The sequence below is a fragment of the Stegodyphus dumicola genome, chromosome 5 (genome assembly GCF_044657685.1).
Source record: "Stegodyphus dumicola isolate Sdum_Otavi_A_Nest chromosome 5, ASM4465768v1".
Lineage (NCBI taxonomy): Eukaryota > Metazoa > Arthropoda > Arachnida > Araneae > Eresidae > Stegodyphus > Stegodyphus dumicola.
This window is the reverse complement of record NC_140772.1, coordinates 197,416,237-197,531,409: the sequence shown is the minus strand read 5'-3', so window position 1 is coordinate 197,531,409 and position 115,173 is coordinate 197,416,237. Positions and strand designations below refer to the sequence as shown.

Here is a 115,173-nt window from a genome sequence, read left to right as displayed (position 1 = left end):
ATTCATCTTCGATAGTAGATTTCAGCTCTGTTGTTGATGTAAAATGTCTCCCATTTGCATAAACTCTTCTTGCTAAGTCACCCCAAAGGTTCTCGATTGGGTTGAGGTCAGGTGATCTACTGGCCACTTCACAGTTTCAACATTGTTGACTTGGAACCAATTTTTTGTGCTGTTACTCGAATGGATCGATGCATTGTCTTGCTGATATTTCCAATTTTCTCCAGCAAGACATTCAGCATTTGGTAAAAGATGATTTGTTAGGACATTTTGGTATCCTTGTGAATTCATTCTACCTGAAATGAATGCAATTGAGCCCACATCATTGTAAGCAAAACAGCCCCAAGTCATGACAGACCCTCCACCTAATTGGCGCTTGGAGAATATTTCTTTTTCAGTTCTTATATCATGCCAGTAGAAATTCCAGCCATCTGGTCCATCCAAATTCCATTTTTTTCGTCAGAAAAAATAATTTCTATTCATTGGTTGTCCCAGGTCATGACGTTTTGGCCAAAGTTGAAATGCTCTATTTTGTGTCTCTGCAATAACTGACGCTTAGTCAATTTTGCTGTATAAGTGAACCTTCGAGACTTTCTAATTCTGTTATAAATTTTTTTGATAAACTTTTAAACCTGTCGTCGGAATCAGTTTCTTGGTTGAGTACTTTCCAGTAGATACAAATTGGCAAACTCTTATTTCATCACACGAGGACAAAGCTTTAGGTCTTCCCCCAGTATTCTTTTTACCATAATTGTCTTTCAATTAAAAAAAAAATTGTTGACTACAGTCTTTGATCTTCCTATATTTATCGCAATAGCACGACTCAGGGGCGTAGCTAGAGGGGGCAAGGAAGGCATCTGTCCCCGGGCGCAGAATCCAAGGGGCGGCAAACTGATGTTACGACATTTTAAAATTAAATGTTTTCCATCCTTGGCAAGCAGTAGGGAAGGCGAAATCTTCAGTTGTCCCTGGGCGCTGAAAACCCTAGCTACGACTCTGGCACGACTACTCATTCCTGTTGAAGACAAAGCTTCGATCTCTCCTCTTTCACGATCAGTTAACTTCTTACCCTTCGCCATCTTCACAAAGATCACCAATACTTCGAAGAAACGTATGACAAATATGAAAATTGCAGCGTTGTCACAAGCTAGTAGTTGCAATGGTAATTACACGATTATATTATATTTATTTTTAAAAAATGACTGGTGGCCTTGAAAGTTTTTACTCAGGCAGAAATACTAACTTTTTAAATAACCCCATCTTTCTCATAATTATGTATTTACAAATTATGTTTATAGCATTTATTTCTTATCAGTGAACTTTAATAATTAATATTATGTGAATCCGTTTTATTTCATTTTACATTTTCTCAAAAATTTTTACTGGCCTTAAAGTTTTTACTCAGGCTTTAATAGGTTAACATTATTTATCCTCATGTTGGTTCCACTTAAAAGGTTTTTGTAATTTATTTAATTTTAGTAAATTATTTAGTAGTTAATTCAACATACTAGAATTATTTGAAATACATATCAGTCAGAAAATGTAAATATTTAGCTATAAGGAACTTTGAATTAAAATGGTGTAACCAACAGATATTTCTTGCAGATACGAGCCTTTAGATTTCAGACAGAAAATAAATAAAACATGGATTTTGTTCCCTTTGGGTCATTATTATTATTACTTTTATATACTATATTTTAATATATATTTAGTAAATAAGATTTTAAATTTGATTAAAAAATTTACTTCTTAAAAATGAAGTTTCATTTCGGAAAAATCGGCCGTCTGCTGCTTTCAGATCATGCATTCGGTCCGTGTGCAGTTAGAGTTTGAGACCACTGATCTATATCACGATCACATTAGATCAATCTACATATCACCAGTTTAGGGCAGTACACTAGTGAGATGATGCCCCAACATCTAGAGGCGATCCAAGAAGGCATAACTTCCCGGGCAACCCAAAAGGAAAACTTCCCACCGTGAAAGTTTATAGCCCGCAAGTGGCGACAGTTAATAATGATAATTTACAAAAAAAAAAAAAAAAAAGTCAGGTCAAAGAGACTGTCGCTCAGTGGCTCAGTGTTGACAAACCTTCAAGGATATCTAACCATGGACGCCAAACCTTCAAGGATATCTAATCATGGACGCCAAACCTCCAACGATATCTAATCATGCAACGCCTCCATCATCAAGGAGTTCTGTTCAGCCTGAACCTACCATCGAAGAATCGATGGTTCTACTCCTTTTGAAGGTTGATTTTATATCCCATAAGCCTAGTCTGTCCAAGTGCAGGTCTAAGCCAGAACGCCGGAAGTTGCCTAGTCGATACCCGGGGGAGACCAATTTAGGGTAATGCAGTGAATTTAGTTAGATTTTAAAATTAGAATTAAATTAAAGGAAACTGATTTCCTTCAAGGGAACTCGTCTCCAGTGGTCGAAAAAACTGTTGGTCAAAAGTGGCGCTCAATCCTAGAATAGGCTGCATCAGTCGGTACGTTATTTATTTGTCTTAGGGTTGGACACGCCTTTTTATGACGCAATATTGGTTACAACTCTTTTTAAAAATAAGTATGCTACAGCTTCATATTTAAAGAAAACTTAAATTATATTTTAACTGAGTAGAAATGTTAGGTTTATAATGTTCCGCGCGAGATTTTTTAATTATAAATCTACCGCTGTGTGTTGTGTAGTTAAAAAAGGGGTCTACAGGTTGAGAGTCATTTCAAGTCAACTAGTATTAAGGCCACTATAAAGGGTATCTCTAGTAGCTCTCTAACCAGAATTAACCAGTATGTTGTGAGGGCAGTACAAAAAATTTAACATTTGAAACTGAAATCAAATCAAACTGTGAAAATCGACCTTAAGTGCTAGGCACATTATATCGAAGAGATAATACGTGAGCACGAAAATAATTTTTAAAATTTCGCATATCTAGCTTTAGTTAAATTTAGAAATGGTTAAATACAGTACTTTTATCTCAGCATACCTTCAGATGTTCATCTTCGATGTTTCCAAGATTGAGAAAATGTTCAGATAGATCTAAGAAAATTGTTTTCTCATTACACTTTACCCACATGATCAAATTAATTTTGATTCCTTCTTGAGCTGTATTTGTGACTAGAAGACTCTAAAACTCTTTGACTTAAATTTTCATCTTTGAATATAACAAAATAGTTACTTTTTGAGATTTTGAACTGTCCTGCTTACAAGGGAAATAGGATTTTTCGAAATATTAAGGTAATGTTTAAAAATGCAGAAAAATGCATGCGCCTGCTTTTTCTTTTATTTATGAGCTGTTTAGTTGTTTTGTGAGCTGCTTATGTAACGCAAAAGTTTTAAGAAATAATTATATAATTATTTCCCAAAAGTTTCGAAATTCTGAAAAATTTAGAGTGCACTACATAAGTACATGCATTTTTCAAAATAGAGGGTTATATGCCTGTTTAGAATACCTTAAATTTCCTGCTTAGATGGAAGAAGATGAATGATTATTAGATTTATGATAGTTGACCTCGTTTGTTTTGTTTCTAAATGATTATAATTTTGCGAATGAAAAGCTCCAAGATTGTGTTCACTTCTAGTTACAGTCTTCCGTACTTACGAATGGACTTCAAAGGTTCCTTCTGAGGATAAACTGTAATTAAATAATTAAATTAATAAACTCATTACTAATATCTTCCGCATATATGAAAAGGCACAATTAGCACAAGACCTTTAAGCTAGCCAGTCTCATTGATTATATGGCCGTTTTTCTAATTGAATACGCAAATCTGTATTTATCATGATGGAAATGCGCCTGAAACGAATATAAGTTTTTTTGAATAAAACTAAATAATTCTTTTCAGTCGCATCGAGCCTTTGTGGTGTAGTGGTCTGCACGCTCAGTGCGTAATTGAGAGGTCCGCGGTTCGACTCTCGGCGAAGGCTTTGCATATTTTTGGACTTGCATTACCAGGATTTGGACTACTCCTCTGCCATTTGGACATCTAAAGCCGGAAAGCTCGCTTGCATTTAGCATCTATGCTAGCCATTCCATGCCATTACACCAACGACATTGCTTATCGGAGTAACTCTGAGATGATATGCGAAGAGTTATCCATGCTGTACTGAGAATAATATTGTTACGGATTTGGTATTTAAATAGCTAATGTTAGTTGAATTATAAATTAAATTATTTTATTCCCCGTGCAGTGTAGCGCGTGATGAATATTATAGGAAAGCTAAGCCGGAAAATTAATACAAGAGCACGTGCATCTCTTTTTAATTTCGAGAAAGTTTCAGAAAATTCTCGCGCGCGATTTAAAATCTTATAAAAGGAGGAACTTCGTGGTTATTTCAGTTTTCTCCCAAGAACCTACATAGTCCTCATTACAAACATAGTCAATGCTTGTATGAGGCTCTATTACTTTCCGCAACAGTGGAAGCACGCGCAGATAATTATGTTTGTCAAGCCGGGGAAAAACCCAAAGGACTTAAACTCCTACCGTCCGATCAGCCTTCTCCCCAATTTGGGAAAGGTATTTGAGCGTGTGCTCCAAAAGAGATTAACTGAATATCTAGAGGATAAGAAAATTATATGTAAAGAGGAGTTTGGTTTTAGAGCAGGTCATAGTACCGTGCACCAACTACTGAACGTTACAGAATTTATCGCAGACTCCTTCGCAAAAAAGAACACAATCGCTTTCTAGATCCAGAAAAAGCATTTGACAAGGTGTGGCTTGAGGGTCTCCTCTACAAGCTGCACCTTGTTCATCTGCCCATCAGTTAAAAATTCATGACTCTCTCTCTTCAAGAAAAAGAAATAAAAGCGGAGTGGCTCAAGGAAGCGTTCTGGGACCGCTTCTGTTTAATATCTACACGAATGATATGCCGGTTCCTTTGAATGCAAAAGTAGTGAAATATGCCGACGACACGGCAATTTTAACCAAGTCACTAAAACCTTAGCTTGCTGTAGATAAACTTGAAAGCGCAGTAAATATCGTAACACACTATTATGATTCATGGAAATTAAAAGTAAATCCGTCAAAGAGCCATATTCTCCTTTTCAGACTTCATCGGAAGTTCACTCCTGTGAATGTAAATATAAAAACTAATGATCAAGCCCTAGCAAATGTTTCAAGTACCAAGTATCTAGGAGTGGTCTTCGACTCACAGCTGTTATTCAAAGAACACACGGAGTATGCCTTGCGCAAAGCCACCGCTGCTAAAATGTCTCTTTACCCTTTAATAAGAAGAAATGCTAAATTAAATATCAGTCTCAAGAAGAAGATCTATACCAGCTTAATAAGACCCACCCTACTTTATGCAGTGCCTATCTGGGCCACTGTGCACAAGACTTATAGACACAAACTACAGGTCTTTCAGAACAAAATACTCAGACAAATTGTTGACTCCCCATGGTTCGTACGTAACCTGCAGATACATAAAGAACTAAAAATAAGACCCATAACTGATCAAATTCTCACCACGAGCCACAATTTCTATGCTAAAATAGAACTTTCTCAATACGAACATATCCGTGATCTGATAAATTATGATCCTATTATAGAAATTGCAGATAGCGCCCAAGAGGCATCTTCCATAACAGCAAATGGTGAAACGTGTATATATTGTACATAGTACTATTATCTTTATTTATCTTCATTGTGTCATTTTACCAGTGTCTTTGAAACTTTATTAACTTATGGACATGATCCGTGTACCTGGATCTTCAAAGCATTGATCTTATATTTGTCATTTTCGTAATCTTCTTATTGTTATATCAGAGATTTTGTAATATTGTGGACTTATGGACATGATCCGTGCAACCTGGATCTTCAAAGCTCTGATTATTTATTGTTAGTGTAAAATGTTTTTCACCATTTGCTACTTCGCTCAAATACCGCCGTCCCTATATGTACATAGTGTATAGTTTCAGTAACTCATGTGCCTCAGTGTTGTACAAGAACTTTAGAGTTTAATTTCTCAGACCAAGACTTCACTGAATTATGATATCTACTATTTCAAGATGCATTGGCTGTGGACAGTTCACGAGAGGGCGACCTCCACGTGACTACCACTGTCCAATCTGTGTTTTACAACAATGATGAATTTGAATATTTTGTTTAGTTAATCTGTTGCACTTAGTTGTGCCATTTGTCTTCATTTAGATCGCGATATTAGTTTAATTATTCCAATCTGGATAACCTGTTTCAAACCTTGATAATTATTAATATATCCAATATTTCTCATTGCACGCGTAAGCTGCTTTGCTCGGAGTCTGAACTTGGGTGGGTGATCACCCACGTGACACGCTCCTGCCAATCATCTCCCTCCACTCCACCTACATTTCACAATATTTGACAAGTTTCGCCTAGTTGGCGCGGCGTTAAATCGCCTTAATTAAAAACTTAAGTACCAACGCCTTAGGGCAATTTACCAACAAAGATGGTAAAGTAGCGGTTGGCTACTAATTGCCGCCTAGTCATTGACTCGATTTCGATTTCGTTATTTCAGTTTGTTTGTTGTTGCTTTAAGAGTTTGTTTAGAAAACTGCTCTTGTTGACTGTAGTGAATTCGCGGGTTAGCTTTCTGTAGCTGTTTTGAATTAAGTTCTGTTGAACGTTTGAGTAGTTAAAAGATAACTACTGTGAGATATTGTAATACTGCACGAATATCTGAGGAAATTTAAGCATTTTTGTTGTGATAATAATAAATTTTGTTCATTTTCATCGGACTTGTGCATTCATTTCGTAACGAACCCGTACGCACGCAACAATATCAATAGTTAAGAATATTCACTAAGTTATGCCTTAGAAACGTTATGCGCTGCGCTACGTCGTTCCACTCAGGATGAGGTTTACACCCAGGCACCTGATTTTACGTGAATTACACCTAAGTCTTCAGTCGCAGTCATTAGAAAACTGTCAACATGAATTTAAGTCAACGTATTAATGTTGTGCTCTGACTAAGGCTCCTAGGAGCCTTAGCTCTGACAACACCGATTTTGGCTCTATAAAAGGATGTTGGCTCTGTGGGCTATTTTTTTCATTAAATTGGTTATATACTACAACTTACACATTTAGGAATTTCAAAGATTTGCACGGAGTTTAAAGACTTAACTTACGGGTGCATTAGAAAATATGATGAATTTACGAAACTGAAAGTTATTTTGAGCATGCAGGTGAAGAGTTTTTATGCACATGCTGTGCAGCGTTTTCAAAGTCTTCGAAGAAAACGTATTTTCAGATATGGTTTGCCTTTCTTGGTGTGTATTATATTTTTTAACATGAAGTATAATTATACTGGTTAAATATTAATATATTTTTTGTCTTGCATTGATATAAAGTTATATTAAAAGTTTTAAGTTTTTAAAATATGAAGTAAGGAACTAAATTATTTTATCAATAGCCCCGAGGCTTATTTCCCATGGGGTTGGCCATAAAGATTTTCTTGCAGCAACGATCTTCATTCATTCTAGCCAGATAGCCAGTCCATTTAAGTCTCTAATTTGACGAATTTTACAATATGGGGTTGTTTGTAAATTTCATAGAGTTCTAAATTAGATCTTCTTCTCAATGATCCATTCACTTGGACCCCACCAGGAATGCAACGCAAGATCTTTCACTCGAAAATTCCCAGAGTTTCCTCATAATGTAAAGTTAGTGACCTAGTCTCTAATGCATAAGTCAAGATAGATAGATACATAGATCTTATAAGACTTTTGGGTTGATCTTTACATTATGGTAACTTGGCGTTTTTTTGGCGAAAATTTGGCGACCAACTCTCCTACAGCAACCCTCTATTTTTTTTTCCCGCCGCCATTTTGTCTTCACGAAGTAAAGACATGTTTCTTTTCCTTTTATCTACTGAACACTTCTTCCAACAATCTACTAGCCGAATTACACTTATGCTAGAAATTTTATCTAACAAAACTGCTTAATCATGACACTGAAAAATTGGGAAAAAGTGCACAATACCATACTCCTTACGCGTTTTTCAAAATAACACATACACATAAACCATGTACACGCCGACTTATTTTTACTTAAAAAAACATCCCAGAATTGCACAAAAATGGCATTGCGCACACTCTTCACTATATCCATGTACACTGCTTTTTTCTCATAAATTAGAAAAATTTCACGAAAATACATGACAATTTTCTCAATCTTTAAACCCGGTAAAAAGAACATATATGAAATTACCTGATCGCCAAAAAGTATTTACCCTTTCCAAATATGAACATTTCCACATATAAAATAAATAAAATATCCAAAAACTTTTACCTCTAAATCATCTATTATATTATAAACGTCACCAACGAATTCATACCGCAACCATTACAAATACTTAGTGTCAGATATTTAAATTATTTCCATGCACGTTTACTTCAACTGAAACGTATACCAAATTCCTACAAACAAAATTCACAAAATAACTATCATTTAATTAAAATATAATTAAATTCAAAAACACTACTTAAAATATAAATGAGCACATACATTAAATTAATAAAAATTACCTTAAAATCCTAATTACTTTAAACTAAATCATAGCTAATAACAATTTTCCCAATAATACCAAATTCCTTTACTTCCACCTTACATTTAGAACAATGCATAAAAATAATATCCTCAAATAATTAAAATACTAACTTACCTAATCTTCTTCAGAATCTTGATTACGTGTCCGATAAACTTTTCTTTAGTTACGGCCATGGGATCCAAAAATTCACGAACACTGTTTCACACAACACAGAATAAACCAGATACAAAATTTCCAGATTTTTTCCCGATTTTCCCCCTTTTCCGATTAAAGAACCGTAATTCGTCCATTAATATCACATGACATATCCCATGATCTCTCATTTCCCTCACACAAAATAATGCGTAATCGGAACTGAGTACTGCTCACATTATTACCAAAGTCCCAGGTAGTAACCTTTATCGCCTCCAAAATGTCGCCAAACTACCAGTTACCATATTGTAAAGATCAACTGACTTTTGTAAAGAAGCAATTTAGCTCTTAATTTAAGAAAGCTGGATTTTAAATCACTCTGCAGAGCATAAAAACATCTATTTGCAGCAATGATTCTTTTATGTATTTCTGGTGCCAGCACATTTTTATTATTTATGTCTGTTCCCAAATAAGTAAAACTATTTTTCGGGAATTTTCAGTTCATGCATAGCTTTTAAATGAATTTCTCCGTTAATGCAATTACATGCTGTTCAAAAATTAATAAACAGATTGTGAGTCTCAATTCCAGATTCTTTACATTTTTCAAATTGTTAAAAATTTGCTCAATTGTAGATTTACCTTTCCTAAATCCACATTGATAGTCATCTATCAAGTTATCAATAAATGGCAAAAGTCTGTCAATAAGAACAGTAGACAGAATTTTATAGAATGTGTGAAGAAGATCGATTTCTCTCTAATTACTACAGGCTAGCACATCACCTTTACTAAGTTTCCATTTTGTTGGGAGTGTTTCACTCTCTAATTTATAAGCTGTACACGGTTAGGTCCCACAACTTTTAAAAATTCTGATGGTATATTGTCAGTTTTTTATATTATTCACTTCTCTCAATCATGGAGGATCAATAGGTTCTAAATTTCTTATTGCTGATCCACTAACTTCTGAAGGTAGCTTTGAATTCAGCAGCTCGTTCAGGTGCTCCCTCCATCTTTGAAGAATGTCACCTTTTGCACTTAAAATATTGCCATCTTTCCCTCTGCACAGTGTAATTCTTGACTTGAAACCTTGAAACTTCTTCTCCACGATGAATCTCATGAAAGAAAACTCTGCTTTCCCCTACTCCCCTAAGATGTTCAATATCCTCTAAGATATTTTTACGAAAGTTCATCGTCTTGATAAGGTGGATATTTTTTTCTGGCACATTTGTATTTTTCAACGGCTATTCTAATATGTTTTCTTTGTATCTTATGTGCCTTATTTTTAAGTTTGGTAGGAGAGCTACACTCCAGGTCAAACTAATCATTACATTTTTTCTTTTTAACTTTTCCTGTGACTGAGCTGACAGTTTCCATAATAGCCAATTTTAGTGAATTTCATTTCTCATCAATGCTTTCCTAATCGTCCGATTTAACGTTTTCAATTTTGTGCTATCTTTTTTACATTATTTAATTATGAAGGTTTTTAAACAAAACAAAACAAAAAAAAAATCAACACTTATTGATTATTGACTTATTGATATTTTGGCCCTCCGAATCTTGTGAACCCCTTTTTCTTTAAAGTAAAAAATGGAGAAAATATAAATATGAATAAATAAATTGTTTACAAAACTCTCCAAAATTACAATTTTCCCTAAATTGTTGGTTGTGAAAATTGTCAGAGATGAGAAAATTGAGCTGGTCATTCCCGTGGAATTTTAAATAAACAGATTTTTTTTAGTTAGATATCACAGATCAATACATAATTACGTACATGCACGCATATATGCATACATTTCTGAATCTGGTTCCCTTAACAGAAGAGTACCAAATTTGGATACAACTTGCCTTATATTAAAGTTTCGTCTAATCTTTGGAATATGGTAACAGGTATTTTGGCAACATTTTGGTAAGGCGATAAAGGTTACTAGCTAGAACTTTAGCAGTGTACATGGATAAAGTCAAGAGTGTGCGCAATGCCATTTTTGTGCAATTCTGGGATGTTTTTTTAAGTGAAAATAGGTCGACATGTACATGGATGATGCCATGTATGTGCAATTCTTAAAAACACGGCAAGCAGTGAGTGATTCTACACTTTCTTCCAATTTCGCACCTAATCTTCTTCATGATTAAGCACTTTGTTCCATAAAAGTTCTAGCATAAGCGTAATTCGGCTAGCAGATTGGGTAAAATCCTAGTATACGGTGCTGCCTTGGTGCAATTTTGAAAATTATCGCCAACACCAAAAATGATCCAAAGAACGTCTATATACTATACACTATATACTATGTGTGTATATACATAATATGTACTATGTATAACTATATATATTCTTTGAATGACCCATTTACTACTCATCGTATATGTCCCAATTTTACTGCTCATCATAAAGTCGCCAAAAGTAGCCAAATCCCTTGCACCGGATACTAGGATTAAACCGCAGATTGTTGGAAAAAAAATGTTGAGTTAAAAAAAAAAAGCATGCCTTTACTTCGTGAAAACAAAATGGCGTCAAAAAAAAAAAAAAAAAAACTAGCAGGTTGCTGTAGCAGGGTTGTTCGCCAAAAAATCGCCAAGTTACCATAATCCGAAGATTAACCAAAGTTTCTTCTGGCATAAACATTTAACTCCATACCTGTAAATGTGCACATACATAAGGGAAATAATTTCTTATATAACAATTAAACAGAAAAAATGCAGATAGTAGCTATCACAATAATCTAATCCAGTTTCCATTACTCATATCCAGTTTACATTTACTCATATGTAAATTATATTATTTAGCAAAAGTGTGGTGATTAGTAAAATTTAATAAAGTAAATTAATATATCTGTATATATTGTATCTGAATATATTTTTAAAAGTAACCAATTCCAAACATAAATAGTACCAGTCTTCAAAACTGTTTCGTAAGAAATTTAAAACTTTTTACAAACTCAGTATATCGGTATTTCTCTAACAATTGTGCCAAACAAAGAGTTGTAAAAAATGATTGGCTACATTTGTTGATGGATTTGGGGCATAAATAGAAATTAGTTATTTAAAATCATTAACTTTTAAAAGCTTTTGAAATAGTTATGTTTCATATACAGTTAATTGTTATGCTTGTCTTGTACAGCTTTTCAACATCTGTAATTATAATGTTAAATCATGAACCTAAATATATAAGTTTTTGTGTGATAATCATTGTTAGGCTTATAATTATATATTTTATTAGCTGATTGTTCTATATTTTTAGTTATTTCTTTTTGTTGGATCATTTGGCATCGAACAGTTTGCATCCCTGCGATATGAATTTAGGAAAAATGAAACGGTAAGCTATTAAAAGATTGACTTTGAATATAATTTCATGAATACTTAAATTTGGTGTATTGAATGTATTCTTGTATATGTTTAAAAAATGTCAATTTGCTGGATTTTATACATTTATGAAAATTATTCTATGAAGTTGTACATGAGGTATTTAGAAATGCATATGCAGGCATAATAAAAAAATCGGAGATACTCAGATAACCGGCACTTGGCAAGGTTCCTGATATCGCATTCGCCAACTTGGGCAATAGGTGCGAAACGGTGGGAAGAGTGTTTAGGTTGCTAGCCTAGATGTTAACTAAGATAGAGAAAAGGACAGGGATACTTTCTTTCTACATATATGTTGATACTTTGCGTTGGGTGTCGTGACTTTGCAGATAAATCTTTTTGCTGATGACCACATGCCTTTGTCAGTACACGTTTTAAATTCGCTGTTTAATAATTTTCTAAATAAATTAATTATGCTTGTAATTAGAATAGGATACTTTTATTTTTATACAAGAAAATTACATAATATGCTCCTTTTCCGGATTGAATAATAGAAGGAAAAGAGTTATAGAATCAATATAAAGAATTAATTTCTAAATAAATTAATTTCTAATTATTAATATAGAATTAATTTCTAAATAAACTAATTAAAAATTCTTAGTTATGGAAAATAAATTAATTACACTTCTAATCAGAATAAAATGCTTTTATTTTTATAGAATAAAATATACTGTTTTTCTAACTTTAACTAATTCCTAACTAATACTGTTCTCGTATTTCCAGATAATATCTAATTAGAATGAAAATTTTAAAAATTATCTACTTAATATTTAAATATACTCCCAAATATTTGAGTCTGTAGTGGCCCAGTTAGTGCATGAGAAATAATTATTTTTTATTTCATATATTTGTTCATATATTTAATTATTTTTATAAAATTAACTTTAATATTTTGTTAATATTCATATTTAAATTTCTTTATGCTGAATGGCAACTAGTTCTAGCTCTGATTCATGATTGCTAGGTTTTGGTTTCAAAACGTTGCTCGTAGCGTTGCATTTCGATAGCTGGAAAATAAAATGCAATAACTTAGCTATTTGTTTATAATTCATGCTGTTACTAGTCATAAATTAATTTTAAACATTAGTAGCCAAGGCTACATCGTGGTGACCCTGATTAATTTTCGAAATGTCAACAAATGACTCTTCTGAAACTGCTATGAAAGATACGATGCAGTCACCGGAGCTTCATAAGGTGAGTGTAAAAATACCTCCTTTTTGGATTGATAAACCGGAAATATGGTTTTTTCAAGTTGAAGCTCAGTTCAAAATTAGTAATATCGTTTCAGAAGAAACGAAATTTAATTATTTAGTTTCACAGCTTGAACCTAAGTTCGCCGAAAATATTTGGGACATTGTAACGAACGATAGTGCCACAAAATATTCGGATGCTAAAATTAGGTTATTACATTTATTCAAAGAAAGTGAAAATGTACGGATTAAACATTTGATTACTGGTATCGAACTTGGAGACATGAAACTTTTGCAGAAGTTGAGATCAGTTGCTACTACAGATGTGTCTGAAAATCTAATCAAAACTTTATGGCTGGAGAAGCTACCTGACTCCATAAAAAATATATTATTAGTTAGTGATGAAGATGTAACCAAGTTAGCGTCTATGGCAGATAAAATTAGTGATATGAATCGGAAACCAGAAGTATTTAGTACTAATGCTCCTTCCGTTCCCGCAAATGATTTGTTGCAAAAAATTACCTTTCTTGAACAAAAAATTGATCAAATAACCATTCGCTCAAGATGCAGGGACTCGGATTTACGTAATTCACGTTCACGATCTCGAAGCCGATCTCGGTAAACGATATGACCCTACTGGCAAATTTTGTTTTTATCACTTTCGTTTTGGAGCAAAATGCATTCCAGAGAAATGCAAGCCTCCGTGTGCTTGGGTAAAAAACGATTTCAAAAACCAGGAAAACTCGAATCTGCAGTAGGTTCAGCGGCAAACGCTGCTGCAGAAAATATGAAGGATTGTCGCAAATTTCGTTTATTCGTTCGTGACCGAAGATCAAATTTGCACTTTCTTATTGATAGCGGAGCTGACGTAAGCATAATTCCTGCTACTTCACAGAATAAATGTAAAACTGAATATAAACTGTATGCAGCTAATGGCACAGATATTTCCACTTATGGCATAAAAACGCTAACTCTTGATTTGGGATTACGTCGTGATTTTCAATTTCCATTCATAATTGCTGATGTCACAAAAGGTATTTTAGGAGCTGACTTTCTTCACAAATATAAATTGCTTATCGATATAAATAAGAAAAAATTAATTGATGGCGTAACACAGCTTTGTGTCCAGTGTAATGTCGCTGCTATTTCCAGTGATTACTCAGTAACTACATTAAATAAATCCATAAATATTTTCGATTTACTGTCGAAATATCCCGAAATTTCTAAACCTAACCTTTTTCCTACACAAATTAAACATGGTGTTACACATTTTATTACGACTGATGGTCAACCCGTTTATTCAAAGGCACGACAGCTCGATCCAAAACGCTTAGCTATAGCTAAAGAGGAATTTAAATTTATGCTTGACAATGGAATAATTCGTCCATCAAACTCCCAGTGGTCAAGCCCCTTGCACCTTGTTACGAAAAAGGATGGTTCATATCGTCCTTGCGGAGACTACTGACGATTGAATGCGCAGACGATACCTGATCGATACCCAATTCCTCGCATTGAAGATTTTCATCATATTTTAAGAGGTACAAATATTTTTTCTAAAATTGATTTATTCAAAGCTTATTTTCAAATTCCCATTACAGAAGAAGACAAATGTAAAACGGCTATTATTACTCCTTTCGGTTTATACGAATTTAATGTAATGAGTTTCGGTTTAAAAAATGCTCCTGCAACGTTCCAAAGATTTATTCACGAAGTCTTTCGAGGATTAGAATTCGTTTTTCCCTATTTAGACGATATACTCATTGCATCCAGTACCCATGAAGAACACGAAAATCACCTTAAATTAGTTTTCGAAAGATTACATACATTTGGGTTAAGAATTAATGTTTCAAAATCTGTCTTTGCTGTTCCCCAAATCGAGTTTCTAGGCTACCTAATTACACCTAAGGGTTCCCGTCCTTTGCCAGAAAGAGTTCAAGCTATTACTAACTACAAACGACCAGAAACAATTCATGAACTTAGAACCTTTCTTGGAATACTTAACTTTTATCGTCGTTATATAAAGGATGCAGCGAAGAATCAAGCATTGTTACATGCGTATCTCAAAGGAGCTAAAAAGAGGGACAAACGTAAAATCGAATGGACTGAAGAAGCTGAAAAACAGTTTGAAACGTGCAAGAATGACCTGGTGAACATGGCACTGTTGTCTTTTCCCAATTCTGAATTACCTCTGGCGTTATTTACAGATGCTTCAGATACGGCGATTGGCTCAGTGTTGCAACAATATGAAAACTCCTCGTGGAAGCTAATAGCATTTTTTTCTAAAAAATTAAGTGATACTCAGCAAAAATATAGCACCTATGATAGAGAACTATTAAGCATATATCTTTCAGTTAGACACTTTAAGCATTATCTAGAAGGAAGAGTATTTACAATTTATACAGATCACAAGCCCTTAATATTCGCCTTTCGTCAAAAACTTGACAAAGCAACACCTAGACAGGCTCGCCAACTTCAATACATCTCCCAGTTTTCGACTGATATCAAATATGTAAAAGGTGAGAATAATATTGTGGCAGATACATTATCTAGAGTTAATGAAATTTCATCGATAGATTATGATAAAATAGCTGATGAACAAACTCAAGATGAAGAACTGAAGAGTTTGCAAACCACTACTTCCTTGAATTTCAAGCAATGTTCTCTACCTTCGGGGAAATATTTGTGGTGTGATACATCAACTAAACATGTTCAGCCGTATATTCCTCAGGCTTTCAGACAACACGTCTTTCAACGAATTCATGGTTTATCACATCCAAGAATAAAATCGACTATGAAATTAATGACATCCAAATTCATTTGGCCTAACATAAAAAAAGATGTACAGTTGTGGACAAGAACCTGCATTCCTTGCCAAAAAGCTAAAATCAGTCGGCACACCAAAACAAAATTAGGTGAGTTTGAAGTACCACCAGGAAGATTTTCTGTCATCCATATCGATCTCATAGGACCACTTCCACCATCTAAAGGGAATATTTATTGTCTTACTTGCATAGATAGATTTTCGAATTGGATGGAAGCAATTCCTTTAGAAAATATTTCCGCTGAGAACGTCGCAAGAGCCTTTTATAGCAACTGGATTGCGCGTTTCGGAATGCCAAGTACACTCATTAGCGATCGTGGATCCCAATTTAAAAGTGATACATTACGAGCTTTGTCCAAAATCTGTGGCATCAATTTACAACACACTACTGCCTACCACCCCTCGTGTAATGGCAAAGTTGAGCGTCTTCATCGAACATTAAAAACAGCATTAAAAGCCCACAACAATATATCTTGGACAGACACGTTACCAACAGTACTTTTGGGTTTGCGTACTGCTATTCAAGAAGATACCAATCATTCTATTGCGCAAGTATTTTATGGCCAGAGTCTCAGACTTCCTGGAGAGTTTTTCAGCGAACCAAGTATCCAGACAGCATCGGAGACTTTTGCTAATAAACTCCAGAAACAGATGGAAGTTGTTGGACCGAGACTAATTCGTAAAAATTCATCTGAACAGATATTTGTCCATAAAGACTTAAAAACTTGTTCTCATGTGTTTCAGCGAATAGATCGGGTAAAAAAACCTTTGGAACCTCCTTATGAAGGACCATTTCCTGTTATTGATCGCAAGGACAAATATTTTACTATTAGCATTAAAGGAAAACATGTTAATGTATCCCTGGATCGCTTGAAACCAGCATATATTTTAGCTGAGGAAAATTCTCAGTTGATACAACCTGACTACACTAATTTGCAGAGACCGGACTCAAATTCGGATGTGAATCAAAAACATTCTCGCACAGGCAGAACTATACGTTTACCTGTTAGATTCAAGGACTGACTAAATTATTTTGATAGTCGTTAACACTGCAATACTAGTTACTACCTATTTCTCCATCTTCGTAACATAACTTAGTTACTGGTGGGGGAGTAGTGTAGTGGCCCAGTTAGTGCATGAGAAATAATTATTTTTTATTTCATATATTTGTTCACATATTTAATTATTTTATAAAATTAACTTTAATATTTTGTTAATATTCATATATAAATTTCTTTATGCTGAATGGCAACTAGTTCTAGTTCTGATTCATGATTGCTAGGTTTTGGTTTCAAAACGTTGCTCGTAGCGTCGCATTTCGATAGCTGGAAAATAAAATGCAATAACTTAGCTATTTGTTTATAATTCATGCTGTTACTAGTCATAAATTAATTTTAAACATTAGTAGCCAAGGCTACAAGTCTAAACATAACAAACAGGAATTAATTTCTAAATAAATTCATTGTATTTCTAATACGAATATATATATATTTTTTAATTTCCGGAAGTCATTTGTTTAATCTAACCAAATGCCTTTTTTCTAATTATGTCCATGTATGGTTAATCTTTGGATTATGGTAACTTGGCGATAATTTGGCGACCAACCCTGCTACAGCAACCTGCTAGTTTTTTTTTTTTTTTGGATGCCATTTTGTTTTCACGAAGTAAAGGTTTTTTTTTTTTTTTTTTTTAACTCACCATTTTTTTCCCAACAATCTGCTAGCCGAATTATGCTTATGCTAGAACTTTTATGGAACAAAAGTGCTTAATCATGACGAAGATTAGGTGCGAAATTGGGAGAAAGTGCAGAATTGCCCACTGCTTGCCGCATTTTTAAGAATTGCACATACACGGTATCCATGCACACGTCAACTTATTTTTGCTTAGAAAAACATCCCAGAATTGCACAAAAATGGCATTGCACACATTCTTGACTTTATCTATGTATGTTACGGTGAAACACTGAAATCTGGAGAATGTCGACTTTCACCAGTGAATGTCAACATTCACATAGTCTTTTGGTGTATGTCCGAAATATTTTCCAAATACTCTTATTTCTGACTTACACCGTTCAATGTCGACATTCACCATGTACTAATGGTGAATGTTGAACAGATAACAATATTATATTTTCTTCTCCGTAATTCAGTCGCGAATAAACGCACTTGAGACTTGAAATAAGAACTTAAGAACATGAGAATCTAAAACACACAATACATTCAAAATGAGAAAGGAAAATAATGAAAGTTAAACAATACATTCTAAATGAGAAAATAAAATAACAGTAATAAAAAACTTACTAAATTATGTGATTCAAATCTTATTTATTGCAACAACTTAAACTATTATGGCAGTTTATGACCTCTCTTTTTGACTTTCACCACAGCATATCTGTGATTGTCGACATACACCGGTGAAGGTCCAAATATACAAGAATGTAGTGAAATATTTGGCCTTTCACCGACGTATTTGGTGAATGTTGATATTCTCCGGTGAAAGTCGACATTCTCCAATTTCGGTTTTTCACTGTAACATGTACACTGCTAAAGTCCTAGCTAGTAACCAAAATGTCGCCAAACTACCTGTTACCATATTCCAAAGATTAGCCCTATGTATAAATATGATTAGGAGTATTTAGAATATCAAAAGCACTCCTAGCCTATTTGCTTAAGGAGAGAGAAGTCTGTTAGCCATGGCTTGACTTCGAGACGAACTGTGCAACAGTTATACCCTTCAGCCTCTGAAAGATACCTTGTATCATAAAAGAAGTTTTTTAGCACCTCATAATCAAATTTATATACAAATATAATTATTAAAAATGCAATAAAATGATAATCAGACTTTGAAATGCTAATAAGTTAGTATAAAATATTAAACAAACATTATTCTTCTGTTTTTCTACATCAAGCATATTTTACTGATTTCTTTATATAGAGGATTTTGTGGATTAAAAGTTGGGATATATCAGTAAAAAATCTAAATCGTTAGCCAAAACATGTGCATTTCTTTATTTTTTCACAAAAAAACGAATAAAAGTTAATTAAATTTGTATATTCAAATTGTTGAATAAGATTTATATTTATAGATTTTTCTGATGTTTTACTCATGTTCATGTTTAATAGTAATGAATATAAAATAAAGTGAAGCTTCAAATAAGTAAAACATAGAAATCTTTGCATCACTGTATTTATTATTATTATTATTATCATTATTATTATCATTTAGGATTCAACTTTTCATGGAATAAATACAGACAAATTCAAATAACCTTATCTTATTTTTATTTGATTGGTCTCTTTCTGAAATTTAAACAATTGCATAACGTGAAAAGCCATAGAAGCATTTGTTACAAATCCTGTTTCCCTGAAGTTATGCATTACAGGATTACATTTCCTGAATGTAATATGAAAACTACATGTATCTACATGTAAACTATTTTCATACTTAAACAAGAAAAAAAGAATAAAAATAACCCTCTTAACCTTATTAATAAAAATTATGTGCATTAAAGAATACAGAATGTAAAATATAAACCTGACTGGATTATTGAATAGCCTGGAATACATTTCGAGGATGCAATATTATTGTGGAAAGACAAGCATATTTTATTTTTTTAAACTTCCATCATTAACCATGTGATATATATCGCATTTTTGTGGTCATTACTGCATTTATATAAAGAATATGCTTTGAAACATATATAACCCTTATTACGAATAACTGTTCAAATTAATGGTAAGAATTAAAAGAGAAAAGTATAAAAGTTAATAATGCTGGAGTTATATATAATCATAATACAAAATACTAAGATGAAAAAAGGTATGTAGATTTACTTAATCACAACAATAACTAATCGTTTACAATTTGTTCTATGTGTATGGTTTACCATCTCAGTGCAAACGTTACACTTTGCCTCACATGATTTTTGCCCAGCAGAATTTCCTCTTCCCCCCCCGGCATTTTTGGAAAGCGCCTTTTGATGCCATTTCCTTCTCTGCGTCAAAAAATTCCTCCTGAGGATATGGCGATTTTTTTGCGATTAAAAAAGATGGCGAAAAAATTGTGCCAAGTGCCGCTTATCTGAGTTTTCCCAAAATATCTTATACATACTTGAAATCCTAAATACATACTTGATTGTGAAAAAATTATTTGTATTTTAGGTCATATATGACATTTATAAAATTAAAGTATTTAGTTATTATTATTATTATCTGCACTCCCTGCCGAAAAGTCATGATTTTAGAGACAATGCGCGAATGCATTGGAAACTATTTTTTTAGGCAAGCTAATGCTCGAAAGGCAACAGCCATTTTTCAAAATGATGGTATGCTAAGAAATTATACAAGAGCAATAAAATTAAGGTGAAAAAACACCTTTTTTATGACATCCTTTTTTTTTTTTTTTTTTGGTTCCCCCTCCCCTCATGTACACAGCAATCTGTTTTTTGCTTTAAAAAAAATCAGAGAATTGCACAAATTGAGCTGTGTATAATATGAGCTGTGTATAATAAAATTAAAAAAAAAAAAAAAAAAAAAAAAAAAAAAAAGGTGAAAAAACACCTTTTTTATGACATCCTTTTTTTTTTTTTTTTTTGGTTCCCCCTCCCCTCATGTACACAGCAATCTGTTTTTTGCTTTAAAAAAAATCAGAGAATTGCACAAATTGAGCTGTGTATAATTTCTGTATTGCGCACTAATCAAGTGCATGTACTATACATATGCATTCCTAGATTGGCACATAAATATTTTTTACTGACATCATGGTTTCCACATAATTGTTGTGATGACATACTGCTTTGCTTCATGAATACTTTCTCACGACATTTTGGGTTAGATAATCAGAAAGTGAGGGTTAGATAATCAGAAAGTACCAAATATTTTTTTTTTCGTTATGCTATTCCGTTATGTATGGTGCCATTATGGTGTGATAAGGATCTTTTGTTCATAGGTGACATCATCAGGATTTCCCTTCCCTTCTATATCTTTATACGAGGGTAAGTTGAAAAATAAGTTTCCCCTATCGACTGTGGTCAGAGTTGTGTATGAAAGTCAAAAAATAGAATGAGACATTAAAGATATGACATACCTTTATTTTTCCACATAGGTACCAAGTACATTGAGATATTTGTCATATCGCTTGATAAGCTTCAAAAAGCCCTCCAGGAAAACAGGGCTTTGCATATGGAAGAAGCGTTGAACGGCTTGTTTCACTTCAGTATTGCTTCCAAAGCGCCTTCCCCCGAGATTTTTCTTCAAAGCCGGAAACAGATGGAAGTCGCTTGGTGCGAGATCAGGACTGTATGGCGGATGGTGTAGGCGCTCCCAACCAAGAGTTGCAATATGGTTTTGCATTGCCGTCGCCGAATGTGGTCTGGCATTGTCATCCAACAGCAGAACGCCAGATGTGAGAAGGCCAGGCCGCTTTTTCCGAATCGCCTCTTTCAATTTCGACAGGGTGTCACAGTAGCGTGTAGCATTGATGGTTCCAACCTCCAAAAAGTCCAGCAACAAAACTTCTTGGGCGTTCCAGAAAACTGTGAGGAGCACTTTACCTGCAGAGGGAGTGTTCTTGAACTTCTTTCGGACAGGTGATGACGGAGGTTTCCACTCCATAGATGCGGCCTTCGATTCTGGCGTGGGCCCACGTTTCATCCCCGTCACAATCCGAAACAGAAAGTCATTGCCATCTTCATGGTAACGCACGAGATGTTCCAGGCTGACCCCCATGCGTTGTTCCTTGTGTGTTGATGTCAATTGTCGGGGCACCCATCGTGCTGACACTTTTCTGTATCAAAGAATGTCGTGGATGATGTTTTGAGCTCGCTCATGTGAGATTCCAAGTTCTTCCGCTACTTCATCGATGGTGATACGCCGGTTCACTCTAATCATGTCATCCACCTTCCTGACATTTGCATCTGTAGTGGCCATGCGCGTCCGTCCAGCTCTCGGTATGTCCTCCACTTGCTGACGTCCATCACTGAATGTGCGACACCATCTCTGCACCATTTGCTTCGACATCACACCTGGCCCATAGACTTCCATGAGGCGGTTATGAATTTCTGTTCCTGATACTCCACGTGCCCATTCATAGCAGATAACCGCTCTCACTTCCTCCTTTGACCATGAATTCAAAACGCACCTTCTCTCAATACCTACCAGGGCTCAAATGAGAGGCTGGTCTCCGCTTTGCGCAGGCACTGCAACAGCGCCATCTGCTTGATTTGCAGCGACCTCTACCCAATGGTGTATCGGTGACTTGCGCATTTTCTTGCTGTTTCGCCTTTCACCCATAGCCGTTCAACGCTTCTACCATATGCAAAGCGTGAATTTTTTTTGGAGGACTTTTTGAAGCTTATCAAGCGATGTGACAAATGTCTCAACGTACTCGTACGAGAAGAATAAAATAAAGGTATGTCATATCTTTAATGTCTCATTCTATTTTTTGACTTTCATACACAACTCTGACCACAGTCGACAGGGGAAACTTATTTTTCAACTTACCCTCGTATATCTTGTAAATAAGGGCCATGGTTATTAGTAAATTCAGTGTGGGCACTTTTTTTTTTAATCTTGACAGATGTCAAAACAGTACTCAAGTTTTGACATTTTCAAATATCTGAGATATTGTTACATACATTATTTCAAATCCATGTAGAACTGTAATTGAATTTTTCAGTGATTTTTAATAAACCTCACTACAAATATTAAAGTGAAATCACGTTGGGAGGCCAGACCAGTGGGTCTGATTGCCTGATCCTAGCACCCCCAGGAAAGTACTGAGAAGGTGCTGCTGTAGTGAATTTGAAAATTTTTGAAGAATTGGTACTTTTCTATTTTGCCGGCGCAGGCAATAAAGTCACCAATAATGGTACAACCGATGCTAAACGGAATATCCTTACTGGTGACCTTTTACTCCTCATTTTCAAAACAAGTCACAGCCATTTCTTATCAGATTCATTGTTTCTTTCAATACTGACATACAATTACATAGAATTTTGACCAGACAGGCCATTTGCAGGCAGTAATTAAGTCAATTAGGATGTAATCACACCGCTCACCCTATGGTGAATATATAGAAAAGGCAAAGTCAAGGGTTAAATTTATTAATTTTAATGAAAATGCAATAGCGAGATAAAGCACTGCAATTTTACATAATTTCTGAGTAGGCTATTCGTACGAATTGAAATAATTCTTGCATTTAAACTTGTATTCCAAATTAATATTTAACTAGAAATTAATGTAGATGATTACTGAGAGAATTAGATTTTGTAGCATAGTTTACGTGAGATGAGGTCACGTAATATGAACCGGTGAATTAGGATGTTGTACCATGAAAGCATAGTAAATTCTTAAATTGATGTCTTTTTACAAATTTATTGTCTTTATTTATTGGCCTTTTTACAAAATTTTAAACGACATTAAAATGTTTATGCCTTCAAAATAAAAAGTTCTTAGAACTAACATTTGTTAGTATTTTTTATGTGTATTCTGTGTGTTGTCGCCAGTAAAGGTCTGCTTGGCAAGATTTGTGCTGGCAAAACGGAAAAGTACCAAAGATTTTTTTTTTTTTTCTTTTTTTATTGGTTTAAAGGATCATAATAAAAGATTTTTTGCACTATGAGCAATCATTTTTGGATGTCTCTAGTCTGGATAGTATGTGTACAAATATCATTATTATCTTCAAATAATATAATGCTGACTGTATAGAAAACTAAACTTATTTGGCATAATGTGCTTTTAGACTGAGATATCAATATTTTAACCAAATGGCTTTAAGTGGGGTTAAGGTGACCACCTAGCAAAAATATTTGTTTCTGATTTTGGCAAGAGGAAAAAGCTCAATGTGAAAAAAGTACTAAAAATTTATATTTTTCCTTTTGTTTCTGTCTAATTAAGGTATAGATTTTGCGATATTACTGTTATAAGTTGCAACTGAATTCAATGTAAATTTTCTAAATTAGCATATGCATGTGGGAAAAAAATTTAGTTCATCTATGAGACTATAAAATGCAGTTGTCAATCATCATAACTGAAATAATTCGAACAGTTAATATATATTAATTAACCTTGCTCTTTTATTCTCATTTTAATGTTTAAAATAATGTAACATTAAATTTTCAGTTATTTAATATTTTCTTTACATATATGATCTGATAATCTGGGGTGATCAAGACTTTGGCAGTGTCAGATTATCAGACTAAAATCGTATAAAGCAGCAGAAAAATTTTTTAGACTTTACTAAATGTGTTGAAGAATGAAAAAATTATGTATAGTAGTTTTCCAAACATATTTCATGACAAAAATAGTATTAAATAAACTTATTCATAGATCAATTATATTTAATCAATTTTTACTTTGGAGTCTTCAGCACTGCCATTCCATGAAGTCTTTTCAAATAAAGTTTGAGTGTTCTGTTCTGTGCTTTTATCAAACTATTATATGCTAATGTGACTTCATATTAATTGAGAAATAGTTATCATTTTTATTGCATGTTCAGTTAATTTCCTTCTTAACATCAGTATCCCAAGGATAAAAAAATATTTAAAACTTTTTCATCCATTGTTGTATTGTTAACACCATAGAGGTATGTAAATATTTTCAATTCATAATTTTTATGTGCTACTATAAGTAAAGATCTGAAATTATTGCCAGTTAATAATGCTTAAGTTTTTTACCTGTCTTTTATGTTAAAGTTCATTGCATATCAGCATATAAAAATGATTGATTTCAAAAGCAATTTTATTTTTATTTTGTGCACCATGAGTTTTTTTTTACTATCAGTATAATAAATACCATTTAGGTACTATTCGGTTTTGAAGGCCGTAAAAAATCGTCAAACTATTGTTGATGCCAATGCTGCCAAAAATAATTGTGGCAACCCTAACGCAAGAAAGGAAGTATAATACTAGTAAATAACTATCTAATATTGATGTTTTAATTTGGATGAAAGGCTAATTTCATATAATACTTTTTTATTATTATAATTTATATAAAAAAGGCTAAACATGACTGAATGGAAGTATAAGAGTAAATAACTACATATTTCAGATCGTTATTATAATGTATATAAAATTTGCTAAACATAACTGAATGGATGCGTGCATCGCTATTTCGCTACCGAGTTATCGCTAAAGCATAGTTTCATCTCGTTGGTTGTTCAAACATAATTTTCTATAATGAATGATGCCTTTTCTTTGAAAAAAATCTCTGTGAAGTGCAGAATCGCTCACTTATTTGTTTGCCGCTTTTTACAAGGGTAAAAACAATTGGATTTTTGTCAGTTTTGTCAATGTGTACATAGATAAAGTCAAGGGTGTGCGCAGTGCCATTTTTGTGCAATTCTGGGATTTTTGTTTTTTAAGTGAAAATAGATCGATGTGTACATGGATAACGAGTATAAGCAATTCTTAAAAACGCGTCAAGCAGTGGGTGATTCTGCACTTTACCCAAAATTCTATCGCGTACTTTTCGTCATGGGCAATTCCCAAATTGTTAAATCCATAGGATATCAGAAAAGGATTTAAAATCAAAAAAATGGATTTAAAAATTAAACTAGTATTTCAATGGCGTCTTAAGAAATATAGAACTATAAAACTTACGCAATCTGAAATCAGCGCGTACGCTAGATTTGGCGCGGTGTTAAATGGGCGCGTTTGCTAGATTTGGCGCTTTTGCGAATAAATTTTCACTGCAATTTTTTACGGTCCTCAAAACGGAATAGTACCAGAATTTATTAATAACACCATATGATGTACGAGTTGCAAAATATCTAATTATAATTCTGTGCATCATTATGTGTATCGGAAATAAAATGTAATGGTAATAATGAAGTATTTTAATAGCATAACATTGTAACTAAAATTTTCAGAATGCAATTAAAAAAAATGTGTGTTTCCTTCAGTTTTTATCATTTATTCATAACATTAGTCCTGATGGAAAATCAAGATTGCCAGAAAACTTCTTAAAGTGACCAAATGTAGTTCCAGATGCTTTTAGTATGATGCAAGTAGTCACCTCAGATGATATTCAGTATCAGTATTTATTTACATTTGGAGAAATGCTGGTCAGTTTCTGAGGTAATTATCTACAGAGGTTTTTACTATGAGAGGTGCTGGTTATTATATTTCTGTTTGATTTATCACTTGTCTAGTCTTTTCACTTTTCACATCATGTTGTTAAGCTGGCTGTGCATGAGTCAGGTATGCTAACTGACATACTAACAAATACCATCTTAACACAATGTGACATCTAGATTTTTGGAGTAGCCTTTAAATACATCCACTTTTTAAAGAATAGTATTGGCCTTTGATGTTCCCAATCTAGCTAAAGATCTTATTTTATCTTTCAAATATATTATAATACATCATTGTACATCAGTAAAACAAACTGAGCATTTTTAAAATTATAAGTGGTATTTAATTGAAAATGTATGAAATGACACTATGCGTATAATTGAAGTGTTTATTCACAAGTAATTACCTCAGGCATGAACATAGCGATCCCATTGTTTCATGAGCCAAAATATTCCCATTTCACTCCCTATGTCAGGAGCCAGAACTCCACTGTGGCCTTCGGTTTGTCTTTCGAACTGAAGCACTTCCTATTGAGATGTGTTTTTAGCAGACTAAACACATGGAAATCACGGGGCGACATGCCTGGGTAGATGCTTGGACTTGGCCATTACACTTTGTATGACCGTGGAGATGAGTGGATTTGCTTTATCGTGAAGCAGATTCACTCATATCATGAGCAGCAGAGGCCGTTTTCTCTTCATCGACTTGCATAGGATACAGAGTTGAATTTTGCTTTGAATTTTTTAGGGAGACACATGCTGTCTCACTTTGGCTTGAAGTGATGACACCAGTGATGATCTGCTCCAGGAAAGTGGTATCTTCATGATATCGGAACAGGTGTTGCAGTGTTACATACATAGTTCCTTCTGCTGTTCGCTGAGCTTCTTTGTAACTTGCTGCCCACAGACCTTCCAGTAATACAAACTGTCATGCACAGTTATCCACACAGTTTCAACGCCAGCTCCCACCATCGCTATCAACACTTGCATTGCGACACACTTATAATTTTTCTGTAGGTTGTTCACCTTGTTGATGAGTTCGCCTACCCAAAACAATTATTCTACACTATGAGAGTCGACAGCAAGTTTTGGGCCGCCAGATGTTGCTACTAGCGAAAAACAGGTCTGCCCGACATCCTATATTCTCTGAGTAAAGTTGTCGAAAGCGCGTGAAAAAGTGCTGCCGCGTCGTCAATCAGGGTTGTGCAGTTGACTTACTAAGTAGACAATGGCTTTGTATGTGTTTTCGCTGCTGTTTTTTTCATATTTAAACAAAGAATACAATCGTCGATCTCTGAATTGGTGGTGAATTTATAGAAAATATGTTGATGCTTTTGCTCTGCCAGAAGATGTTTTCATTGTGAATTTCGGATTGCCAAAATTTATAGTTATTTTAATTTGCAATGAACTGAGTTTAGTTTTCTATTTTAGTATTTGGAGCCACACATTCAGAAAACAAGAACATAATTTCTGCTGAAAGAAAGGTTATTTATACTATTCCTAAATTATACATATAAATGGTAATTATATGCTTTAAAAATGTAGAAGATAATAAATTTATCAAGCACATAAACCTTCTTCATTTAATACAAATATAGTCATCCGATAAGCTCCTGCTCGATTTATGTACAGCAAGAATTACATTTATTTTAAAATCTAAGCGTTTAATACCTTATGAACAATACTGTGAACACAAAAAGGAATGTCGTTCATTATTACGCGAAATTCACACTACTGTAAAATAAAAATTAAAAAAAAAAATTATAAAACTATGAAATAGCTTTATAATATTTTTTTTTCAGTAGCAATACTACTACTAGTGTAATACTTTTAAAAATAAGTTTTAGCTCAGAAGGGCTATTAATTTCGTTTAGCCATTTTGTGACGTTTCAGGATAAATGTTTCAAATCGTTGCCACAAAATATTATCACACTGTATTATATTTAAATAAATTAAATAATGAATTTATTATCTGCATAAATGTATGAATGTTTCTCGCACTGTGATAAAACAACGGTACCTTGAGCCATGAAATTTTGAATAACGTAATCCTCCATCCTAATATAGGCATCTAGGGACCCAAATTTGGAACTGGGAATTTGTTTTATTACCTATTTCATATTTTGTAAAGCATTTATGAGTGTTTAATTAAAAAACTCGATGATTTCAATGCGAGCAATGTCAACATTGTACGGGGGGAAAAAAAAAAAGAAAAAAAAACATTTTCATCTCTAGCGCATGAGACTATGTATCAGAAATTCTAAAGATATGCTCTTTTTAACTTATATGATATTGCTGTTAAATTGAATTTTACTGTTTAAGTGCGAAGAACATGATATTTATTAAATAAAGATAGCACGCAAAATGTTAAAAAAATGGCTCTTTGGGAGTAATATAAAGTATATATTTTTCTTTTTTGTTGTGTGTGTTTGTATGTGCGTAATTTTATTACGATTTAAAACTGGTGACTCTACTGCTTGGCCGCTGGTGGGCTTATTAGCAAAATTATACTGCATTATTATTGTATTATGCCAAATAACAATGCTATAAGACTGAGGGTTTGTTCATAGAATAGTACTTTTGTAATCTATTAGTATTAAAAAAATCATTGTTTCTTTGCAATCTTAAAAAAAAAAAAAAAAAAAAAAAAAAATACTGTTTATAGCAGAGTTCTCATTTTTATATTGTAAAAGAGATATTGATTATTATTAGTTTTCTATTTAATGTGTCTGGTTTGACAATGACTTCAGGAGACCTACACTGATTATTTTTTCTTTAGTACTTGGATTGTGAAAATGATATTACTATCTTTTAATTATTTTCACAGAATAAAATCTTTTGAGAAGGAAGAATATAAAAAAATAAAATAACAGCAATGTAATATTAAAAAAAAAGTAGTACTATTAGTAATTGTGTGACAAAAATTGCGATACGAATTAATCACATATACAGGATAGATTAGTATAATTTTAGTTATATATTTTATATTGAAAAAATATTTTCTTATTTTTTAAGTTATAAAGTTAATTATAGAATAAATTATTTAAAATAAACCATTTTCATGCATGTGTGATTGCTGAATGCAGCAGCAATCGGGCATACTGTAATAGCGAATGAATTTTATTTCTTTTCCCGAAAGAAATAATTTTCATAGAAAAAGAAAATTAAAAAAAAAAAAAAAAAAAAAAAGGAAGAAAAAATTAAGAAAGAAATATTTCCTTTCTAATTTCTTACTTAAGGAAATATGTTTCTAATATTAAATGTAAAGTAAATTGCGTGAAAACAGTTTTAATGTAAGCATGGAAAAAAACAACAACTTAGTTTGCTATTAGATTGTAATGCAAATTAATCATATTGTAAATTTAAATGATTAAAATTGTTTATTTCTAAAAAGATTTGAACTAAGCTTAATTCATTTACTCTTATCTATTTACTGTTGCTTTCATGGTATCCCACATCACTCTAGACCTAAATTCCTGCGTTTATTATGCGTGTTGGTCATAATACTGTTTCGTGCCATTTTTTTCGAACTACAAATGCAGCGTGTGAGTTCGTGAAATAATGGGAGAATATTCCTAGAACTTCAGTCAGCTTGCGCTATAAATTTCGTCACTGGTCTGTGCTGCGATTGGTCTAAAGCTTTGAAGCTTCTTGAAAGCTCTAAAGCTCCTTGAAGCTTTGTTCCCTTTCAGTTAAGTCAAATGGACCCACCTGCCCACCAACTGAGGACCACAGAATGTCTTTCTCTGATAAGTTGTGATGGCTGCCCATACCGTTTTTTTTTTGAGTCAATATTGTTCGTCTAAGTTGTGGACAAATCCAGTGATCATAGAATAGGCGTCCTTTTCTCAGGTCATCACTCAAATACTTTTGGCCTTCATGAAAACGGGCACTCCTTTCTCACTGACTTGTCAGATATGTCGTCTGTGCCCTATATACATCCATCATCCATCGATGAATATCGACTGGTTTAACCCCTTTCACAGTGAGAAATCTGATAACTCCTTGCTGCTCCACAGTTGTTGAATTTTGCAATGTAAATATCACTATCTCCTCACACGCACTGCTGCATCAATTGGATGGAACACACAACTGCCTGGTTCTCTCCTGCATCATGTGCGGGTGCCCCGCATATGCACGCAACTATGCCAGACAGAACATTCACATCCCTAGATTTTCCACTACATTATCCCAAAGCAGCATATTCAAATTTCAACTGCTTTCGTTGTTATGATGTTTTATACCTTTTCATTTGAGCACCCTGTATATATACAATGCCCACCATTTATGAAACTTATTGGTTTATAAACTCAGCTGCTTCTTACATTCAGATTTCCAGGAACCAAAGTGAATATATACTAATCAATAGAAAAACACCATTTAACTCATTTTCACTGCTTTTGAAACTCGGATTCAAAAAAGACTAATTCTTCAGTACCAGATTATTCTACTTGTACTACTTTACTACTATACTACTTAAAGCTTTTTGTATTTAATCCATTAATGTATGGTGGACCATGTATTGTGGCTTTATCGTTCAAATATATAGTGCTTTGATAAAATGAGTTTGACTGAAATTTTTCTATACCAGTAACAGTGTTTTTCAAGTTCTTTTTCTGCATTGAACTTTAAAGGGCAGAATTTCCTCAGCTTAAGGGTGACAAAAACAGTTGTCCAAGCAGAGGTTCTCTACCTTTTTTTTTTCTTTTGGCCTCACGCACTCTTTTCACCATTGCCAGACAGTCCTTCCTTTCCCCATCCCTTGCCAAAACTTGAAAAACACATATACATTTACACCATTTTTTAATGTGTTTTATAAACAAGAAAAAGTATAGAAAATATTGACAAATACCAAAAGTTGAGTAAAATACTTTTAATGTTCATAAACTAAAACTAAATACTTAACAGGTAAATAAAAGACTGACTGCAAACTGACTGCATTATCTCATGAAACTATGAAATTCTAGAACCCTTGCTCTAGACACATTGCTAATGTGTGGTGGTTCTGTATCCCATTGGTTAAAGGTTTCCATGTTCAAAATTAACCTTTTTGGATAGATACATTATGTTCACAGAAATTTATAAAAATTTTGTGAAAGACTAATTCTTCAGTACCAGATTATCCTACTTGTATCTATCAAAGCCCTTAGCTGCTATAAATTAACAGTTTTTGATTGAAAAGGAAACTATATATGTATTTTGAAGAAAAAGCAAAGAAAAGAAAGCATTGGTCATGCTTGTAATCATGAAGTGACAGATCAACTAAATGAACAAAGAAAACCTTTCTGCTGGCTAGAAATGTTAAGTTTTGAAGTTTGAGCATATCACTGGATTACATATTAAACTTATTGTGCACTTAATTTGTAATATGTCGAATGCTTAGCAGAAAAAACCCGACAGAAGTGGATAAATTATTAAACAATTTTGATGCTCTTAGCAATTGCTGCTAGAGTAGACTGCATTTAAAATGGGAAGTTCTCAAACAGCATTGAGCTATTTACTGTAACAAGAAATTATAATTAATGAAGAAATAATAAAAAATGAAAATGGATGAAGGAAGTAAGGGGGGACAGAAAATCGCAAGATGTTGAAACTACTTTTCTAGAATGGTTTCAAGGCTATAAAATTAATAATAGTTTCTCTTTCTAGAGCATTTTTCACTAATTCGCTAAATGGTAGCAGAAAATTTTATACTAGCTAAGATAAGGCTCACAAGTTGGACAAAGTGTGTAGAGAGAAGGAAGATCACATGCAGTTGATAGCTGGATACAAAACATTTTACTTCAACTTATAAATGAATACAAGTTGCACAAAATTTATAATACAGACAAAACTGGACTACATTACAGAACATTATTAAAACACACATTAATGTTTAAAAGTGAAACAGCTTGCTGAAGGAATGAATTGTTGTGTTATTAACATGCAGTATGGATCCAACAGTTAAGAAGGCAGTATTGATTATTTACGAAAGCAGAAAAACTTGATGTTTGAAAGGAATCACTTGTGGATGAAAATTAGATTTTTTCAAATGTTATTACTGAAAAGATGTTAAAAAAATGATGAGCAGAATTGAATTTTGTGAAAACACCCTTCAAAGGAGATAAGCAAGTTGATACCCTTGCTAGAGGCCATGTATATTACAGTCCATATCTTAAAATCGGTTAAAAACGATTTTCAAAAATGTGATTTTGATGTAAAAGAAATATTAGAAAAGTCCTTATAGTTAATATTTGAGACACAGTGAATGAAGTTTCATTTTTTAATATTTATTTCTTAATGTGTCAATTTGTAAACATATTGAAGCAGTGTGTGTAAAAACTAATTATGAAAGTGTTAAAATAACTGCAGAAACTGACAGGAAAAGGGATGCAGAAAAACGTGATATGCCAGCCTTAATAGAATCTATAAAAGCGCTATAAATTCTAAGAAAATCTCTTGATCTGAAAAGTGCTGAACAAGAACTACCAGCAGTTTTACAAAATTGAGAATACAATTGAAAAATTGTTGTTGAACAAAATGAAACAAATGTAGATAAAATATTTTTTGTAAGAAATACAATTTCATCAAAAACATAATTATAAAAATGTTTTCATTAAAAACAAAGAGTTAATTTAAAAATGTAAATAACTTAATTTCAGCATTATTTTTTAATTATTATTTTAAGATTAATTCTTGAATTGTAAAACTGATATCACGATTTGCAATACACAAATTACCATCGATTAAACTCAGCCACTTTTTAAACTCCAATATGTTTGGAACGGAAGTGATTTTAATAAGCCATGGATACTGTATTTCTTAACTCATTTTTACTTTTATTTATTTTCAATAATGCATCTATTTCATGTAATTTAGATCATATCTAATTATTAATTTTTTAAGAATTTATAGCAATTGTGTATTTTATAAAAGACATTTCTAATATACTGATTCAGAAGTCAAACAACAAAAATCAGCGTTAATTCACAAAATTTTCACAGGACTAGTTTCGATGGTTTTACCGAACCATCATCTTCAGCTGCAAAACCGCAAATGAACAAGATAGGAAATAATGTTTAGATAAGATAAGAAAGCCTGGACAAGAATAAGCAAGTGGCGCCATCTGTTGGCGAAACCAGAACTAAAACATAATTTCTCTAAAAGCCGAAGGCAAATTTGGATTGGAATTAGGATCGTTAACTAGAACAGAAAGATTTTTATGAATGTGAAATGCCTCTAGAAAATCCAGTTCTCCAATGGAAGATGTTTTTTGAATAATTTTGGCAGCAGAAAAATTGAAAGTGTGATTTTCGGACCAACAATGTTGAGCAACAGAAGACTTCTGTGTTTCCTTTTTTCTAACATATGCCTCATGTTCTTTGACGCGAAATTTTAAGGCTCTCTTAGTTTGGCCAATGTAAATTAAACCGCACTGGCAAGGAATCCTATAAATACCCCAGGAATTCATATCCGGAATGGGGTCCTTGAGTATAGAAGTTGGAATTTTATTGATGGGAGAGTAAACAACCCGAAAGTTAAATTTCTGCAAAATATGTGCAACTTTATAGCTAATTGATGGAAAGAAGGGAATGACAACATAATTTTTATAATCTCCTAAAATAAGAGTGTGGCTTTTAGTGTGTTGAGATGAGAATTTTTTAACTGCTTGATTAATAATGTTGGGTGAAAAGCCCCTGTCAATAGCTATTGCTTTTAAATAATTTAGTTCTTCATCAAGGGCTAGTTTGGAGGAGCAAACTTGAAGAGCACGGAAAACATAGGAATAAAATGAAGCTAACTTTTGTTTAGTCGGATGACATGATTTAAAGTGTGGTGGAAGGCAAACCGATGAAGGTTTACGGTAAACTGTAGTACTGAAGTAACCCAGGAAGAAGTAGTTATCTAAACATTATTTCCTATCTTGTTCATTTGCGGTTTTGCAGCTGAAGATGATGGTTCGGTAAAACCATCGAAACTAGTCCTGTGAAAATTTTGTGAATTAACGCTGATTTTTGTTGTTTGACTTCTGAATCAGTATTTATTCGGCGTGTTATTGTGTCTTAATTACATTTCTAATATGCTTATTTATAGAATAATTGTTTACCTCTCTCCATTTTTTATTAGCCCAGAAGGGCTATTAATTTTAAAACTGCATTTTGCGTAGATTCACTTTTCAAACTGTTGCTACCAAATATTATTGCTATGTATTATATTTAAAGAAACCAAATAATGAAGAATCTGCATGAATATTTCTTGCATTGTGAAGAAACAACGGTACCTAGAGCCATCAAATTCTGAAAAATTTAGTCCTCCAACCGAACATGGGCACTTGGAAGCCCGGATTTTGAATTTTGAATCTGTTGTAATATCTATTTAAAATTTTGTAAAACTTCAATGAATTTTTGATAAACAAACTCAACGATTTCAAAGGGAGCAATGGCAACACTGTACGGAAGGAAACATTTTTATCTCTGGTGTGCGAGACCAAACCTTGGAAATTCTAAAGATATACTATTTTGCTGCTGTTCAATTGAATTTTATGTGTTTTAAGTGCAAAGAACATGATATTACTCAATAAAGTTAACACACAAAATGTTAAACACTTTTTTGGGTGTAATATAAAATCTGAATGCTTTCAAATTTTTAAAAAAAAATATATTTATTCTTTTTTCTCTTTATGAAAAATTCTCTTATGATATAAAAAGGTTTTCCATTTTTGTCCTTGCAAATCTGAAATATTAGTTAATATGTCCATCTTCACATATTTTTTATATAATGGAGATGCTAAATGAAGAAAATGATAGGTTTGGTAATCCATCTGCATGACCCTTTTTAGTAATCATGTTCTCGAGAGACTTTGTTAGTAAATTCTGAAAATTTATTAGCATTTTTTATAAAATTCAAAAAGTATGTTAAAAAAAGTCTTCTTTTATAACAAAGGTTGTAAATCTCTTAACATGTCATTGAAAAACGAAATAAAATGCACATTAATTAATATCTTGAATTTCTATGTTACAGTTAAAGCCTGAAAATCTTGCTAAATTAGGTATAAAGAAAAAGACAGTTACTCTGGAAGAAGAGTATGAGGTAATTCAGGGAGTTTGCTTAAATTATCTAACATTAAATAATATTTTGTAAAGTTTATATATTTATCTGTTATTATTATTGTTTCTAAAGCTCTGATTTTGTTTTTAATAGAAACTTAAAAAATTGGACTTAGATTCATGGGAGAATATTCGAGGTCCTAGGCCATGGGAAGAGCCTCAGCAAATGCCTCCAAAAAAGAAGCAATAATATTATGTATTAGCTATTTTTATTTAGTTATTTTAATAAAATTGACAAATATAACAATTTTTTAATTCTTTTCCTCCATAGTTACAAATAATTTTTCACATATAACATTTAATATTCCAATGGTGCCCTATCTTCTTATGTCTGATGATCATATAAGTTGCAGATCATCAACTTACATCACAATCTCGTGAATGGTTTTTTTTTTTTTTAGTTGATGTGTGTTTAGTGAAATTCATCTCAAGTAGATGATGATGAAATATGTAAAGCGTTGTAGCCTATGATGAAAAATCAGTTTTTACAAAAGACACTTACAGACTTTTATATGCATGCAGTTTACTATATCTAAAGAAATGCTTTTTTTTTTTTTTTTTTTTTTTTTTTGTGTGTGTGTGTGTGTATGTATGGAGGGTAACAGATGATTAATCAGTCTGAGAGCTAGGATCAAAAAAGTGCACCAACATCCTATTTCCTTGTTTTTCTTAAGAAGAATCAGGTTTATAAAGAATCATTGGATGAATTACCTCTTCTAAAACAAGGGACTAGAGTCTTAAAGGGATTATGTGAGCAGGCCCTGAAGGTCAACTGTTTAGCAGTGTAATCACCAAAGCAGAATGGACTTTTTTCATCCATCCTTTTTTTTTTTTTTTTTGAGTTCTTTCTCCATTTGAGATAGAAATTCTAAACATTTTTTCCAGAAATGATCAATGATTTACATAATTATGCAGAAAGTTTGCAATATTATTTACTATTTTAATATATAACTAGAGATTTTATGGGCTCTTTCATAGAAGGACACTGTGCAATTTATTGCTGTGTGTTTTTACTTGACAAAATGTAACAAGTACAGCTAATTATTAGAATCATATTACGTGGCAGTTTAAGTGAGATTTTGGGATATTTAGATGGTATCATAGTTAAATCTCTATGGTGCATAATTTTTTAGATTAATTAAAAGCTTATTAAGAGTGTGATTTAGCTGGCTTTATTTTCTATTGAGCAGTTAAGAGAAATCTTTAAATAGATGTATAAGGCTTTCATTAAATTTTTATTCAAAAGGGAGAAATAAATTAATTTGTTTTAAATTAGCATTAGTTACATATAGAGTATAAATCAAACTTTTTCCACTCACAGTGAATGTATAATAATCCTTATCAATTGCTTCATTTATAGAAGAAATATGAATTCTTAAAATATCTATATATTTGGTTTTTTGGTATTTGCCATTACAGTACCCAGCACTTGTTAAAATCTCTTCTGTTCCAAACTTATATGAGTTTAATAAATCTTAATTTCAATATTGCAAATTATGGTATCAGCTTAAAACTTAGTGAGTATGAGAGTAACTAACAATTAATCTAATATTTAATACCTAAGTTATTAATTTAAAATAAATGTTAAACTGCTCACAAGTATTGGAAATTTATTTATTATTTATTTATTTTTTAATAAAAACATTTTAGAATTACATGCCTGTTGAAGTTTTAAACTTTTACAAAGAATTTCTCTATCGATATTTGTTTTAAATTGTTCGTCAAAAGTCTTTCAATTATATTTTTAAGTTTATAAAACTGCTGTAGCTTTTCTGGTCTGCACCGTTCAATTCAAGAGTTCTTAGAATTTGCAATGCTTTTCTCAGTTCAGCTGTGGTTGGCATGTGGTTGCTTTCTTCTGTATCTCTTTCACTGTAAGTTTCTGCAGCTGTTTAAACACTTGCTATAATTTCATAGTCGGTGTTTTCACATGCTCTCTCAATATTATGATCAGTTGCAATATATTCTAAAAACGAATCTTAATTAAATGTTCAGGACAATATCAGAGGGGTGTGTACAGCACAGTTGTTTAAGCCTAAAATTATTTTTTCATTTTTCAGTTCTATATTTCATTTTAAAAGGAAATCAATAAAAATACTGCTTATCATCCACGAGCTCTTGTTATAATGTTAACCCTCTAATGGCCATGGTAGCATATTTGCTACCATATATTAAATGCCATGTTATTATACAAGGAACATGATGAAATGTAATTTTCATGTCATAAATTTATAGATTGAACCTTTCTCATGTATTATTAGCAAATTTTAGGCATAGATAGCGGCACCAGCTTAAAGGGAAAAAAAATAGAAGAAGCATGGATACAGCAAACAATGCAAGCACCTTTTCAGATGTAAGTTGTTTGTTTATTTTACAAACATTTTATTAGTAAAGCAGTTAATAATTACTATTTATATAAAGTAAAAGAGTGAGTGTATGACACAGTATAAAATAACTTTTACAAATCATTGTTTTTAATGGCTAAAATGTATTTTTAAAATCATGGTAGCAAATCTGCTATCATGGGCATTCGTATATCTAAGCCTAGCAGTTCTCTGAAGAAAATACATTTTACATTGAAATTAGTTCATCTTTGTAATTTTAGAGATAATAAATATATCCTTAAATACAATTTATTGATTTAAATTTTATTAGTTTAAATTTTGATATTTTTCAATTAAAAAAATGTTTTAAGATATATTTTTCCTGTAAAAAAGTCTCTAGGAAAATTCATTTTGAGATTTAAGTTGAAAAATAAGTTAAATCTAAACTAAACTAAGTTGAAAAACTAAGTTGAAAAATAAGTTTAATCCTCTATTAAATCTCAAGTTCTTTTTAATATATTTATACTCTATTTATTGAATGAAATTAAAAAAAAATATTATTAAAATTTTTGGAATTTTGAATAAAATTTTGAATTTTTTTTCAGCCATGCACTTCAGGCCCCTTTTTCTACAGAGTAAGAGGAAGAAATGTGTTTAAAAAACTAGAAGATGCCATAGCATATATGAATGATTTGGAAAGTGATTTATCCGATGTATCTGATGACGACTCTGATGATGAATATATGCCTACATAAGCATCTAATATCTTCCATGAAGGAAGCTCAGATGATGAAAAACAAGATCATAATGAAGATGTAGAAAATGACCAAAATGCATCAAATTTTGAATAAAGTGTCTATCTATGTAAGAGCTATAAAAATTTAAAATTCTCTGGAGGACAAAAGAGCCTAATCTTATGCCTTCATCAAATGATGATAAATTTCCTGATTCTAAAGAACCTCTTCCATCTGCTCTTGCATATTTTCAGATTGTTATATCAACAGATATTATAAAATTAGTAGTTGAACAAACAAATCTGTATAGAGTTCAACAAACAGGAACTTCTCTTATGGTGATGGCAAAGGAAATAGAGCAAGTAATACGAATGGACCGTATACCTCATATTAGAGGATATTCAGAAGAGGGAATAAAGTATGAACCAATTGCAGAAGTAATGTCTAGAAACAGATTTGAAAAAAATCTTAAGATTTTTGCATATTGTGGATAATTCTCAAATTGATGATGATGATAGAAGTGACAAATGCTGTAGAGTGCGACCGTGGTTGTCTAGACTTTGAGAAAACATGCTATCCATTCCATGTGAGACCAAGCTGTCTGTTGATGAAATAATGATTCCATTTTGTGGGACAATATATGCCTAAAAAACCTCATAGCAAACGGGGTTTAAAAATGTGGGTCCGGTGTGGACAATCAGGCATTTGTTACGATTTTGATGTTTACACTAGAAAATCTTAAGGTTCCTCTTGAGATCAAACTACCTACGCATTAGGTCTAGGAGCAGGTGTTGTGATGCAGTTATGCAGCACTCTAAGTAACCCAACAAAAACTACTATCTTTGCGGATAACGTTTTCTCTGGAATCCCATTAGTATATTAATTATCCAAGAAAAATATAGGATTTGTTAAAACTTCGAGAGAAAATAGGCTAATGAAATGTAAATTAAAGAACCAGAAAGAAGTGAAAAAAGAATGCAGGCGATCCATTGATTATTTTGTAGCATCTGTAAAGAATGCAGATATCATAGCTGTAAATATAAATATTGTAACCTTAAATATTTGTTTTTCAATTATTTATTACTTTTAGGATCAAAGAATTGATGGTGTGCATTAGTAGCCAGTGTAATAATTCCATACGGCAAAGATGCCACATATGCCCTAGAGGAATATTTACTTAAGTTAAATGTGACAAATGGGAAAATTTCTTTGTTATAACAAGGACAGAAACTGTTTTAGAGCTTATCATTCGTAAATAACTGTACATAAACTAAACAAAATCTTAAAAAAATGTGTTTGAAAATTTTGAAAACCACTTTATCTGCCCACCTAGTCTACCCTAGTCTGCCCATGGTAGCATATTTGCTACCATTAAAAAATAATTTTTTTTTCACAATTTTTCACCATGTTTGTTTTATTTAAACTAAAATAACACTCTTTTAACTAACAAATAATTTTTTACTAATTCAGAAGTCAAACAACAAAAATCAGCGTTATACCTACAAAATTTTCACAGGACTAGTTTCGATGGTTTTATCGAACCATCATCTTCAGCTGCAAAACCGCAAATGAACAAGATAGGAAGTAATGATTAGATAAGATATATTAGATTTATAAGATATATTAGATAAGATATATTAGATATTAGATTTATCTAATCATTATTTCCTATCTTGTTCATTTGCGGTTTTGCAGCTGAAGATGATGGTTCGGTAAAACCATCGAAACTAGTCCTGTGAAAATTTTGTAGGTATAATGCTGATTTTTGTTGTTTGACTTCTGAATTAGTATTTATTCGGCGTGTTATTGTGTCTTAAATAATTTTTTGTTTGGAAATTTCTTGTGGTGGGCATTAGAGGGTTAAGTCAAAGGTAAATTCTTGACTTTTTTTAAAACACTGAGGTTTTCTACTCTTCCATAACCACTGGCATCATTTTAATCGCTCCATCCCTGTTGCCTTTTTAATAACACAATAACCTGTTCCTTTAATTTCTTGAAACTAGTTTCACCTTTAAACATAAATGTGTGCTCCAGTCATGCTCTGTAAAACACACCAGTTTCATCTGTGTTATAAATTTTGTGTGATTTGTATTCTTTTAGAAGCCCAGATAAAAAGTCTTTTAGTCATTTTTCAGCCAAATGATAATTTGCCCCTTGCTTCTAACAATGAAACTTGATGGTATCCAAAGCTTATGTATTTGGTATTTTAGTCATTGTAAAAAGACAGCAATATTTGTTGCTACTGATGAACACTCAAGTTGCTGATAATTTAGAGGCATCTGTGGTCTGTATTTGAAATTTAAAAAAAGAATCATGTCGTATTGATTTTTCCAAATGGTAATTTTTTAAACATGCGGTATAGAGATCAAGTTGTATTTTAGAAATAAACACATAAGTGTATATCTTAAACATAATTTTTACCTATACAACATAAAATTACATATATAAGATGTAATTGCTGTTAAAAACTGTCATCCCTAAAAGAATATATGGAATTATTCCGAGTTGCCATGCAACAGATACTATTCACAATAGAAAACCAATAAGACACTAGTGACACAATAAGCAAAACATAAAAATCTCATGCAATTTGGACAGATGCTAGTGCAGACTATCAGTCATTTATAACCATATGATGGCCTGTATTTGATAAATAAGATTATTCATTGACATGCTAAGCTTTCATTCAAATTACATAGCTGTACCCTCTGTTTAGGATATACTGAATACCAAATCAGAGCAAAGAGCAATGCAAATCTGGAAAATGGAGTATTAGGAATTAGTTTATGTATTCAGAATTACTTTCGTATGTTAGAATATTTGTGTTTTTTATTGGTTAATTTAAATTTCATTATATTGTTAATTGCTCTTATCCTTTCAATTTGTTTATAATTCTTCACAGGTGTATTCTTTTATTTCATCTTAACAGAAAGTAAATTTCGGAATTTGATGAAAAAAGCAAAATTTTATTCCAGAAGAATATACTATAGGACACTAGAAATATTTTTATTACCTTTACTAATGGTGTAAATGTTAATGTTGCTATCAAGAACTAAATGTAATTTCAAAATTTTCTACTGTGGTAAAATTTTCTCTGCTTTGCGAAGCAGAACAGTTTTATGAAACCTTTTGTAAGCTAAAAATGGTATAAAGTGAAGAAGCAATTACCAATGGGACAAATATTTCCAACCCAGAGGAGATAAAAATATCATATAGTGCATAAAAACCTAAAATATTAAAAGCAAAATAATGTAAATGCACATGCCAAATAAATAGAAATAATATATCTCGTATAGTTTAACCTTCCAAATCTAGGAAGATTGCAAGTGCATTAGCATGTATTAAGATAGTGTGGAATGCAAGAGGCTATAATGTAGAAAAGAGTAGTTGTATTTGTCAGATCTGTGTCTACTATTTCCATTGATCTGCCCTATTATCAAAAATCATTGTTTACTTATCTTGGTTTATATGAAAGCCTGAAATATGACACTAGATTTGACTGTTTAGACTATGTCACTGGTGCAGGTTTCTGTAAATTGTCAAAACATTTTGCATAATTGACCCTAAATGTGGATACTTTTTTAGAATAAAAATAATATTTTTTCAACTGCTGATGAAACAAAAGCTGAATGATCTCTCTTTTTGTTTATAGGAAAATCCTCTTCAGATTGGCAGTTTTCCTTGTAGTGTAGACTAATGCAATAAAGTTAAGCTAGTGGACTGTGTGAAATGATATAGAATATACAAATATGCACCAACAAACTATCCATATTTAAGAAAAAAATATATATTATTTTCCCAATGTTATGTTTCTGAAAGATGTTTATAAAAACCTCAAGGAACTCAATATAAACGTGTAGTACAAAAATGTACTGAATTTTTAAAACAGTACACATTTCTAGCATTTCAATACAATTTATTAGCTCCCAAGTAGAAAAGACTGGTGGGTACTTAATGAGATGTCCAATTGTAAATATAGTAAACTTTTTACTTGGCCTTATGAGTAGCTGTGCAATGACATTATTATGAATAATAGTATATGGTATTATTATGAATAATGGTGCATGACATTATTATGAATAATGGTATATTGTAAAAATGAACATGGATCCTATAATTTTACTTATGACATTTTTAGTTACTTTTTTCTACTGAAGTACTGATATTTTCTTTTATGAATTATGTTATTTGGCAACAACCAAATGATAAAAAGCTAAAATTAACTTCTTTCAAGACGAAAATTACCATTTATAATGAAAGATTTATTAAAAACCACATAATGGAATTATATTTCACTACTGCCAAAGACGCAGTAAAAAGTAAAAAGACCGAAAAAGCGATAAATACTAAGAAACTTATGTTTGATTATTTAATTATCCACTGACAACAAAATCGAATTGAATTTAAAATTTTATCAATAAGTTCCTTAAATATTGAGGAAATTAAACATTCTTATTCTCACAACCCTATAAAAATAGTATATAATGGGATGTTATTATACTCTTTCTTTTAAATGGTTGTTGTTATAAGTCTTTTTCACTCACTTGTTGAAACAAAGAGCATCCATATAGATTTACATATATGGAATGATAAAATTCAATAATAGTGTTGCGTGCGCACGGGTTCGTTACAAAACGAATGCACAGGTCCGATTAAAAATGAACAAAAAAAAATTTATTATTATCACAAAATGCTTAAATTCCCTCAGATATTCTTTCAGTTTTACAATATTTCACAGTAGTTATCTTCTAACTACTCAAACGTTCAAAAGAACTTAATTCAAAACAGCTACAGAAAGCTAATCCGCGAATTCACTTCAGTCAACAAGAGCAGTTTTTCTAAACAACAACAAACTAAGTAACTACAACGAACTGAGAGGTTTTCCTCCTTTTATAAGATTTTAAAATCGCGCGGGAGAATTTTCTAGTACTTTCTCAAAATCAAAAAGAGATATTTATTTAAATGTTAAATGCACGTGCTCTTGTATTTTCAATTTTCCGACTTAGCTTACTTTTAATATTCGTCACGCGCTGCACTGCGCAAGAAATAAAACCATTTAATTTACTATTCAACTAACATAAGCTATTTAAATACGAAATCCTTAACACTGCCCCTTCCCAAGACCTGCACGTCCCGGACAGTACAATCCCTGGACAGGAAGCCAAACTTACAACTGTGGCATAAATGCAATAATAAGCATTACATTACAATAATAAACAACATGAAGAATAAATGCAATAAATAAAACAAATCAAATACTAAATACAAATCAAATCAAATACTCATTTGGAAACAAAAGAGGACCATGGTCTAATACTATTTACACTATGTGCTATGGCCATAGTAATGAGCTAACCTGTCGTAATGAACGACTTTAGGTTTAGAGTTCGAAGACTTACGGATCCGAACCACGACGTCATTCAGTCTGTTCAGCACTGTATATGGACCATCCGAAGGTGACTGTAATTTAGGACTGAGTCCTTTTTGTTGAATCGGGTTCCACAACCACAGCTTGTCTCCTTCCTTGAATTTATGTCCAGTAGCTCTCGTGTCGTATGTGGTCTTCACCTTCTCCGTCGCCAACCGCCACATAAACAGTGTGATGGTAGATGGAACTTCCAAACGTGATGCTCACGTTTAACTTCCCAGCTATGGAGATTTCTTCACCAGACACAGTCTGGAGGGTAACACAGGATGGCGTCCAAATCAGTTTATCTTTAAATTGTTGAGCTAAATCTTTCCAAATGATCGTAATATTAGCTCCTGTGTCAATGATCATATTGCAAGGAACTCCGTCGATATGCCCATTGATGGATAGTCCATTACTGTTACCACTCGCTGCAGAAATCTGAGCGCTCTAAAAGGGTGTTTTTCATTCTCTGGCAACCTCAGTTCCTCGATATGGTCACTAATTTGTTTCATGCGTTGTTGCTGGGAAATAGTCTCAATTTTCGTACCCTGAGGTGTTCTGCAATTCTTTCGTACGTGGCCTTCAGCTCCACAGTTCCAGCACTTTAGTTTCTTGTCAATCCTTTTCCATCCCATGGCATTTAATTGTCTGTTTAACCCGCCTCTCTTATTTTCCGTGCTCTAAAGTTCCTTCGTATGTGGCCTTCAACACCGCAGTTCCAGCACTTTATGGTTGGTTTCTTCTCACCAATATTTCGTTTCAAGGCATTCACTGGTCTTGTCAAATCATTCATTTTATTATCCATGCCCTGGGGTGTTCTGCAATGCCGTCGTATGTGCCTTTCAATACCACATTTCCAACACTTTAGAGCCACTTTGTTCTCACTCCTACTCCGTATCAACGCTCTGGCTAAATCATCTAAGTGAGCCATCAGTTGATCCACTGGCTTGTGGACTCGCAAGGCTCTGACTGGGTAGCGATCTATACTAGTTGCTTGCTGGGCTGCCTCGAACTTCATGGCGTATGTGCCTCACATCTGCCATTCGAAGAGCTTTCTGTATTTCAGAATCGCGGATGCCATCTATGAAGTACTGCAGGGACGGGATTTACCTGGTTTCTGTCAGGCACTCCGAAAAGGCGTGATGTGACAGCCTTTCAACATCCGTGGCGAGCTCCTGAAGTGTTTCGATGGGCTTCTGTTGACGGGATTTTAGTTGAAGCCTGCTGTAGTCTTTCAGACACTTTTCCCCAAAGCACACCTCCAAAGTGCCGGATAGAGCTTCAAAATCTAGTCTCTGATATCCGGGAAGCGTCTGCAGGATATCCGCTGCGTCTGCTCTCAGAGAAGCGGTGAGATGACAAGCCTTAGTTTAGGAATCCCATCCATTCGTATCCGCAACGATAGAAAATTGGGTCTTATGCACTTATCAGGATATCTTCCCATCATATGTGGATAGCTTAGAGATGGACGAGCAGGCATCGGTAAGAATTTAAAACCCTCAGAATTGCTTCCTTCTATAGCTATGCTATTCTTTAAAGTGTCAACTTCTTTGGCAACAGCAGCAGAAATCCTTTCCTCAATTTGTTGTGGACGACAGAAACTCTTTGTTCAATTTGTTCCTCTACAGCAGAAACTCTTTCTTGAATTTCTCCAAATTTGTCTTCTACTGTATTTATTCTTCCTTCCATAGCCTCGAACTTGTTTTCTATTACGCAAGTAATTTCTTTCTTCATTTCCTCTTTAACAGCTTTCATTTTTCTTCTAACGGATTCTTCCATCTTTTCCTGACAAGCTTCTATCTTTTCATGACCAGATATTATCTTCTCCTTAATGGAATCTTTCATTTCCTCTTTGAATGATGCTTGGCCAGCTTCCATCTTTTCTTGGAATGCAGCAAAAGCAGTAATGAGCTGTCTCAATTGTTCTTCCATCGCTCTAGTAATTGGCATTCAAATCCCACCGCTGCCACCAAAAATTGTCGCTTGCGTATGGGTTCGTTACGAAATGAATGCACAAGTCCGATGAAAAATGAACAAAAAAATTTATAATATCATAAAATGCTTAAATTCCCTCAGATATTGTTTCAGTTTTACAATATCTCACAGTAGTTATCTTCTAACTACTCAAACGTTCAAAAGTACTTAATTCAAAACAGCTGAGAAAGCTAATCCCTGAATTCGCTACAATCAACAAGAGCAGTTTTCTAAACAACAAAAAACTAAGTAATTACAACGAACCGAGAGGTTTTCCTCCTTTTATAAGATTTTAAAATCGTGCGTGAGAATTTTCTAGTACTTTCTCGAAATCAAAAAGAGATATTTATTTAAATGTTAAATGCACGCGCTCTTGTATTTTAAATTTTCCGGCTTAGCTTTCTTTTAATATTCATCACGCGCTGCACTACGCGGGAAATAAAACCATTTAATTTACAATTGAACTAACATAAGCTATTTAAATACCAAATCTGTAACAATAGCATAATAATGCATACAAATTCTGCAAATAAAGCTTCTGTGTGCGATCCAGAAGCATACAACCAGTTATTAGTGTTAAAGTTGTAAAAGAAAGTTTACAAGCATCCTAATATTTAGTGTTGGCAAAAACTAAATTCTCCTATTTACATTTTAAAAAGTACTGCCTGATATTAACATTTTTCTAAATAATAATTATTTGTTTTTAATCTGCTGAAAATAATTATACTATATAAGCATCTAAGTGACATATATACATATTACATAAACAGTAAGCAGACGTTCTTTGGTTTTGAAGTCCGGAATTTAAATAATTTTGGATAATGAACGTCCGGATATCGGACTTTGTACTGTATATAGTTTCCTAAACAGCATTGTGCAGTTTATTTAAACAAGGAATTATAATTAATGAAGAACTAATAAAAACACGAAAAACTCTCAAGGAAAGCCCCCCCCCCCAAAAAAAGAGAAAATATGAGATGTTGAAACTGCTTTTCTTAGAATGTTTCCAAAGTATAAAACTAAAAAGTGTTTGCACTGCTATAGTTTTTTTCAATGGTTTACTAAATGCTAGGAGAGAATTTTGAGTCAACTCACAGATGGCTTACAAGTTGGAGAAAGAAAAATCCAGCATTGTTCATCAGAAGCTGCATGGTAAGAAGGAATATTCTGCATCATGTAACTGATAACTACATAAAAGATGCTTTACTTGGGCTAAATTAATACAAGTCACAAAAAATTTATAATACAGACAATACTGGGCTGAATTACAGAACATTATCAAAATGCACATTAATATTTGAAAGTGAAACAGCAGCTGGTTTAAGAAACTGAAGGAAAGAGTTATTGTGTTATTAATGTTGCATGTGGACTCAACAATTAAGAAAACAGTACTGGTTATTGACAAATACAGAAAACCTTGATATTTGAAAGGACTCAGGATTTAGGATAAGAACAAGAACTTGTGAATGAAAATTAGAATTTTTACTGATTTTCTTTGAAATGGGAAAGCTAGCTGAAAATTGAAAAAAATATTTTGCTATAGATTACTGTGAAGGGCACATACCTGAAAAACATTAGTGTTGCTTCCTGCTATGACTTCCAACATTCAGCCTTAGACCAGGGTATTAATTGTAAAAGTGTTTCAATGTTATTACTGAAATGAACAGAATTGAATTTTGTGAAAACACACTTTGAAGGATATCTTTGCTAGAGTACGTATCAGTGTTAGAGGCCATATGTAATACAGTTTAATATATTAAAATCAGTTAAAAGTTTTCGAAAATATGGCTTTGATGCAGAAGAAGCCTTAGAGGAACTGCTAGCTATAGCTAATGTTTGAGGCATTAGTGAGGGAAGTTATGAAGATTCGTTTTTTTAATATGTGTCAACTTGAAAACATATTGAAGACACATGTGTAAAAACTATGAAATTATTAGGACTGCTGAAACTGACAGTGAAAGTGATTAAAAAAAGTGATGACATCCTAACATCAATCGAGTTAATAAAAAATGCTCTAAATTCTAAGAAAAATTTTGAACAGAAAGGTGTTGATCAAGAAAAACTAGTTTTATGAAACTGGGAATAAAATTGAAAAACTGTTGCTGAACAACATACAAACACAGATAGAATATTTGCTCGTTAAGAGATGAAATTTCATCAAGAATATAATTATAAAAATAAAAATGAATTTCAAAATTGCATAACTAGTTTAATTTTAACTATAATTTTCAATTATCATTTTAGAATTAATTAATTATGGTGATGTTAATTTATTATTTAATTTAATTAATTATTTAAAAATGGAAAGGTGTTGAAAATTCTAGAGTATTACTTCATATTTTCTCCTTATATTATAGCTTTTCATGCATAAGTTGTTTTTCCTAATACATATTTCTCTAATGAAGACTTACAAAATGTTTCAGCTCCTGCATTGTGGTCTAATATAATGATAATACAAATGAATACTTATAATTCTGCAAAATGACAACACTGCTTGCAAGTACTTCTGACATTAAAGAAAATTCTCTAGCTTTTCATTTATCCAGAATAAATTTTAAAAATGTCTGGATTTTGAAAAGCAAAACTAGTCTTCTGCTAGAAATTATTTTGAGGAAAACTTAAGCAAAACTTAGATGGTGAATCTGCTGACTTTTGAAAAAATACTGTACATGAATTTTAAAATTCTATATCTCTGTCTGTTACTGTACTATATTAAGTTTTAGTGCATTCTTTTAAAACAGCTACCATGCTTGGTTGCCTAAATTGCTAAATTTAATCATTCAATTTGTAACATGCAAATTTCACACATGCCTACAAATTTATGCAGGCTACTTTGAAAAGGAAGTACAGTAAATACAGTCAAAAGTCGTTAATTCGGACCTCAAAGCTACAAACTTTCTGCGCATGCGTCGTGTTGACACGTGCGCGCAAGACCTTTACGGCTGCAAATATGCGTGTGCGCAAAATACGTTTACGAATGCGCGTTTAATGTATAACGGACGGAATAAGCTAAGCTAAAATTATCTAATCAGTTAATGTTGCAGATAGTGTTGTTGTTTAATCTTTGAATTGTATCCGGCTTATTATTTTTTGCAGACTGTTAGAGCAATTTTATAAAAGTGAGCTTGAACTTTCGATTATGTCAAATAGAATTTCTGATATATATTTACTAATATGTAAAGGAACTACAAAGCGAAAGTATGTTTCGAAGTCCATTAAACAAAAAGTGGAATTGCTGCAAAAAATGGATAAAGGCATATCCTTTGTTTATCTAACCATTCCGAAATCTGTTTATCAATTTCACACTGCTCTGGGGCTGGGGGAACGCCATGGCACGCAATGAATTGGAAGTTAATCTGTCAGCACTATCCTTATCTTCAGGGTAGATGTTTTTATTTTATTTGGCTTATAATTCCTTACTAAATGTAGTATTTCATCTCGATGTATTCTGTCTTTGATATGATTTAAATCAAATTCCTCGTCATTATAATTCGCTTCCGATAGTGAAGAAAGTGACACAGAGGTTAGTGAAAACGAAAAAATTTCGATTGACAAATTAGTCGGTATTCTCGACACAGTAATTATAGGACTTGAACAGCGGAACTTTGTAACTGAACAAGAAATGATGTCTGTTTATAGAATTAAAGAGAAAGTATTATCACATAAAATATAAAGCAACCTAAACAACTTATATTGAAAGAAATGTTTAAAGTAAACAAATAAATATTAAGCTTTTTTTTTTTTTGTAAATTTTGATACCCTTTAGATCATAATTGTTCTTTATTTCATATTTTTAATTTTATAATTTCTGCATGCCATCTTACCAGATTTAAACTGATGATCTATAATCCGGAATCGCTGAAGTCCCGACGAGTCCGGATTAACGACTTTTGACTGTATATGTATGTTTTCTAAAAAAATTAGAAATCATTGATACACATTTTTAGAAAACTTCATTACAGACTGCATACTTAAAATAAATATTTATTTGAAAATGCTTATAACAAGTATTAAAATAATATTTTTTTAATCAGCATTTAAAAATTAAAACAATTTTAATTAATTTTAAACTGTATTAAAAGCTAAATGTTATAACTACTAAAACAATTTACAGTGATCAACGAGAAAAAACATACTGAAGCTGAAAAATCACATGATTATATAACCATTGCTCCAGGAAACAATGATTTTGAATACGTCAAACAGATTTTATAGTTTGCTAATTTTAAAAATACAACATATCAGTAAGCTTGAAATGAATTTTGAAAAATGTTATTCCCCAATAATTCCATCTTTTAAGAAACTGCATACATTCTTTTTTCGTCACTCTCATGTCTGTTGTCAAGTGAAATGATTTGTGACACATTGTGTCATCTAATAGTAGTCCTATATTTATGATAACAACATTAGTTTGGAATAGCTTCAAACTATGTAATAAGTACAACTAATTTTATAACATTCTAACATAAAACTGGAGGAAAAAATATTTATGAATTAGCTGATATTTGAACAGCAAATTCAAAGAAGCACTATCTATCCAGTGGTTTTTTAGTCTTAGTTACCTAATCAGATTCCAGTTAATTATATTTTTTAATAAAAAATGAAATAATAAATAATATGAAAATAAAAAATTGATTCAAAAAATGAAAGCCGTCAGATCTCATAGTATGCCTAAAAGGGCATTTTTTCATTTACACATGCATACATATTTCGAGAATATTTGTGCTAAAAATATTTAAAAACAGTATATCCTTAGAATTTCTGATAGACAGTGTCACATACTGGCAATAAAAATATCTTATTCTGTATAGTGTTGCCACTGCTCACTTTAAAATCATTTGAGTTTTTTAATCAAAAATTCATTAAGGTTGTATCACACATTTAAAACATTTCAGAAGAAAAAATTTTTAGAATAATTTTTTCAGCTTTGTCATACGATATGAAACAGCCAATCACCACGGATCATTTTGTAGTTACCTATATAAAAGGAAATTGATTCTCCAATACAAATGAAGGCTGCTGATAGCTGATTGTTGAAAACAAACAAATTACAATATTTTCTAAAAGAAAGGAAAATATCGTGCATCTTTCTTTCAATGATAAAATGGGTAGAAAAATTATATGAAACAACTGATCATCAGAAATAAGCAGATGTGTGGATGTCTGAAATAAATTAAGCAGCATTAAAGTTTTAGAAAATATAAAAATAATAAAAGAAATTCAGACTTTGAAGTGCCCATATTACAAGTGAATGACTATGTTATTCAAAATTTGATAGCTGTAGGTACTGTTGTTCTTTCATAATGGGAGAAACATACTTGCATTCATGCAGATTCTTCATTATTTAATTTCTTTAAATATAATATAGGGTGATAATATTTGGTGGCAACAACTTGAAAAGTGATATAACACTTTTAGTGATTCGACACAAAATGCCATTTTGAGACTGACAGCTCTTCTGCATTAATGCCCCTCTTCGAATGATTGCTGTAGGTGCCCACAGAGGCAGGGATGAATTAAAGCATTATAAGCATGTGCTTTTAGGGCATGAAGGAAAGGAGGCATCACCAAAGGTCCTTAGGTATTCAGGAAAAGAAGCAAAATCTTTCAAGTACTTAGGGCCTTTAAAAGTATTAATCCGGCCCTGCATGGAGGAGAGGGCTCTAATAGACATTTATAGATTATTATTCTCTCTCTCTCTCTCTCTATATATATATACATAAATATCTGTGGTAGCAGGAAGATAGAGGCTGGCTTTGTTAGTATTAAAAAAATCAGAAAAAAAAATGACTTTTTTTGGAAGGGGAAAGAGATTATACAGAGATTATCATGCATCTTGAAAACTTGCAAGACATTAATATTTTATAAAATCTCCATATATTTGATGCAAGTTTTACCAAAAAGTGTTTTTGGTACTTTTTTGTTAAATAAGACAAGAACTTTAATTAATGAAGTACCTAAGGTTTCGCTTATTTTTTGAGATTTTGCCAGTTACTGCCACATTTATAGCAGGTATTTACATATAACTAAAATTTTAACCATTTGGGAAAAAAATTGCGACTAATCTTTGGAATATGGTAACAGGTATTTTGGCAACATTTTGGTAAGGAGATAAAGGTTACTAGCTAGGACTTTAGCAGTGTACATGGATATAGTTAAGAGTGTGCGCAATGCCATTTTTGTGCAGTTCTGGGATGTTTTTTTAAGTGAAAATAGGTCGAAGTGTACATGGATGATACCGTGTATGTGCAATTCGTAAAAACATGGCAAGCAGTGGGTGATTCTGCACTTTGTCCCAATTTCGCACCTAATCTTCATCATTATTAAACACTTTTGTTCCATAAAAGTTCTAGCATAAGCGTAATTCGGCTAGCAGATTGTTGGAAAAAATGTTGGAAATGTTAAGTAAGTAAAAAAAAAAAAAAAAAAAAAAAACTATGCTTTTACTTTGTGAAAACAAAATGGCATCCAACAAAAACTAGCAGGTTGCTGTAGCAGGGTTGATCGTCAAAAAATCGCCAAGTTACCATAATCCAAAGATTAACCAAAATTGCTAGTCCTGTATTATTAATCTCTATATTTTGATTTATTATCTGGTAAATAATTCACAGACACCATGTATTTTAAAGTAATTAAAAGCTGGTTCCTAATCTAAATGATAACAAATATATAAAATTTTAATTTTAGAAAAGACAAGTCATTTATCTATTCAATGCAATGTATAATGTAATAAATTACAAAATTTCAGCTTGTGGGCTGCCACCACTAAATGTATTTGGAGACTGAATGCTGCTTCCACCAGAGCTATAAATACGATCTTTTTCTGACCGTTCTGGTTTCTCATGTTTCTCATGGCGATGCTTATGCTTATGTTTATGTTTATTCTTCTTCTTTTTCTTTTTCTTATGCAATCTAGCCACCTGACTTAAAATTTCTAAAGCAGAGGTTGGAGGTTTATGTTCTGGAATATCAGGAGATGGTTTTTTAAACATACTAGAATCAAAACCAGTTGGTTGCTGGCCAAAAGTACTTTGTATGCCTGGCAGAGATTTAGATTGTGAATCATCAGAATATGCTTCAAATGTGCAGAACTGAGCTGGTGCTGGTGCAGATGTTGAATCTAAACTGCTACTTGTGGTTCGCATTAGAGACATTCCAGAAATTCCAGAAGCTGGAACTGATGTGCTTGGCAAGGGTGCAGTTTCTCTTACACGGACTTTATTTGAATCTTGATTGTCATTGATAATCAGATCTGCTTTCAGTCTTCCATTTGAAGAATAAAAATGGGGATGTTCTCCAAAATGCAAAGGACTTGATGCTTTTCTTTTTTCTCCTGTCAAATCACACGAGTTGGATTTTTCAATTTTTACTGTTTCAAGAATAATGGCATTCTCTGGTGGAAATGAATCATCTAATTGCATGCCATCATCAGATGCAGAATTTACGTTTTGGTGAGTCTTTTTTTCTTTTGTATTGATCCCTGGTCCTACATCAGTAGCAGGCAATACAGATGGTCTCTTTTGCCCATACAATGTATGATAGAGATCCATCACAGCACACCTCATTAGTGAATCATAAGCAGTTCCACAAGTCATCAGTTTCCACAACCTATCCACGAGCTCTTCTGAATTCAAATAAGAATCTGAATTGGCAAATGGTGGCTTTTCTGTCAGCAGCCGCAAAACCTGATATCTCACAGCTGGAACCGGATCACTTTCCACTATGTCCAATAAAAAATTCAAATCTTCTTCTCTTCCATCCGTACTTGTGAAATCAACCAGGGCCTCTAAAGCAGCCAAACGAACATCAATAAACATCCCATAAGCAGCATATTCTCGAAATAGAGAAGGATAATTTGGAAGGTGTCCCATTTTTTGCAATGTACGTATAGCTTTCAAACAACTGACAGTAACTGTATATTTATAACAGGAAAGAAGCTTTTCCATGTTTAAGCAGCGAGTAATCTCTTCAAGAATGGATTTGGTTTCAGAGGACAGAGAATCTGCAGTTATCGTGTGGCCTTGGGTTACAACGGATATAACAGGAGTTACGGTTTCAGCCAAGGCATCAACAAGCGCGGCTCGGTAGTAGTTATCTGAAAATTTGTTCTTGCTATTATCATTATATTTAAACAAATCTAGTAAAAATTTTAAAACTTCAGGAGGACAGATACATTGAACAGTTCTTAATCCAGCCATTGCTACAGGTATGTTTTTTTGTAAAAAATAATGCTGCAGATTTTTAAAATTATTTAATCGTATGATGTGCAAACATGAATGTGATCCAAATAGTTTTCTGAATATCGTCATCATGGCAGGAGGACCAGTCCAAGTGGCTACCATTGCATTAGCCACTTTCTGCAGACAAAAGCAAGCAATACATCGAATTTTATAAAAACAATGCTCATTTTCTATAGTGTGGGTTAGAGCTAACCTAGAAGCAGGTGTAGGAAATTTTTCCAAGGCTTCTATTGCTTCTTTTTGAGCTGTAACATCTCGTTCATAGCGTAACTGATATTGCCATTGGTAATCTGGTTGTTCGATAACTACTTGCCTTAATAATAACATTTCTGGATCAATACGTATCCACAGAACAGGAGAATCTGCATCCATCGCACTCAAATCCATATCTACTTCCTCTCCTGTACATAAAGGAATTTTCTTCTTTTTATTTCTTCTGCTTTTTGAGTGGCAAGTAATGTCATGCTTGGTAGCATTTTCTTCAATTTGCAAATTATGCTTGAAAGTGCCATCTAACTCCTGTATTGTTATTGTCAATGGTCCTACATATCGTCTTATTCCACGACTTTGTATATCTAGTTGTTTGATTTCTAACTCTACTGTATTTCGTTTACGATTAAATACAAAATTTGAAGAAAACTTTGGATGTCCACCTTGCCGTACCCATTGATCTAGAAATGTATTGATATCTTTTCCAGTTACAGTGAATATAGCTTTCTGGAAACTACTAGTTGATAACAGCATATTAAACCAAACATTGCTTGTAACTTTTTGTTGAGCTGCATTAGATGCCAGTGATAGCAGTTTATTGAAAACTTGTAGCAGTAACTCTCTACCAATCCTATCTTCTAACATCCTTATAACTAAATGAGATTTCTTGTTAAGTATTTTGTTATATTCTGGTGATGTAGTGTGCAGGTGCTGAGTGGGAAAATAAAAAGTGCCATCCTTTCCTTGTGCAACAGCAGCAACACTACCTGGTGCTGGTGTGACACTACAATCAAGAACTAACCCACCATGCTTCTGTTCATATTTAAGAACTTCATGAAAATCTTCATGAATCCATAATCTGTATTCATTATTACCAAAAGCTTTTTTCAGGAAATGGCCACTAAGATACATAGAAATACCTTTGGGTAACCAAACATCTGACCATGAAAACATACTTATAAAACACCCAAAAAATTGCTCAGCAACAGCATGGGCCATGATTCTGCGAGACATATAAGTCTGATCGATTATTTGTGGAGAACTTAATAAATTTGTGTTCAGAACCGTCATTGTGGCATAAGGTCGGGCATCTTGGAAAGATTCATCAACAAATACCTGTTTATAACAACTGTACGGATATCTACTGGACAAAAGCTCTTCATAGAACTCAAAAGCCTCATGTAAGAAATTTGTGGTATGTTTCAATAAAGGCAACAATCTTGGCAAACAGAAGTGAGTTACTTCATGCATTTGTGGATCAACAAATATTTCAAAAGGTCCAACTGCCAATCCTATATTTGGTGCACAAGTTGGTATTGATAAATTGTAATGGTATGTTTTCTTTCGCATGTCACTGGTATATACAGTTTCAACCAGATCACCACAAGATACAGCAACCATAGAAGCATCAACAGTGAATTCCATTCTCCACGTGCATAACTCCGAATATGAATCTATGCATGGAAACCAAAGTCGCGATGAATTGTCACAGCCATACGTGAACATGTGCGCACAGCGTTCAGCCATGGTTCCCTCACAATCAGGAACTACGAAATGGATTCCACCTTGAGGTTTTTCAAGAGCAAACTCAATACTCAAGCGAAATGATTTTCCCTCTGTTACTAAATGCATCATATCATATGGTACTTTGATAGACAGTTCGCCGTTTCCTTTATCAGAGTCTACAGCATTTACAGCAGATAGATGACAAGAATTGAAATAATCAATACTTTTTTGTTTATTATCTCCTTGGCATATGTTTAAACACGGATCATTGAATGAGAATTGACATTCGTGAATGTCATTTATAGCAACTTTATAGATTCGAAATTGTTTAGCATTGAGTCTAATTCGTCTAAATTCGGCTAGAGGTATTATTGTCAGTTCTACGAAACCAATCAGAGACTGCCTTTGAAAGTTTATTTGCGTTATGCAAAGTACTTGGTGAGACAATTTATACGGTCTCACCGGTGCATCGGCAGATTTTTCGATTTTTTTCATAATTACATAAAGTTAGATATAAAACTACACTAAACTGCAGTTTAATGCCGTTAATAAACAATTAACAGGCACCTTCCGCAAAGCAAAACAAATCGTTCAGAACAAGTTGAAGTAGTTTTCCCCACAGTCCTGTTAGTAGATAGTAAGGCTCGTAGATAGATGTCTTCTTTCGCATCCGCTAATTCTTTGTGCTCATAGCGTACAGAAAAAAAAAAAAAAAAAAAGCTTTAGTGCAAAGGAATAAAACTAATTTTGTACGATATGATATGAATTTTTAAATGCCATATAAAAAGGGGAGTTAAAAATACAAACGAAAAGGCTCAGACTGTTAAAAAATTATGAGAGGTTTTCTGCAAAGCGCGCCCGCGTATTTCCAAACCCTACCCCACTTTTCGAATTTTTGACGTCATGGTCAAATCGACTAGTTTCGCCTGGATGGTAATTCTTGAGCATGCGCTGAAGGGCGAGATGTAACATAAACAGAACTTTGGCTTGCGCTTGTAAACAATATTAAGGGGCGAATTCAAGTGCAACGCTCTGATAAATTGCAAATGTTAGCTCGCAAGAGGCGTTCCTGCTATCGTCTGCTAAAGTCGAATTCAAGTGCAACGCTTTACCGCTCTGGTAACTGATGACGTCAAAATTGCAATGGGGAGCTGGTTTGCTCTCGTTCCAGGAGAGCTTGTCCGATAAACTACATCGATATCCAATGAGACTGTGTGTCGATGTAAACAAAAAACATCAGGTCCCATGATTTCTCTGAGCTTATGGTCAAGTGTTTACTGCGTTGTAGTGTGGTGTAACGAATTGTTCCAGTCCTGAAAACGAAAGAAATATATTTCTTTTAATGTGTACAACTTTATTTATTTTATCCCATAGAAAATTCCCTCCAAAGTAATCTACAGCAACAGGTGTGTGTAAAATATATTTTACTTTTCAGACAAAAATCCTTGCTTTTTCAAATATAAACCACATTTTTTTCCCATTTTCAAATTACAGCATTTGATTTTAATTCTTCTAATAGTAAGTTTAATTTAAAATTCAAATTTGTGTTATATTTTTATTGTTTAATGCAGATGCATGATTCTTCAGTGACAGTAGGCATGTTTACCATATGAAAATTAACTAGTTCTTGAATTATATAGTAATTAATAAGCCCATCTATCTACAAGCAGATAAGCCTGTTGAACACCGCTATCCCAGTCTCTCTTTAAATCCAGGTGAAAAAGCTGGCTGCATGAGTGTTTTCTTCATTTTTTCAATGTATAACATGAATACTAAGTTTTCCTTAATTTTCCAGGCAGGCATTCCTTCCCTTAGACATTCATTATGTGATGAAACAGTTAAGAGCAATTTTTAGATTTATATTGTACATCGTTGGGAAAATATAAAAATGAAATTAAAGGTATTTCAATGTAATACAATAAATGAAAAATTATATGAAACCCTGATAATTCTAATGTGATATTAATGTAATATATACATCCAGAGTAAAGGTTAATTTTCTCATATAAATTATGCTTTGTGTTCTGCTCATTATATTGTGCATTTACAGTGCACTTTCTGCTTCTTAAGTGAAAGTTTGGACCCATTCTCATTTGATATCAGTTATGTTCAGATTTATTTATTTCATAAAATTTCAAAAAACAATTTTTGGCTATTAAAAGCTACAAGTGCAGAAACAAAAGCTTAATTTCTTTACTGTAAGTGTGTCATGCTTCTCTGCTGATAATGAAAGTCGTCTTTTAATAAGATTTCAGTTGTTCTTTCATTGCATATATTAATTATATCTTTTACCATACTGGTTGCCATCTTTCATTGTGCATTCTTCAATATTTTTTGGTACTTAACGTATTAACACAAACACCTGGATCAGTTTGGTGGTCTTTATAAATGAAAAGAGAAAAATACTTATCAGGAGAAGTACGTTGTTTTTGCAGCTTGCTTTTAGCATAACCAAACTATCAATATTTATCCAAGTTGGCAAAATGTTATCAACATATCAAAGGAAAAAACATTTAACAAATTTTAAAATACTAATTTGAATTATTAAATAAAAATTATATGATAGTTTAAAAAAAATATATTTTCCACAAATTTTTTGTCTAAATTTTGAGCACTTGTGCCAAGTGATCTGTTTTCACTAAAAAAAAAAAAAAAAAAAAAAAAAAAAAAAATCAGAGAATTACATAAACTTTATACTGCATGCCTTGTCTATGTACCAAATTCATCTCATAGTTGTTTCCATTAGAAAGTTTTGTACTGAAATGTTCTATTCCTGCAGAACTTTTAACACAGCTTCGTCTTTTGATGGTAAGCTCCACAAGCAGTATTTTAAATCTGAAATTAATCTAAAACAACTATTCGTATCTAAAATCCATTGGAACTTGAAATACAACATAAGAAACACATATGAAAATGGTGACATTGCTTGAATGAAAAATTATCATGAGCATGTTACCTGAAAAATTTTGATACATAATCGTTGTCAGAGTTTGGCACATTTTTGAAAATTTGGTAACTTTTATTAAGCTGGTTTCAATAATATGCAAATATCTATTATTCTTATGATTGCTTCATTGTATACTTTTTCCCTTTCCCTAGAGTGCAGTACAATACCACAAGTTTTCCAGCCAAATGCGGTATGCATTTCAAGTTTCTATACATTTATATAAATTTTAAGAGAGTAAAATATTGACAAAAACTACATTAAGTTTTCAACTCTTGTTTTGTTTTTCATTAAAAATTTGCTACCATTATGTATAATTCATTTTTTTAATGTAAATGTTTTTAAGTATTTGTAGGATAAAGGCAAATTACACTTATTCATTCTTTCTTTGATATAATACATGTAGCTCTTTACCTGAAATTAATGTTTGTCAAATTGTTGTGCATAAATTAGAAGTATGCATGTTTCTCTTAAGTCAGTTTCAGGAACTATCTTTAATGAATTGTATAGAAAATTGTGGACGAGGTGTTAGGTGTACAGGAACGTGGTATATTATAAACATGTATAGTATCTCATAGTATATAAACTCATAACTTTGATTATGCAGTATGCTTTGTATATTATTTCTGAAAGCATGTATATTTCAATCAAGATTGTTGAGTAAACTTTTCTTGCTTTATGCTATCTCTGAAAGCATGTATATTTCAGTCAAGATTGTTGAGTAAATTGTGCTTATTTTATGCTTTTTTTCTTTTTTACATTAGAAAATTCCACACCTTTATCACGAGGAAATCTGCAATGGCATTTAGGAATGACAAGTTTGTATCTATTGCATAAAATCTAATGTTTTCTGCATTCTTCTTTTCCTCCCAACAGAAAAACTTTAATGGTATAAATCAGCAGTTTCAACCTTTTGACTGTAGTGTACCATCTAAGCAAAAACTGAAAAACATTAAGACTACCACTAATTTTACAATGATTATTTTTCAATTCCTCAATAGAAATATTAAAAACATATATATATATAATATATATTGCCATTTGCACACTCTTTGTATTAAATATGTACACATAAAGAACTATTAGATTAAAAACTGATGATTACTTAATTATCAAAATTAAATTTAATTAAATTAATTATTCACTTGATTATCAAAATTTCAGTTATAATACTTTAATATTTAATTTCTTTATGTCTGCTCTTATTTCATTTAATGGTAAATTAGGATCCACTTTTTATTTTGATGAGTATTTATATTTCAAATTTAACATGGAAAAAATCATTTTTCACACAAACAGGTTGTGCCAAAAGACAATACAAATTTGATAGCTTTATTTGAAATGCCTTTAAATTCTTTTTTTCGGTTCAGCCAAAAGTTAACAAGTGTGTCATTTTCCAAATCTTCAAGTCAATTTCGATCAAAGGAAATTTCTATTAACTATTCTTTTCTTTATGAGATTTTTGAATTTCATAGTTAAAAATATTTTGTTTCTTTGCATACCACCGGCTGAGAACTGCTGGTATAAATTAATTATAACAGATGTAAATTAATATTTCTCATACAAAAGAGTTATTTCAATTCTTTATTGCGAACATTATATACAGAGTATGTCTTTTATTAACAACAAGATTTTAAGAATTTAAAATAATAATCATTAAATCCTCTTGATCTATAAACAGTCTTAAAAATTATAAAGGGAAAAAAATTAAAAGTTAAAGAAATCAATATTATGAATTGTTCCTTTTTAGAGAAGTTTCATTGTTTAATTAATTATAAAAAGTGTTTTACATTATGAAATATAAAAATTAAGAATATTTGAATTTGAATGAATATTTTAAAATTTTCCCTCAGATAGAAGCTCAACTATTCGAAGCAGGAGACCGAAGAGAAAAAAGGAAGAGAGATGATATTACAGCTGCAGAAAAGGAAATAATTAAAACGCAGAAGAATATATTAATGTACTGTGTGAAATATGTTACTTGTATAAGCAATCAGTTGCAAATCAGTCTGCTGTCATAGAAAATCAAAATATAATTATTAATTTATTAAAAAAATAAATCATGCATTTCAAATATTACAGTATTTTCATTCTTGTATGTATTTCTGCAGTGTGGGATTCATATTTTAATTGTAAAATTTACTACTTTCTTAATTTTATAAAATTTTGTGATTATAAAAATTATTTAAAAGAAATTCACAAATCCATTATATGACATAAACATTATAATAATTCTAATACCACTATTATAAGTCTCGTGAAAATATTTATGCATTTTACACAGCAATTATCTTTTTCCTGGAGGAAAATGGGAATAAGACCTGTAAGAATCTTTAGTCAATGTATTACAAATTTTAATTTTCAGATATAACACGAAATGAATTAAATAGTTTTTCAATTATGTTAATAAGTTATATGAATGAGATGTGGTATTAAAAATTTCATTTCTTTTTATCATTGAAGAAATAACATTCGATATCCTACAGCTCCATAACAATGGCAGATAAAATTGACATTCTAATTTCGAAGTTCTAAAAATACAGAGATGACAACTATTAAATTATGGCTAATGTCTAGTTTACAATAACAATGTTGAGTCGAGTACTAAAAAGTAAATGAATCAAACTGTATTTATTTTCCCCCTTCTCTTTTTCTTGGCTGAAAAACAATTTATTATACACTCATGATTTTACTTAAATGTATTTCTTTTAATGGCAAACCCATTGAGGTAAGTATGCAGTAAGTTATTATAGTGAATGCGTAATGATGATATAAATCTAAATTCAGCAAACAATCTTTCCCTTACTTTAATGTTTTAAAATCTAGAATTAAAAGAAAAATGTATGTTCTTTAAATAATACAAGAGGATATGGAGGCATAAATCTAAGCTGTTTATTCTTTACATATTATGCTAATCAGGAATTGGAGCAAAACCCTGCTTAATCGAAGAATACGCTCACAGGAATGGTGGAGGAAAATTGAACTGTCCAATATTTGTTTTGCCCACCTCCAAGAAGACATAAACAGTATAGAGTGAAATAATTGTTTTTAGGAAATACATTTAAATATCTTTGACAGAATGTCAGTTTTAATTTATACTATAATAAATAAGCATGAAGTTCTTATGCTATTAAATGTGTATTGTCACATGGAAATTTTCTATCTTGTCCCACAGAAGGGGACGAAAGGGAAACATTTGACTTTTTGGAAGAAACTGAATTTCGGTGCAGTAAATCTTATTGCTAAGTTTAAGATAAATTAAGTGCAATGCTAATTTATAGTGACTTACTATTGTAAATCATGACTGGCATACCCAACACTAAAATATATATATATATCAAGCCTATTAAGTTATTTCTGGTAGTCAAGAGTTTTTAAACATAAATGATGGAAACAAGAAATTCAGAGGGAAGAACAATAATGATAAAAGTTGTCAGTATGCATTTGAAACCAGGACTAATAAAATTATTTAGGATTATTATTATCAATTAAAATCATTTAGGGTTGTGCATTTAGTTACAGGTTTAAATATAAACCATGGCTTGTGGGTCCCCAAGAATATATTATGAAAGTAATTTTTTTCATAATATATTCTTTATTATCCATGAAGGGGGTTTCACCTTTGCCAGAGGTTCATTGTTGCCCACTTTGGGTTTTTATTATCGAGTTTCAAAATTTAAAGATAATTCATTGTGCAATGCAATTTCAACATGCTGAAAACTTTCTGAAGGTACCAACTCATCATCTTCAAACACATCAATCTCAGGATTTTCAACACAATACCTTAAGCATATATTATGTAAAATGGCCACCAGATATGACTATTTTACATATTTTGCTTTGTGAATACAATAGTGTTCCACCAGTATCGTGCAGTACCCTAAATCTTGATTTGATCTCTATAGCTGCACGAACTTTTCTGTGCTTCTCGTTATAGAGATATTCCCGTGATAAAATGGGAATATAATCCACTATCTCCCAAAGATATGCACGATGCGACAAAATACTATCTAGATTTTGTTTCAGTCCACTCCATATAAATGCATCATGACTATTGCCTGGCCATTGTCCTATAGCATAGAGAACCCTCAGACCAGCATTCCATACCTAGAAAAACATAAATCCTAAGTCAAAAGAAAGTTTCATCTGAAATTTTAATATACAGATTTTTAACATTAAATATAGTTGATATATTAATAAATCAGTCTTTTTAAGGAGTTTACTTTCCATTTTTAACAAAAATATGTCACTGTTTTTTCATTATTAAAAAATATGCAATAAAACATTAAAACAAACACACACACACACACACACACACAAAAAAAAAAAAAAAAAAAAAAAAAAAAAATTACAGCTACCCTTTTTTTATTAAATTGTAGTAATTATAGTAAATAGGTGATTCTAAAATTTATTTAATATTTTGTATTATTTAATGTCTATACTTCACTATAATTATAGTATAGATAGCTTTTTGTTATTATTATTTGAATAATAATGAAACATTCTTGCAGTAATTTGAAATGACTATAATATTATACTTATTATCATATATTTCTTACCTTTTCACCATTAATGGAAAATTTATTTTTCCGGTTAATGAAGACAAAACAAAAATTAATATCACCACACTCGCAACATCTGCGGTTTCATTTGTATGTAACCCAAAATAATTCTTGGTAAGCTAGGTAGAATCACATTTGTGATTGCACTCCAGTTCTTTTACAGCTGGTCGAAAGAATTAACATCTACTGTATGTGGAAATAGCGAACAAAACAGTAAGAAATTGGAACAATTACCTGTGGACAACTTGTATTCATAGCATTCTAAAATGAGCTTTTAGTAAAATTTGACCGCAAATAAAACAGTAGCAATGAAAGAATGTTTTTTCACGAAGTGGGTCCAATACTTTCACAGCAGGGTTATTTCATGTATTCTGCAGAGAAACTGATGTATGGTTTGTTGTAACTGCTGTATACAAATGTCTGGCTCAGAATTCCACAGCAGTAATTAGCACAACTTTCATGGTTGATGGTATAATATGGAGGTACCAAAAACTAGTATTATCACAATAACTGCATGATGGCTTATATTTCTAAAACTCAGTTAACACATTTCATGCAGAAAGAAAATATTATCCAGTTTCATACTTAAATCAAGGTCACTGAAATGTGGTAAAAGCAATCTGCTTAAGAAAACAGATGCCTCTGTAGAGGACTTTCTATGGAAAACTGGCTTTCATTACCATTATACATGGGCAAAACCAATGTCATGTAATATAATAATCTATTAGTATAGTAAATACATTTAATTTCTTTGTATTTATTTATGTCATGCTGCTTTTCGTGTAATTTAGTATGATAACCTTATAAGTTTATTTAATTCTGATCATGGCCTACGGAAGTAAGGTAAGTCACCAAGTTATTAATAGTTATGTGAAAGTCTGCAATAACTTTTCATATCATACGAGATTTATGAATGTATATATAACTTACATGTGTAGTTATTACACAAGATCTATAGAAAGTATCCAAAATTACCATGACATTAATCACACTGTACGAACAGGTAAGACATTATACATTAGGAGAAAATTAACTAATATTTTGGGGGATGAAATACTATTTTATACATGGGAACTGTTTAAACAGCTGAGAAAAATTCATGGTTTTTCCCTCTACAGTTACAGAATATATATATATATATATATTGTTTCATAAGAATAAAAAGTAAAGTTAAATCTAAATAATTCTCATGTGCCATTGCTGCAAAGAATGAAATTTGAATTTAACAAATATTCTCTATTCATATAAATTTAAATTATGAAATTTTAATTGCATACATATCAAAGATTAATTATTGCTGCAAACTAATTTACTATATCACTGAAATTCTGAGAGCATATGTAAATTAAATGCACGTATCTAAAACCATGAAAAAATATATAATATTCCAAAAACCTAATCCCAAATATATACATATATATATATATATCTCAAAGACAGGCATATGCATAATTTCTGTTAGAAAAACAATTAATTTCTCCGAGATTACGTTTTAGAGTAATTAAAACAATAAATTAATGGTGATATTATTACTGCATTCCAAAATTCGCAGTAATTAACGATTTCGATCATTACTACGAAAAAAAAAACGGGATGAAAAAGAAAGAATCCTGATACAATAACATTAAAAATTTGGAAGCACTTCCGCAGAGAACCCGGTAAATGTAAACATCGCCAACTTTGGCGATAATAGTTCAAACCTGGTAATCCATCGGATTTATCCTATTCGCTTGTTCGAAGTTTGCAGCCATTCCTCTTGTGTTCATTTTGTTGAATTATTACTGTCGTTGTTCGCATTTGCAGATTTACATTATTCTTCTGTTATTTATTATTATTTTTTCTGAATTTTTTAACAACGAATAGATAGAAATATTTTCGTAGTTAGATGCCGGTTCTCAGTTCGGGATGAAAGGAAGAAAATACGGCGGGAGGGGTGAATGCTAATTTGTAACACAGCTGTTTACGTTGTGTTCTTAATTATTAACAGCGCTAAGAAACATGAGGTTTCCAACCTCTAAAATAAGTCAAAATGTGCATGTGCATTTTAAATAATTAAGTAATGCTTTTATTTTTATTATTGGTCATTGTCATCTAAAATTATGAGCATAAATCAATTTTTATGGCTTAAAATTTTAACAAGATTATATATTGTTAATGCTTTTCTAACAATAACCTTTCAGAGGATGGCAGGTGTGACATAAATACATGATTAAATTGAAATAAAAAATATTATTGATTACCTAAGATGACAGAATAGTTTGATGCATCAAAATTGTTATTGTTTTCTGTGTTAACTGGAATTTAAGACAATTTTTTTTTCGTATATCACGTTTAACCGGTTAATTTCAGTATATTAATACTAATTTATATTTTTTAAATGATTTTTATTTCCGTTATAAACGCTTAATATATTCTTTTCTGTGCTAACTTGAATTTAATACAAATTTGTTTTCGTATATCACGTTTAACCGGTTAGTTTTACATCTACATGCTTATTATCTGTGAATTTTTACTACCATATGCTTAATATATTGTTTTGTTTGCTAATTTCAACTTACATGCACTAAAATCACGTTTACGGCTCGGCTCATCAGCTTGGCGAGTAAAAATGCAACGGCGCCAACGGGTTCTTTCCCGAAGCGCCAACGGGTTCTCTGCGGATGAAAACCCAAAAATTTGTGTGTTTACGTATAAAAATATATAATATTCTCAAATAGGTCATTTAAGCATAATCTTTCATTCGGAAACATTTCCAGAAGTATTTCAGTTTTCATAATCTGAAGTAAAAACAAACCTGCTTTTGCAGAGAATATCCATCGGAAAAGCATGTTTCTGTTTTTTTTTTTTTTTTTTGTTCAATTCTCCTTGCCAAAGTATTGTCTTAGTTTTAAAAACTTACATTAGTACAAACTGCGACACAGTCTGTCTAGGTAACATTGTTTCAAAATGTCTGTTAATAATTTCAAATATTTTCTCTTCTGTTGCTTTTCCTTCCCAAATATTACAACATAAAAAATATTCTACTGCATTGTTTTCAAAAACATATCTCACATCATAAACGATAAATTGAAACATTTTAGTAATGTCGGTAGTTTCAAGTTTTATAGTAAAGACTGAATTTTGTATTCTATAGTGTCTGATATCACAAAAATTTGGTGAGAAACAGTATCTTTTTTAATGCTATTATTTTTAAATCGTTACTATATTTTTCTGCGTGCATAAATGATGTCATTTTAATTGCTGAAGGAAGAATGAGTGATTCTCCAGTTGTATGAGGTTTTAAATTTTTTGCAATTAAATACGAAACTTTTAAGGATGCCTGTAAATCCTTCTCAGGAACTGTTGTATATTTTTTCAAAAACACATTTTAATTTTTCATGCTCTCAGCTCATTTCTTAAAAAAATTCTTCAGATTTATTTATTTAATCTTTATGTTTAGTTTCTGAGGTACTTTTCAGTTTCACTGGCACAAATCTCGCCAAGCAGACTTTGCTGACGACAACATACAATATACACATAAAAAATGTTAACAACTGTTAGTTCTAAGAATTTTTTATTTTGAAGGCACAAACATTTTAATATCTTTCAAAATTTTGTAAAAAGCCAATAAATAAAGATAATAAATTTGTAAAAACATATTAAGAATTTACTATGTTTTCATGGTTCAACATCCTGATTTGCCGGTTCGTATCACGTAACACCACGTGATCTCATCTCACGTAAACTACACTACAAAAATCTAATTCTCTCAGTAATTATCTACATTAATTTCAAGTTAAATCTTAATTTGGAATACAAGTTTAAATGCAAGAATTATTTCAATTTGTACAAATAGCTTACTCAGAAATTATGTAAAAACCGCAGTGCTTTACTTCGCTACTGCAATCTCATTAGAATTGATGAATTTAACCCTTGATTTTGCCTTTTCTATATTTTTGCCTTTGGGTGAGTGGTGTGATTGCAGTCTACACTGGTGTGCAAAAATTAAGGACGAGACTTTGTACAAAAGCTTTCCAAATCAACACATTTAATACCGTAAGATCCCCAATACGTAAGGACACGAGTAATGTAAGCAACACTTACTAAAAGAGAAATCAGAGGAACAAAAAGAAGCTTTATTGAAAAAGTAGCATGGAGCGCTATGCGACTGAAGGCCGAAACATCCCTGTGATGAGTGTCCAGCAAGAAACATCCGGGCTTTAATAGGGGATATGATCTCCCCTGACTGCTAGGCAAGTTTCACAGCGTCTGCCCATGCTGGGTTTCAATGAGTTGTTGTCGCATTGCTGTCCATTCATCTTGCAGCGCCAATCGAAGCTCTGGAATCGTTACTGGTGGTAAGGTACGAGCTGCCAAGCGTCTGCTTAGAAAATATCATACATGCTCGATGGGATTGAGATCGTGCCGGCCAATCCATACGTTCAATATCCTCACTATCTAAGAGCTGTTCGGCAGCTACTGTGCGATGACATGGTGCATTGTCGTCCATAAAAAGGAACTGCGGACCCATAGCGCCTCTAAAAAGACACATATGGAAGAAGAATCTCGTTACAATAACGGGTCCCGTTGACTGAACCTGCGTCGAAGATGTGAAGGTCTGTACAACTACCAAGCATGATGCCTCCCCAAACAAGAACATCGCCACCTCCATACCTGTCCCTTTCAATGATGTTCGAGGAATGATTGCGGCTTCCCCGCTCTCTCCAAATGAGTATGCGATGAGAATCGCTACTCAGACTGAATCTGCTCTCATCTGTAGAGAGTCCTCGTCCCCATTCATTGTCTCTCCAATTCTGGTGTTCCCGGCAACACAGAGAATGCCTTCTCGGATGGGCAGGCGTTAGAGGTACACACCGTACAGGGCGTCCGACCACCACCATGCAGTCTTCTGGCCACGGTAAAACGCGATATTGGTCGTCCATTCGCCTGTGTCGTGTGTCTAGCGATTTCTCCTGCTGTCTGCCGCCTGTTTTTTCTGGCCTGTAAGGCAATATACCAGTCATCTGCGGGTGTGGTTCCTCGTGGACGACCATTACTAACCCCCCCGGATAGCTGTTCTTGCAGTTTGAAATTGTCTCCAAAGTCGTGAAACGATGCTGTCAGCAATTCCGAACTCTGCAGCCACACTTGTCACACTGCGGCTTTCCTCCGACTTCCCAATGATTTGACCTCGGGTAAAAGCATCCAGATGTCGTCTAACAGATTGATTTTTCGCCATTTATCGCTGAGGTAGCAATTCGGTGTGATTTTAACTGCTATAGGGCATGCAATCTCTTTGCCAGAAATACTGATCTTACATCGACAACATGCTTTATACTAATCAGACACTCCCCCATTATGTCTACCTGCGTATCTGCGCATGTGCTACCGTACATCACCTTACTTAATCTTCTGATTGGTCTTTCTGTTCGTTCTGCCTCTTTGTTCAGCTGATATGTTAATTTTTCGACTTCGTCCTTAATTTTTGCACACCAGTGTAATTGTCTTAATTACTGCGAATGGTCTTGGAGCATAAATTTTAATTATCTTGTAAAAATTCTATGTAGTTGTATGCCAGTACTGAAAGAAACAATCTGATAACAAATGGCTGCGACTTTTCGAAAATGAGGCGTAAAACGTTGGCAGCGAAGATATTCCGTTTGGCATCAGTAGTACCGTTGTTGGCGACTTTACTGTTTGCGGCGGCAAAATGGGAAAAGTACCGTTTCTAAATGTATTTTTAATTTCGCAGGTTTCATGCTTTCCATGTGTCAAGTTTTCACTGCATTTAACACACAATGGATATTCTTTTTCCATTGATAATGCAACATGTAAAACAGTATAAAATAAACTCTTCTTGATATTTACTCAATTTTTTCTTTTTTTTTTTAGAAGTAGAAAGAGAGCCAATGGTTACATTTTTGTTTGCATTTTCATTAATAGTTTTTCTCTAAGTTTATTTGATGTTGGTGCATCCATCCCATTTCTCTTACAAGAGATTTTGGGCCATTTAACCATCATGAACAAAATTGCAACGAAAACAAAATTGTTTTTATTATCCTTTGAGACACTACTGAATTTTCCAATGCTTAGAAAATGTTATGCGCTTACTTGACAGCAAATTTGATTAGAAATAAGAAACATAGTTTATAAATGATGCGTATTACAATTAAAAATTGCATGCAAGACATTACTAAGATAGCCGAAAAAACTAAATATTAACTGCGCGTATGTAGTTGCTTTGAAATTTGATTCGAGCTGTTTGGAAATCATCAAACATAACACATAAATCAAGTGAAAAGCAATAAAATCAGAATTAAAATATGGAAATGTTTAATTTAAAATTCCTGGCCAACGTTAAAAAACATCCAAAATTCTCTTCAAATTTCGTATATGTTTTATTGTCAAATAAATTTCTTTGAATTTGGTGACCACCCACAAATTTGTTCATAAATCCCAGGTTAAAATTTTGTAAAAAAACAAGTTATCAATTTCATTTTGAAAAAAATAAAAAAAATTAAAAAAAATGATTTCAGGCTTGTCTTGAACAGAACAGCATACAATAGAGTATTTTCAAATTTATGGGAAAGTACGACTTATGTGAAAATTGATAAACATTGGCTGTCTAATGTGAAAAGTGAATTACGGTTTAATATGTTATGTTCATAGCTTGTGTATTTTGATTATCTAACTAAATAAAGAATGATTCGTTCTTGCAAATTTCTGCTGGAATAACTGTTAGAATATCTATCCCATTTCAGATGAACAGAAAGCAAGTGTTGTATTCTTATTCAACAATTACAATACTCTTGCATTATACTTACAAAGAATGAGTTAGGTTATTTAACTAAAGTGCTGTCAATTTTATTTCTTATTTACATGAAGGATGTATCACACAATGCTGTGTAGGCCGGTGACCTAGCGATGATGACTCAAAATGCATCTTTGCATTCAGGCATACACTCTTTATAAGAATATAACCATGCACTGGAGTCCTAGCTTCAGCAGATACATTTTGTTGTGCTATGCAATCTCTGTGGGTCCTAAATTCTAAAAACTTTTCCACTCCTAAATTCCAAAAATTTTGCTACTTGATATTTCTGTAAATTCCAAAATTTGCACTCCTGCCATAACTGCACTGGGTGTGGCCTCAGTTATCCAATGTTCCAACAAAATCAAATATTGTAACGTTATTTTAGACCAGACTTTCTTAAACTGTAGATCGCAACCCCCATCTACAGCAGGGGGTCGCAAAAAATTTCAGTAGTTTTGGTATTTCTTAAACTTAATATAATAATTTTACAATTACCCAATATTTTTACACAATGTATCTGAAAATAGATAAAGATAAGACCATACAGACAAAGAGAAAAACAAAAATGTTTCAACGCATTCTGTTTATAATACAAATGTTCACTTTACTTGCTTTGCATGTGACGCTGTCATTTCGTCTGTTAATTAATTAAAATTTTCACATTGTTCTATGTCTTAAAATGAGAATTTAAAGATATGACCTATAACTGCAATACTATCTTACAATACAAGTCAAAAAACTCACACGTGTGTCAGATTTTCGCAATGCTTATAGGGTCCCACAAAATTTTCGTAAATATTTTAGGGTCGTGAAAAAAATCTATAATAAAAAAGGCTCACGACTGAAAAAACGTTTAAGAAGCTCTGTTTTAGACCAATCAGTTTCCTGACGCCAACGCAATTTTTTGCCTGTTTTGTTTCTCAGCCGAATTATGTTTCTATGGGAATTTTTCTATATTTTTACTGATTCAGCTGAATGGAAAAACACGCTAAAATGTTTCAAATGACTATTAGGGAAAGAGAATCAAATACCCCACATTATTATTATCTCTATTTATCTCTTATTTTGATTCTGAGTTATGTTTTTTGATAGAATTTTTCCATATTACATATTTCAGTTCAACAAAAAATCAACTTTTAAAATATTGAGGAAAAGCATGTACTAAAATGTTTCAAAATGAAAATGTGGGATAAATAAATTTATAAATTAGTTTTTTCTAGGAGTGTAGGAGTTCTTATATATAGTATATAAAGAAATTTGGAACCAACTTTTCACAAAGACTTAAAAATTGAAGTTCAAATGATCTTCATAAAATCTCATAAATGTAGAACAAGAATACTTTACATACTCTAAAATGTAACAATTAACACGTTGACTGCAGCGCGCATTTTACGTGATTTGCCCATGACGGCAACTTGAAATTTTTATTACGCGATATATATTATGTCGAAATATTATCTACAGAAACTAATGTTGTATAATTGTGCTTCATGCTGGGGGTCACCAGCGACCTCCAAACATCTGTAGACCATTTTTGTGATTTATAATTTAAATTTTTACGATTTATTATTCTTCAAACCATTATAGTAACAATGGTACTATTTAAAAATTTATCAGTATCAATATTTATTCTAGTTATGTATTTTACTATTGGTCGCGTTGCCAGTGGCACCCACGGCGCTGTAGCCAAGTCGAGTGCCCCACGGCACGGTCACCGGTGACCCCCACGGCAGTCAACATGTTAAAATAAACCATCACAAGAAAAACCAAAAAAGTAGTATAAAAAGAACAAGAAAGGTGAGGAATCCAACCAACTTTAACATAATATCATCAAGAGGAGGTATGTCGAATTTAATTACATTTCCCTTTCTAAAACAAAATCCTTGCTTCTCTGTATCCAGAATCAGCTGATGAACCATTTCAATATATTTTTTTATCTTAATAGTTCAAAAAAAAGAAAAAAAGAAAACATGCCCTTAAAAATGTAGAAAAAAATTAAAATCCTGCAGTGGAAAATCTTTGAAGGTTCAAAATAATTTTAACACAAAACTTTACTAGAACCTCTTATCAAACAGCAGTAGCAAAGGAAAATGGGGGGAGGGGGGAAGTAAAATCAAAAGTTAAAAATATCTTCCAATTTAAAAAGATTTTACTAGTTAGTCTAAACAGGATTTTATCAAGTTAATTTTAATTTCAATTTTTATTCTTTCTGAAAAATTGGTTCTAAATTTCTTTCTTTATATATTTACTGATCAATTTTTAGCAGCATAATGCACAAAAATTTTTGGAAGGATTATAAATTTTCCTTTTAAAACATTATTTGTATATACATAGTCCAAACACATCTGTATACAGTGGAATACGTTTAACGCGAAATATCGGTGAACACGAAATAATGCAACGGTCCCGATAAACTACTATGTATTTTCATGCATTTTGTTTCTCTTAACACGAAACAAAAATCGCTTGACACGAAAAGATATCCTTTCTGGAAATGAAGAAAATACAGAAAACACTGGTATCGCTGGCGAGATTTAAACGGGGTGTGAAATGAAAGAGAGGGGGTTTCACATGTTTCGTAGAAAAGAGGCTAATTTGGCTTTGAAATACCCTTGGAATAGCCTGTGACATCAGCCAGTTTTGTTTATCTACGGTACTTTCGTCTTCCACGTCTACAAACGCCACACAAACATCTCATCTCTCATCAGTTAGCTTTGGAATTCAGTGATGAGTACATGGCAGTTTCAGTAAAAATTAGTGAGTTTGGCTCATATGTTGCACTGCATAGAATTCAGCGACTCCAAGGATGAATGAAAATTATTTTCATTACACACGATTCTCAAAAGTATCAGATTCTTCGGAGCCGAAAGAAATGGAGAAGTAGGATGTTGAAACTCAGCTGACACTTAATGAAATGTTTGAGAAAGCTTCTGTATTAATGAACTGTCTTGCTGTACTATCGGAAGAATTCGTTGCAGTAGTTGGAAAGACTCAGATAACCGGCACTTGGCGCAATTTTTTCCGCCATCTTGAATCGGCGAAAATCGCCAAATCCTCGGAAGGATTTTTTTGACGCCAAGAGGGAAATGACGTGAAAAGAGGCTTTACAAAATTTCCCTCTTAAGCCCGATATAGGGGAGAAGCCCGTGCTAGGCGAAAATGCTAAAAAAGACAATGCAAAGAAAAATATCAGATTATTTTCCCAAACCTCAAAAAATGTTTTGTTTTTCAAAAACTTGAAAACTTTGTATTGAATTCCATTAAGTTCTTGTGGAAGTTTTTGTTTCATTGGTTTTTGTTAAATACATGCATATATACATATCTATGTAAATAAAATGTACTCTAATAAGCATAATTTTGTTGAATATATATATATATATATATGTATATATAATGTTGTATGAACTTAAATCCATTTAGTGCGAATACAAGTTATTATTACTTTGCGCAATTGCTGCAAAGTTAGTTAATAATAATTTATTTCCTAAACAGTATTGATTAATTGATTATATTATCTCCTAAGTTTAATTAAAGTAGAATTATTTTAAAAGTGTGCATCCATACTGTTAAGTTATATTTTGAAAGATGTTTTGAAGTAATTTGAAAGCAAAATGTTAATAATGTTTTAACGGGGACTGGAGTTAAATCATCACGAAGAATAATATATCAATTGTAAAAGAAAAATTAAAACATGTAATTATTGTCATTGATCGGAAATTAGTTGCCTTTTCAAGGGGAACAAACCGACTCCCGTTCAATGAACAATAATTGATAAAAATACGTAAATATGAAAGTGTTTCGTCTTTACTGGAGTTATAAGTTAAAGCCAAACCGGCAATTCTAGTCAGGCCAAAAATTTCCGCGAATAGTTGCTACTCAAAGAACTTATTCTCATGAAGCATTTTAGTCAATTCAATTTGGAGTAAAAATCAATTACTGTAGAGAAATCCTGTAAAACCCGAGTAACCGTCCCCGACACTATCATCTGTATGTATTTGAGTACTATATTATTTGTAGAAATTAAACATTGGAAATTGTCATTATGAAATCGAATTCAAGGTAAAGTTGAAATAAACATAGAAGATTATAAAAAAGATAAATAATGCAAACTTTGTAAAAACAAATCAAAGAAAACATAAAAATAATATAAAAATAATATAGAAAATAATATAAATAAGATCAGTGAATGTACATGAAGATATAAAGGCCAGAAAGGTATTAAGTAACTTACATTCTTTCTAGTGGGGGAGTTGGCAAAGTGTTCTCTTCGTGTCTGACTCAGAAGTGTAGGGTGTCCGAAAATTCTTAGCGGCAGTCGGGGCTTTGAATAATATCAGTCGGTAAGACTTGGGTGAAGTAATTTATGGTAGTGGGTGGGACTTGGAATTCTTGAGGGATGTATTTTGTGGAGTTCTTATCTGAGAGAGACCGTCTGTTAAGATTTTTTTGAAAATACTAGGAATGGAAATTAATTAATTTCTGGCTAATTGTCGTGTCGCATGATTAAGAATTTAAGAAAGGAAAAAGGCATTTTCGCTGTCCAAGAGCTAATAGACAGTCTAAAGGCAGGAAATAGGCCCATTTTTTTAGTAACAGTATATGTCTGAAGACAATTAGCTTTTTACAATATATACAATTGAGTAATTACACTATATACAAATCCTTCAACTGACAGTCATCCAACTTATACCGCCTTCTCAGGTTTAGGAATAAATTATCATATCCCTATCAGTTAAATGATTTAGAGTGAGTATTTAACGCCTGCTCTTTTAAGGCAATGGTTGATAAATTGAAAATTAGATTATTTTTGAGAATTTTGATAAGGATCAAAATTTCGCGTTGTAAATCTATTGTATCTGTGCATATAGTTTTAATTCGTTGTATTTGATTAATTATAGTATTGTTAATTACTTTTTTGGATATGTTGGAGTTCCAATTTATTAATTTGTTAGTATTGAAATTGAAGTTTCTTGTTTTGTCAAAAAGTAAAATTTTTTTGTAGTTAATGATTTGAAGATCTAAAAAGTCTATGCTATTTTCTGTTGCACATAAATCCCTTTCCTACATAAAATAACTATGAAATCTTAAAAAAGTACATAGTATGAAATTTATAATGGCAAACATTAAAAAATAGATGAAAGTAAATAAAATTTAAATTATAGAATGTACTTTAAAAAATTAATAATAAGTGGTTAAAATATATTTTTAATTACTTAAAACATGGAACTTATTTGGCAGAGATTGTTGGATATAAAATTACTACTTCAAATTTTCAGATTACTATTGTTCATATTTAAAGTCTCAACTTGCAATCTTAATCCACATAACAACCATTGTAAAAATCACTCGTTATCATATTCCAAAGATCAGCAGCATACATTTTTTTCAAAATCGTGCATAATATTAAATATTGGCTTTTGATAATCAAGTTGATACAAATAATATGAACTGTTTTTATGATTTTAGACTAGTAGTTTATTCTTCCATTCACTTATTACAATATTTCATTTTTTATATGATCAGCTATCCAAAATTTCAAGAGCTTTCTGGATATTTTTTTGTTGAGTTTTTACTATACATACGTTTCAGCATTTACATCGTCAAAATTACACAGACACATACTTGAAGTGAATTTACTTTTACAGCTAAACACAGGAACTGGAAAACAAAAAAGTATTTATTCGGAGATTGTATTTCTTTTTCGTTCATGAAAATCAAAGTTCATTACACAAACATGCATTCACACTGCACAAGCAGGTATGAAATTCTTAATACATTTAATAATCCTGATGATTGATTACGCATTTAGTAAATAAATCAGAAAATATTTTAATGTATAACAAATGAATAGTAAGTAGCTAAGCTTTTAGTTAGTAGTTAGCTTTTAGAAGTAGTTAAGCTTTTATAAAACAGAGCATTACGAATATATTTAATGTTATAAAGTTAGGTAATTTGGTAAATTTCAGTTGTTCACCAAAGCAATGAATTATGAAGTTCCTTGTATAACTTTATAAATGAACTTTATTGCTGTTTTAAGCAATTGAACAACTGTTCAAGTTATTTTAATAATTTTGAAATATATACTCTAAACAATAAAATGTATTAACCTATTTGTCAACCTTGGTTTTGGCACGAAAGTCTGCAGAATGCTTCGTAGTTTTTAAGCACATAGAGGCACTGCAATTCTTATTCCTTGATCTGAAGTTTTTTGCAATTTTTTTTTTTTAAATTTAAATTGCTGTATTGGCACACATACAATTTTTGTATAGTGGCTTCAGAAGTGGATAAGTTTTTCGAGCACTTTCGTTTGTTTTACTGGCGACGCTGAATTTTGCGATGAAATGCAGCACATTTATTGCCGAGTATCACCTTCCAGATTTTTCATAGTGTTATGTATACATCAGCAGTGAATTATTCTCCTCTTTCCTCAAATACACTACGGCGATAAATAATAGCTATTCACTAAAGATTTTGCGTAAATTCCCACTCATAATAATTTAAATTGCGAAAATCTCACAATTAGCACCTAAACACACTATTTAGCAGCACAATTCTTTCGAAAGCGCGCCGTAGTAGTCAAAAGTGGGGTAGGCGTTTTGCCAGGTGAAACTAGTCGATATTTCCGTGACGTCCAAAATTCGAAAAGTGGGGTAGGGTTTGGAAATACGCAGCGCGCCCACATCGTGAACACCCCGAAAGATTTCGTTTCCGGTAAGGCCGGTTTAGAGGAGCCTTAGTTTCCGGTATTGCTGTGTTTGTTTACGTTGTTGTTGCGAATTTATTTTAGAACTGTTTAATTTTTTGTTTTATTCTGATAAATACAAAAGTATGCATTAAAGAAAATCGAATCAGTGTTGTGTGGCTGTGGGCTGTAGCATGAGAGCTAAAACTAATTTATTATCTAAGAGGCCTAGTCTGGACACCGTCGAGATGGAAGAACCGGTCGTTTTTTGCGATCTACTCGACAGGGAGCGAGTCTGGTGTCATCAACTCGATCATTACAGAGATCGAAGCGGCGGAAATTTTTCCGTCAGCTGTGTAGTTGCCGTTTAACTTTCTGACTGTCGTTTTTGAGCTAAACTCAAGACGGCGGAGGTCACGGATAGTTTTTGGAAGTGTGTGTAATGGATATTTTAATTTCTTAAGATTCTATTTTATATATCTATATCTAACGATTCTATTTTTATTGGATTGTTTCGACTTACCAAACCTATAGTATGGGCTTTTATCAATAAATTAAGTCATATTTTACCAGAGCATCCACATCAAAAACAGCAATAACTTCTGAATTAAAGGTAAGAAATTATTCGCTTGTTTTCATATCAGTATGATATAGGCTTCTGGCTATAGATCTATCAGATAAGCAATTTTTTAATTCAATTTTAGTGAAAATAATATATTTGGTGTTTTCCATTTTCACATAATAAAGAAGGAGTGCTTACTTTTAATTTAAAATTATAATTTTTAAACTAATGTATATATTAATGTACTTAATTTCATGTTTTGATGAGTAATTTTGAAATTTTATGTTTAAGATTATAATGTATTTCCCTCTACTTTTATTTTAATTTATAGTGTATAAAAATTTAATACATTGGCAAATGCATTAATAAATATGCAGTATATATTCAAATTATGCACATCCTAAATTCAACATTCATGTTAAATTGCTTTGAGTTAAAAAATAATTTAAGTAGTTTTAAATGTACCGATATGAATGTCAATTTCCAATAGTTTTTAGAATCCCTTGTATAATTCAAGTTAAATTCCTATATAATTTTCAGTTAAATTAAATTCTCGTAAATATATTAATTTTAATGCACGATTTATAACTAGTTACCAGATCTTTTTTATGTGCTCTGCTTTTAGATGTTATATCTGTGTTGTGTATTTTTTATTCACATTTAAAAAGTGTTTGGTTTTGATTTTATGTGATTAAGGCAAAGCCTCGAGGGTTATCTGCTTAAGGTAAAGGTCGTGGAGGACTTTCTAATGGAACTACCTCGTTACACAGGGAGAAAACCACGAAAACGCCCATGCAACCACACCATTCACGGGATTCGAACCTGTTACCGAACTACCATTTTTCAGCGATTTTACCGCTCGGCCGCTGGTGGAAATCGATTTGCAATTTCTTTCACTGGATATGTTAATATGTACTGCAATTTCTTTCACTGCATATGTTAATATATTTATAACGAAATACATTATTAAATTAACTGTTTTATATGTATTTAGTTATTTAATTGTTTAAAAGAGGTTTTGTATGCCTTAAACATTTTTGCTTCTGGAAGTTATCAGAGATATGTTGGTAATGACAGATACATTGGCAATGACGCTCATGCAACCAGTTCGTTCGCAGGATTCGAACCTCGGACCGAACTACCAGTGTTCAGCGAATTAACCGCTGGGTCACTAGTCGGGTATTTTCAAAAAGGTATAAATAGGAATATGTACTGCAATTTCTATCAGTGCATATGCTAATATGTTTAAAATACAGTTTTTACATATATATATATATATATATATATATGTGTGTGTGTGTGTGTTAAGGTATTTATTCATTTAGAACAGGTTTCGTTTGCCTTAAACTTTTATGCTTCTTGAAGTTACCAGAGATATGTTGTTAACGACAGTTATATAGGGCTGAACCAGATATATATCAGTTGGCTTATTTGAGAAGCTTCAGATGCTATTTGTTCTGGTATTTTACCATATGGATAAAATTTGAGGTAAGGAGTTTTCAACAAAATAAAATCAAATTACGATTCAATCGAAAGTTTGGATTTCCTGGTGTCATCAGCGCTATCGATGGTACCCACATATCTATAATTGCACCTAATGACACGGAAGAATGTCAACGTTCATTTATATAAGCAAAAAATCCTTCCATTCGCTATTTTAGCAATTTTTCCTTCCATTATATATGTATATATATAAGAACAAATGGTATAAGAACAAAAGTTAAATTAAATTAAATTAATTCTCTTGCGCCTTTGCTGCAAGGAATGAAATTTGAATTTAACAAATATTCTCGCATTCGTATAAAGCTGATTTAAATTTAAATTATGAAAATTAGCTTTATACGAATCAGAGAATATTTGTTACATTAATATTTATATTACGTGATAAGTATAAATCATGAATAAATAAAATTATTGATATAATCATGAGTTGCTAAAAATGTAAATTTTTTTTTTATTCAAATTTAATAGGAATATCAAACACGCTTACGCGATGCTATATTTCAATAATTTGATTTATGACAGTTGCATATCCTTTAAAGAGAAAAAAAATTAATCGTAAAGTTCTTGTTAACAAATAGTACACAAACATGTAACCTTTTAGAAAGTTTCCATTTGGCATAAGATCATAAGCGAAATTATGCTTACGTTTCTTCACATACCTGAAGTTTTGGAAAGGCCATTTGTTTTGCGTTTAAAAAAATATCAACTCTTCCCATTTCTATTTTCTATGCTCTTTACTAAATGTGCTATCCAGTTTACCACTTAACAGCAGCGGAATTTTTCGAAAAATTTCACCATTTACTCAAACAAGTTGATAATTGTTTTTTTTTTTCTCTTTTTTTTCTACCGCCATCCTCAGCACGTGCGAAATAGCACTTTTGACAACAAACTTTGACTTTTGCACTTTTGACCCTTCCCCTGAGCCTCGAGCCAAGAGGTGAGACAGACTGGTTTGCTATGCAATAAACGTCACTTCCGGACGGAATTTCCACTTCATTTTTCCGCGGTCGGAATTTGAAGTGGTCATACTCCCTCTCCTGTCTGCTGTCGAGTGTAAAGAGAATCCCGACTGGTTTTCCGATATCGATCTCGACCGGTGTCCAGACTATACCCGTAAAATAAAAATGTCCTATTTTCCTAGAAATCCACACGTAAGCGCCTGTGGGAAACTGCCGTTCGTATAGAAAACTGGACTGCGAATAATTCATCTACTCTCTGCAGTACTCATTTTATTATGGGTAGTTAATATTTATAAGCATTTTACATCATACTAATGGATTTCTGGGCACGCCCATTTTTTGATCATAGGGCCGGTTAGGAGGATCGAGGCTGTGCCCTTATAATAATAATAATAATCATACTAATGGATATGTAAACATATATCATAAAGATTTTTGACAAAAATTATGAAGAATTTACAACGGTGTTTGGCGATGATTTTCGCCTGCTGAGGTTATGTTATCACCGGGACATTAATGATTCATTATGTTTTAAGAAGTCACGTATTGTTTTATGATCCTTAGATAGATTTTTTCAGTTTTTAAGCATCTAGGAATTTTTTAATATATATAAAATCTTAAAAAGCTTTACATTCATGTGACCACTTTTTAAAGAAAATATTATTTGCCGATGCTTTTTTTTCGTGTTATATTGGTTTATTTTTGGCATTCAAACGATTTTCAGTACACTAATTGAAATTTACTCAGCATTTATTTAATATATTTCAATCGTGCTTTTTATTCTTAGTTTACACATAGCATTGTTTATGAAAATTGCAATATTTTAAGAGAGTACATAGGAAAGTATTCGTATATGAAATATCAAAATAGAAGCAAATGCTATTTTTTATTCTGTTTCCAATACTATATATAATTTTTTCAGGTAAACCATCTAATGATCCTAATCATTCAGATTATGGGCCTTCAATTTTTAATCACAAAGTTCAGGACATACAATAAGAAAAGAAAAAGTAGTTTGTTTTCAGAGGTTAGTAGAACGTAATAAAATAATTATATAAAACTAAAAACTCCCAACATTTAGTCGAAAGCGTATTGTTGTTGACTTGAAGAAAAATAACAAGTATAACCTAACGCTAAATGGCAAGAGTAAAAAAAAATTGAAACATCTAACATCTGAACCGTTAGTTAAAGAGATTCGACAGATTTTTGCATGGACAGAACTTTTCCTCTTATCCAATAGTAATTGCTTTATGTTACCTGTATTATTTTTGACATGTAATTCTTCCATGTAGAATTGTTCTTATACTTGTAATTCTTTCTTATTTGCTTGGTTAAATGTAAAGTTTACATGGCCCTCTGGTTATAAACTGGCAGCCCAACAGTGGGCCCGAAGCCTCAAAAATATAAAACTTATTACCGAAAGCCGAGCGCAATTTTTTCCTTCGAGCTTCCTGCGTTAAAAGAAGAAAATCACCACCCTGGTGATATGGAAAATTTTGATTTTTGAGAGTGTGGAAATTAACAGCCACTCTAGCAGTGAAGGATTAATCCATTGCCCTTGCGTTTATTGTAAAGCAATCATGCAGTAAGTAGGAATTGTATTTTATACAAAGTTAAATTCATTATGATAGTTTAACGTAGAGTGAAAGCATGTTTAATTTTTTAAATAAAAAGAAATAATATTTGAGAAAAAAAAGAAATGGATCAAGAGAAGGAAATTACTGAAAATATGTCATTAAAAGTCAAAGCAATTGGAACGGATAAACCAAAGAATATATGTGGAAAATCTTCAGATCCTAAATTCAATCTTATTAGTCTCAGTTATCATTGATTAGAGAAGAAACCTAAAACTCTATTTGAAAAACCCGCGAAGAAATGGAGCAACTCATCAGAGGCTTGCAAGAAGAAAAATAAGATCTTAATGATGAAGTGGAGGAAACGGTTTAAAAACTGAAAGGCTCTAGTTCTACAACAGATGATTGTTCTAGTGAACTTTTTAACACTCTCATATAATTAGGAGAAGTTAAGAAACAAAATTCAAATTTAGAAAAGGAAAATAAGTGGCTCAAAAATGTGTTGCATTAAGTGCAGTCGTCTAGCTAAAGTAATGAAGCAAAACAAAATAGTAATTCCACAAGTGCCGTCAAGTTGCCTTCGAACTATTCTGAGATTTTCAAAATTTTTGCTTTCAAAGTTCCTTTTACAGTAGGGTGGATCTGATATTGTGATTTGGCTTTTAGAATTCGAGAGTCGCTTCAAACCAGGGGGAGATCCAACCCGATATAATGAACTTTTCAAGAACTGATTCTATGTTAAGTGAATCATTCCGATTCAGTGATGTTTCAGGGAATCATCCCGATTCAGTGAAGTTTTAGGGAATCATCCCGATTCCATGTTAAATGAATCATCCCGATTCCATGTTAAATGAATCATCCCGATTCAGTGAAGTTTTAGGGAATCATCCTGATTCCATGTTAAATGAATCATCTCGATTCAGTGAAGTTTTAGGGAATCATCCTGATTCCATGTTAAATGAATCATCCCGATTCATTGATGTTTTGGAGAATCATCCTGATTCTGTGCAGTTAAATCAATACTTTCAAACTCGTCATCAAAAGATTCCCGGTTTACTCTGCATAGAGATGAATGTGAAATATATTGCGGACTCTTCGTCGACACGTCATCAGAGCCCGAGGGGGAGTCTATAACCTAACGCTAAATGGCAACAGTAAAAAAATTGAAACATCTAACATCTGAACCGTTAGTTAAAGAGATTCAACAGATTTTTGCATGGACATAACTTTTCCTTTTATCCAATAGTAATTGCTTTATGTTACCTGTATTACTTTTGACATGTAATTCTTCCATGTAGTGTTTTTCTTATAATTGTAATTCTTTCTTATTTGCTTGGTTAAATGTAAAGTTTAAATGGCCCTCTGGTTATACAAGTAAATAAAACTAAAATTGTTCAACTATCACTCATAAATTAGAAGAATGACTCCCAAACAACAAACAGTACAGGTGACAAAACATTTAAAAATAACTTAACCTGAAATAAAAATTAACACATTCATAGAATAAATGAATTCAATTAAACAGCATGGAATTGAAATACTCTATCTTCAAAACACAGCATGTTAAAGAAAGCACTTATTCATATAGGACGAATAAAACTCACACATTAACAGAATAAATGAAACTTATCTGTAATAAAACTAACACATTCACAAAATAAATTAAACTTATCTGTAATAAAATAAGACATTCATAGAATAAATGAATTCAATTAAATAGCATGGAATAGAAATATATATTCGACACATACTATTTTAAAAAAGGCATTTATGTACTCATATAGGAAGACTTATAGGAAGGCATACTTGGATGACTTTTTTTAATCCCCGAAATGTATTTAATGATACTACAATAAACACTATGCATATCGGAACCTCGAAGAAATCAAAAAGTTGCCGAAGTAGCGATAACAAAACAAATCTGGCAATTTTTGCATTAAAATTATTCTTTATTATTAAATACAACAATATTCATCGATACTAAAAACAAGAGATTTAATTATAAATAAAACGTTAAGCAAAAAATATGGGGCAGAAATGAAAACTTAAGATTAGAAAATATAGCTTGAAAAACTGCGAAAATCCGCAGAGAAACATTATACCGGAAGTAGAAATCACAGTTCCGTTTGAAGAATACTTTGTTGCTGTTTACATCAAAAACTTGGTCAAAACCAAGGAGGTTAGAATAGAAGGAGGGAAGGTTCAACTGAAACTGTGAACCTTGGAGACCATGTTACTACTACTGCTGTGACTTACGCAAGGAAGTCAGTCATTGCAATATTTTTCACCATGTAGTCCATTTAGTAAAGGCAATTATAGAAAATTATCTCTGTGTAAGATATATATATTTATAATGTTGGGAGAAAAATAAAATAAATGCTGCTGAATCTGTTCGACAGATATACACAAAAGCCATTTTATTCAAAGGGAAGTAGAAAAAAACGTACTTTAATACATGTGATATTAAGATACAATAACACGCCTAACAAGCATTTATTTATAGAAATTTTAGAAATTAAACAGCAAAAATCAGTGTTATATTTTCAAATTTTCACAGGACTACTTTCGACGGTTTTACAGAACCATCTTCCTCAGCTGCAAAAGCGCAAATGAGCGAAATAAGATATAGTGATTAGATAAGATAAGCTAAGAAAGACTGAACAGGAGTTAAGCTACTGGCGCCATCTGTTGATGAAACGAGAGCTAAAACATAATTTCCTTAAAGGCTGAAGGCAAAGATGAATTGGAATTAGGGTTGTTAACTAGAACAGAAAGATTTTTTTTAAAGTGAAATGTCTCCTGAAAATTTAATTCACCAATGGAAGATGTTTCTTAAATAATTTTGGCTGCAGAAAAATTGAAAGTGTGATTTTCGGACCAACAATGCTGGGTAACAGAAGACTTCTGTGTTCCCTTTTTTCTAACCTATGCTTCCGGGTTTTAGTTTGACCAATGTAAAGTAAACCACACTGGCAAGGAATTCCGTAAATAACCCAGAAATTCATATCCGGAATGGGGTTCTTGAGTATGGAACTCGGAATTTTATTGATTGGTGAATAAACGACCCGAAAGTTAAATTTCTGTAAAATACGTGCAATTTTATAGCTAACTGACGGAAAGAAGGGAAAGACAACATAATTCTTACAAACTTTTAAAACAAGAGCGTGCTTTTTGCTGTGTTGATATGAGAATTTTTTAACTGCTTGATTAATAATGTTGGATGAAAAGCCCCTGCCAATAGTTATTGCTTTTAAATAATTTAGTTTTTCATCAAGAGACAGTTGGGAGGAGCAAACCTGAATTGCACGGAAAATACAGGAATAAAATGAAGCTAACTTTAGCTTAGTTACAGGACATGGATTTAAAGTGTGGTGGAAGGTAAACCGATGGATAACATGGATTTGAAGTGTGGTGGAAGGCAAACTGATGAAGATTTACTGTAAACGGTAGTACTGAAGCTGAATGCGTTATGTGTAACCAGAATGTCGAGGAACGGAAGAGGATTGCATGTCTCAAGTTCAAAAGTGAATTCAATAGCAGGATCAATGGAATTCATTGATTTAAAACATCTTTATTACCTTCTAGCAGAGTAAAAGTATCGTCTACGTAGCAGAACCATACCGGGAAAATTAAAGTTTCAAATAATTTTGATTCATAATAAAGCATGTAGACATCAGCCAGGATTCCTTGTCAGTGTGGTTTAATTTACATTGGTCAAACTAAGAGAGCATTAAACTTTCACGTTAAGTAACCTGAGGCATATGTTAGGAAAAAGGAAACACAGCATTGTTGGTCCAAAAGTCACATTTTCAATTTTTCTGCAGCCAAAATTATTCAAAAAACATTTTTGCCTTCAGTCTTTAAGGAAATTATGTTTTAATACTCATTTCATCAACAGATGACGCTAGTAGCTTAACTCCTGTCTAGTCTTTCTCAGAGTACCTTATCTTATCACTATATCTTATCTCGTTTATTTGCACTTTTGCAACTGAGGAGGATGGTTCGGTAAAACCGTCGAAACTAGTCCTGTGAAAATTTGAAAATATAGTGCTGATATTTGTTGTTTGACTTCTAAGTTAATGCATGTGATATATAGTTTATGGAAACAATTATGCCTTTGTTTTTGGATATTTAAGCTGAAATAGTATATCCTATTGGATATAAAAGCAGAATGTTATGTAAATTTGTATCTTTTCATAGTAATTTATTTCTGTGTAAAATGTACACTGCGCCAAAAAATGACACAGTTCTATTCTCTTGTTCTACTCGGCCGATTGACGAAATTCAGCTTGTGTTTTTCATTTCTCGAAAGCACGACTTAGGATATGTAGTAGATTAATATCTAGCATTGTTCTAATATAGGTATTTTGACACAAAAATCAGACTTTTTCTAAAATGACATACCATTTTTTTCCCATATTTCGATTCTACGACTCAAATTTTGCCAAATTTTGTAAAAATCGCACGTGTAGTTTTCAAAAAATTAGCTCTCAAAATTTTACCTCATCAGTGTTAATTGAATTTGGTATATATTTATTATTCTCTCTTTTTTTCTTAAACTTATTTGATTCTTCCTTTCGAAATTTAGGTTCATTCCAAATAAAATTCGCTCATTTTTTGTAATTTACTTTTTTAATTTGTATTTTAAAATAATTTTTATAAATGTTTTGAAAAAATTTTGAATTATAACCTATAAAATTTTTATCATCATCTTAAAGTAGATGTATTTCTAAGCATACCTGCAGAAAATTAGAGTTTTTATTCAAAATTTCCGAAGATATACGGGAATTTATATGTTGGTGCGTTTTGAAATTTCGCATTTTTTTGAAAGCGATAATAACATCAAACGTGGTTTAGGCACTTTGCTAAAATTAGTATTTGAAAGTAGGAACGATATGACTTTTTCCCCGCTCATGAACAACTGAAAAAGCTAGAATCGAAGTCACTTTTTTCCGCTCCGGCATAATGGAAGGGAAAGGAAAATTGGTTGCCATACATTAAGAAGTTCGCCAAATAAATTATTCTTGGCGCAAACTGAAAAGATTGCGACAAGATAATTTTTGATTTCTCCGTAAATTTCGCACCAAATTTTACAAAATTTGATATCTAGGCATAATTTGAGTCGTAGAATGGAAATATGAAAAAAATTGGTATGTTATTTCAGAAAAAGTCCGATTTTGTATCAAAATACGTATGTTAGAACAATGCTATATATAAATCTAATATATATCCTATGTCGCGCTTTCGAAACATGAAAAACGCAATTTGAATTTTGTCAATCGGCCCAGTAGAACCAAAAATATAGAACTGTCCTTATTTTTTTATACTTATTTTTTGTCCTTATTTTTTAATACGTTGAAATACATGTCAGTTTTGTTTGTAAATCCTAGAATTATTAAATGGTAAACCAAAATTCTTGTCATATTTAACCATTTGCTTTATTACATTTAAAAATTAAATTTTATATGTATATCACAAATATATTTTAATATATATATATATATATATATAATGTTTATATCACAAATCATAAGATAAATAATACGCAGCGACTGCCGTAAATAAACACAACTGATTTTGATAACATAATTTCGTTCACATTTCAGATGGTGTACCGCAGAAAGTATTTATTCTTTTATCGAAAGTTTCTATATTAGCGTTAAATTTTATTTGATTTTGTTCATAGAGTCTTCGACGCTTTTCTAATGTAGCCTCGCGTTGTTATAATGTTCAGCTGCTCTAATTTGTGTCATCCTTACATGTGCGCGTTTCAGTCTGTTTGCATGCTTTTTTGATGTTTTTGATTCCCTAAATTGGTTGATTTTTGTTTTAATTGTCTTGAACGTTTTAATGTGTTTTCATATTTTTCAGCTGATTCCCTTGCCTTTTCCTTTTCTGTTTTTCAGGTTTATTTGTTTACCATCAAAATTTGATTATGAATCTTATGTTGTTTCTTCTACTTTTTTTTTTTTTTTTTTTTTTTTTTTTTTGTCAATCGTCACTTGCGCTGTGTAACATTTTCTATTCCAGACAAATCATCTGTTTCTTTTCTCAGTTGTTCAATTGGAAAGTGAACTTTATTCATGAGATATATTATTGATAAATTTGTATGACTGTTTGTTAATCACGCCAGCACATTTAAAAACTAAAGAGGCTACACTAAATCAAGAATCCTATATACTTGTCTGTATGTATCAATCGCATGGCATCATGTTTTCATGAGCTTTTCCCTTCTTAATATTCCACTAGTATGATTTTCAACTACCACACTTTACTTTGTAAACAATTTAGTATATTCCCCATAAATACCTCTTCTTTTTTCCTTCTTCTTCTTCTTATATATATATATATATATATAATAGTAGTAGGTAGAAAGATTGCAGCGATCTAATGTAAAAATTGTAAAAAAATTGTATAAATGTACAGATTATTCTCCTAAATACATTTTCTTTATTCCAAAGGTTTTGGCACTATACTTTAATACTATTATTTAATAGTTTTAAATTACTTAGAAGGCCAAACTCTACTGTTATTAACAAATCGGGCCTCTTCATTTTTCATAGTAGTTTGACCGCTCTCTAGCTTGAAGAATGACGACTTTTACTAACAAATGACTTTTTTCCAATTTACTCTTTCTTTTGTGGCCAAAAATAAGTAATTTTAGCTGAATTAGCCATTTTCACTTATTTTTAGCAGTTTTGTTCTTCTAACAACATGACTGACGCCATTTTGAGCTCTTTCCGTGTCTTTCCTCGTCTGTCACACCCTCTATAAAAAATAGGGGGGGGCAAGAATTCCCGCCAAACTACAATCTCAGCCCATTGGCCCATGCAGATTGTTTCGCCCAACTACGTCACTCGACGAGAAGGAAGGTTGGTTGGGCACGGAGGGGTTTTGCACCCTTTTCTAAAAAAATTTTTCGGATGCAAAGGACGGCACCTCTCAGGTCAGTTTATTCGTTACTATTATCTTTGTTTTTTGGTCCTAATAAGACCCTAAGTTTGTTTTCTTGCAAATTTAATTGCATTTTTATTTGATTACAGCACCTTCTCTTTATAAAAGTTATAACTTCTTTAATTATTGTATTTTGTTTTGTTGCAATTTATGTTTTCATTTTTTACATTTTATGTATTGGCATTTTTTCAGTCTATATTTTTTATATGTATTTACTTTTCATATATTTTTTTTCCATCAATCTATTTTTCATGCGAGTTAACTTTTTACATATCACAACGGTCAGATTAATTTTTTCGCGCATTAGCATGTCTTCCAGTATTAATTTTGGCAGTTTTTTTCGCGTGTTTACAGTTTTTTTCCAGTTTTTCCAGACAAATTTCTTCTTAGTTTATATTTTAGTAATACAGCGTTAAAATATTTCGTGGAGCTACAGCTCCTGGTAACTTGTTGGCAAGATCGCTGCAATGTTTCTACCTACTACTATTATTTCATATCTTTTTGCAGCATTATGCGCAAAAAAATTTTAAGACCAAATAGGTCTTACGTCTAATTACTTGTTAGCTTTACATTTTCTTTTTCAATTCATATATATATATATATATATATCTTTTATTTTATTCATTTCCCCATTCTCTTGGTCTATCGTCTCTTCTCTCCGCAAGATAAATTCCTGCAGCACCAAAATTAGTTTCTTATGATTAATGAAAACGTATGCACTGTCGTCTTATCGCATAACAGACGTAAGTTACAAACTGAAATAATTCATAATATTTATAAGGAGTGTCCCTTATCTTAGTTCATAACCCTTGATTGTTAAACCGGTTGAATGTCTCATCATTCAGTAGTATGTAATCTTTGTATTGTCGTTAAAAAATAGATCCAGGTAGCAATTCACGTAAATCAAGTTTATAAGATAGTTCTGATAATGGAGTTCCTTGGTCGAGATGCTAATTAAACTCAGTGGATGGTTTCCTCACTATCAGAGTAAAAGTAAAAGCTACTAACCTATTAGGCAATATAGACTAGGAACTTAAAAATACACAAGAAAAACTGGAAATATGAAAAGAAGTCAGCTACGATAGAACCTGCTAACCAAGGAGGTTAGAATAGATAGAGGGTTCGTAGTTTCGTCCGCTTTCCGAAAATGAAAACTGCCTAACAAGCGGCGACCATATTTATGAGATCAACATATTGCTATGGCAATGCAATATAGTTGTTTATAAGATGTTCCGTGCATGCATTTTTAAGTAAAAGTATATTAAATCTACATTCAATTCAGCTCGATTGCAAAGTTTTTGTTTCAGAATAAAAGAAGGGGATATCTATAATTTATCATATACAGGAATAAGAAATAACGGGAAATCTAGATTCGTATGTATAGCTAATACTGGTAATTTACAGTTTTTCCTTTAAAACCAATATTTCTGATTTATATACAATATTATCGTAATTTCATAAAGAACTACTTCATATATAATGTTTCAAGAATAGGAAAGCTATTTTATTTTAGTATGCCTCATAGTTCAGATTTAAATTGTAATATAGTAAAGCCGAAGCTAACATTTTTTCCCCATTTCACACACAAAAATGTGCAAAATACTATGATGTGTCATAGTGGTTGGAGAAATATGAGTCACGTTTTGAGTTGTGCCTTCCCTCCTTTTATTCTAACCTCCTTGCTGCTACAATCCGAATGCTCCGAATGGCGAAGAATAATTTTTCTCCAAAGGAAATCAGTACTTCCCAACAGCTGATTTCCAAGTCGACTTCTTTCTTAAATCACTGCTCATCTCTTCCGGCTTCTTAATTGCTGGGCTGCACTGGAGTACTGATAACAGTGGCGTCTTTCGTTGGCGTTGTACTCAAAAGAACAAACTACCCCTGTATTCTTCTACTTCTTGCTTCCAGAATTTTCGCCTTGATCAGTGCACTGCGAGAAATCGGTATTCTCCAAACCTTGAGTAACACCCATTTTTTGAGCACTGGGTGTTGATTTTTCAATTCCAATGGATTAGAACAGTGATTAAATAAAGCATGTACAGAGAGAATATATTGACAGAGCTGGACTCTATCAAAAGAAGATTGCTACTGATATCATATATGTGTTAATATAGTGCTTCCCAATCGATGAGCTGCGGCATAGTGGTGGAAAAATGTAACCAAAGTTTTGAATATGAGGCATCATTACCGGGGCTAGACTGAAAGTGATCGATGAATACTTTCATACAAATAAAATTTCTTACCTTTGTGTACTGATATCACGGCTGAAATGGCAGAAAGGACGAAAGGCTTGTGGTGTCCAAAATTCTATCTGAAAATCTTGATGTTTAAAAAATTCACTGCTTTATACATAGAGAAAATCTCATGTAAAATAGTTTACCTCTTGAACTGAAGTCCACATTCAATGATATTATAAAATTTGTGAATGCGTTCAAAAGTAGACCACTTCAATTGCATCTTTTTGCAGTTTTATATGAGTTCCACATTTGAAGTTCGTTGGCTGTCGAGAGGAAGAATTCTGTTCAGTAAGAAAGCTGTTTGACTGTCTTCATCCATTTATGGGAAGCCAAGTCGCGCATCCGCTTGACAATGAGACTCCGGCTCACGCTTTATCCACTTTAACGCAGTTCCAAGGCTGGCAAACGCTTCACTAGCTGTTGGTCTCGTGTCTACTTCAACTTGGTCTCGTGTCTTCTTCGACATTAAGGTCATCTTCTTCCTCGACACTTTCTTATCTCATATTTTCAATAAGTTCGTCATCATTTAGAATTTGAAATCCGAGGTCTGACGAATTAAACACCATTCATTCTGCTGCGTCCTCAGCATTGATTTCTGAACATCCAGGAATTTTCAAAGAGAATGTTTCTTAGTTCCTCAAGTGACACGCTATCCTCATCTTCTCCTGTCTCTTCCCTTCCTTTTCTTGAGCTTCTTTTTCTCCTTTTCCTTCTCTTCTTAAGTTGATTCTGAAAAATTCTAAAATTCTGAAAGCTATTCGGATAGTCAGAGTTGGGATAGTTGGAGTTGTACTATATTACAGCTGCAGCCCCCCTGCGTGACGTTATAATATGATATTGTAGAGATATTAAGTATTTTTTGGAAGGAGGCAAGATGGAGAATTAGCAGCGCCTTCGCCAAGAATCGAACCACGGACCTCTGGAATACCGCCCCAGCGTGCAGAACCATTACACCACGAAGGCACGCTAGGAAGGGGGGAGAAATACCTTGTAATGTAAACAGTTTGCATTCTTCCGAAAGCGTTTGTTTTCTTCTGCAACATTAGGCACCTGACGTCGTTCAACGGACATTTCATTTACAACGCAATAAGTATTCTTGATACTATTATGTGTGCAATAAGAATTTATTGCCAACAATTTTTTATATGTGAGGCTGGAAAATTTTAGATTTATGTACATAACGTATGAGCAACTGTAAAATACAACTAAGAGTGTCCATTGTTTGAAAAAATTAAATTGAGGCTGAAAAATTATGAAACAAGTGCTTTGTAATCGCCGAATGGTCTTGCTCCGCCTTGGCTTCGGAAAATCCTAGTCGTTTTAGATTAGATTTCTTCGATGATTTTTAAGAAAATATAAATAATACTGAGTTCATCATAATATTCTAGCAGAAGCTGGCTTGGAATTATTTCGCTAGCAGAATATGCGTGTTTCCATGTCACTATTAATGCCAGTACCGCTATGTGATGTCTGCAAGAGCTTGTGTGTACACATGCTGGGGAATTTTGAAATTTATAATAGGTTTATGTTTATTTTATGGCAATAAATGATAAAACAGACTGGTATCTAAGTGCGATTTTTTTTTCACTTATGATACACTTACGTTTTTAAAGCCCTCCATTTTTTTACAGTTTTAGAGTATCTAATTTATCTGTTAGTTTTTCAGATTGTTCTAAATTCAAAAACTATTTATGTTCCAAAATGTTTTGTGTCTATTGAGAAACATTCTTGAATAAACGAAATTTTGAACTAAATTCTGTATAATTCAAGTATCACTTGTGCAAACTGTACAATTTATGCGTTAATTTTTTAAAATGTTATTAATCTCCCCCCCCCCCCTCCAAAAAAACTATTTCAAAATGTTTTCTTTTGTGCCTGTTGAAAAACATCGTCGAATAAACGAAAGCTTGTAATTAAAGTCCGTATAATTCAATGATTAATTGTATAAATTGACTAAAATTTCACAAATAAATTAGACATATGGCTTTCCAGAATAGTAACATTCTGAGAACTAAGTATTGGCGAGATAGCGTGGAATATAAATAAAATAGTTTATGTTTCCCCCAGTTGTAACATTTGCGAAGGCAAGTAGATGACAAATGCATAATAACTTACAGTAACGTAAGCCATAATCCAAAAATTTTTTATAGACTCTTCTAAGGGCATTTCTGACGACAATGTTATCTAATGCTTTCCGCTACTTTAAGGTGAACTTCATGATTGGCTTTCGTTGTTTTTCGCATGTGTAACGTGAGCATGAGCCAGTTTCTCTTAGATACTCCTCTACAAAAGTATCTCTAGGTACATATCCCTAATTTGTTTTGCCTTTCTCAAATAACTTATACCACGGCTTAATTTCCAAAATCTGAAGTACCGGAGGAAGATCGTCAAGAAGAAGGGAACAGAAATAAATAAAATAACTAATAAAGTAATTAAAAAATGATTTGAGAGTATTCAGATTTTATATTATCCCCAAAGGGACCTTTTTAGCATTTTATGCGTTACCTTCATTTTTTAAACATAATGTTCTTCGTACTTAAATCATAAAATTAAATTCAATAGAAATATCATAAAATATTTAAAATATCATAAATATAGAAATATCATAAAATATTTAAAAGAGCATGTCTTTAGAATTTCCGATTCACAGTCTCGCGAGCTGGAGATAAAAGTGTTTTTTTTTTTTCCATACAGTGTTGCCATTGCTCGCTTTGAAATCGTTGATTTTCTTAATCAAAAACTAATAAATGCTTTACAAAATATTAAATATGTAATAAAACAAATTCCAAATTTAGGCTTCCAGATGTTCATATTCGGGTGGAGACGTACGTTATTTAAAATTTGAGGACCCTAGGTACGGTTGTTTTATCACAGGGTTAGAAACATGCATACATTTATGCAGATTCTTCGTTATTTAATTTATTTAAATATAATAGAGGGCTCTAATATTTGGTGGCTACAATTTATAAAGTGATTCACCGTTTATAGTGAATCAACGCAAAATGCCAAATCGAAATTAATAGCCCTTCTGGGCAAATTGACCCTTTGGGCTAATTTCTAATAATTAAAATAACTAAATAATTAAATTAAAATTAAAAATTTAATAAAATATAAAGATATAAATAAAATTTGATAAATTATTATGTTCATGATAAATAGCTAAATAAAGGAAATAAAATATATATTAGACCTCATCTTATTTGGAGCTCGGGGTGGGCTTAAATATCATTCAGAAACTAAACAACAGTTTAGACTTTTTCCGGCTGAAGCCCTGAATATATGGTGTAATGTACTATTTCAACTGATAAAAGAAACAAAAACCATACTTTTTCCAGTACCCTAATCGAAAAAAAGTCAAACAAGTAAAACGACACTAATGAGGATAGGGTGGATGCTAGAAATAATGTGAGCATTAACTCTCAAATTATTTCTAGCATTGGTAGAAATAATGTGAGAAATGCTAGAAATAATATGAGAGTTTGGAAAAAAATGTTAAGGGAAATAAATTTTAAGTGTAGCTTCGAAAACAGAGAAGAGTTCTACGCTTTCTGACCTGGCGATACAATTCAAGCTATGAAGAAGGAGACTGGGGGAAAAAAAAAAAAAAAAAAAAAAAAAAAGTTCCCCCGGATCTAATCCGCTTGCAACATAAGAACAAACTTAAAGTCTGCGCAAGTGATAATTTTGTCTCCTACATTTTTCAAGTCTGCAGACCTCTTCAGTGAGAGGTCTCTAGCGCTGGACGTGCACACGATCAAGGCAATCTCTTTTAGTACTGTCGGGAATGAAACATTTTACCCTCTCTCATGAATTTATTGCACTATCTGGAAATAAGCCTTTGACACGGGGATGGGGAAATTCCTTTCCTAAAAGTGTTAATACCTCCGTTCATTTTTTCCCCATAGAAAAAAAGGCATGCATTCGGAAATTATAATCGATTATTAACGCATATTTATTTTTAAAATAGAAAATTTTCCCTGAAATTGTGTTCATTTATATAAAAAAGTGCAGGAGCTCTTTTAATTTAGGGTTCCGATGGACTCTGGCGCAATTTAAGCTCTGACCTAACTTATTCCGCCATTTTAAATTCGGATTAATGGGGTCCTGCGGTATGTGATACTGCATCGTATAGATTTAAGTGAAAGGAAATTATTCAGGAGTTTTTCCTGCTCACTTAACATTTATTAATTAAAAATATTTTTGATGGATTTGTATTTAGTTAGCTATTGTTAGTAGAATTGTAATTAAAATTGTTTTTTACCCCCGTGCGATGCAGCACGAGACATATTTTAACAGAAAGCTACGCCGGAAAAGTAAAAATACAGGAGCACGCGCATTTAATATATAGATATCTCGTAATTTATATTTAAACTGAATAACTGTAATTAATTACATTTGTTAACTGTAACCGTAATTCTACTCTTTTTGCTTTCCAGAAATCTCGAGAAAACAGAAATTATGAGAACTTTCTGGTAATCGATTAAAAAACTTTAAAAGCTGGAGAGAGACATCCCAGTTCAGTTATTGTTGTTTACTTAGCTTTCTCTGCGCTTTGGATTGCGTTCTATTTAACGTTTTAGTGGTTTAAAATATAATTACTGATGGATATCGTGTGATATTGTGGTGTTATACTAATATCTTTGATGAAAAATATTTCTTGTTATAACAATAAATTTTATTAACTTTTTATCAGGCTTGTGCATTCAATCTATTACGAACCCGTACGCACGCAACAATATACAGTACATCAAACTTTAGACAATAAACTGTGTTTATGATGAATTCTCAAAAGTGACGTTGCTGAAAATTGCAGGAGCTGAGCAATGAAACGAATCATTGGGTATTGTAATATAATAGAGTATATATAGCGTCAATATTTTGTGAATCTTCCCCGATATGTCTGCAGTCTTTTACAGGAGTGGAGATGCTTCAAGAGCCCGTTTGTTTCATCCTTTATCGACGCCAGATATCTCATAAACAAACCCCTGCCCCCTTTGTGTTACAATTACTACTTATGTGGAAGTCGTGCGACCCATTTAAGCGGCGCAACGGATGACACTTTTTTCGCCGACTAATGGGATGTTAAGAAAGCGAAAAATGAGACAGTCGGGATGCAGAGAAAGCATCTGTATCCCATTACGGAATGAAAATCATGATAGTTTTTCGTTTTGGAGAGTCTCGGAATGTCCTGGTAATTTCTCCTTCTGAAGTCTGTGTTTAATTTCCCGCCTTTTTAATGAGTATGTTAGATTTACAAGGGCATTTAAAAGAAGTGGAATCTGTGCGGCTTCTGACTGATCTTGTATCCTTAATGCAATGATGAAAGCTGCTGGATTAGCTTGCGTCATTCTAGATGGGATCGTCTTAGATGCGTTTAATTCATTGCTACGGAGGAGATTAAACAAGAAGTACTTAAGTTTTGACTAAATTTATGTATTTAAGTTTAATTTCTCTATGCTAATATAAATTTTGACTAAATATTCGAATTAGAAACATCCCTTCCAAAATTTATGCAGCTTTACATTATATTAAGATACCAGACATTTATCGTCCATTCACTTTGATAGGTGTTATTACTGCATTGCATTGCACCACACTGTTGACTCCCAACCCGTATGACATTAGTAATCAATAGTCTTGACAATTACAGGCCACAAGAGGACAACTGTCATCACAGTTCTTTGTTAGTCCAAAGGGGCTTTGTCCCTGAAGGACTACTGTTTTCGTTTTGCGATTTTGTGTTGAATCAGTATAAATGTCCGTTTCACTTTTCAAACTGTTGCCACCAAATGTTAGAGTCCTACATTATAATTGAAGAAATTAAATAATGAAAAATCTGCATAAATGTATGTATATTTCTCGCATTGTGATAAAACAACGGTACATACAGCCATCAAATTTTGAATGACGCAATCCTCCTACGAATATGGGCATGTGGAAGACCAAATTTGAAATTTGGAATTTCTTTTATTATCGATTTCATATTTTGTAAAGCTTTAACGAAACGATTTGAAAGCGAGCAATGGCAACACTTTACGGCGGCGGGAAAAATCCTTTTTATCTCCAGAGGGCGCGGAACTGTGTATCGGAAATTCTAAAGATATGCTCATTTTAAAATTATTTTGAGACATTGCTACTGAACTGAATTTTATGATTTAAGTGCAAAGAACATGATATTTAATAAATACTAACTAAAGACTTTCTAAGGGAAACTAGCTCGTACACACGTTACACATGGGGAAAACACGAAAATCTTCATGCAGCTGACTCGTTCACCTAAAATCGTAACCAGGTCTGAACTACCAGTGCTCAGCGACTTTCCGCTCGGCCGCTGGTGGATCATAGAAGATGGGAGAGCTGGTAAATAGATTTTCAATGCTATTTGATGATAATGCTGGGATAGCTTATGCAATTATACTTGAAATTCATATGCGTGATAGTCTTCCCATGTATGGTTAAGCCTTATCATAATGATAAAGAATCGCATAGAGGAGATGTTAGAAAAATTAAGATAAACCCTACAAGTTCTCCATATGCTAATCCCATTGTATTCTCATAGATTATAAAGCAAAGTTTCGTATAATTCATAGATTTTGCTGCGGTAGAAAAGAAGTACTATTTTCTTCTCACCCTTGCTTACTTTTAGACATTAACTCCTTGACATACTTTGTTTACTTTTTACTTACTTGCATTTGCTATGTTTTAACAGTATTGGCTTGAAGTACAGGAGCCTGTTTTAACAGTATTGACAAGTTCATTTCAGACAGCTCTTCCAACTCTTGTAGTCTATATATTCAAGAACTGCTTTTAGCAGCTTGAATTGGTTATCAAGTACTTACGTATTATCGCAACCACCTTAGTAGAAGTCGCCAAAGTTTCATAATCCGCCAATCTCTGTTGACCATGCGAATAACAATTATTAAGGCGACCGTGGGAATGACAAATATTCAGTTCCATCATCGCCATTTTCGTATACGTTATTTTTGCTGTACTGCAACTTCCAGTAGCTTCTGTAGAAAAATTAAGACTTATTTTGTTTTTTAAATACGATTTTAAAATTCGTGCCTGTGGGATTTTCCTAAAATAGAAGAAACAGAGGTGAATGTTTTGCTGGAAAACAATATTTTGCAGCAAAATCTTTAAAGGAATAATGGTTCGAATGTTTTCTACAAGAGATCTCTACGAAAATTTCACAACAACAAAAACACTTTTGTAATTTTATTTATTGACTATATTCTTTGGGGGCTAAGTATATAGTTCAAATTAAATTATGTATTTATGTAATATATAGTTTTTTTTTTTTTTTTACAATAAAAGTAATTGTGCTTTTCCTTTCGTAAAATTCGCCAAATTGTGCCAAAGAGGTCGAGATAATACGTAATTACGGGTATTGCACATTTGTTGTATTAACACTCTTAACTTTTGTTTCAGCCTTAGACATTTTACTACTGTTATTAAGGAACGTGCCCAGTTCGCATACAGTCTCACATGAGTTCTCTATGATGCTACTATTAAGAACAAAACAGACATATTAGAATTAGCCGTGATCCTAATATGCCGAGCACCGAAAATAAATGCCCAGCTGTAGGAATGTTACATTTAAAAGTAGATGGGAAGGGGAGAAATATGTAATATGTCATCGAGAGTTGAAATAATTGAACTATGAAAAAAGTAAAGAAACTACAGTGCTTTAAATTAAAGAGAATCGTATCTTAATAAGAAATGTAGACATTTCAACGCTGAAGCGAAAGTAATTAGGAAAAGGAAAAGATTTTGAAAAGTGGGAATACTTGTATGATATTACCAAGAACGAACGACTGCGAATAGTTATAAAGAAACCACTTCACGAAGTAATCTTCGAGAAGAAACAGGAAAGTAGGATAAATCCTGTATAGCACAAAATAGCTGCAAGTCAACGGCGATATCCAGCACGTTATCATTTTGAAGAATTGACAAAAAATGACACCAAAATTTGTTTCAGGTAATTTAGGTTAGGTTATTTGAATATGGCAAAGCACAGGAAAGTTATTTGCCGAAGGGGAGGAATATCTTCGGGGAGGACTTCGTAAGAGAAATTGGAAAATAGCGTGTTTACTCTAGACATGGGAAAAATCAAGAAAATTCCCATGCAACCTGCCTCTTCTACGAGACCCAGGTGGATCAGTGATTTTACCGTTCGGGCGAAATATTGTACGAAATATTCTAAAACATCAAATATAAAATTTAGGTGAATTTGAAGGCAGCTGCCAAAATAAGCAGGGCCATGGCAGTCTTCTGAATGGTTTGGTTTTATTAGATTACGGCAAAGCACTCGAGGGCTATCTGCCTTAAGGGAGGGATGCCTTCGTGGAGGACTTTCTAAGGGAAACTGGCTCGTATACACGTTACACATGGGGAAAACCACGAAAACGCCCATGCAGCCAGCCCGTTCGCGGGATTCGAACCTCGGACCGAACTACCAGTGTTCAGCGACGTTACCGCTCGGCCGCTGGTGGGCTCAGTCTTCTGAATGAATTTCTAAATTATTCCATTCAAGAGGTTGCTATAGCAGCTTTTTAATTATATATACCATTAAAAGGAATAGGATAACGATTGGAATTATCAAGGTTAGGTTAGGTTAGATTATTTGATAATGGCAAAGCACTCGTGGGCTATCTGTTTGAGGGAAAAAATGCCTTTATGGAGGACTTCCTAAGGAAAGCTGACTCTATTCACGTTACACTCCGTGAAAACCGCGAATCTTTCACAGCCAACACGTTCACCGTTATTTGAATCCGGGTTGAACTACCAGTGTTCAACGCGTTCATTGCTCGGCCACTGGTGAGCTTGAATAATAAAAAAATGCTTTTTATTGCCTTAAAATCAATCGGTTTGTTAAGCAATCAGATTGATTAAATCTGGAGGAAAAGTTGAATATCTCATGTTTTGAGGAACAGAATTAGCTATTTGTGAGCTGAAGGAAACTATCAAAGGGAAGAAAGTGTATTCTGAAAAATCACGATATAATCCAAAAGCTTGAAAAAAAGTAGCACTGATAAACTTTCAAAAAAATTAAAAAATGACATTTGTTAAAATATTGAAAATTGTTCTTCGTATTCAGATTTCAGTTTAACATTTCAAGCAGTTTCAACATGTTCAGTTAAAGCCTGCTAGTTTAAGTATTTATGTTTGGTTTGGTTTATGTGATTATGGCAAAGCCTCGAGAGCTATTTGCCTAATGGGAGGAATGCCTTCATGGAGGACTTTCTAAGGAAAATTGGCTTATATACACGTTACACATGGGGAAAGTCACGAAAACTCCCATGCAGCCAGCCTGTTTTGAGGAATTCGAACCTCGGACCCAACTACCAGTGTTCAACGACTTTACCGCTCAGCCTCTAGGATTAATTCAAGATACGGAACATAAAGTCGTATATTTAAACTGAACTGTTCAAAACAGCAGTGGTAAGCACTAGATAGAAAATAGCGAGTTATGATATTATTACATAATAAATCAACTCAAAGTCGAGACATTTGGTACTTATTTAGTGAACAAAAAATTTAATTATTCAAGGTATAGCTGTACGATTTTTTGCTTGCGCAGGGGATTTGCAACATTTTCTGTAAATGAAATGGCAAAAATCAGTAAGTAGCATGATAATTAAATGCATGGTCCAAAAAGTTTTTGAAATACTCTGCTACAAACGTTTCTAAAGTCATAGCAACATCCAGATTTTCCAAATATCCCGATGACCTATGTTTCAGTTAATTCACGCATTTATAATTTTCCTCTTTTTAACTCTAGCCAATTTATATATATAGGTAAGGGTAATATCCAAAAATTCGGCAGTGAGTTTTCAATTAATAAGCACGATTTAGGGTTCCTACAACATGTCTCTGTGTATGTGTATGATGATCTTTTTGTACAGATAACTATATGGGAAACTCCCAAAAATTTCCATTTTCCGTATTTAAGGTTTCTACATTTCTATAAAGAGTTGATTAGATTTTGGATAAACCGGATAAGCGGAAGTGGTACTTTATAAGTTACCTTATAACCGGAATCCCATAAGAGTTTTTAATGGACGTAGTAGAATTTTACTTGATACCCTTAAGAGTTTTTAATGATAAACTATATTAAAATATAATTCGTAACATTTCAATTCAAGTATTTAAGACTTTTATATCAATGGGAACAAAATATTACATTTAGGCTTAAACTGATGAACTACAAGTAATACTCCCCTTGAAGCTCTGAACAGATTTTTGTGAAAAAAATTTTATTATGAGGTAATCCAAAACTTCTCCGATTTGGTACTTAAAACATGTATCGAATTGAGAAAAACATATTACCTTAATAAGTGAAAATGTATTCTTGGAATTATGCCAAATGCAACGAAAATAACCTTATTATGAGATGAGGTCTCGCTATTAAGCAATTCAAAGTATTAGCCTTAATCCTCAATCCTTTTGTGTCTGTTTCTGTCTTGTGTCCAATCACTTTGCAAATAAAAGGATGCTGCCATCAAATGTTATAGCTACGCATTATTTTTAAACAAATAACATAGCGAACATGTATGGCAACAGCTAATGCTCTGTTGGGAATTCTTTTAAAGATTCTGTGATTTTGTTTTTAAAAATTATGTGGAGTAAGTATTATATTTATTAGATAAAGCTAAAAGGGAAAAATAAAAAAGTTTTCTAAAGATATACATTAAAAAAATTATTTGATTGTTAAAGTCGTTAATTTGTAGATCCGAAACATTGCATGACCAAAGGATATATTACGACCGAAGTGATATTTTTAAATGAAAGCATGAAAACGAATGTAGTATATGTTAACGCTAAAAGTGCGGAAATCAGTTACTCTGCGGATTATCTGGCTAATCTTCAGATTCACTAGGGTGATCCGTTAAAGTGCGAAAAATTGTTTCATTTCTCAAATAACCTAGGTAATCTTCAAATTACCTAGATAATTTGCACATTACTTACTAGGCACTTGTTAACGTGAAGATAAGATCTTTGGAATAACAGCAACGTTTTTATACGCTTCAAATAGCAGCCACTTCTAGTCTAAAACTGCTGATCGGGCAAGGTTTCAGATAATGTTGCTGCAAATCTAAGTGTGCTTGTCGCAAAATCCAGTTGCTATATAATTCAAAGTGTCACCAATCTTTAGTTTGCACCAATAAGTGAGCATAATTTTATGAAGTGCTTTGCAAAATGCTTTCCTTAATTGGGTACTACTTTGATAGACGGTTGCACGGATTTTGGGCGATTTACGTTGGCGCAATTGTTGGCGCGATTTTTACAATCATCAACCATCTTGAAAAACGCTGTTTTTACGCGTAGTAAAGTATTCGAAACTTTAAAAAAATTAAATATCGTTAAAAGTAATGGATTAATTTTTTGTTGAAAATGTCGTTTTTTAAGATGGCAGGCAGGTGTAAATAATTTACTATGAGTATAAAATACTAAAGTAAGGTTATTATTACTTTCATATAGCAAAGAAAGAGAATAAAAACACCGCTATAAAAACATTATGCCAACGTTTAATTAGATTAAAATATTACTTAAATTGAATATCGAATTAAAAACATTGGTACTATTCGGTTTCGAGGGCCGTAAAAAAGTTACAGCGAAAATGTACGGGCAAAAGCGCCAAATCTAGCAAACGCGCCCATTTAACAGCGCGTCAAATCTAGTGTACGCGCTGATTTCAAACTGCGTAAGTTTATATAGTTCTATATTTCTTAAGACGCCATTGAAATACTAGTTTAATTTTTAAATACTTTTTTGATTTTAAATCCTTTTTTGATATCCTATGGATTAACCAATTTGGGAATTGTCCATGACTAAAACTCGGCAATAGAATTTTGGGTAAGTGCAGAATCGCTCACTGCTTGACGCGTTTTTAAGAATTGCACATACTTGGTATCCATGTGCACATCGACCTGTTTTCACTTAAAAAAAAATCCTAGAATTGCACAAAAATGGCGCTGCGCACACCCTTGACTTTATATATGTACACATTGACCTATATTCACTTAAAAAGTAAAAGAAAATTGACAAAAATCCAATTGTTTTTACCCTTGTAAAAAGCGGCGAACAAATAAGTGAGCGATTCTGCACTTTACCGAGAATATTTTCAAAGAAAAGGCATCATTCGTTATAGAAAATTACGTTTGAATAACCAACGAGATGAAATTATGCTTTAGCGATAAGTCGGAAGCGAAATAGCGATACATGCATCCATTCAGTTATGTTTAGCAATTTTTATATAAATTATAATAATGATCTGAAATAGTTATTTACCCTTTTGCTTCCATTCAGTCATGTTTAGCCTTTTACATATAACTTATAATATTATAAAAGTATTATATGAAATTAACCTTTCATCTAAATTAAAACATCAATCTTAGATAGTTATTTATTATTATACTTCCTTCTTGTCGCAATTATTAGGGTTGCCGCAATTATTATTGGCAGCATTGGCATCAACAATAGTTTGGCGATTTATTACGGCCCTCGAAACCGAATAGTACCAAAACATTATACCAACATTTAAAAGATTTAAAATATTGCTAACTTCAAATACTTTAAAATACGTTATATAGAATATAATTAACATTAAAACATATGTGGGTACTTTTCCGTTTTGCCGGCGCAAGCGATAAAGTCGCCAATAATGGTACAACCGATGCCAAACGGAATATTCTCGCTGGTAACCTTTTACGCCTCATTTTCAAAACAAGTCGCAGCTTTTTCTTATCAGGTTGATTGTTTCTTTCAATGCTGGCATATTATTACATAGAATTTTTATCAGATAGTTCAGTTTTATGTCTAAGGCCATTTTCGGTAATTAAGTCAATTAGGATGCAATCACAGCGCTTACCCGAAGCCGAAAATATAGAAAAGGAAAGTCAAGGGTTAAATTCATCAATTCTAATGAGAATGCATTAGTGAAGTTAAGCACTGCAGTTTTACATAATTTCTGACTAAGCTATTCGTACGCATTGAAATATTTCTTGCATTTAAACTTGTGTTCCAAATTAAGATTTAACTTGAAATTAATGTAGATAATTACTGAGAGCATTAGATTTTTGTAGAGTAGTTTACGTGTGATGAGATCGTTTGGGGTCACGTGAACCGGCGAATTAGTATGTTGAACCATGAAAGCATAGTAAATTCTTAAATTAATGTCTTTTTACAAATTTATTGGCTTTTTATAAATTTTTAAACGATATTAAAATGTTTATGCCTTCAAAAAGAGAATTCTTAGAACAAAAATTTTTTAAATATTTTTTATGTGTATACTGTATGTTGTCGCCAATAAAGTCTGCTTGGCGAGATTTGCGCCGGCGAAAAGGAAAAGTACCTAAAATACGTTATATAGACTATAATTAACATTAAAACATATGTGACAATAATTATCTGAGCAATTTTTGAAAATAGAGTATTAATTTTTTTAACAAAAATTGAAGTACACAATTATAAAATAAAATTTTTGAAAATACAGTATTAAATTTTTTAGTGAAAATCGAAGTATACAATTATAAAATAAAAGAAAAATATGTACTTACATTTTTTTTAGTCATTCAACCTAATTTAGATATCAATGAAAAAAAAATTGAAAAATGTAATATCAAGGGCAAGAATAAAAAAAAAAAAGTTTATAAATAGATAAAGCAATTTAGAGCCAAATTAATGGACCATAAAGATTAAAAATAAAAAAAAAATCTCCAATAATAGGTATTGTTTTTAAGATTTCGAAGATCCTTTAACCGCCCCTCCCTGAAGTACAGAGGACAATTTTTTTATTCGGATACCAATAATTCTTGGTACTTACCAATAACAACATTCGTCTTTGAAACAGTCATCTTTGAAGGAATTCGAAGATATGAATTAAATTTTAAAATGGCGCGGTAATGCACAAATTTTCAGTAACCAATCAGAGAGCTAATTACAGCTCGTTAATGCACAAATATTCTATAACCAAGACACAATAACACGCCGAATAAATACTAATTCAGAAGTCAAACAACAAAAATCAGCGTTAATTTACAAAATTTTCACAGGACTAGTTTCTGTTAAATTGCAAACTTGCCTTACTTCGGTCCGTGATAAGGGATACACGTCAACAATTGTCCAAAATTGAACATGAACTCTATAAGCTTCATCTGGAACTCGCTAAAACATATCCAAAATTCACTGTCCTTGAACAAAAGTCTTGGTCTAGAACGGAGAATGCAGTTAACCGTCATAAAAACACCCTTGCAGTTAAATTCGAAAAACTTCTTTTACAGTCTTCCAGTCCAAGTAGTTCAAAAAATCTTCCCATTGTAAACATCAAGCCAATAGTTAATATTTCTAATGTTAGTCTTTCAGAAGAACAAGAGAGAATTCTAAAATATAATTTTAACTTCTCACAAACCTGTAAACCCTCGATTCCAAAGATTTTGGCTCCTATCGAAAAAGCTTTCAAGTTCAGTAAAGTTTCAGATTCACAGAAAGAAATGATTAGGCATTTTATCGCTCATAATGTGAAATTCAATAATAAACCTTTGAAACCAAATCTAACTGCGAGAGAAAGAGCTACAATGCGCGAGATTCATTCTAACCCGGATATTGTCATTTCAAAGGCCGACAAAGGTGGCCAGATAGTCGTCATGGATAATAACACTTACATCGATGGTGTCACTAAACTCTTAAACGAAGGACCATATAATCCGATCCCTAAAGATCCTTCACCTTCGGACTTATCCAAAATAAAAACTGCGATCAAATCTTCGCAAATCATTTCAAGCAACTTAAAACATTCGCTTATCCCATCTGTTGCGAATTGTGCCAGATTATATGCTCTTCCCAAAATTCATAAAAGTGGTATTCCTTTCCGCCCTATTGTATCAAATTTAGGTACTGCCTCGTATCCATTAGCTAAATATTTAGTTTCTAGATTTTCCACTCTATTAGACAATAACATTTACACCATAAAAAATTCAATAGAGTTTGTAAAAAAGGTTAAAAACATTTCTCCTCGTAATTTACTCATGGTTTCTTTTGATGTAAAATCGTTATTCACCAATGTCCCAGTGGAGGGTGCATTAAGATGTCTAGAAACCAGACTTCGCGAATTTCATTTCTCTTGCATCGAAATTGATGAGCTAATTTCTCTCACTCAACTCTGTTTGAAACAAACACATTTTGTTTTCCAAAATAAATATTACAAGCAAACTGAGGGATTAGCCATGGGAAGCCCCCTCAGTCCCATCCTGGCTGATATCTACATGCATTATTATGAATCAAAATTATTTGAAACTTTAAACTTCCCGTCATGGTTCCGCTACGTAGACGATACTTTTACCCTGTTTGAAGGTAATAAAGATGATTTAAACAGAGTTCTTTCAACAATGAATTCTATTGATCCTGCTATTCAGTTCACTTTTGAACTTGAGACTTGCAATTCTCTTCCGTTTCTCGACATTCTGGTCACACGTAACACATCCAACTTCAGTACTACAGTTTACCGTAAACCTTCATCGGTTTGCCTTCCACCACACTTTAAATCATGTCATCCGACTAAACAAAAGTTAGCTTCATTTTATTCCTATGTTTTCCGTGCTCTTCAAGTTTGCTCCTCCAAACTAGCCCTTGATGAAGAACTAAATTATTTAAAAGCAATAGCTATTGACAGGGGCTTTTCACCCAACATTATTAATCAAGCAGTTAAAAAATTCTCATCTCAACACACTAAAAGCCACACTCTTATTTTAGGAGATTATAAAAATTATGTTGTCATTCCCTTCTTTCCATCAATTAGCTATAAAGTTGCACATATTTTGCAGAAATTTAACTTTCGGGTTGTTTACTCTCCCATCAATAAAATTCCAACTTCTGTACTCAAGGACCCCATTCCGGATATGAATTCCTGGGGTATTTATAGGATTCCTTGCCAGTGCGGTTTAATTTACATTGGCCAAACTAAGAGAGCCTTAAAATTTCGCGTCAAAGAACATGAGGCATATGTTAGAAAAAAGGAAACACAGAAGTCTTCTGTTTTCCTCAACATTGTTGGTCCGAAAATCCCACTTTCAATTTTTCTGCTGCCAAAATTATTCAAAAAACATCTTCCATTGGAGAACTGGATTTTCTAGAGGCATTTCACATTCATAAAAATCTTTCTGTTCTAGTTAACGATCCTAATTCCAATCCAAATTTGCCTTCGGCTTTTAGAGAAATTATGTTTTAGTTCTGGTTTCGCCAACAGATGGCGCCACTTGCTTATTCTTGTCCAGGCTTTCTTATCTTATCTAAACATTATTTCCTATCTTGTTCATTTGCGGTTTTGCAGCTGAAGATGATGGTTCGGTAAAACCATCGAAACTAGTCCTGTGAAAATTTTGTAAATTAACGCTGATTTTTGTTGTTTGACTTCTGAATTAGGATTCTATAACCAATCAGAGAGCTGATTACATCACGCCTAGAATTAAAATTATTTAAATAATCATACATAATAAAATTATTTAAAAAAAATGCAAAATTAAATTGTATTTTAATATTTAACAGCCATAAATAATGTTTAAAACATTAGATTAAATTTATAGATATTAAAACTAATTACTTTTAAAGTCTTGGCTGTGTTTTAAAGTAAGGTGACGTCATTGATTACATCATCCACAACATAAAATATATCATAAACAATAAAATTTTTATTTCAAATAAAAATGCAAAATTAAATTGATTTTTAATATTTAGAAGCCATAAATAATATTTAAAACACGGAATTTATGCATAATAAAACGCATTATTTTTTAAATAAAATGACAACAAAGTGTAGGTTACCATAAATAACTTATACAGCAATGGGTTTAATATAAGTCCTATTACTCGCCAAAAGAAAAATCGCCAACAAATTGCCAAAATCCGTGCAACCGTCTACCAAAGTAGCACCCTTAATTGTACTAATATTTTATACCGCTTTATTCTTTGCATTATACAGTGTCTCAAAAAAGTGATGGGACACTTGTGCTTTACGAAAGGAAACTGCAATAAAATAAATTAAAAAAACATGTAAAATTTTTTGTGGGTGTGTTTCATACTTAAATTTAGTAACAATTATTACATAACATACATTTTCTCAAAATATTAAAATGTTAATTTAATAAAAATACAATTGTTTAGAAAGGAGCAGAAAATGGCTCACTTAAGTAAGTGATGGGACACTTACTTTTCCATCAAATATTTATCCAAAAATATTACTTTTTAAAAGGTTTGAATATTTTGTTGGATTTCCTTTTACTTTTAAAACATGATTTAATCTTCTTGGGATGGATTCGACTAATTTTTTTTGTGATTTCTGGAGTGATTTTACCCCATTCTTCTTGAAGCACCGATTTTAATTGTTGTTTTGAAGAAATGGTGTGTTTGCGAATTATTGATTCCAATTCTTGCCAAATATTCTCTATGGGATTTAATTGTAAAGATTGTGGGGGTGTTTTTATTATTTCAGGACAGTTATACAGCAGCCAGAGTCTAACGTTCAAAGCACTGTGCTTGGGGTCATTGTCCTGGTAGAATTTAAAATCGTTATGAAGGTTCAATTTTCGTGCTGAAGATTTCAAATTTTGATTTAAAATGTCAATATACTTGTACTGATCCATTATACTGTCAATAAAAACAAGATTACCAACTCCAGCGGACGACATACACCCTCATACCATAACTCCTTCTCCACCATGTTTTACTGTTGGCACCAAGTTCTCTTTGCGAAATTCTTCCCTGGGTTTTCTCCACACCAAGATTCTACCGTCAGAACCAAATATATTAAATTTACTCTCATCAGCAAATATAACTTCATTCCAGTAATCAGAATTCTTATTTATGTTGGATTTTGCGAAAGCCAGTCTGAGTTTTCTATTCTTTTCACTTACGAAGAATTTTTTCCTGGCTGCTCTACCGTGATATCCAGTAGATCTAATTACTCTTCTAATAGTCTCAGAATTAACAATTACTCCATATAATGCTTGTAAATCAGCAGCAACTTTAGGAGCACTCATTCTTGGATTTTTTTTTAAATATTTCGAACGATAATTCGCTTTAATCCATTGGATAGCTTTGATGGTCGGCCAGGTCTTCTTTTATCCTCAATCATATGATTCTTTTTATATCGTTTAATGATATTGAAAACTGTTGAATGACTGAAGTTAACTGTTTCAGTAGTTTCTCTAACATATTTTCCACGTTCAATATGCAAATTAATAACTAATTTTCGAATTCCAGGCAAAGTTTCTTTTCGTTTAGCATTCATGGCTGCACAGAGCTAAAAAACACAAAAATTCCAAAACAAACTGGAGAGAAATACTGCAGACTATTTTATAAATTATTGGCAATTGCTTTTGAGTAAAAATAAATACCCCAAAAGATATTTTTATTGCTTACTTCAGACGATTTTTGTTGCATTTGTTTTGTAGTGTCCCGTCACTTAAGTCAGCCATTTTCTGCTCCGTTCTAAACAATTGTATTTTTATTAAATTAATATTTTAATATTTTGAGAAAATGTATGTTATGTAATAATTGTTACTAAATTTAAGTATGAAACACACCCACAAAAAATTTTACATGTTTTTAAAATTTATTTTATTGCAGTTTCCTTTTGTAAAGCACAAGTGTCCCATCACTTTTTTTGACACACTGTAGTTTTTTAATTTATTGATGAATGATTCTATCAACTAATTTGTTGCTTGTTTAATTGTATTAACTTGATTTTTTAGATACCGAAAAAATAAATAAATAACATTATGTTAATTTGAGCTTACAGAAACGTTGCTGTTGTTCCAGCAAAGATATTATTTTCAGTTTAACAAGCGCATAGTAGGCAATGTACAGATTAGCGATTGCCTAGTAGGTAATGTTGGCGCCTGATCGTCTGCTATGCGAAACCTTTCGCCTCTAACTTAGTCGCCTAGCAACGAATTTTGTAATGCGTATGCGTCAATATCGTTTGTTTTTTGTAATTCTTTTTATTAGCTTGTTCGATGAGAAATTTGTTACTTGTATGTTTGAATGGCTGCTAATTGAGCAGTTAATTTTCGAATAGACTAAAAGATGGATTTAAAAGAAAATTAATTTCCTTATTTCGTAGCTTTAGCCCATAACAGGTAATGTGCAAAGTGATGGGAGAGAGACAGGAAATGAAAGAACTTTAACTATACTGAAGCCGTTATGTATACATTACCTAGGTAAAATGCTGAAAACTGTTGATTCCGCACTTTTACGGAGCAAATCAGTTAATCTGCAGGTAAGTCGTAATTTTATCTTAATTTACCATTTTATGGGAGAAACTTAATAATAAAAATGAATAATGCTTATAATTAACAAAGACATAAAGTTAGCAAAAATATTAGATTTTAGTTACCAGTTTCATATTTTAAATGGTAACGAGCCTTAAGTAAAGTATCACTCAACACTTTTCTTAAGGCTCGTTTTATTTAAAACATAGAATTGGCGGGAAATTATGTGCAGACCTCATTAGATTTTTTTTTTTTTTTTTTGGATGTTACATGAATACCATGCTATCACTGAGTGTCAATTCCACTCTCAGGTAATAATTACAGATCTTGCACCATGGCTTTGGTGAAATTCTAGAAAATGCAGGCGGATTAATGAGTAAGTGATCTTTGATAAAAAGGTAGATTTCTCTTTTCTTCCTATCCAGTAGACGAAATATCCGACTGAATTATCTCCCATAAATTGCCTGTCTATTAGGGCAGGACATTCAAGTAGGATTTTGCATCTCGGGAAGACCATTATTAAGCGTATGCCCGCCTCTTCTCGCGCATCTTCGCGTGCCAACTGTTTTCGCAACATCTAAAAATAATATTTTTGTTTGCGGCATAAATTCCCTTTCTGCGAGAGCTTTCTCTCTCTCTGGCACCCAATTACCGGTGGCTAACAAGCCTGCTAGAGTTACGACTCGACAACTCCGACGCGAATGATTAATTACGATTCAGAGCACTAGACCCGCCGCTCCACCATTTGTGGCCACGTGTAGTTTCCCCAAGTAATTTTTAAGTCTTTTACCTTTATTGTACCATTTTAGCAAAACGAAACGTGTAATGCACTTTCTGATAAAATTTCTCTCAAACAGAATTAAATTAGAAACAGCAATTAAAAAAAAGTGTCCTGTACCGGTTGTGTGCTAGATGGCGTTCGAAATATCATTTGTTAATTATAATAGCTCCTAAAAAGTAATCTGAACCTAAGTGCGTCATATAACCATTAGAATCATCTTTTAATGGGTTTAGTACTTTTGTAATTATTTACAAAGATTAAGAATTGAATATTTGGTAAATTATATCAAGCAGACGAGTTTGAAAACCAAAAGCGATTATGTAACTTATAATATGTACTATAAGAAACATGTTTCGTTAAATAATAATGTTACTAATGTTCCTAAATAAATATATATATTGTAAATTAAATATATTTTGAGTAATATCAGTTAGATGAATTATTAAAAATAATATAAGCATTTCAGTTTCGAATTCGAAGTGTAAATTGAAGACCACATGCTTTGCCAAAAAAATAGTAACATTCTGAGAAGTAGCTGTTTGCGAGGAAATACAGAATATAAATAAAAGACCTTATGTTTTTTGGAAAGGGGAGAAACAAGGAGTCTCATCGTTGACAAATACATGGTAGAATAATGCAACATGCCGTAAAACGCGATATAATTGTCCAGTAGTTTTTTTTGGGTTTCAGTGGCCGAGGTATTAAGACCGCTGGATACTGGAAATTTGACCTAGGTTTAATTCCAGGAGAACAGATTAGCTGTATGAACGGTGACCGTGGTGTCCATTATGTGCAACATGAATATGAGCTTGTTTTAGCCATATTCAGTTAAAATTTCGGAAAGACTGTGTTAAGTAGAGTTGCTAGTGTCAAAAAAATTTTTGAGAACTGACAAGTTGTTGAGGGAATTTTTTTATCTATTTAAAATTACTTCCAAAAAAAACTCTAGATATGCAACAAAACTATTTTTGCTTTGATTATTACAAGATTATCTCCTATTTGGAATTGTAATAGTCAGTTAAAAATGAGAGAGAAGAACGCAAAACATTCCAAACATGTTTTCATTAAAAAAAAAAAAAAAAAAAAAAAAAAAAAAAAAACTTAGCTATAGTTTTTCCCCCCTCACAACAAAATCGTAACCATATTTCTAAACTGTGAACTTCTGAATTTTCTAAGTCAGAAAGAAGCGAGTCTGCTTTCATGATTTGTACTGATTACTCCTAATCTTTATTAGGAGGTACAATTCCCGCATATAGAATATAGATGAAAAATAGCTGTTGCGTAGATACTTTGTTGAGATGGATAATAATTTTAATTATTTGGTCAATTAAAGTTGGAATTTATTTCCATATCTGCAAGAAATGCCTGTTAAATAATTTCCCATGACTCAGTATGGGGACTACCACAGGATAGCTATTGAATTTTTTTTCCCCTTGCGTTAAACAAAATGTCGTAGAATGCAGATTTTCCCTGCAGAAAGAGTGTCTTGCATGCAGATTGGCTTTCTAAGTCTTCAGAAATATATTCGTTGACGTCTTCCATCGAAACCAGATAATGCTTTGTTGACAACAAAATGATTATGCTAATTTGGATTTTAGAAACCTCCTAAATAAAATATTTTCGCAATTTTTTGATCATTACGCTTGTTACACTATATTGCAATGCGTTTGCTATCCACGCGACGTGAAATTATCGACATTTTAAGAAATATAAGATCTCAAATTTATCTTCAGTGCAGGCTCACAAATAACCGTTTCTCGAGGCACTACCATTCGGTGAACCACGGGATCTTTAATTTATTTCTCAAATTTACGGTGAACCACGGGATTTTTAATTTATTTCTCAAATTTAAACAACTGTAAATTGTATTAAAACAATAAATACAATTCTAAAGTATTAGTTAAAATTTTTATTTCTTTTTTAATAATCCATCCTCTTCATATAATTTAAAATAAATTTAAGTTTTAATTTATTCACTCTATAGTTAAAAGCATTTGCAGCATCACTGGAACTGACTAAAAATATGTGTACGTAATATGTGTCTCTAGCGACACATACTACGTAAATTGGTAGAGAAGGAATGTTTCCTATATTTTCATGCACTAATATATTGAAAATTGAAAATTATCGATTCACAAAATTTTTTATTCGAAATTTCTAATTCTGAAAATCCCAAAAGGCATGAGGGCCCTTATTGAGTCGTAGGTCATTCATTAGGTTCAAGAAATATATAAGCCTGTTGCTGGATTCACGTTTTTTACCAAAAGAAAAGTTTCTTCGATTGACATGAAGAAGTAATTGCAATCAATTCGTGCAACTTCCTCTAGAAAGCTACCTTATGGCAATGGGGGAAAAAGGTATTCGCTTCTACCAAGATTGTAAATAAATTGAAATACGAATCCTCTTTTGATTTTATGAAATTAAAAAATCATTGCGATGATTAATATTGTTTTCCTATGAATTAAGTTTTACATCTCCACAACCGTGCTGCTTAATCTTGCTTCCATCATAGTTACTTTATCCATTCCAGAAGTTTATATAAATTCCGGTTACACTAGAATAAAATTACAGTACTCCCATATTTATTTGTACTTTAGTGAAATTAATGATTGTCGGAGAAAATGTTCATCATTGCTACGAATACATTTTTGTTTTGTTGGTCGACCGTAATTCTAACATGTTGTTTTAGGGAAAAACAGAGTTTTCTTTTGAGATCTAGATTTCAAGATGTCTCACTTATTTACTTATAAACTGTTAGCGGCTTTAGGTTAAAACTGTTGTAAATGTTAGAAACCTTTACACTATATGATGTAGATTATTTTAAGTTCGATTGTAATCTGTGGTTACAATGAACCAATGTTATAAATTCTATTTCTTATACTGGCTATAAACTTGCTTTGATACTTTGTATCCTAAGAAAGGTCTTTAGGCTCAAGACAGATTGGCAAGTACAGAATTTAAGTTTTGATCTACAGTAACATGTTTTAAAAATAATTTCTTTGCAACTAGATTCGCTTACTGAAGACGATAATGTGCGAAACTCCCTGTGAAGAAACATTCTTGACCTCTGGAATCCCGCTATTAGGTTTACCACTCATAGAACATGCATATCAGTATAAATGCTAACTCTCTTCATGCAGTGTGAAGTTTATAAAAGTCTGATAAGGAAAGATTCTATGTAAAAACTGAAATATTCAAAACTAAAATTCTTTTGTTTAGTCAAATTTTAAAATTTTAACGGCAAAAGTTTATCAAAATATTAAATCTGCATGCCGGAATAAAGTAAATTAAAAAACATCTGATGATATATTAACACTCGTAGATTTGTCAAATTTCTACGGGAACCAGTGACACAGAGCTTAAAGTGAGCCGGAATTTATCAGAGTCCGGCGCCGGTAATTATCAATTTTTAATTAAATCGTAATTCTAGCTAGAGACTAGCAGAGATCTAAATAAGAGCGGTCCGGCACTTGTTTTACGAAACTGAACAACAATTTCAGCAGAAAATTCTCTTGAACTGGTAAAATTTTATTTTAGTAATAGGCAAATTTAAAAAATCATTTTTTAATTCTAAATAAATGCATATCTTTTCCTGGGAAACAAACTCTTGGATTTAAGTTGACTTTAAGGAAAGAAAAGCCACCGCTCACTTCTCAAACCCTTATTCTACAATTGTTATTCTATAATGTCTTTTATTGTTATAATTCGTACGAGAGGTTTCCGATGTCGTATGCTACCTATCTCGGCCCAGAATCACTTCGTTTCTTAATTGTATACGTAGTCTGATTTATATCAAAACACATTTATTTTGTGACCTATCTCACTTATCTGACAGTAACATTAAAATAGCCTACGAAATTCATCGTCGCAAGGAGTGCGAGATTGCGCCTGTCGTTTGCGGGAGCCTTGAGCATTAGTTCAGTTGCTCAATTTGCCCCCATTTTTGATAGAAGGCACCCTGGGAAATGGGTCTGAGAATCTCCCACCCTTCTTTCCCTACCACCAACCTCTGGAGAGGACTTTCGGATCGCCCCATATTTAGAGTGCCCCCATGCCGCACAAACAATATACTCTTACAAACATCCATGCCTCTTACGGAATTTGAACCCAGGCTCTTCGGTACGGCAGTCAGCATAGCTAAACGGTATCCTACTTGGGCTGCAAAGCACTTTAAAAATATAGCATTGTTATTTGTGATGATTATTTTCAGCATTATTTTCTTTAATGAAAGAGATTTCTATCGCCATACATTCTGTACACAATAATCATTTGTCTTTTATATACTTACTTGTCAAGCCTGAAAAGACTCAAAAAATATTTCAAATACAAATAACAATCTTTTGGATGCTTTGCACCTAATTTTATGAATTATTTCAGATCAATACTGTATTTTCATGCTAATTTCGCGATAAGAAACATTTTTATAATTTAGTGGAGCATTAATCCTTGAAACGATGCATGTTTCATAGCGAAAAGACGACTTGCCACTCACTCTGTGTCTTAAACCAATTTTTAAGGCCTTCTTCGATTGGTATACTTTTATTTGAAAAGATTCTGATATGTAATATGAAACTGAAAAATATTTCTTTGAATTCGAATAGGATTCGATTTCTCAGGTGGTAAACCGAAATTACGAAAGTTATGTTAATCTTAATGATTTTACATTATTTTTTTGTTTTTTTACATTTTTGGTTTTTCATCTTAGAAATTTATCTGTTTCAGAAATTTGCAACTCACCGAAACTTTTGCCGAAGTGCAGTGAAATTAAGACGCATG

The 115,173-nt window shown here is 32.4% G+C and overlaps 2 protein-coding genes and 2 long non-coding RNA genes across 4 annotated transcripts; 3 read left to right on the top strand and 1 right to left on the bottom strand.

Annotated features, from left to right (window-relative positions):
• Positions 1-6,911: 6,911 nt before the first annotated feature.
• Positions 6,912-35,424, top strand: l(3)neo43 (cytochrome c oxidase assembly protein COX16 homolog l(3)neo43). Its single transcript, XM_035363881.2, has 4 exons — positions 6,912-7,243; positions 11,888-11,962; positions 35,092-35,160; positions 35,272-35,424. The coding sequence occupies exons 1-4, from the start codon at positions 7,154-7,156 to the stop codon at positions 35,365-35,367; spliced, it is 330 nt and encodes a 109-aa protein (XP_035219772.1). The 5' UTR covers positions 6,912-7,153; the 3' UTR covers positions 35,368-35,424.
• Positions 35,425-35,569: 145 nt separating this feature from the next.
• Positions 35,570-39,294, top strand: LOC118193578 (uncharacterized). The gene is made up of 2 exons (XR_004758958.2): positions 35,570-37,530; positions 38,107-39,294. It is a non-coding gene; the product is annotated as an uncharacterized LOC118193578 (long non-coding RNA).
• A 12,946-nt stretch (positions 39,295-52,240) lies between these two features.
• Positions 52,241-56,185, bottom strand: Taf2 (TATA-box binding protein associated factor 2). Its single transcript, XM_035363722.2, has one exon. The coding sequence runs from the start codon at positions 56,068-56,070 to the stop codon at positions 52,354-52,356; it is 3,717 nt and encodes a 1,238-aa protein (XP_035219613.1). The 5' UTR covers positions 56,071-56,185; the 3' UTR covers positions 52,241-52,353.
• Positions 56,186-56,566: 381 nt separating this feature from the next.
• LOC146997384 (uncharacterized) lies at positions 56,567-60,598 on the top strand. The gene is made up of 4 exons (XR_015041384.1): positions 56,567-56,981; positions 58,675-58,712; positions 59,284-59,337; positions 60,373-60,598. It is a non-coding gene; the product is annotated as an uncharacterized LOC146997384 (long non-coding RNA).
• Positions 60,599-115,173: the final 54,575 nt, after the last annotated feature.

What these genes read in the sequence shown, in the direction of transcription:
- Taf2 (XM_035363722.2), bottom strand. Translation starts at nt 56,070, where the DNA reads ATGAAAAAAATCGAAAAATCTGCCGATGCACCGGTGAGACCGTATAAA.